The following is a 142,139-nucleotide window of genomic DNA, read 5'->3' as shown; positions in this document are numbered from 1 at the left end:
CACGTAACTAGCTGCCGCCTGGCACCTGCCTGCACTCACCAGGCACCACAGCTCGCAGCCAGTGCCGGCCGGAAACAGGATGGGGGCAGAGCCCTGCTGGCCGAGAGCTGGATGCAGCGGGAACTGCACTGATGGACCCCCGCACAGAGCCAGACAGACCAACAGCGTGAGCACCTGCAATGGCAACATCAGCAAGTGGTGCCTTCTTGGAGCCCAGTCCTCCATGTTCTCAAATTCTGAGGCCTCCTCCATATTCAAGGCCCAGATCCGGATAACCACAGGTTCCTGCCTTAATCTGACACTGCTTTTACCAATATCAAACTTCTGGAACAATGCCCTCTTTGTACGGAGCATCCCAGCACAGTGTCTGCAACCAAGTCATTGTGTGAGACTCTGGGCAAGCCACTTGAGACGCCACAGGTAAAAACCACAGTCAGCTATTCCATTGCTCCATGGATAAGATGGCCCTCTCCTAAATGCACTCCTCCAATAACCTAGCCTCACCCAGCCTGCTCCAACACTCCCCCTGCCAATAACATGGCCTTCACACCACTCACCCCATCAATAACCATTGCACTAATATTGCTGTTAACCGGACTTGCCCCAGCACATGGCCTCCCAATAACCTGGATGTTCAAGGCTTTATATTACAGGAAAAGTGCTATCATGCAAATAAACAGATCTTCAAAAACTGCACATCAAATGTTGGCTGTAGTCCTTCCCTCCAGGACAGGTTGGGATGGTCTCTGGGGAGCTGTCCAAAGGGATGGTGCTGAAAAGGAAACACTGCCTGGGATCCCAGGCTGCAATGTGCTCTGTGAATCAGCTTTCCATAGCCTTGGTATTGAAATAAGGGTGCTGCTTTGGATCTGCCCAAATGCTGGTAGTATTCAAAGCCAATGTCAGCAGTTTCCCAGCCCAGTGGCCCCTAGCTTATCCTACCAAAGGAAGAAGCACGTCTGATTCTAGTTACCCTCATCTACCAGAGGTCACACGAGTCAGTAACTGGAATTAGAAACCAGAACATTCCTGAGTCCCAGTTCCTTAGCTCTAACTGTGTGACCACATCACTTCTGGTTAGAATGACCCCTTGGAAAGGGGGTCATCAGTCACATGTTCAGAACCTAGCTCGCTGAGAACACTTTCTTGTGCTAAATACTCCAGTGATGGGCATGTTAGAAATCTGATAGATCAGATTAGGTCAAATTCATCACAGCTGTGATTTACTCCCCACATTTCCAAACCTCCTCTGCCGGCTTCCCAACTCACTGTGACTCTCTCTCAGACCTCCAATCCTGCAACCAGTTTCCAAGGGTACTTCTGCAACTCCAAGGAGGCAACAGGCTACCTGGGATTCCTTGGAAGAAGCAGAAGTCTGGGGAGGTTAGAGCAGCAGAATGGCACAAGTAGGCATATGCAACGGCACTCCATCCCTGTACGTGGGTTCAAATTTAGATTTTGGTCCCAGGTGGAAGGAGTTTGGCATTCTCAGAACAATCCTTATATTAGGGACAGATTGTCCCCTGGGTTCTTGAGCAGATTGATGGAGCCACACCCACCCTGAGCACCCCATGTATAAGCCACATTAACCTGGTGTCTCTCTGTCTCCTTCTTGTGGATGGGCCACACAAGAAGCTGGTGAGGCTGCTTTTGCCCGCAATGAAACAGAGATGCTCCTTCAGCTCAAGCAATAGAGGCTTACTGTTTTTAGGTCTAGAGTTCAAACCTCACAGCCTCCTGGGGCTTTGTCACACAGGCAAGGGCCAAGGATAATCCCAGCCCTGGCATTTGGGTGAGCACAGGGATTGCTCCTTCTGTGTCCCCGCAGCTCCTGCTCCCACGCACACCAAGCAAAGGGGAGCAGACTACGCCATTCTTTGCCACAGTGCAGCGTGCACACTCCCCCTACATGCTAAGGGGCTTGGACAGGGATTGTGCCAATTGTCTCCAATCTGGACCAGTGCCTACATGGCATAATTTGATCCTTAATGTCTGACTGCATCCCCAAAACACACTGTAGTTCAGCCAGTATCTGTTATGAGGAGGCTCAGGACCAAAGAAGGAGAGGAGGGGGAAAGAGAAGAATGAAGGGGAGGAGAGAGAGAGAGAGAGATGGATGAATAGTAGCCTGCAGAATGAAAACAACATTGCCAAGCAGTGCAGGATCTGAATTGCCTGTGACAGGCAGACCCTCTCTGCACCTGGGATTCAGACGCAAGCTTATTTTCCTGGTTTCTTAGAGAGACAATGAGTCCTGACTACCTGTCAGAACGTACCCAAGATATGTCACCAGTGGACAGGGGGCCCCAGGTGTTCCTGCCCTGTGCAGCTGACACAGGTATGATGACTGAGGTCATGGGCAGCATTTCCCAGAGACAGGCAGCAAGACACAAACGGAAAAGTAGCGAGCTCAGAGGCAATGCTGTGCCAGGATTCCTGTTTGATAGACAGCAGGACAGGTTTGTGGCTGGAATGACCCAGTCCTGCTAGTTTGAGGGAAGGGAAATTTTGGAATGTATTGTGTCTTTGAGGAGACACCTGTTCTCCATCAAGTCACAGTATGGTTCTCTCTCTAGCCAATTTTCCATAGGCCTCCTGTGCACGCCCCATGGGGTCAGGCCACTTCTGTGCCCCCAAAAAGTAGCCCCAGCCTCAGCAGAGTAACAGCCCCCTGCAAGAACACACTGCAGCCCCATCATGTTACTCACTTCCAGAAGTCCTAACAGTGTCCTTTGCCATGTCCCACTAAGCCAGAGACACAAGATCCTCACCAGCCAAGGTCCAGGTGGGAGTGAAATTCTCCCTGGATGCAAAGGCTTCTCCGAGAGCCCACGCTCCTCCTTTTATCCCCTCCCTTACAAGGTCCAGCTGTCTGCTCCTCCCACTATGACTAACAGCTTGCACCCAGCTCCCAGGGTGTGGCAGGACATTTGCCAGGAAGGGGCAGGATAGATCACACCTGGCCCCATGGGAACTGCCCAGGTAGGAAACCACCTATCATGCCCTCACAGCCACCTGCAGCTGCCAGCCTGTTCAACATCACAGACAGGGTCAGCTGGGTCCCTCTTCCCCCTTGCCAGCGATCTTAACCAGTGCTCGCTCAGAATGCTTCGCGTTTGACTCATTACCGTAACACTGGAAATAATTGCTGTCAATTAAACAGCACTATTTTTGCTGATTTAAAAAATAATCGAAATTTAATTTACACTAATGATTTAGTTACACAGGAGACTCGGCATGGAAACGAGACAGCGTCAATCAAGGCTCAATTAGAAAAGCCGGAAATAGGCTGCATGGGAGATTGCGAGGGTGGATGGGTTTATTTCGGGACTCCTCTAGGTTCTGTCCAATCTTCTTCAGACCATAGTCAAGGGGGAGCAGAGTCATGGAAACTTTTGCAACGCTCTGCACAGCCTGGTGTTCGCTCCCTTTATCATCCAGGCATGCCAGGGCAGCTCTCGCTGCACACCCTGCTCCCACAGCCTGAAGAATCATAGAATCATAGAATATCAGGGTTGGAAGGGACCCCAGAAGGTCATCTAGTCCAACCCCCTGCTCAAAGCAGGACCAATTCCCAGTTAAGACTGCTAAGGGCTCTGACCCCGCTCTCCCGATCACACTGCCTGCTACCAGGGCAGGGGACGGGCCAAATACTAGGTGACCTGCTTCTCCTCTACCACTCCCCGCCTTCGCAATCACCCCCCGCCAACAGCCTTGTTGTGTCTCTGGAATCAAAGCACTCTGAGCATCAGCAGCAGAAAACATGCCCCGACAGGGAGTGGGAGGCAGACTGGGGGTCTGAAAACCAGGAGGGGGCCCAGTGAGTCATTCCCTCTGCTGCATGCAAACACACACGCACGTGTGTGCACGCACGCGTCCCGTGCTGAGCTCCAAGGTGGTGCTGAATATTCTCTTTTTTAGAACCACTGAAAATGTCACAGGAAACTCCAGCCTCAAAGTTTGCATCTCCCCAGAGCAGCCCGTCTTACAACTTTCTCAAGGACAAGGGAGAACCGGTGAAGGAGTGTCGGCAAAGCAGCCTGCGAGTGACTTGTTTCTGACAGCAAGGAGGGGAGCAAGCGGGCACTCCTCGGCATCAGCGAGCATATGCTGCACTAGGTTAAGACTAGGTTGATCAGCCATTGATCACACCGTTGCTATCTCCACATGGCAAAGTGGGTGGGCAGGTCACAGGTCAACACATGCTGTCACTCATGCCCCTGACAATCAGACCAGCTCAGATTCAACACACCCCAAGAGACATTTCTAAGTATGTCCAAGACGGGGGGTATGGGCAAAACCCTACAGCTCCACACACAAAAAGCCAGCAAGGTAGATCTGCCCTGGGAAGGTAACAACTCGCAGCATCTGAGGGGAGAAGGTGTAAAGGAAATGCCATGCTGGTGGAGGGTGGCTCGTGGCCCTGGTCTGAAAGGGTCACTGTCAGGGAGATGATGGGAGCCGGGGTCCAAGCCAGTTCAGTTCTTGGCCTGTCTGCTAAGGTGGACAGCAAGGGGGCTCCCTCCAACAAGATCCTCTCATGAGGGTGCATTTTGTGAGGCAAGCGTCTGCCTAGCAGGAACTGCACTGAGACCCACCAACTCATTTCACTGGGAATGAGTGGCCTCAAGGTGAACGCTCCTGAGCCCCCCATTCCCGATCTCTGCTCCTGTTTCACCACTTAGGGGATGCCTACATCGCATTCCAAGGTGTGATTGAAGCACGTGTAGACGTACCCAAGCTGGCTTTGATCTAGCCAGCATGAGTACCAATAGCAGTAAAGCCACAGCAGCATGGGCTAGCTACCCATACGCATACCCTGGGTCCCTGGTGGGCTTGTACAGCCCGTGCTGCAGTCCATGCTGCCGCAGCTTCACTGCTCTTGATACCCGAGCTAGCCAGACTACATCTACACATGCTGCAATCACACCTCTGATTGGAGTGCAGACTTAGTCTGGGATTATTCAAAGTGGGACCGTGGGGCTTATTCCTTAGATTACAACTCTGTTGCTTCGAGAGGCAAATGTTTAATCTTCACTCTCAGTGAAACCTCAGCCAGGTAAGAAATGACATTTCTGTTACCCCTCTGTGTGATGCAGAGAAAAGAATGACCCAAATGCTCTCCCTTAAAAAGAGGGGTGGGGAGAGAGAGAGACAGAAATCATGAGCTATAATGCCGGGCAGAGATTCCATGCTAGAGATGCCTGGCTCATCACTAGAGTAAACAGGATGTCAGTGGGATAATGCATGGGGAATAGGAATGTCTGTCTGAGAGGCTACTTTTCCCTGTTCTGCCTCTCACTTTCCTTTCTTCCTCTCGCTCTTTTTCTTTCCCTTTCTCTCCTGTTCTTTGTCCCACATTCTCTCCCTCCCTGAGCCCTCCTCTCCTGCTTTAAAGCATTCATTGGCGCATTCCCTCTAGAGTGTCATTTATTTTAAACACCTGAACAGAGCCCTTCCTCTGTGTCACAAATCCGTGAGCCTTTTCTTTTCCTTTTGTATGGCCTCACCTGCTACTGAACTCATCAAACCCGTTAGAACAGAGATGAACCTAGCGAGATGCCACCTCTCCCACCAAGGCTGATGCAGGTATTTCCCTTGTCGCTGCCCTGCCTTTGTTTCCTTTAGGGTTTCTCTCCCTGCCATGCCAGCCTCAGCCATTCATGTGCCATGGTACTAGCACCTCGCAGATCTTTCCCCACTGTTCCTCCCCCACCCGCTTCCCATCTTCTCCTGGAGGGAGCCAGGATGCTAAAGGCCTTTCCTTCTCCCATGCCCCAATTCCAACCAGGGTTCACGTTTTGGGGTTACTGTCTCCCCAATGCAGTGACGTGGCTGATCAGAGGGTAGCAGAGCTCACATCCCTGACTCCTTGGGTTCCAGGCCCTTGCTCACCCCACCCAGATCACCCGGGAGACACTTTGTATAAACATGACCCTCTCAAGGCAGAGGGGGAGAGACCTCCACGGTGGGTCCCAGAGAACAAGCCAGCAAATCACTCATGCCACCACTCACTTAGGAGACAGAAGTGTCAGCTCTTCACCTCCGTAGGCAGCACATGTATCTGCCCACACTGGAAATCTATGCACCAGGGAAGCTGGGGAGGGAAATAGGGACACAGCTTTTAAGTGCACTGCAGTACAGGAGAGCAGGACAGTGTTTCAGGGGCATGGAGCGGGAAGGAGACTGTCTCTCCTAAACAGAGAAGCCGGCATGCTTGGCAATGCTTGAGTCCAGATCTGCCCCTCCTGAATCTGGGGTCTCCCATGGCTTAGCTACAAGTCCACAGGGGATATTTATCTCTGTGCCCCATTCCACAAAGGACTCTGGAGACAATAATCCACCAGTCAATGAGCCCGGCTACCACAACGCAAACCCTCACTGGATCATCGACAACACATTATTTTTGTATTTACACATTTGTGAGCAGATTTCTTGGGTCACAGAAGAAAACAAACAGAGATCAAATCCCAGCCCCAGAGGAGGCAGCCAGAAGGCCTTCTGAACCCCTTAACTGGGAGGGGCAGGGGAGACATCACATGGGCATCTGCAGTAGCACAGGGGACCTATTTGTGACTCAACCCTTCACGCGTCATTGGCCATCAAAGTTATTAGATTTTCAGTCAACAACCAATGCAGAGATTCACAATTTCTTCTTTTACAGTACAGTGCTCTACTCCTGTCTCACCTCCTTCAGCATTCCCTGCCCCTGCCCCCAGCTCCCTCAATGATCACAACTTTCAAGCAGTGTCGGGGTTCGTTGTGAAGCTGGAAGGGGGACAAGCTCGAGGGGACCCAACGGCAGTGTTTGACGGGATGAGGGCCCCACTGAGAACCAATCAGCAGCGCCTTTTCACCCTCCCCCATCACGCAAGCACAAAGGGAGAGCACGAGGCACTGGGAAATGATCAAAGGAAAAGCTGTACTCACTTTATGCAGAGTACTGCCAGCATATGGAACTCACTGCTGCAGGAGGCCACCGGGGCAGGCAGTCTGGCCGGGAGTTTATAAGGGGAGGTTGTAATGCTCTGTAATAGTATCTACTCCCTCTGGTAAGGGATGCTGGAACCTAGCACTTGAGGGTAGAAGCCTGTGGGGCTCAGTAAGGATTTTCCCCTGGCTGCATTAGTGGGGAGTGGGGGGAGAGTGGGAGGGGTTCACTGTCCTCTGAAGGACCAGAGCTGGTTCTTGCTAGACTTGGTCCTCTGGACTACATGAGTCAGTGGCTTGCTCCAAGATGGTGACTCCACTATTACCAGGAGAACTTCAGCACTACCCCAGCGTCCGCTGGCAGGGACTGTTCAGATCTGAGGGTTTCAGGTACTTGGACTTACTCGACAGGGCTTCTGAGGAGAGCTGCACAGTCCCACCTCTTCCAATTCCCCACCCTCCAACTCCAGTTGCCATGGTGATGTTACTGACAATTTCAATGCATAAACCCAAATTTACATTTTAATGGGACACAATTAGAATGCTGCGATAAACGAGTCTTCCTTTCTAAAAGGTAACACACACACACCAGATCACAGAAATATGCCATGCAACTGAGCACCACACATACATACTCACATCCATCTTTGGGTCACCTAAGTTTGGAAGTTGCTTCCCGTTCAGTTCCCCCTCACTGAAAGTTGTACGCCTTCCTGACAGTAAAAGATAGCACCATAACACAGTTCTGCAGTGCACCCAGGGCAAGCTGTATGCATGCCCTCTCAGGGTCTTGTCATGCTGTGCACCCCCACTATCCATCATGGTCCGGCCACTCCGTGAGCTTCCTCACTCCAATGCTGCAGCTTGGTTCACCCATGGCATGAACTTCCTCCCCTGCTGCCCCGCCACAGCTCACCATGGCATGGATTTCCTCCTTGCGGCTCCCATCATGGCTTAGCCATGGCGTGAGCTTCCTCACCGCCCCAGTGGAATGGCACGGCTCAGCCACAGCGTGAGCTTCCTTCCCCAGGTGCATCCAAATGGTCTAATCATGGTGCACTTTATCACCCACGTGCCCATCACGGCTCCGACACAGCATAAAGTTCCTCAACCACCCAGCACCCAACTCACAGCATGAGCTCCCCCTCCCCCAGAACATGCCCCAGCTCAGCCGCAAAGTGCACTTCCAGCCCAGCATCAAATTCACACCAGGAGATCCCTCACCTCTGTGCCCCACAAGGAGCTAGACATGTGGAATGATCCTCTGCAAACTGTGAGCTTCCTAACACTACCACTCCCTGCTCGGACACTCGGTGGCCCAATTTATTGTCACTGGGTTCCCCTGAACTGCTGGGACGAGGAAGAGACACTGGGTAGTGATCACCAGATGTTTTCAGCAGTGGGGCAAGTAGTTAAGAAAGAGCAGGATGAGGTGAGAAAAAGCACACATCTCCACAGCACCTCCATTTACTTCTGCAGTAGGAAAAAAAACCCCACTGTATAAAACACTGTATAAAATAGAAAAGAGGAAAATGAATTTCTCCTGCCCTTGGTGCAAACTAAATTCAAAGCAGGCAGGTGGCTGGAGTGAAAAGACAGAGAGAGAGAGAGAAATAAATTAAAAATAAAAAAAATGGGAGAGAGACAGAAAGGGAGGAAAACAAACAAGTGAATCATAAAGGCTGCAAACCGCCTGGAAATTTCATTTGGCTTTTCAATTGGAAAGTGACAGGACGCCTAGGTGGGCGAGGGAGATCGAATCGGAGAGAGGAGAGAATGCCCAGGCTGAGAAAGGGATGGCCCAGAACACAAGTGCAGCCTCATCCACCCCCATGGTGAACCCCAACATCTGCAAAACCTCCTCCCCACCTCACCCGCAAGGGACGGCAGGAAGGAGGAGGGTGGATGGTAACCAGTGTGCAAGCTGGCTATTCGTGCCTGGCTGGGATGTCCCAGCAAAGCCCTCGACACTAGCTGACCTGTTAACTATTCCCCTGAGAGGCAAGTGCCACAGCCGGGCAATGCTGGAAGGAAACAGCTTGTTTAGTGGGCACAGGGAAGGAGCAGAACAACCCGGCGGGGGGGGGAGGCTGGGACTCAGCAAGAGTGAAATATTCAGGATTTTGTTAGCCCAAAGAGATGCCCAAGCAAGGCAAGACACCCACAACAGGCACGGGGGGCGCTGTGCCAATGGGGTGTTAAACGCGGGTGCCTGGGTGGCCCAGACAAGGCCCTGCTGTGAGGAAGCTCATGCTGCTCAGCTGGCACTGATGGGGCATCGCTGCAAGGAGCTGTTTCTGTTTATATGCCACACGCACGCACACGCTGAGTAGATGAAGCATTCGCAGCTCCCCAGCCCAGGACACTTTCCCTCTGGATCCGTGCCCTCTCCCTTATTCCTACAGAACTCTTCCCAAAAGGCTCATAAACCATTTCAACCACTGTCCTACCAGTTGCAGCTCTCTGTCTGCCCAAGGCGCCTGACCGTTTGCTAAACGGCAATGCCCACTCTGCCAATTAGCTCTGCATCGTCGGCTCTAGACGGCCCCGCAGGGCTCATCCCGCCGCCGCCTCCTCTGTGCCGGCTGCTCTCCCCTTCCCCTTGACACTCATTACAATCCCCAAAGCGATGCTGTCGTGTCCCCCCCTTCCCGAGCCCCTCAACTCAGGCCCGCTTGGAAGGGGTGAGAGGCTCTGGACCCTGTCCCCAGAGCAGTCTAGTCTCGGGTTTGTCTGTGTCAACAAAGCACTAGTGCAGACCATTTAGGGACGTTTCCATGGCAGCACGGCTTACCGAGGGGAGAGTCTTAAGCAGCTGCAGGTTCCCCCTAGGTAAGGTTTCAAGTGTTACCCATCTGGGCTGTGCAGAGACAGCCTCCCTCCACCACCTGCCCAGCTGCTGACCCCATTCAACCCCTCTGCCCTCCTTCATTTGCTGGAATCCGGCATTAACTGTGCCGCACTGTGACAGAGCGAACGTTAATGCGCCCTGGCACTTGATCAAGCAGAGTCGTATTCTGTCTCCCACCTGGCACTCTCCCAGAACTGCGCAGCTCAGCACAAGTGACAGGAGCAGCCGCAACCCTGGGATCTGCAGGGCACAGGAACTTTGATGGTGCTCTTCCCCAGTCACGTGGGCCGGCCAAGACACAGGTGGCCACCACAGAGTGCTGGAGGTTCACTTCCCACCCCTTCCATACCTCTCTCCTTCCTTGATGTACACACATGCACACACATACAGCCACATGCAAACAGATACATGTGCAGACAAGACACACGCACACCCTCAGATATACACGCGGACACCAACAACCCCTCAGACTCCACCCAGGGCCGTGTACAAAGTCAACACTGACGCACACTGAGGTCCATGCAAAGCCATACATTCTGATCCACACCCCTATCAATGTGCAAACACATGGGCACGGAGACTCTACTCCTAAGCAAGCATGTTCCTTCACACACAGGCTAGGTCTATACTGTCTATGATCTGGGGTGTGACTGCAGCTCAAGCAGACAGACTGGAGCTAGCTTTCGTCTAGCTAGCTTGGGTATTGAAGCGGGGAAGCCACCGCAACATGCACTTCAGCTTGGGCTAGCCCTGCGAGTAATTACCCAGGGCCTTGCAGGGACTCATAGAGCCCAGGCTGAAAGGTCCACTGCTGTGGCTTCACTGCTCTGGTACATGAGCTAGCTAGATTACAGCTAGTTAGCTAGCTCAGGTATGTCTCCGCAAGCTGAGACTGTGGTATAGACCTAGCCACACTGGAGCTTGCTTGTGCTCTTACACTGCTGTAAATCAGGACAAAGACAACCGAGATGGATGGAGTTACGCTTAGTGAGATAAGGACCAGGCTCACGATCCCTCGCTGGGTTGGTGGTTTTGTGAACATCTCTCTCTTTCCTTTGTTCCTGGCTTCCAAGGGAACAAACCAGCAACAGAATCACATTAGCCCCCACGTGACCACTTTCATTCTCCAAGTCTCCTGCCAGAACAGCGTATTGCTGATTCACAGCTTCTTGGTCATCCTATTTCTGCCCCTACAGCATGGCCAACAGGCGCTTGGAGCTGGAGATCCCTCTGAGCAGGGGAAAGTGGCCATGGGGGTCCATCTCCAATCTGGGGCAGAGGGAAACAAAACGAGGGATGTGTAGAGACAGGGAACTCAAGGTTAGAACAAGAGGCATCCCAGTCAGAGAGGGCAAGGGCAGAGACAGCATCTCCACCCTCCTACTTCCCTTCTGCAGAACCTATCCGTCTTTCCTTTATGTAGGAAGAGAGAAGGTCAGAGTGTGCCACAGGGCAGTAACACACTGCTAAGGATGGGGGAGGGGAAGAAAGACACAGAGGGAAAGCAAGAGAAAGAGAGGCAAGGCTGGCCTTAGGATCTGTGACGATTCCAGCTGCTGGAAGGGTAGACCAAGTGATGAATTTTCTCCTTCTCCAGCTCAGATACCAGAGGAGAAAGGTCAGGCCAGGCTGTGAGCTGCAGAATGAATGCAAGATCCCAGCTCACTCCCTTCCCCTCAAAAAAAGCAAGAGACTCCAAGCAGTTTGTGCTGAAGGCCAACCCCAGTGGCAGGAACGAGAGGCAGAGAGATGACAGATCAGGAGAGAGGGAATCAGAAAAGGATAAAGGGGCAGGGCGATGTAGAGAGATGGACAGAGAGAGGGGATGAAGAATGGAGAGAATGAAAAACACAAAGGGAAGGAAAAGGAATGGCAAAAACAGATAGGCAGGGAGGTTACACACTGTGTTCGGGAACTGGGAAGTGAGACATACAGATGTGGGGTACGCCACGTATCTGCACCGGCTTCTGCCCCTCATTGCAGGCAGCCCATTGTCCGTTTAATTGGATGTCCTCCTTAGTGTGCGCGCACAACAGACTCTAAATGGGTGTTTGGGTCCGCGTGCTTGATCTCGCTAATCACACTGTTGGTTTGGTAATGGAGACAGAGCACAATGTTTATGACTTGGCTCTGTTTCCAGCTAATGATTCCAGAAATGCAGCAGGATAGGAGAGTAGTTTGCACAGATCAGGCCCAACTCTCCCAAGCACGGACATGCCCCACTCATCCCGCAGTTCTTCTGCTCCCGTCCCAGCACTCTGCCCTAGCACTAGGGCTCCCTGGAGGTCTCACAAAGCCCGGGAGAGCGGGGCAATGCACTGCTGCCTTTTGCAATAGGTGTAGCATGCTGTATGTGTGTGTGGGAGGGGCGATCCATGTGAGTCCACTGTACAGAGATGGGAGCAGTAATCCAGGGCTGAGTGCTAGCTAGGGACTCCAGGCAGGAACTGATATTGTAGTTGGTATGCAATGGGCACTGCTGAGAGGAAGCTCGCACCATCGCACTCCAGGGTGGGCACTGCTGAGAGGAAGCTGGTGCTGCAGGGGTGCTGGCTGGTTCAAGACCCCGCTGGCCATCAGACAATATTCTGAGGTGTTTACAAAAGGCAGGATCTGGTCACAGGAAACCACAGGCAGCCAAGATCACATGCCTCCCTCCCTGCAATGCCTTATTGACGACACACGCAACACCGAGGTGGAAGGAGCAAAATCCAGAAGAGGCCAACCCTGCTCCTGCTCTCCCCCTCCATTCCCAGCAAGACCCTGGCTTGAGGTGGGCCCTCCGCTCTAAGCGCAGCAGCCCGGCTCACCTGAAAATCCTGCCTCACAGCGACATCTAGTGATGAAGGGGTAGCAGCTCCACACACAAGTCCAGCTCAAAAGTTTCCAGCTTGGGGTTTTTCTCCCCACTTTAATCCATCATTTCTTTCTTCACCTTCAGAGAAAACAGATGGGGGAAGTTACAGCTCCCGACAGCCAGCTTCAGCTGTCCCTAGCGAGGAGAATAAGGCAGCAGGGGGGGCATTATTGGGAGGAATTAGCTCAGATCTCCAGCATCCGAACCCTTGTCCAGGACAACGCTACCCATGGAGCCAATAGGGATCTTAACTGCCAGGGGCTGACAAATGATACTCCCTTGTTACACCCCTTGGGCAAGCCTGTCAGTGAGCCATGGGACAATCTCAGTGGGTAGGGCTGGGGTAAACATCACCCCTAAGCATACAGCCCTGCCTCCCCCTTCAACCCCATGACCCAGAGAGTCTCCCCCAGTGCTACTGACTGTTGTCTTTTTGGCAGGGGCACAGCTGGTCTGCTAACCTGCCCTCCCGCAGGGCTTAAAGTGTAGGGGGGGAGCTGCAAGGGGCCCCAGACCTGGCAATAATTGAGTGGGCCTCAGGGGCTGAAACAATTTGTATAGTGAGGGTGTGGAGAGCCGTTGAACCAAATTGTAAACCCTGGATATGATGGAAACCACTTCAAGCCAGACGGGGTGGCAGCTCTCCCAGCACCCCTAGTCCCAGCACCTAAGGGTGGGTTGCTGCTGAGGGGTGCACTTGAAGCACTGTCTTAGCAAAACTGCTGATCCCAGGTTATGCTAAACCCCCACTTCATTCAGACCACTGTAAGCACTGCCGGCCCCTCTGCAGCGCATGCAGGGGAAGGCCTGTCCCCACCCTGCAGCTACCTCCAGGGCCATCTTCACTGGGCTGGAGGGGACTCCCCTCGCACCCCCAACTGATTGTCTCCAGGCAGCTCTCCCGAGTGCCAAGCCTGGCAGGGGGAGACATGACCCCCCTTCAGTCACTGCAGCAGCACCATGGGGAGGACAGGCCACTGCCAGCACTGCACTACTCCACCCCACTTGTACCAGCTCTGCTCTGCACTGAAACAGCTGGGACCTCAGCAAGGAGAAGGGTCTGGGGCAGCCAGAGATGGGAGCAATGGCTGCCCCCTCACACCCTGCTCTGCACAGTGGCCCCTAGAGGTCGAAGAGCAGCATTGGAGCTGCAGCAGCTTCACAACTGCAAACCCCTGGACTTGTTTGTAAAGGCTAGTCTAGTCCAGGCCTATGGAGCATCCAAATGGGCACAGGGGCTAGGAACTAGCTACAGAGCCTGCAACTGGTTTGAAAGTGGTGCAATAACTGACAATAACAATAACTGACCTCGCACCATTTAAGAAAAGCACGTGTAGAGCATATTACTCAGTCCTACCATAGCACATTTCATCTCTACATGTCAAAGCACTCTCCATAAGAAGATAAGGATCATTATCTCCATTAAGATAAAGCCATCCCTGAGCCGACCAGACTCTGGTTCTATTATCAGAAGCCAAGTAATCCCAAAGCTAAGTGCCAGGGCAGGCTTTCAGCAAATTTCTCTTGCAAAAGAATCTACCATTAAATGCAGTCAGTCCCCTCTCTGGAAGTCCCTGCTTTCTCTGGCACTCATCAGCATGTCCCCAACCCAGAACACTTTCAGAGGTGAGTCTGTCTCAGACTGTGACAGCATTGTCCAGAGTCCTGAACAAGAGAATGTGGAAAGCCAGGGAAATAAAGTCAAACAAATTAAAGGAAAGAAGGAGAAGGTTAAGTCAAAAGTCGCAGATGAGTGGAAGGAAACGGGCCAAATCCAAAGCCAAAGAGACTAGTCAAAAGGGAAAGGGCAAGCCTAAAGCCAGAGTGAAGAAAAGGAGAAAGGACAGTCTGAAATCCAAAGAAGAAAGAAGGCCAAGGCCTAGAAGGTAAAGGGTAAAATCCTGACCCCACTGAAGTCAATGGCTAAACTCCTGTTGACTTCAGTGCGGTCAGGATTTCACCCAAAGAAAAGAAGTTCAGGGTGTTAACAGAGATCCAGACGACTAGGAGGCAGAATAACCACCTCAGCAAGATTCAAGCAGTCTGCCCAGTTACCCATTAAAGTGAAAAAAGTTAGGCCTCCTTGGGCTTTTCAATACTGATAAGTGTTTCTGAAGTTCAGAGTTTGAGATGCTCTGGAAGGCACTTTCAGAGTGAAGTCTAGAGGTTCCATTACACTTGGAAGTAGTGCTGACTCTGTATCACTTCTGGGTTATTACTGACACAGCACTTAGCTCTGGTGTAACTATGCAGGACCTTTCTGTGCTCCCAGTATCTACCAACACCGCAGCACTTAGAGAGAGAGAATGATCCTGAGTTCAAGGCCAGTGCTGTAAACCACATGAGCACTGGCTTCTGTTCCTAACTCTGTCACCAACACCCTGGATGAGTCGCTTAATCTCTGTTCCTCCTCAAATGGGGATAAAAATACTCCCTTACTCCTACCCTTGCTCTCTTCAGACTGCACGCTCTTCAGGGCAGGGACTGTCTTCTATTACATGTATGTACAGCATCCGGCACCATAGGAAACTGATTTAATCTTAACCTGAGCCACAGAGATTTGTAGAAGCAATGATATAAGTGACATGCAGACTCAGTGGCTTGGTACAGAATGGGTAGCATGTAGTGCAGGTGGTAGGACTTTGAAAATAGAAATGAAGTAAAACAAAATAATCCAAACCAGAATAAAAGGTTTTCTGACCAGCAGAACTCCCTGTGCCCTAGATGTGTTCATGAACACGAACCAAAGAATTGACTGGCATTTGTTCATATTCAGGGGAGGAAAGCTCATTTTTCAAATACGTGTCACACAGTTAAAAGGCCAGAATGCCTGTACACTTGGAGAATAGCAACGCAGTGATCCATAGCTCTTTGGAGGTAGAGTGACTTCAGCACAAACTGCTTCGGGTTGGCAAATACACCTAAATATTAATAAGGGCAGAGTTGGCTGTAGGCTCATAAAGCCACGTTATTCCAATGGAATGGCGTAATATTGTAGTTAATGAAATGGTGCTGCTATTTAAAGCAAAGCATATTTCATATTCTGCACATAATGTACCAGTGCCTATTGTAAGTACCTATTACATATTGATTTAAACATCCATGTCTCTCATTTTCCAAAGAACAGGTTTCAGAGTAACAGCCGTGTTAGTCTGTATTCGCAAAAAGAAAAGGAGGACTTGTGGCACCTTAGAGACTAACCAATTTATTAGAGCATAAGCTTTCGTGAGCTACAGCTCACTTCATCGGATGCATACTGTGGAAAGTGTAGAAGATCTTTTTATATACACACAAAGCTCACGAAAGCTTATGCTCAAATAAATTGGTTAGTCTCTAAGGTGCCACAAGTACTCCTTTTCTTTTTCCAAAGAACAAATGTCAATATACCCACCAGTATTGCCAACCCCATTTATTCAAAATTCATGAGTCGAGCCTTCAAAACACCATAAGATTGGCTTTAAACAATTAATTTTAAAAAATAATAAATTGCAGGGTCTTTTTATTTGCCTTTGTTTTTTCACTTGGGCCACATCTGCTTTTCTCCACAACCATTAGGGCTAGAAACTGACTTTTTAAAAAAAATGAAAGCTGAGATTCTCATGTAATCATCTAACTCCAGGGGCTGGGGCTTTAACAAAAACACCAAAATATCATGAGACCTGCTATAAAATTATGGGAGTTAGCAACATTGACACCCTGCTATACAGTTAAAAACCCATGTTGGGTGAAAGTTACTAAAAAGATGCTTACTATAAATGGAACAGAATCACATAGAGGGCACAGGCAGCATAATAGGAAAATTCTCAAATGCCTTCCAAGACCTAGATTAACTGGATGGAAAGTACCACATTAAGATAGATAAATCTGAAATTTCAGCAATCTATCCAGGAAGGAAACTTTCCATTTGCCCTCAGAAATGAAGCAGAAAATTAACCTGATAACATGGAAAAGCTGGGAACTATTGGAAAGTTAGAGCAACCTATCCGGTGGGACAATTCCAACCTTGCAACTGAAAGAGCCAAATAAAGTATGGATGTGCTGTCAAGGTTCCTTCCCCACTCTGAACTCTAGGGTGCAGATGTGGGGACCTGCATGAAAGACCCCCTAAGTTTATTCTTACCAACTTAGGTTAAAAACTTCTCCAAGGTACATACTTTGCCTTGTCCTTGAACAGTATGCTGCCACCACCAAGCGTTTTAAACAAAGAACAGGGAAAGAGACCACTTGGAGACATCTTCCCCCAAAATATTCCCCCCCCCAACAAGCCCTACACCCCCTTTCCTAGGAAAGGCTTAATAATAATCCTCACCAATTGGTACAGAGGAACACAGACCTAAACCCTTGGATCTTAAGAACAATGAAAAATCAATCAGGCTCTTAAAAGAAGAATTTTAATTAAAGAAAAGGTAAAAGAATCACCTCTGTAAAATCAGGATGGTAAATACCTTACAGGGTAATCAGATGCAAAACATAGAGAATCCCTCTAGGCAAAACCTTAAGTTACAGAAAGACACAAAAACAGGAGGAATATACATTCCATTCAGCACAACTTATTTTATCAGCCATTTAAACAAAACAGAATCTAACACATATCTAACTAGATTGCTTCAAAAACTCTTTACAGGAGTTCTGACCTGCATTCCTGCTCTGGTCCCGGCAAAAGCATCACACAGACAGAGAGAACCTTTGTTTCATCCCCCCCGCCAGCTTTGAAAAGACAGTCTCAGTATGAGATGCAGGACATGCATTTTTTGCTGTAAAGTTAGATGAGTCGAGCTATAAGCTAGTGACTTATTTGGAAGTTGTACATTTAAATGAGTACCATTCTGTTTTCATTCCACCCCAGAAGCATTTCAAAGAGCAATTGCACAGACTTTTGAAAGGTTGACAAAGTGCTGAATTATACTGGATGAAATTCTAATATGAGCTGGGGAACGTAAAGAACATAATTAAATACTGAGCAATTTTTGTAAATACCAAGACAAAGAGACCTAACACCAAACTTTAAAAAGTAAACTGCTGGTCCAACAGAAACTATCTACTATCTAACTATCTAAACTGTACAAAGGTGGCTTAACTGCTGATTTGGATAAAACAAAATAACAGTTCCAATACAGGCACCACAGAGAACTAAGGCATACATTTTTGTCAGTGCGGGCGAGTAATCATCAGAACATACTCCTGAGGGCAGTGGTGGATTCTCAATCTCTTGATGTCCTCAGATCGAGACTGGATGCCTTTCTGGAAGATATGTTTTAGTCAAATACAAATTATTGGGCTCAATACAGGGGTAACTGGGTGAAATTCTATGGCCTGTGATCAGACTAGATGATCTAAGGGTCCCTTGTGGTCTTAAAATCTATGACTCTGTGGGTACATCTACACTGCAATAAAAAACAGCGGCACTGAGTCTTAGAGTCAGGGTCAATTGACTTGGGCTTATGGGGTTTGGGCTGCGGGGCTAAAACTTGCAGTGCAGACGTTCGGGGCTTGGGCTGGAGCCCAGGCTCTGACACTCAACCTCCTAACAGGGCTTCAGTCCCTGGCTCCAGCCCAAGCCCAAATGCCTATAATGTAATGTTTAGCTCCACAGTCCGAACCCTGTGAGCTCAAGTCAGCTGATCTTGGCCAGCCGCAGCTGTGCTGCAGGCCTTTTATTGCAGTGCAGATGTACCCTATGAATGAACAGTGATTTAAGGGGATGATAAACAAGCAAAATGAATTTAAAATGTACAGATGATCAATACACTTTTAAGGGAACTGCTGAAAAAATTATATTACTTGGCATTTGGGAAAATAGACAAAAACTGGATTCCTCGAGGAACAGAAAAGGTCATGAGAAAATCTGTGTCAGTGAGAGCAGAAGCATGACAGGAACCATTGTAGAATCATTACAGACACCAGCATTGCTAAGGCTGACAAGTCCAGGCACCTATGAAGGGAAGTCAGAATACAGTCAAGAGGAACTTTAACAGTCATGCCTGGAGAAAAATCTCCCAGACACTAACAGGACTGAAATACACTACAATGAATTAATGACACGACTTTGGAAAATGTTACATCTACTGACCATGCTGATAGCTTACTTCTATGTTGTTTTAGGGGGATTTAAAGATAGATCTCACATGGGGCTGACTGTGCTAATGGGAAGCCTCTCAGCATGCCCATTATGTTCTAAAAAGTTCGAGAAGTATAATGAAAGTGCTGTGCCTTCTTTTCAGCCAGGCTGACTCCTGAATGCTCATTACACAAGCCATAACAGTGGGAACAATGCTCTCAGCCCCTGGTGGTTCAGAGAAGAAAAGTGGAAGTGCTTTGCATTGCTCACTAGGGCTTTGTCTACAGTAGCACTTTTGTTAGTAAAATATTTTTGCCATGAAAAATAATGGAAGCAAACTTCAAGTGTATCTTTTTTTCCCCATTGGGCCTTAAGAGCACACTTGTCAAGGGAGCATAAACCCCTCCCCTTCTTCTCTCATGTCATCTTGTTGCGTTAGCATTGGCTAAAATCAAATAATTCTGTGACCACCTATTCAAATGATGACTGAACTTAGAAGACAATAACATTGTCTCTGTCAGGGGGGTAATATAAATAAGTAAAATACTAACGAATAATAAATGTAATTTTTGACCAGGTTAAATTCTGTGCCTCAGGAGTCAGACTGGGATGGTTTTGGGGCTTGATCTGGAAAATCACGATACCAGGGTATTATTTTCGTTTTACTTATTATTTCCCCTGTGGCAGCACCTACAGGCCTCTAGCCCCATTGTGATGGCTATATACAAAGAAATCAGCCATGGCCCCTGCCCTGAAGAGTTTGCAATCCCAGTATGAGACTCGCGGGGTAGGAGAGACAAGGTGGGTGAGGGAATATCTTTTATTGGCCCAACTTGGGCAGGTGAGCGAGACAGGCAGAGCTGGCAGGAGAAGCGCCAGGTAAGGATGCTGTGACTGAGATCAGGGCCCGCATGGTGCAGCCAGGCGCAGAGAGGCTCCCAGGGAGCCTCAATCCCGAGCAGGGGTCACCTGCGTGCAGCAGGCTGCTCCCCCCACAAAGCTGGGGGCGGGGGAAGGAGAACCCGGGGTGGCATCTCGGTGGGGGGAGCGGGGTTTCCTGCCCTTGGGCCTCCCCTCACGCTGCTGGGGGGGGAGGGGGCAGCCGCCGCCCCGCGCTCTCTGCCTCCCCAGAACCACTGTGAGAGCCTCCCCACCACCCACCAGGGGCCCAGCGCGCCCTCCGCGCATGTGCGGGACGGGCGGGGCGGGGAGTGCCGATGACTGTCCCGAGCGCCTGTGCCCGAGCCGCTAGCGGAAGTGGCGTGGCGGAAGACCGGAAGTGTGGCGAGGCTGAAGTAGGAGGCGGTGTATCCTCAGGCTGGAAGTGTGGCCGGGCTGCTGGCGGAAGCGGCGCGGCGGAGGACCGGAAGTGTGGCGGGGCTGCCGGCGGAAGCGGCGCGGCGGAGGACCGGAAGTGTGGCAGGGCCGAAGGAGGAGGCGGCGCATCGGTAGGCGGAAACCGGCTCCACGTGGGGAGAATGTCGGCTTCCCTGCTGAGGAAGGGGCTGGAGCTGCTGGAGACGGAGATGACGGCGGCGGCGGGTGAGTGGGCGGGTGGGGCCAGGCCTGAGCGGGGCTCAGATCCGTCACCTGCGCGGTCACGTTAACGTCTCTCTCCCCGTCCCCGCAGGGCACCAGCCCGGGCTCAGCAGCCCCCAGCAGCGGCCGCGCACAGCCCCGAAGAGGAGGAAGGCGGCTCGGGGGCCTGGCAGGAACAAGACCACGGCCAAGGGCAAAGTCACCAAGTCGGCGATAGGTGACGGAGACCCTCCCCGCCGCCACTACCCCTTGCTGGTGGGAGGGGGCTGGGCACAGAAACCGGGGACTAACTGGAGGAGAACCCGCTGTTCTGAAACACCCCGGCCCCGGGGCCCCGAGGAGCCGGGGGGGGGGGTGCTATCACCCCAGGCCATCTTGGAGTAGGAGGGCAGCTCTCTCGGGGCTGCCAGCTTTGTGGGGGGAGCAGCCTGTTGCATGCAGGTGACCCTACCTCCTAGGCCTGCTTGCTCGTGACTGGGGCTCCATAGGAACCTCTTTATGCCTGGCTGCACCACGGGGGCCCTGATCACAATCCTATCCGGGTTACCTCGTGTGTCTCTTGCTGGATATCCTGTCCCCATGACTCCTCAAACAAAGTTTTGATGCACAGGGAGACACCCCCCAGCAATAGTGTCATAGCCTGGCTGCGATACCCCCATCTGGCTCCCTGTACTCGTCAGCTAGTTGTTATACAGTACACACTTACAGAGATGTTTTGTTGCTCTCTGCCCTTTACCAGAGGAGTATCGGAAGCACCAGGCTGTGGATCACTTAAAGAAGAACTTGCAGTACATGACGAAGGGCCGATTCACTGTGGACAAAACCATCACGCAGCAGGCAAGGGAGTCCTGTTTTTGTTCCCTAGAATACCACGAAAGGGGAAGTGGCTCCCACGCGTCATTCACCTTGGAGACTGGTGAACACCTGAGGCACAGGTCAATGCTAAAAATGAGTTTGGGTGGCAGCTAATGTTGGCCTTAGTATTTTTGGGTGTGTTTACAAAATAACTTACTGCACTACCACCCTGAGGTCCCAAAATGATCTATAATGATCACACAACTATGCCCAGGGCCAGCCTTAGGATTTCTGGGGAGATCCAGCAAGATGATTTTATAAGGCCTCTTTCCCAAAACATAACTAATTGTACAGAAAAATGTGTATTTTGGGTTATCCAATAGAATCTTCTGTTTTATAAGTGCAGTCAATAATTCTGGGTTATTTTCATTTTTCTCCCCTTAATAATAGAATTCAGGGTAGTTGGCAACATTAATATAATCATGTAACCTTACTCTCTGCATTAAAATTTACCTCTCTCTGACCCATTTCTTCCCCACAGTCCTTTTCCCCTTATTCAAACCTGTATTTCATTGTGTGTCTACAGTCATAGAATCATAGAATATCAGGGTTGGAAGGGACCTCAGGAGGTCATCTAGTCCAACCCCCTGCTCAAAGCAGGACCAATCCCCAATTAAATCCCCAGTCCTCCATATCTCTCTTTAATAAAACCAATGAGTGTATGTCAAGTTGACAATTTTAAAAAAAGTTAATAATTCCAGTTGCTACATGTGGTGCCCCTTGTGTTTTTTGTTGTTTGTTTTTGATTTTGTTTTCCTATCACTTAAAATGTTTCTTTCCCCTGTTGATTTTTAAAGACCCATACAACTGGGGAAGCTAATGAAACCGACTACTGTCTGTCAGGTGTAAAAAGTAAACTGGGGGAAAAAGGAAATGTTTTGCTCTGTTTCCTTTATATCTGCATGACAGGTTTGGAAAAAGTACAAACGTGTATTAAGTAGCTGACATTTATTTAATAGCTCAGCATATATAGTGTCATATGTACTAGTCACACAACTCCCCTACAGAGGGAGGTGGTATCCCCATATTCCAGAGGGAGAAACTAAGGCTTTACCAAAGCTGTGCAGGGCATTGGTGTCGGAGCCAGGTTGAGAACACAGAACTAACTTTCTCTGTCCTGTGCATAGCCCACTAGACCATGCTTCCCCCTCTCCCTGTTGAGTTGTCCTAGACACTACAATGACTGCTCAGCAGGGAAACCTGTTCTGCTGTGAGCAGCTCGCCAGTAACTGAGAAGCAGTTCCCAGCACCTTGGGTAGTACTTCCCACCTGCCTGGGAATATGTTTTGTTGTTTGTCTTCAGATAAATGCCTGTGGGTTTCAACGAAACCAAAAGCAAGAGAACTAAGCAGTCAAAAGGGATGCTGTAAATCTCCCGTTCTTCTTAACAAAGTTTGTGATAAGCTTTCAGCCCTAGCAGTTGGTTTTGGCTTCAAGGCCCTCAGCAGCAAAAGAGCTGAGACCATCTTTGACATTAGTCCCAAAAACCCAAGTGGAGTCTGCTGCTGCCCCAAACACAAGCTTTTGTTAACCCTAGTAAACATCTGTCTTAATTCTCTGCATTGCCAGGACTGGAATAGCAGGACTGGATTACTGGCACAGTAGTTTATACTGTGTCTGTGTCTGGGGCTGGATTAGCAAAGGCTGTAATAATCTTTCCTTCCTATTATTTGAAGGTTCTCAACCAGAATAGGGGCAGGAAATCTAGAGACCGCCCCCCAAAGAAGCCAAAGAAGAAATCTGAAGGCACTGTCTTCACGGAGGAAGACTTCCAGAAGTTTGAGAGAGAATACTTTGGGCGAGCTGGAGCAGTGTGATGAGAACTCTTGCAGCTCCAGGCTTTCCAAAACTGAGTGTTCAGAGCATGGGACTGACCGTGTCCTCCTGTTTGGGATGGGAGACCAGGGGAGTGGGATGATACCTCTTGCCAGCATATGTTTAGATGTCACGTCCAATGCAAGATTTCACACACATGTACAGAATTTGTTAGTTACTAGCATGGGATGTGATGCTGTAGACTCAAAAGCATCCAGGGAGATCATGTTGTTAGGGTGCATCATGGGTCTACTGCCCACTTCCAGCCAGCACCTCACTCATGTTCTCCTGGAGTAGAGCAGACTCTTCATTCAAGCCAGATGCAAATTCTGCTCCTCTGAGACGGGATCCTTCTGTCCATCTGTTTTGGAAAAGACAGCTTAAAGTGGCAGGTTTCATTACGGGAAACACAGGAGACTATTTAGAGCTGAATTGTGGAGCAGCCGGAACAAATTATCAGAAAAAGGAAGGATGCTCTAGGAAGGAGAAGATGTGAGTACTATTCAAACCTCTGTTTAGGTTATGATCTCCATCAGGCAAGGACCTTCACTTTTTTCTCCTTGTGTAATGCCATGTAGGCTTATGGTGCTTGAACAGTAGTCACTATGGCAGAGAATGTACTTGCGTACCTCTGTGGTAGAATAATTATTCCAATAGGGTGGGGTTGGCAGAGGTGAAACAGGTCATTCAGACACAATTCTTTTTAGGCTGTTTTAGGGCTGTGTGAAAGGTCTCTGTGCTCCATGTTAATATATGGATATTTTCTACTTTCCTTCATTGGACTGCTGAGTGGAAGTGAAATAACCCTTCTGTACTGGACTCCTCCCAGCCTTCGCTCCCACAAATCTCCTTATACAGCTGGTAGTTTACACTCAAGCCCATTAAATCAGGGTACTAAACACATGGGGGTAGTGTTGCTGCATAGTACAGCTGGCCCTAATATTAACCCACATTTCAGCTCTTCTGTCCCAAACCTGCTAAGTGTGGCTATCTGTCACTTCCCCTGAGAATACCCACCCCTCCCTGCCTTGCAAACACCAGCTGGTGAAGGTGAAGGCAGTTTACTGTTGAGAACTTTTGGCTGGTGATTGTGATGCTGGGTCAAGGGAGGCAATTCTCTCCTACCCAAATACTAATGCTAAATGCTTTGGATGTTGTAACATGTAGTTTGGCCAGCAGATGGGGAAGTTGTCCATTGTGCAACCCCTATACAATGTGTTTCTGGAGGGTTGGTGGCTACTTTGCCATCTGTTATACTCCCCAGAAAGGACCTTTGTTCTCCACTTGAAAACAAAGGGGTAAAAAGAATGAGTGTCCCCTCCCCTCCCTCCCCCTCAAAAAAAGTAGCCCAAATATTAATTATGTGAATCATTGCCTCTGTGTAAAATAGGCTGGCTGAGCTTCAATGTCGAGCAGCCCTGTACACTCTCTTCCTTTCATTCTCATTGCAATCCCCAAATTTGTTCCTGTTGCTCCTCTTTCCTCACTGGTGTGTTCTACACCCACTTACCTGCAATACACAGTGACCAGATGGAGAGTGGGGGAGGATTTCTCAGAAATGCAAGGTTTGGGAAGCCAAGATATTATTGAAACAGGAAGCTGTAGTGACCAAATACAGCTAATTCTGGGTATTAGTGTTCCTTATTGTACATGTTGCTTGGAACTTCTTGTGTAAGAGGATGGAAAGGGGATTTCTCAATTACTCATTTCTCTCTTCTGCAGACAGACTAGAGCAGTGCAAAGACCAGTTCCCTTCTTTTGTACGTGTTCTTGGTGCAGAAACAGAAAAATGTATATGGCAATGAGTAGCTTTTCCTGGTGTTTTTTTTTTAACTGTACTTTGAATTTGTTTCCAGTTGGCTAGAGTAAGTTTAGAGAGAGCCATTTTTCGTTTGCCATCTTGTTTAAAATAAAGGTGTCATACATACTGTGGTGGTGGTGGTGCTGCTCTGTAAGGTATGCATATGTATGTTGCCATGGTTACTGGGGTGTTTATTGTATGAAGATTGGTTTAATAGGGGCTGGAAGGAAAAACAAGCAGGAAGTGAAAGAACACCTTGAAATAAGCCACCCTTCCATAGGGCTGAGTCCCCTGAGGGGATGCAGCTACTCTGGGCTGGAGGCAGTGGCACTGTCTCAGGTTAGGAAGGAAGGCTGGGGGTCAAGGGGGCTTAAAAATTAGGCCTGGGCAGCCCTCTAGCCCTCAGCAAGCAAACCCTTAACTATTTGGGCATGGTCCCGTCACAGCCCAGATCTGTGAGGGCTTTAGAGGATTTCCTTTCCAGCCAACTTGCAAAACTAGCTTTGTCCAGAGGGGCCCAAGTCTGAGAATGAAGAACAAGAAGTTGGGCAGTTTAAAAAGGGGCTTCCTCACAAGAGAGGAGGTGGTTGGGTAGGGGCACCAGACTGACCCAGGTACCCATGGGGGAGGCTGAAGAAGTTAGGTTTTCTTAGGCTGCTACTGGGAGACCGGAAAGTGATATGCAGGGAGACAGCTGTTTTTTGAAGTCCTCTAAATTATTTGTTCCTACTGTTAACCTTCTTAACAACAATACTTTAGTTTTATTTGGTCAGTGTGTATGCTGCTGGTCACAGACTCCAGAAGGAAAGAACCATATGAGCTGAATCCAGTTGGATCTGCTGGGTAAGAACAGGTGATCCACTCCGAGACCTGGCCCTGTGTGAGAACTGTGGAATTGCTCCCCAGGAGAGGTGAAGTCACAAGGCCTGACACCTGAGGGAGTACACTCAGACCAGGAAGAGAACAGACGTGTAGCTAGCCCTGTAACCATGAGACATGCTAAGAACAATTTAAACATGTATTTACACATTCCAACTAATTCTGCTGTTTCTGCCTGTATTAACTTATCTCGATCCTACAACAAGTGTGAAGGCCTCTTCAGGCTTGCTTCTGTCCATCAAGTGGAAGAGCATAGCCCAGCCACGTGTGATGCTTGGACTGAGCAGGCCAGTGAGTCCTCTTCCCCATCCCTACAAGCCACTGCTCACTAAATATAAGCTGAAGGAACAGCATTTTGGACAGTGGAGTGTAGAACCACAGCAGACTTCATAATATAAAATATATTAAATGTGCAAATGCTAGTGAATGACCATTGTGGGGCATTGAGAAAGCGGGGTTAGAAGAGCCTCTTGCTTCACTCAGCCATCACCTACAGGCCAAGCTGTGCCCCACAAGAAATAGGGAGGAAGGCTTTTAGTGTGCAAGGAGTGGCCTGGGTGCTTTTACTTTTACATAGCTCCTATTTCCCCTTGGCTTCCATTGACAGAAGCTCTTCAGCCTGGAAGAGCTGATCCTGTCAGAGTGCATTCCCTTCTGTTTTAGCTGTGTGCTCCCACACTTGATTTCTTCCTACTGCTGTGGGGTGAGTACTGAGTTGGATGAGCTCACTGTGGCTAGACTCCGGGCTCTGGTCCCAGATCTGCACCACTGGCTGAGTATGCTGCAGCAGAAAATAAAGATAGCTAAAGCTAGGGGGTTGCCATCTTTATGGATAACTTTTCCCCTCCCCACAGGGAGGAGAAAGGCAGCAGCATCTCTAATATAAATGTAAATAACATGTGAGTCTGGTAGTGGTCTACTTCTGGCAGAGGAATTACAGGGCAAAGCATCCCTGGGAGTTTAGTATTGGACTAGCCCAGGGGTGGGCAAACTTTCTGGCCCAAGGGCCACATCAGGGTTGTGAAACTGTATGGAGGGCTGGGTAGGGAAGGCTGGGCCTCCCCAAACAGCCTGGCCCCCACCCCCTATCTACCCCCTGACTGCCCCCCTCAGAACCCTTGACCCATCCAAACCCCCCCTGCCCCTTGTCCCCTGACCACCCCCTCCCAGGACCCCCCTGCTCCCTGTCCACACCCTTGCCCCATGACAGGCCTCCCTGGGACTCTCATGCCTATCCAACCCCTCCTTTTCCCCCCCCCCCCAACCTTCCTCCACCCTACCCAACTGCTCCCTATCCCCTGATTGCCTCCCAGGACCTACTGCCCCTTATCCAACCCACTCCCTGCCCCCTTACCATGCTGCTCAGAGCAGCAGGAGCTCGCAGCCAGCTATGCTGGCAGAATGGTGAGGTGAGGCTGCGGGGGAGCAGGGACTGCAGGGGAGGGGCTGGGGGCTAGCCTCCCCAGGGCCAGGCAGGACAGTCCCACGGGCAATAGTTTGCCCACCTCTGGGCTAGCCTATTATGAATCGGGTCCATAAAGCCAGGGTGTGGCTGACACTCCTCCTACAACACGAATGGAAAGCAAACTGGTAGAGTCAATGTTGACATGCACTCAGAGTTAATACAAGCTTTGTTGGTACAAAAGAGGAAGCATATACTAGATCCAAGGACCCGCCCCACACTGGAAGTTGAATTTAGAGAGTGCCTCTAAGCCCTGGTCTACACTAGGACTTTAGGTCGAATTTAGCAGCGTTAAATCGATTTAAACCTGCACCCGTCCACACAATGAACCCCTTTATTTCGACTTAAAAGGCTCTTAAAATCGATTTCCTTACTCCACCCCTGACAAGTGGATTAGCGCTTAAATTTGGGGTACTGTGGACACAATTCGATGGTATTGGCCTCCAGGAGCTATCCCAGAGTGCTCCATTCTGACCGCTCTGGACAGCACTCTCAACTCAGATGCACTGGCCAGGTAGACAGGAAAAGAACCGCGAACTTTTGAATCTCATTTCCTGTTTGGCCAGCGTGGCAAGCTGCAGGTGACCATGCAGAGCTCATCAGCACAGGTGACCATGATGGAGTCCCAGAATCGCAAAAGAGCTCCAGCATGGACCGAACGGGAGGTACGGGATCTGATCGCTGTTTGGGGAGAGGAATCCGTGCTATCAGAACTCCGTTCCAGTTTTCGAAATGCCAAAACCTTTGTCAAAATCTCCCAGGGCATGAAGGACAGAGGCCATAACAGGGACCCGAAGCAGTGCCGCGTGAAACTGAAGGAGCTGAGGCAAGCCTACCAGAAAACCAGAGAGGCGAACAGCCGCTCTGGGTCAGAGCCCCAAACATGCCGCTTCTATGATGAGCTGCATGCCATTTTAGGGGGTTCAGCCACCACTACCCCAGCCGTGTTGTTTGACTCCTTCAATGGAGATGGAGGCAATACAGAAGTAGGTTTTGGGGACAAAGAAGATGAGGAGGAGGAGGAGGTTGTAGATAGCTCACAGCAAGCAAGCGGAGAAACCGGTTTTCCCGACAGCCAGGAACTGTTTCTCACCCTAGACCTGGAGCCAGTACCCCCCGAACCCACCCAAGGCTGCCTCCTGGACCCAGCAGGTGGAGAAGGGACCTCTGGTGAGTGTATCTTTTAAAATGCTATACATGGTTTAAAAGCAAGCATGTGAAAGGATTACTTTGCCCTGGCATTTGCGGTTCTCCTAGATGTAGTCCTAAAGCCTTTGCAAAAGGTTTCTGGGGAGGGCAGCCTTATTTCGTCCTTCATGGTAGGACACTTTACCACTCCAGGCCAGTAACACGTACTCGGGAATCACTGTAGAACAAAGCATTGCAGTGTATGTTTGCTGGCATTCAACCAAAATCCGTTCTTTATCTCTGTGTTATCCTCAGGAGAGTGAGATATAATTCATGGTCACCTGGTTGAAATAGAGTGCTTTTCTTCAGGGGACACTCAGAGGAGCCCATTCCTGCTGGGCTGTTTGCCTGTGGCTAAACAGAAATGTTCCCCGCTGTTAGCCACAGGGAGGGGGGAAGGTTGAGGGGGTAGTCACGCGGTGGGAGGAGGCAAAATACGACCTTGTAACGAAAGCACATGTGCTATGTATGTAATGTTAACAGCAAGGTTTACCCTGAAAGAGTGTAGCCACTGTTTTATAAAATGTCTTTTTAAATACCGCTGTCCCTTTTTTTTCTCCACCAGCTGCATGTGTTTCAATGATCACAGGATCTTCTCCTTCCCAGAGGCTAGTGAAGCTTAGAAAGAAAAAAAAACGCACTCGCGATGAAATGTTCTCCGAGCTCATGCTGTCCTCCCACACTGACAGAGCACAGACGAATGCGTGGAGGCAAATAATGTCAGAGTGCAGGAAAGCACAAAATGACCGGGAGGAGAAGTGGCGGGCTGAAGAGAGTAAGTGGCGGGCTGAAGAGAGGGCTGAAGCTCAAATGTGGCGGCAGCGTGATGAGAGGAGGCAGGATTCAATGCTGAGGCTGCTGGAGGACCAAACCAGTATGCTCCAGTGTATGGTTGAGCTGCAGCAAAGGCAGCTGGAGCACAGACTGCCACTGCTGCCCCTCTGTAACCAACTGCCCTCCTCCCCAAGTTCCATAGCCTCCACACGCAGACGCCCAAGAACGTGGTGGGGGGGCCTCCGGCCAACCAGCCACTCCACCACAGAGGATTGCCCCAAAAAAAGAAGGCTGTCATTCAATAAATTTTAAAGTTGTAAACTTTTAAAGTGCAGTGTGGCATTTTCCTTCCCTCCTCCACCACCCCTCCTGGGATACCTTGGTAGTCATCTCCCTATTTGTGTGATGAATGAATAACAAATGAATGACTGTGAAGCAGTAATGACGTTATTGCCTCTGCAAGCGGTGATTAAAGGGAGGAGGGGAGGGTGGTTAGCTTACAGGGAAGGAGAGTGAACCAAGGGGCAGGGGGGTTCATCGAGGAGAAACAAACAGAACTTTCACACCGTAGCCTGGCCAGTCATGAAACTGGTTTTCAAAGCTTCTCTGATGCGTACCGCGCCCTCCTGTGCTCTTCTAACCGCCCTGGTGTCTGGCTGCGCGTAACCAGCAGCTAGGTGATTTGCCTCAACCTCCCACCCCGCCATAAACGTCTCCCCCTTACTCTCACAGATATTGTGGAGCACACAGCAAGCAGTAATAACAGTGGGAATATTGGTTTCGCTGAGGTCTAAGCGAGTCAGTAAACTGCGCCAGCGCACCTTTAAACGTCCAAATGCACATTCTACCACCATTCTGTACTTGCTCAGCCTGTAGTTGAACAGCTCCTGACTACTGTCCAGGCTGCCTGTGTACGGCTTCATGAGCCATGGCATTAAGGGGTAGGCTGGGTCCCCAAGGATACATATAGGCATTTCAACATCCCCAACAGTTTTTTTTCTGGTCTGGGAATAAAGTCCCTTCCTGCAGCTTTTGAAACAGACCAGAGTTCCTGAAGATGCGAGCATCATGCACCTTTCCCGGCCATCCCACGTTGATGTTGGTGAAACGTCCCTTGTGATCCACCAGAGCTTGCAGCACTATAGAAAAGTACCCCTTGCGGTTTATGTACTCCGCGGCTTGGTGCTCCGGTGCCAAGATAGGGATATGGGTTCCGTCTATAGCCCCACCACAGTTAGGGAATCCCATTGCAGCAAAGCCATCCACTATGACCTGCACATTTCCCAGGGTCACTACCCTTGATATCAGCAGATCTTTGATTGCGTGAGCTACTTGCATCACAGCAGCCCCCACAGTAGATTTGCCAACTCCAAATTGATTCCCAACTGACCGGTAGCTGTCTGGCGTTGCAAGCTTCCACAGGGCTATTGCCACTCGCTTCTCAACTGTGAGGGCTGCTCTCATCTTGGTATTCATGCGCTTCAGGGCAGGGGAAAGCAAGTCACAAAGTTCCATGAAAGTGCCCCTACGCATGCGAAAGTTTCGCAGCCACTGGGAATCGTCCCAGACCTGCAACACTATGTGGTCCCACCAGTCTGTGCTTGTTTCCCGAGCCCAGAATTGGCGTTCCACAGCATGAACCTGCCCCATTAGCACCATGATGCATGCATTGTCATGGCCCATGCTTTCAGAGAAATGTGTCCATGTCCTGATCACTCACGGGACCGCGCTGACGTCGCCTCCTCGCCCGGTATCACGTTGCCATGTTCTGGTGCTGCATATACTGCTGGATAATGCGTGTGGTGGTTAATGTGCTCCTAATTGCCAAAATGAGCTCAGCAGCCTCCATGCTTGCCTTGGTATGGCGTCCGCACAGAAAAAAGGCGCGGAACGATTGTCTGCCGTTGCTCTGATGGAGGGAGGGGCGACTGACGACACGGCTTACAGGGTTGGCTTCAGGGAGCTAAAATCAACGAAGGGTGTGCCTGTACATCAAGGAGTATTTCAGGCAGGACTGCACGGAGGGTTCCAATAAGAAATGGTGCACCTAAGTTATCGTTGTTATTGGAACAAGGAGGTTAGCCTGGCCTCTGATTGATACATGGCTAGATTTACCTCGCTGCACCTTCTCTGTGAGTGACTGCAGTGTGATCTAGACAGGGGAGGAGGCAAATGAGTACAAAACAAATCTGGTCTATTTCTTGTTCTGACCCACTCCATCTATCTTTTACATCTTTGGCTGGCAGCAGACGGTGCAGAAGGACTGCATGCCATCCTCATCTCTTGCCTGCCTGGCAGAAGATGGTACAGTATGACTGCTAGCAATCCTCATCTCTTGCCTGCCTGGCAGAAGATGGTACAGTACGACTGCTAGCAGTCCATATCGCCTGCCCGCTCACCATAAGACGGTTCAATAGGACTGACTGCAGGACTAAAGAGAATGACCTGGTCAAGTCACTCCAAATTTAGTCCCTGCGCCCATGTCTGCCCAGGTGCTCCCAGCCGACGTGGCCAGGAGCACCTCGGACACGATGAGGACGACTACCAATCGTATTGCACCGTCTGCTGCCAGAAGGCAATGGGTTGCTGCTACTGTGCAGCAAAGCCGTACCGCGTCTGCCAGCACCCAGGAGATATAGGGTGACGGTTACCTGAGCGGGCTCTATGCTTGCCGTGGTATGGCGTCTGCACAGGTAACTCATGAAAAAAGGCGCGAAATGATTGTCTGCCCTTGCTTTCACGGAGGGAGGGAGGGAGGGAACGGGGGCCTGACGACACGTACCCAGAACCACCCGCGACAATGTTTTAGCCCCATCAGAGTGCTCCATTGTGACTGCTCTGGACAGCACTCTCAGATGCCCGATTGTTTGCCATTGCTCTGACGCTGGGAGGGGCGCTTACGGGGTTGGCTTCAGGGAGCTAAAATCAACAAAGGGGGTGGCTTTACATCAAGGAGTATTTCAGGCAGGACTTCACGGAGGGTTCCAATAAGAAATGGTGCACCTACGTTATTGTCCTTATTGGAACAAGAAGGTTAGCCTGGCCTCTGATTGATACATGGCTAGATTTACCTCGCTGCACCTTCTCTGTAAGTGACTGCAGTGTGATCTAGAAGAATGAGTCCCCTAGACAGGGGAGGGGGGGAAGCAAATGAGTACAAAACAAATCTGGTCTATTTCTTGTTTTGATCCACTCCATCTATCTTTTACATCTTTGGCTGGCAGCAGACGGTGCAGAAGGACTGCATGCCATCCACATCTCATGGCTGCTCGGCAGAAGATGGTACAGTACGACTGCTAGCAGTCCGTATCGCCTGCCCGCTCACCATAAGACGGTTCAATAGGACTGACTGCAGGACTAAAGAGAATGACCTGCTCAAGTCACTCCAAATTTAGTCCCTGCGCCCATGTCTGCCCAGGCGCTCCTGATCGACCTCACAGAGGCGACCAGGAGCACCTCGGACATGACGATGACGGCTACCAGTCGTACTGTACCGTCTGCTGCTACAAGGCAAGGGGTTGCTGCTACTGTGTAGCAATGCCGTACCGCGTCTGCCAGCACCCAGGAGACATAGGGTGACGGTTACCTGAGCAGGCTCCATTCTTGCCGTGCCATGGCGTCTGCACAGGTAACTCAGGAAAAAAGGTGCGAAATGATTGTCTGCCCTTGCTTTCACGGGGGGAGGGAGGGAACGGGGGCCTGACGATATGTACCCAGAACCACCCGCGACAATGTTTTAGCCCCATCAGGCATTGGGATCTCAACCCAGAATTCCAATGGGCAGCGGAGACTGCGGGAACTGTGAGATAGCTACCCACAGTGCAACGCTCCGGAAGTCGACGCTTGCCTCGGTACTGTGGAAGCGCTCCGCCGAGTTAATGCACTTAGAGCATTTTCTGTGGGGACACACACACTCGAATATATAAAACCGATTTCTAAAAAAACGACTTCTATAAATTCGACCTAATTTCGTAGTGTAGACATACCCTAAGTGGCTCTCTACTGAAAGTATGATGCAGAAGGAGAGAGGAGGTCTCCAAGGTAGCCAGAACCCAGACACCTTTAATGGCTAAAAAATTGGCACAAATTGGAAAATAGTTACTCTGTACATATTCAATGCAGATGTTACCAGGTCTGGAGGATTAAGTGATATGGGAAAAATAAAAGGAATGAGGTTTATTCTCACTGGAAGATAAATGTTGCCCCCAAAAAGGCTTTCAGAGTTAAAGAAGTTGATAATCAGTAGCAGAATTGTTACATAGGGGTTAGGGGAAAGGAGGGACAGTCTCGAAAGGAAGGTGGTGAGGGGAAACCAGGAATTTAGGCAGAACCAAATCACATAGTGGAATAAGACACCAGGAAACACAAGAGAGGCAAAGGATCTGTTTGCTCAAGAGGCACCTTGACTGCTTTCTGGAGAGTAGACTGAAGGTTGTGCTGGGATGAGAGAGGGGGAAGGGGTTGGGCTGCCAGGCTATGGCTTTTGCCTGAAATAGTCTGACCAGAATATCCTGCCTTATCCTGCTGGTTAATGCAGTTCAATGGCACTAAGAGGGAGTGCTCATCTCCCAAAGGGCAGTCTGTCCTTGCTGCTATTTCTGGGCTTCTTGCCAAGAGAGGTTAATCGGATTTTATCACCCTGACTTTCACTCTGCAAAGCTGCAGTGGGGATTCGGGCTTGCACACGAGGTACAGGAGTGCAGCTGTTTTCTCAGGACAGCAAAGGAGACGGATGGCTTCTTTAGGGGTGGTTTGCTTTTCTATTCGTATTTACAGAGAACTAGTACAAGCACCTGGATCTAAAAATAGATTGAAGAGGAAGTTATCGGCACGCAACAGTAGCAGAAATAAAGTGGTGGGAAAGAGGGCACACATGGTCAGAACAGCTTTGCAGAAGACTGCAGCCTGCCTGTATTGTCACAAAAATAAAGGGAAGGGTAGCCACCTTTCTGTATACAGTGCTGTAAAATCCCTCCCGGCCAGAGGCAAAATCCTTTCACTTTTAAAGGGTTAAGAAGCTAAGGTAACCTCACTGATACCTGACCCAAAATGATCAATGAGGGGACAAGATACTTTCAAATCTGAAAGGGGGGAAAAAGGCTTTTACCTGTCTGTGTGATGCTTTTGCTGGGAACAGATCAAGGATGCAAGTTCTCCAACTCCTGTAACGTTAGTAAGTAATTTAGCTAAAAAATGTGTTAGGTTTTCTTTGTTTGACTTGTAAATTCGCTGTGCTGGAGGAAATGTGTATTCCTGTTTTTGTGTCTTTTTGTAATGTAAGGTTTTGCCTGGAGGGATTCTCTATGTTTTGAATCTGACTGCCTGTAAAATTATCTTCCATTCTGATCTTACAGAGTTATTCTCTTATCTTTTTTTGTTCTTCTAATAAAGTTCTGTTTTTTTTGGGGTTTTTTTTTTAGAGAATCTGATGTGGGTTTTTTGGGTCTTAAAAATCCAAGGCTGATCTGTGCTCATCTTGTTTATTCTCACACCTCCCCAGGAAAGGGGGTGTAGGGCTTGGGGGGATATTTGGGGGGGAAGACGTCTCCAAATGGGCTCTTTCCCTGGTCTTTGTCTAAGACGCTTGGTGGGGGCAGCATACGGTTCAAGGCCAAGGCAAAGTTTGTGCCTTGGAGAAGTTTTTAACCTAAGCTGGTAAGAATAAGCGTAGGGGGTCTTGCATGCAGGTCCCCACACCAGTACCCCAGAGTGGGGGAGGGACCCTGATACGAGTTATATATATGAACACATGACTTATACTCAGCCAATAGAACAGGAGTGGAATATGCTGGGATGCATCATGCCTAGCTTGAGGCGCATGAGGAGAGTTGTGTGAAGCCTGCATCTGCCCACACTGTACCTCCCTTGAGTCAGCTGTGCCATTACCACCCCACACACACACACACACACACACACCCCCTCGCTGAAACCCAGAAATACTCAAAGCCAGCACACACACACACACACCCAGAATTCAAAATGGTCTTAATTAAACTGCCAACTATATGCAGGGACTGGTAGTCTCAGAGTGCAACAGATAAAGTGTATTTAACTTGCTCCATTTCCCTACTTCTCTCTATTGCTGGGCAGAGGAACTGCCCTTTTTGTAAACAGAGAAGAACCAATTTAAACAAGTATGATCTGAGATAAGGCGATGAGACAAAATGTCATGAATCCTGACAAAATATAAAACAAATTAGCACATGAAGAGCTATCAGTTGTCCAGTCGGTCTCTAAGGAAGTCTAAGACTACATCTTCCTCCCCTTTTAAAAATGGTTTTCTTCCTTTGGCTCATCACAGAATGGTATTCACTGTGCATACAAATAGTGCAAAGAAAGGGATTAAAGGAAAGTTTCTCTAGCAGAGGGGGTATAACAATTCAATGGCTGGAAGTTGAAGCTAGATGAATTCAGAATGGAAATAAGGCATACATTTTTAACAGTTTTCAGAGTAGCAGCCGTGTTAGTCTGTATTCGCAAAAAGAAAAGGAGGACTTGTGGCACCTTAGAGACTAACCAATTTATTAGAGCATAAGCTTTCGTGAGCTACAGCTCACTTCCTCAGATGCATATCGTGGAAACTGCAGCAGGCTTTATATATACACAGAGAATATGAAACAATACCTATTCCCACCCCACTGTCCTGCTGGTAATAGCTTATCTAAAGTGATTTCCAGCACAAATCCAGGTTTTCTCACCCTCCACCCCCCCACACAAATTCACTCTCCTGCTGGTGATAGCCCATCCAAAGTGACAACTCTTTACACAATGTGCATGACAATCAAGCTGGGCTATTTCCTGCATAAATCCAGGTTCTCACATCCCCCCCACCCCCATACACACACAAACTCACTCTCCTGCTGGTAATAGCTCATCCAAACTGACCACTCTTCAAGTTAAAATCCAAGTTAAACCAGAACATCTGGGGGGGGGGGGGGGGTAGGAAAAAACAAGAGGAAACAGGCTACCTTGCATAATGACTTAGCCACTCCAAGTCTCTATTTAAGCCTAAATTAATAGTATCCAATTTGCAAATGAATTCCAATTCAGCAGTTTCTCGCTGGAGTCTGGATTTGAAGTTTTTTTGTTTTAAGATAGCGACCTTCATGTCTGTGATCGCGTGACCAGAGAGATTGAAGTGTTCTCCGACTGGTTTATGAATGTTACAATTCTTGACATCTGATTTGTGTCCATTTATTCTTTTACGTAGAGACTGTCCAGTTTGACCAATGTACATGGCAGAGGGGCATTGCTGGCACATGATGGCATATATCACATTGGTGGATGTGCAGGTGAATGAGCCTCTGATAGTGTGGCTGATGTTATTAGGCCCTGTGATGGTGTCCCCTGAATAGATATGTGGGCACAGTTGGCAACGGGCTTTGTTGCAAGGATAAGTTCCTGGGTTAGTGGTTCTGTTGTGTGGTATGTGGTTGTTGGTGAGTATTTGCTTCAGGTTGCGGGGCTGTCTGTAGGCAAGGACTGGCCTGTCTCCCAAGATTTGTGAGAGTGTTGGGTCATCCTTTAGGATAGGTTGTAGATCCTTAATAATGCGTTGGAGGGGTTTTAGTTGGGGGCTGAAGGTGACGGCTAGTGGCGTTCTGTTATTTTCTTTGTTAGGCCTGTCCTGTAGTAGGTAACTTCTGGGAACTCTTCTGGCTCTATCAATCTGTTTCTTTACTTCTGCAGGTGGGTATTGTAGTTGTAAGAAAGCTTGACAGAGATCTTGTAGGTGTTTGCCTCAAGGGCTTCTTTTCCATGGGTCCGGAATTCCACCATGATTTCAACAATTTCCATCCCACCACCAACCTCAGCCTGGTCCAGTCCACACAAGAGATCCACTTCCTGGACACTACAGTGCTAATAAACAATGGTCACATAAACACCACCCTATACCGGAAACCTACTGACCGCTATTCCTACCTGCATGCCTCCAGCTTTCACCCTGACCACACCACACGATCCATCGTCTACAGCCAAGCTCTGCGATACAACCGCATTTGCTCCAACCCCTCAGACAGAGACAAACACCTACAAGATCTCTGTCAAGCTTTCTTACAACTACAATACCCACCTGCAGAAGTAAAGAAACAGATTGATAGAGCCAGAAGAGTTCCCAGAAGTTACCTACTACAGGACAGGCCTAACAAAGAAAATAACAGAACGCCACTAGCCGTCACCTTCAGCCCCCAACTAAAACCCCTCCAACGCATTATTAAGGATCTACAACCTATCCTAAAGGATGACCCAACACTCTCACAAATCTTGGGAGACAGGCCAGTCCTTGCCTACAGACAGCCCCGCAACCTGAAGCAAATACTCACCAACAACCACATACCACACAACAGAACCACTAACCCAGGAACTTATCCTTGCAACAAAGCCCGTTGCCAACTGTGCCCACATATCTATTCAGGGGACACCATCACAGGGCCTAATAACATCAGCCACACTATCAGAGGCTCATTCACCTGCACATCCACCAATGTGATATATGCCATCATGTGCCAGCAATGCCCCTCTGCCATGTACATTGGTCAAACTGGACAGTCTCTACGTAAAAGAATAAATGGACACAAATCAGATGTCAAGAATTGTAACATTCATAAACCAGTCGGAGAACACTTCAATCTCTCTGGTCACGCGATCACAGACATGAAGGTCGCTATCTTAAAACAAAAAAACTTCAAATCCAGACTCCAGCGAGAAACTGCTGAATTGGAATTCATTTGCAAATTGGATACTATTAATTTAGGCTTAAATAGAGACTTGGAGTGGCTAAGTCATTATGCAAGGTAGCCTGTTTCCTCTTGTTTTTTCCTACCCCCCCCCCCCCCCAGATGTTCTGGTTTAACTTGGATTTTAACTTGAAGAGTGGTCAGTTTGGATGAGCTATTACCAGCAGGAGAGTGAGTTTGTGTGTGTATGGGGGTGGGGGGGATGTGAGAACCTGGATTTATGCAGGAAATAGCCCAGCTTGATTGTCATGCACATTGTGTAAAGAGTTGTCACTTTGGATGGGCTATCACCAGCAGGAGAGTGAATTTGTGTGGGGGGGTGGAGGGTGAGAAAACCTGGATTTGTGCTGGAAATCACTTTAGATAAGCTATTACCAGCAGGACAGTGGGGTGGGAATAGGTATTGTTTCATATTCTCTGTGTATATATAAAGCCTGCTGCAGTTTCCACGATATGCATCTGAGGAAGTGAGCTGTAGCTCACGAAAGCTTATGCTCTAATAAATTGGTTAGTCTCTAAGGTGCCACAAGTCCTCCTTTTCATTTTTAACAGTGAGAGTTATTAAAGATTGGAACAATATACCCAAGGTTGTGGTAGATTCTCCATCACTGATAATTTGTAAATCAAGATTGGATATTCTTCTAAAAGATCTGCTCTAGGAATTATTTTGGGGAAGTTCTATGGCCGGTGTTATTCAAGAGGTCAGACTAGATGATCATAATATACTCCTCGGGGAATACTGCAACAAAACTTTAAAATTCTGCACATTTTATTTGCCAAAACACAATATCATCACGGCAGTTTCAATTTTGGCAATTTATTTCAAAATACCTGTCAGCAAGTATGTCTAACAATACAGCCAACAAAAAAAGATTCAGGAAATGTTTTTTGACAAATAGATTCCTTACTAGGCATATTAATACAGAACTTGATGTATCTTTGTTAACAGTTATCTTCTCTTTCAGTGAAATTAAATATTTAATTTAAACAAAGTCATTATACAAACATATTGTAATGACCTGGCCTAAGAGGGCACTAGCATTCTTAAGTACTGTTTTGTGTGTTTGTCATGTGTTGTCCAAGTTCAAGCTTGTGTGTGTATCGTAAGGTTTTTGGATCATGCCACTAGCGGAAATGGAGTTGGTGAGTTAGCAATAGTTTAGTTGTAGGATAGTGGATGGTTAGCATGGGGGAAGGGAGACCCAGGGTAGAGTGTGTGTGTGTGTGTGGGGGGGGGGGGGGGTTATGTTTTGTCAGCCAAAACCCCTTTGTCTCCGGAGGTGGTATGCACACCCCTGTGCCAGGCGCAGGTGGGAACGCTGGGTGTGTGCGCGCACGCAGTGATAGGTGGGTTCAGGCTGGCAGGGAATATAAAAGGGAGGGTCACAAACACAAGTCACGACCAATTTAATTTAACAGTACCCTATAAGGTTTTTACATTGAGCCTCGCTGCTCACACAGCCAAAGTGCTCATGTGTGCGCAAAGACACTATGTGTATATGTAACTAATAATTTGAAACAAGCAAAACTGGAAAAAGGAAGCATTTTGGTGGAAATCTCAAAATCTGCATGAAAAATAAAATTCTCCAGGAAACATTAATTCTGCATTACACAGAGGTGCAGAATTCCAGCAGGAGTAAAAAAGTGTCCCTTCTGGCCCTGGAATTTATGAAAATTACAATGGAAGAATAAAGTTTCCAATCTACAGATACTGTTTAAAAGCATGACTAAATGACTAAGAATTATTTATTGAAAGTTACATATGTAATTGAAATATGGGCCCATGAGGCAGCCTTAGCATCAGTTTGATGACCTGTCTGAAGACAAGATGATCAAAGCTGCAGTCAGACACAGAAAGCAGCAGGGTTTTTTCCCCCCACACCTCTTTTAAAGTAAAAGTAGTTTTCCTGAAAGAAGCAGGGGGAGAAATAGAAATTACTTTAAAAGAGCTGTGGAAGTGTTGTGCTGTTCCCTGTTTGTCTGCAGCTCTGATCTCCCTACCCCTGGATGATTGTATTTCAGTGGTAGGAGATTGGGATGTTTGTATTCTATCTGGGTTCTTGTATTACACTCATCCTTTTGAGTAAAACATCTAGTTTTGCTCTAGGAGAGTGCTATGGGAACACAGAAGGTTTATTCACATGCCATGACAGAGTTTGACTCCCTCTCTTTGGTGGGTTTACTCTAAGGAAGGTGAAACAAAAACATTTTACAGACCAACTTACCAGCTAATGTGTTTTCTGTGGCTCAGTTGAGATTGTGCAGACTTTGGATCTTCCCTTGCTCTGAGACAAGATACTGACTAGTCGGCATCCAGGATTTTCCCACTCATTGGGGCTCCTTCTGCTTCTCCAGTTTGAGTCCCTATCTGAAGAAAATGTATTAGCCTGGTCTACCTCCCAGAGGAGAGTCTCTCATCAAAGCCTGCCAGCATGGGGATCTGTGTGGTCTCCATCGAGCCATGGAAAGAAAATTAGAAGGTAAAATTGGGAGTAGGATTTATCTTTCAGTGGCTTGGCTGACACAGCAGTGGCTGGGCTCTGTATAACTGTACACCCTATAGAAAGACACCCAAGGAAGGGAGGTAAGAGAGTTGCTGAAGGAGAAGAGGAAGCTGCTGGCTGCGGGAGGAGGGAGAAAGAGAACCTGACCCCTTCTGAGTGCAGAGCTTTTCACATGGAAACCCTACCCTAAGCAACTGTACTCAAGGGCAGTGAACCTAGCCAATAGTGTCTAGTGAAAGAGTACAGGAAACACCAGGTGGCAGCTATGGACGCTTCCCGTCTCTGGCCTAGGAGGTAACTCCAGTGTCATGGACTCTAAGTCTCACTGGCAGGGAACTTTTGTGGCCTCATAAGCCTCCTGGTTACCAGACCTGATCCACTTGACCAGGATGTATCTGAACATGATGAGGTCTTTCCCCAAACCCTGGAAGAGATGGAAATGGGGGATCCATTTCACCTGAAGGCTTCTCGTCTGTCTAATTACCCTTGAGGGCCCTGCTGAGGCCCAAGGTGTGCCAGGCATTTTCCTTCCTGGGTCAGGACAAGACAGATACTTTGGTGCATGGATCAGATGAGAGGAGGATTGGACTTTTGGCAAAAACAAGAACACATGCAAAGGACATCTTGGTCATTAGGGAATATCAAATAGGGAAGACTACAGGCAAGTGCAGGTAGCTCTTCCATTCTGTTCTTCTCCCCAGAGTTATTGTTACTCAGGAACTTTCAGGATGAGGGACTGCAGAGCTGTGAAGTGGAGAGGTTTGTATAATCTGAGAACAAGTATTAGATTCCTCAAAGACACTGGGCAGCTAACTGAAGAGTGGACTTCAGTAATACTGATACCAGATAAGAGGATCTCTTGATCCCCAAACAGACTCCTGAACACAGTGGCAAGAACCCTGAGCAGGGTCAGAGACTAGGCCTTTGATAGAAACCTTCTTCAGGAAATCAAAGATGGCTGTCACTCTGGTCCATCTAGCTGGGGGGGGGGGGCGGGGAAACCCTCTTTCCTGCATCATCTGGAACAGAACCATCCACACAATAGACAACAAAAGATGTCATCATTTTTGCTGTCGGTACAGCAGTGTCTGGACCACCCTATCAAAAATGTACAACTCCTTTAAGAGTGTCTTACTGCAAACCAGGCCGAGAAATGTGAGTGTCAGGGCCTGAGAACATTACTGGGCCCTGCTGACAAAGGTCTTAGCCTAGGAACAGAGGACTTCTAATCTCTTGGAAAAGCATCAGCAAGTCCATGTAGCAAGCCTGCCAGTCTCAGGCAACTAGGATTAAGGGAGTCCTTACGACAAGCAGGAAACCTCCATATGAGCACTGGGAAGAGGGAAAGCACATGCCAAGAGGAACATTCCAAGGAAAAGCAAACATGGACTAGACTAGTATTGCTAGTCTGGGTACCTGCTGCCAAAAAAGCGAACATTTGTTGGTAAGAGGGCAATTACAGCAAGGATTCCCCATTTCTTAGAATGGGTAGACTAGTGGGGAATTCTGTAAAACACATCACCAACCCATGCCCAAACAAGCGTTCCAAACTTTCTTGAGACTCTTTTAGAGGAATCTAGGGCTCAGCTTTCTAAGTGAGATTGCCTCTCCCCTCTACTGAAATGTGGGCAACTGGAAAAGTCACACAAACTTGAAGAATCACTAGCTAATCGGAGATCTTTTTACTAAGAAGGTTATGCTTGGGACCTAAATAAGTCTCTAGATCAGGGGTGGTCAAACTTTTTGGCCCAAGGGCCACATCTAGGAATGGAAATGGTATGGCGGGCCATGAATACTCACAACATTGGGGTTGGGGTGCAAGAGGGGGTGAGGGCTCTGGTTGGGGGTGTGGGCTCTGGGGTGGCACCAAAAATGAGTTCAGGGTGCAGGAGGGGGCTCCAGGCTGGGGTGCAGGGGAGTTGAGGGCTCCAGCTGGGGGTGCAGATGAGGAGTCTGGGGTGTAGAAGGGTGCTCCAGGCTGGGACTGAGGGGTTCAGAGGGCCAGAAGGGGATCAGGACTGGGGCAGGAGGTAGGGGTGCGGAAAGGGGTGCAGGCACCAGCTGGGGGTGTGGGCTCTGGGGTGGGGCTGAGGAGTTTGGGGTGCAGGAAGGTGCTCCGGGCTGGGATCGAGAAATCCGGAGGGCGGGAGAGGGATCAGGGCTGGGGCAGGGTTTTGGGGCATGGGGAAAGGCTCCAGACGGTGCTTACATCAAGCAGCTCCCGGAAGCAGCGGCATGTCCCTTCTCTGGCTCCTATGCAGAGGCGCAGCCAGGCAGCTCTGTGCATTGCCCTGTCCGCAGGCATCGCTCCTTTAGCTCCCATTGGCTGCCGTTCCCGGGGTAGGGGCAGCATGCAAAACAGAACCCCCTGGCTGCCCCTGCGCATAGGAGCTGGAGAAGGGCCATGCTGCTGCTTCCGGGAGCCACATGGAGTGGTCCAAGACCCTGCTCCCCGCCTGGAGCACTGGAGCAGGGCAAGCCCCAGACCCTGCTCCTCAGTGGAAGCTCAAGGGCCGTAGTTTGCCCACGCCAGCTCTAGACAGTGAAAAAGTCCCCAAGTAAATCCCTAGGTGGCCTTTTAAAGTCTTTTTAGGTAACTCCTGGAGGTCAAAGGCTCCTGGTAAGATAAAGCAGCCAGGGAGTACCCACTGACCCACTCACAGGACAAAAAGAAACGGAGTACTTGTGGCACCTTAGAGACTAACCAATTTATTTGAGCATAAGCTTTTGTGAGCTACAGCTCACTTCATCCACTGAATGCATCCGATGAAGTGAGCTGTAGCTCACAAAAGCTTATGCTCAAATAAATCAGTTAGTCTCTAAGGTGCCACAAGTCCTCCTTTTCTTTTTGCGAATACAGACTAACATGGCTGCTACTCTGAAACTCACAGGACAGAGAACACAAGGGTGGTTGTGATGGGGTTGGTGTCCCTGTCCCTCAAACTGTCCTTTACCTTGAGTTGGTAAGACCTAAGGGCTAAAATCGAGAGGGTAACTCTGATTCTCAGGGCAGTGGGGCCTAGTGGCCAAAGCCAATAGAATTACCCTGGTACGCAGGGAGGTGAGGCCTAGCATCCAGAGTTAATATAGTTATCCTGATTGGCAGGGCAATGAGATCTAGTGGCTGGAGTCAAAGGGGTTCACCTTGATTCACAGGGCAGCACAGCCTAGCAGCCAGAGTCAATGGAGCTGCCTTGAATCGCAGGGCAGTATGGCCTACTGACGAGACTCGATGGGCCACCACCTGGGGAAGGTGTTGCAGCAGGCATAGGAGGACCCAGGCCCACCCTGCTCCAGCTGGTCCCAGCCCAGGACCCCAACAGTACGGTTAGTGTGTCGTTCCCCGCCCCCCTCCCAGGCCACTTCCTACCATACCTTTTGGAGCTGTAGTTGAGGTCTCGGTGCTATTTGCTGCATGCATTTACAAGTGACTCGGATCCCTCTTGGACATCCACAGGCACTTGGGTGTCAGTCTGGGTCTCCGTGGCTCCAGCTTCCACAGTCAGGAGGGTTCCAGCTGTTCCCAGGCTGGAGCCAGTAAGGAGGGTGGGTCCTTCCTCCCCAGCGACCCACCCAGACTGAGCTGAGCTGCATCTGGAGCATGCCCAGCAAGAACATGGCTTCCTCAGCTCAGTGAAAAGTTAATCCTTCCCCATCCAGTGTGGGGTGAGTTCACCCCATCACATAGCCCTAGACACCTCTCTAAAGAAGCAAAGATGGCTGGTTTTGTGTATCAAGGGCCCCAGATGGGAAGCGGTGATCTAGAAGTAAAAGTTCTGTAAGTTTTAGAAGTTCCCTCCACACACATTTACTAATGCTTTTTCATGAACATAGGTTACAGCAAAATTTTGTTCATGAAGTGGGTCACTTCTTGTATATTTAATTGCTTGTGAATTTTAGGCTAATATAAGGATTCATTTTTCTTTTCACCCACTCTAGGAAATCATCTAAGTTGTACCAGCCATGCACTGGAAAGTATAAATTTAAATTTGGTTTGAGGGCTCTCCCACCCCTCTCCCTCTCAAAGAAATTTACCATTCAGTCTACCCATTCCAATCTGAGGTAAGCCTCCACCGTAGGCCTTCTTGAAAAATGCTAGAAGCAATTATGGCATAAAGATTCCACTTGAAAAGGGCATGAACAGATATACCTAAAACATAGACAGTACCAAGTAATGCCATCCTCTAGGTTTCCCCAAAGTTTACTGTGAGATTTTAAGCTTTTCAGGGCATGGACTGTCTTGTTGCTGTGCCTAGTACGTAGTCATAAAACCTTTTATTCTGCATAAAGACCAGTAATTTTAACTATGTTTTGGTTTAAATGCAGCAGGAATTGCTGGGCCAGCAATACAGTATGGTAGCTTTCATATGAACATAATTTTTGGCAGTCAATTACCAATCTGGAATTTAGCCAGAACACTTTACTGCCATCCCTCTTGAAGAGTACCACAGGTTGTTTAAAATTAGCTCTAAGAGTTTAAATAAGTTTAAAAGTGGTTTGAAAGGGATCATTCAAGCTCAAAAGCTAATTCAGTATTCAAGTATGTCATGAAGCCAAAATTAGCAGGTAGTAAATGCCCATGACAAAAATGCTGTAAACCAGTGCTTCCTTAACTTTTCACAGTCCCATCTCTCCCCCAACCCCTCCTGCCCACCCCACTCCTGGGTGGGGCTCAACAGGGGTAAGGGGAACCAAGGCTGGGGATAGATCTGGGTCCAGGAGTGGAGCCACAGCTGGAGCAGAGCTGGGGGTGGAGTGGGGCTGGGTGGCACTCCCACTCTTCCCACATGGGCTGGCCCAGGCCCGAATGTTCCTCCGCATCCCCGTTTGGGGACCTCTGCTGTAGCCAGGGTGTTCATCACAAGAAACAGGAAGTAGGGAGCAAAAGCACTATCCTATTATTTTTGTTACACTATGAAGTGGATACAACTGCTTCTATGACCACAGTAAAAAAATGGGTAAGAATCCTACTGCCAATGTAGCAAACGTTGTACAGTAGAACCCGAGTTACAAACATTAGTTACAAACTGACCAGTCAACCATACACCCCATTTGGAACCAGAAGTTCACAATCAGAAGTTCAGTTACAACTTCCATTCCTAAGTATTTGTCATTCAGGTTCTACTGTCCATCCAGTCAGACTCAAACCAGTATTTTCCATTTTAGACTTTCAGTCAAGTGGGACAGAATTCATCTCCATGCCTCTACCAGGACTTGTTTTCCAGTTTAAGCCCCTCCCCCCATATGCAATTTGTATCCACAGCTATATGCTAATACAACAGAAAAGTAGAGTAACCACCATTTAAGCTACTGCCAATGATTAGTGATTCCTCAAATGCCAGTAACAGAAAATACACCACAGCTGTTCTGAATACAAACATTTGAGTGTTTTCAGTTGACTAGCATGAAGATTAATCACGGTCACATCAGTGACAGCCTGATGAATATGTATAAATCAACTTCACTTCTGATCAGTCTAATTTAGCTTAAATTGGGGCTTTAGAAATGGACATGTCTAAAGCTATTCCAAGTAGTAACAGATCCCCTTAATTCCAAAAATAAATGTATCAAGTTGTGCTATTTTAAATGGATAGCATCAACTTGGAAAATCACTTGTCTGCAAGTTTTATAGCTAGTACACCTCTAAATAGGAGACTAAGTTAGGGGAACCACATTTTCTGTTGCTACAAAAGCAAACAAGAAAAAGTGTACTAGTTTCAAGAAAATGCTTTTTTTATGTTCACCTTGCCCCTTTAAGGACCTAGTAAGTACATTTTTCAGATACTTCAACATTGCAGTTGTGTTCTAGCTCTCATGAGGCTTCCTGTATGACAGCTATTGTGTCACGTGCACCGATTCAGGTCGGACATAAGTCACAAGTAAATGGATCAACCTAGTAGATTAAGAGCCAAAGCTTGAAAACAGTGCCAAGCAGTGAAGTGCATTTGGAAATCTACAGCATGCTGGGTCTTCCTCCAAACCCCTATCCCAGTTTGCTTGCAGTCTCCAAATTCTACTCCAGTAGCAGGGCAGCTCATTTATTTTAAACATGGTCTCCATTCCATTAGCTAGGGAGTCTAAGAGGCTACCAAACTCTTGCTTATAGACAGCCAGAGACTGTAGTGAGAAAAAATGATCCATTCATTCAAGTGCACCCCTCCCTGACACACAAAAACCCAACTTACTATTAAATAATTTATTAGGCAATAATACACAACTTTTAGCATCAAGCTCTTATGTACATGCACTTAGAACTTCTACCGACTACCCTACTCGGGGACTTTGGCTCTTTTGCCCTTGGCCTTGCGGACCTCTTCAATCAAATCTTTCAAATACTGGATTTCTTTGCTCAGGGAATCGGCCTTCTCCTTCAATGCCTCATTCTTCTGCTCTAGCTCCTGGCACTCCCCAGACAGGGCCTCCTGTTCTGCCCTCTTCTTCTGCCGGTAACGTGTGGCAGCTGTCTTATTCTGCTCCATCTTCTTCAGTTTTTTATCAGCTCTTTTTTCTCCCTTCACCTTTGCTGACACTACCTTCTCAGCAGGATGATCATATGGTTTGGACCGCACTGAATCACAAATGGGGTCTGTGGGAAACTGACTATCATTGAGAGATTCTACAGAGGTGGTTGGACTTTGTTGGGGGGTCCCCAGGTAAGACTCTGGGCTCATGCATATTCCACTATCATCTGAGTGGGCTTCCTCCTCTTTCTCCAACTTGGGGAACACCACCACAAATGTGGTGGCTTCTGCCTTTCTGTCTCCTTCCAGTACATCAACTTCACTGCCTAGATCTAAACTAAAAGATTGGTCTGGAGTGGAATTCAGGGATCCTGGGGAGAGGGGAAGAGACAAAAGGAGAGTGAGTGAGGCCACCTGATCTACTCCAATTGGAGATTCAGGGTGATGGATGATTGGGTCAGTTATCAGTGGAGGTTCTTTGTCGTGAATTTCCTGGGTAGGAGGGTCTAATAGATCACACGTGTCTTCCAACGTGGCCATGAGCTCGTCTGGAGAGACGGTGGCTTCCAAATCATCCATTCCTAACAGGGCATCAAAGTCAAATTCCTTCAGATCCATCTTCTCCACCATCCAATCCATGCCTGAGAAGGCATCCTCTGCAACATACAGAAACTTAATTACCATAAAAGAACAACAGTCACTCTCAATCAACTCAAGCCTTCTGAAAAAACTCAGGATGCAAAATATTTTGCTTATTTTTTCCTCCATCCATCCCCTTGTTGCTAAACTTTCACATGCAAATTTATCAAATCTAATACTTGCAACATTCTTCTGCCATCACTTTCATATGTTCTGCACAGCAGAGGGCTGCTTATGCCTAATTTTTAGGCCTCACCCAGACTGGACCCAAGCCCACCTGACTGGGGGGGGTCAAATTGTTCTCTGACCTAACCCCAAGCCAGCACCACCACTGCTTCATGCCCATGGGGTCAGCTCTCATATATGTGCCCCTTGGGTTGGCACAACAGTACATCAATCATCAGCTTCGTGGCTCTGCTCCTGCCATCCACTAGCAGGAGACACTCTTTGGCATGCACACTCACTGTGCTGTGGACTGAGGTTTCTGGCAGGACAAGAGGCTGCACCAACCTGACTCCAAGAGGGTCTGGTTGTTTTCCCACCTGATACTTATCATTTGTTCTGGGATGAGTTGCAGGGCTCTACCATACAGGACAAAATAACCCTGATAGTGACTTATGACATTCCACTTTTCTCTGGCTCCTCCAATCTCTACATAGAATTGAAGTGTTTGGGGAGAGACTTCTAAGAGGTAAGTGAAAGCAAATGACAGCAACATTCTCGTATCTTGTGGGACTCTTCCCCAAAGTATAGGCTTCTGAACCATATGTGGAACATGGAGGGAGATGCTCGATTCTAAACAGACACTGCTGTTTCATCATTTAAACAGCTCACTGGTTAATTATAACAATGGCAGAATGTTAAGTGATATGCAAACATTTAATGATAGGACACTAGATGGGAATACTCCCTAGTCTAAACTGATCCAAATTAATATATTTCCTTTGTGAATAAAGTAATGCATTACCCTGGCTGTTATCTGTGTTTTTGCCCAAACTATCCACAGCCAGCCAATTGGAGGAGACTGCCTTAGCCTTGTCGCTGGAGAACCCATGCGAACGGAGGGGCTTGGCCACCTCCAGGTAGTCATCTAGAAGTCCTAGGCTTTCCTCAGCCACCGAAGACAACTGGTTGAAGGGGGGCAGTAAATCCCCCAACGGCATCTCGTTGTTCAAGAGGCTCATCCTGGTGATGTTTTAATGCTTTTTTGTCAAAGAGTGAAGATGAGTAGGTGTCTTTGTCAATTACAGCAATGCTGCTGTGAGGTGGTTTGAAAAACCTGGAGCAAAGATAAAAGATGATTTGTTATATAGCAGAAACAGCCATTTGTGTTTGATTTGACTTAAATACTGACTGTTCTCCACTGGTGTAGAAATGTCACTTTCAACAAAACAAAAACATTCCACTATCAAAACCAGGTTATGGAACACTAAGCTGACTGGGGTTGCCTCCCTTTTCAGGATCTCACTTTTCCTGTCAGGCACATTCTTTGCACTTTGACCCCGTCCAAGCCTATCTCAGAATTCTATCCCCACAACAGGGCCATATGGTAACACCTAACATGGTGCTTATTAAGTCTTAACAAAAGGGCCACTCAAGTTTCCTCGTGACCAAATATGGTCATAGCTACTGTCCATATGCCCCACCCACCACTCTGCGGTGACTCATGCGCAGCAGGACTCTTGCGCCCGAAGCCAAGCTGCAGCCATTTCATGTTCCTGCTCCTGGGCCTCTCTCCCCACCCTATACATAGGCGGCCATTTTGTGCCTCCTGCCACGTTTCCACTGGGGCTACTCCCGGCAGCTGCTGGCATCCAAGAGCCGAGAGGCGTTGAACAGCTCGGACTCCCGGCCAGTGGCCAGGGGAGGAGAGCGCTTACTGCGCAGCTCGGAAGAGGACACTTCAGGACAACATGGGCTGCCGCCTGGAAACTCAACCAGGGCTTACAGAATCGTGGGGCAGCTGGGCGAGAGGCTGAACGAGCAGCCTGCCCCGTCCGTGGCTGCGGCCATAGCGCTGCTCCCGAGACCCGAGCCCTGGGGACCCGCGCAGCTCCAGAGGCTCGGCGTGGAGAGGCGGCGAGAGACAGAGTTCAGGGCTCCAGAACCATGTGCCGACCCCCCCCCGGATGGAGCGCTCCAGCCCTGGCTATGCGAAATAGTTTCTCCCTGGGCTAAGAGGAATTCACCCCACCCCCTCAATATGGTATTTCCCAGTAACGCGCTCACTCCCTAACAGGGAATGGAAACGTGCAATGGAACGTTCAGAACGTCTCGAGCGGACCATTCCTCCCCCCCCCCCCTTCGCGAGAGACCAACTCCCTCGCTACGGACTACACCATTCTCAGCCCTCCCCCCCCACCGGGGGAAAAACCATTCGCCAACATAGGGGAGACCTTCTCAGCGCCTTATCCCCTCCCCCGCTCGGCCAGATCATGCCCGGTGGGGGACCGGGGGCCCTGCCCCCACCCCCGTACTCACGCCATGGTTGCAGACGCCGGGGATGGGCCGAGGACGCCGCTGCTGTTGCTGCGCCCGCTGCACTGGCCGATGCCGCTGCTGGCCCTGCCGCCGTTACCAAGCCATGGCGGCGGCAGCGAGGCTCCTCCGGGTCAAGCGAGTCCTAGCTGCGCCCACGCCCTCAACCACCCAGAGGCCTAAACAGACAGAGAGACAATGAGAGGGCGCGTCCCGCGCTCCCCCCTTATATAGCTGTCGCCTGTCTTCCCCCACAAAATGAGACCCGGTAACACTGTATCCTTCCGCCACATTCACCGCGCGCTCAAAATTGCCTGGACGATTCGAAGGGCTCTGTGCCCAGCTACCGTCCCCTGCCTGGCTAAAGGCACCGCGAATCTTGGTCTCGCACACGGCAGAGGTCGGGGCTAGCGAACACTCGGCAGAAGGATCACAGGGACTATTTTATCCCACTCTAACACTGTACCTTATTGACTAGGCGTGACGTCACGCACAGACAGGGGCGGGGCCTCACAGCGCCACCGGCTGAGCCAGGCCAAAGACGGGCTCCGAGCTCAGCACGGCACAGGGAATACCACGTGGTCTTGTAAACCGCTGATTGGCTGATATCGCGCGTTCACGTATGCTGCGGGCTACCATTGGTTAGGGCAAGAGAAAGACGCAAACGGCGGGAGCCGCAGCTCGGAGAGGGGCTGCGCCTCGGCGCTGAATGGCGGGGTGGGCAGAGCCAGGGGGCCTGTGTGGAGAGCCCGGGTGCTGCAACGTGCGCGGCCCGGACAGCCTTGCCAGCCCCGCCCCCACTGCCCCCCCACTGCCCTTCCTTACGCTGTGCCAGCCCCCCACCATGCCAGCCCCGCCCCCACCGTGCCTGCCCCACTGCCCCCGCCATGCCAGCTCTTCCCCCCACTGCCCCTCCGCCTGCTGTGCCAGCCCCCCACCATGCCAGCTCTACCCCCGCGGTGCCAACTCCCACCATGCCTGCCCCTCCCCCTGCCATGCCAGCTCTGCCACCCCACTGCGGTGCCAACCCCTCACCATGCCTGCTCTTCCCCCTCCACTGCCCTTCCCCCTGTGGTGCCATCACTGCCCCTGCTCTCCCCCTGCAATACCAGCCCTGCCCACTCCCCTCACTCCCCTACTGTCCTCCCTGCTGTGCCAGCCCTGCCCCCCCAGCACCCTCCCTCTGCTGTGCCAGCTCCATCCCCACTGCTCCTCACCTACTGTCTTCTCCCGGCTGTGCCAGCCCTGCCCCACTCTGCCCCTCTCCCGGCTGTGCCAGCCCTGCCCCCAGCATCCTCCCTCTGCTGTGCCAGCCCTGCCCCAATGCCCCTTCCCTCATTGTGCCAGCCCTGCCTCCCACTGCCCCCTCCCTGCTATTTCATCGCTGTCCCCAGTGCCCCCCTGCTCTCCCAGTCCCTCCCCCCACGTGCCAGCCTTAGTCTCAGCACCACCCCACTTTCCCTTGACCCCTCTCTCTTCAGTGCCAGCCCTGCCTCCACTTTCCCTTGCTCCCCCAGCCATGCCAGCCTTGCCCCACAGTACCCTTGTTGCCGCTCTCCCCACTGTGCCTCTCGCTTCCCCTGGGCTGTCCCCTCCTCCTGCTGTGCCAGCCTTGCCCTCCAGTGCACTGTGCTCTTCCATGGCCCCTCCCCCTGCCATGCTAGCTTTGCCCCCCTCTTTCCCTTGCTCCCCCATGGCTCCTCCCCCAAGCTGTGCCAGCCCTGCTTCCCCCCCCCCCAACCTTCCCTTGCTGACTCAGGTGTATTCAGTTATAATTAGATGTTTTTGCATAAGGCCAACCTTAGAAACTCAGCCAGGGCTCTGGCAGTCAAGCTGGTTTTTTGGCTGCTCAGGCATCATTATCAGGAATAAAGGTTTTGCAGGACAAACTTGTGCCCTCAGCTACTTCTGGCAGCAGCCATATCCTCTTCAAGTTATGGCCTTAGCAACATGTGTGGAACCTAATGGCCGTCATTGGGTTTGCACAGCTGTAACACACTGGAAATTAGCAAACAATTTTACGATAACCCACAAGGACAAATGCAGTCCAGCTCCCACCTTCAGCCCTGCAGAGCCAGCAGAAGAGCAAGAAAGCAGTACAACCTAATCATCATTAAAGTCAGCATAAATTACTCTGAATGCACAATAGGAACAGCTCTGCTGAATGGAAAGGTACCATGTATACAAGGGATTTTTTTTCTTTTAAAAGCAAAATAACATTTTGAGTCATTGGAGGGGAGAATGCACTCCATCTCAGAAGACATCACAATAACAGTTCAGTGATCCATGACGACTGTTCTGAAAAATGCGTCAAGGAGCTAACTGAGCTTCAGTACAGAGAACTGAGGAGAGACACTGGCTTTCAAAGAAGCCAAACGGGATTGGATGGGTAGGTGGGTGGACATCAGTGCAGCATGGGGATTGGCTGAGGGGAAGGCTTTGACATCCCCCAACCTCGACTGCCTCCCCCTCCCTTACCCCTTTTAAGTAAAAATAAAAAGGTGATTGTAAAGCTGTCATTATAGCTAAATCAATGGAAAGTAAATACTTAGCGTACCCTTCCTCTTGAAAAGATAATTATGGATTTCCATGAGTCACTGTACATCTGAGCAAAAATCATATAAGCAGACATGAAATGCGCAAGAAGGAACTTCACCCAGATTGGCCTGTTTTTTTATCTGCCTGGTCTTCTTCTCTGTGCATGAAATTTGTACTGGTGAAAGGTTCCAGAGAGAAATCTTCCATCTCTCCCCAGCCAAAAAAAACAAAAACAAAAAAACCCCGAAAACCCCAGCCCTTGGTTAACTTCAAGGTTATTTCCCAGTTTCCTAAATGACTGTAATACATCATCATTTATTAGATACTTGTATAAATAAGATATCATACAGAGTTCCATGTTAATTGTTAAACCACCCATTTGCCTTTGCACAGAATTTGCTGAACATTTCTCCTTGGTGGAGACAATTCATATCAGACCAAAAAAAAATTTCCCTTTTAAGTAAAAATCCTGTGGTTGCTTCTTCATTGATGTGAGAATGAAAACAATGTTTTCTAAACTGAGAAATGCAAGAGTCTTTTCTCACCGTTAACTCAAAAACCTCAGAACAGAGACTTCCTAGGAGGTATGTGGCTTGTATGCAGTGCAGTCAAGCCTGGTAAGTTTGGGAGAAATCATTTTTATGATAAAAAAGGTTTATACAATTATAAACAATTAAATAATTGATGTGCATCGTCAGTGAATACCTGCTAAAATGTGAACAGCTGGCTGCAGTGTTCTTGACTAAGTGTTACTGTGAAGGGTACCTTAGAAATGCAGAGATAAAACAAAAAGAAAAGGAGTACTTGTGGCACCTTAGAGACTAACCAATTTATTTGAGGATGAGCTTTCGTGAGCTACAGCTCACGAAAGCTCATCCTCAAATAAATTGGTTAGTCTCTAAGGTGCCACAAGTACTCCTTTTCTTTTTGCGAATACAGACTAACACGGCTGTTACTCTGAAACCAGAGATAAAACATGCACCTACAATACATGAACCCCTAAGAGGATTCAAAAGGCCCCAGGGTCTACTCTTGTGGAATTCACTGCCGGACAGAGGCCATGTGACATCAGAGCAGGGAGAACTGCCCCGCCTTCTTTAGCAGCCTACCAGGGTGAGGGGCTGCTGCTACATACATGAAGGAAAATGTTAAGATATGTTCACACACTCTCTTTACTATTTTACTAAAGCCCACAATTTTCTACAAATGCTAGGCTCTATGTTAAAGTGTTTGGTTTTTTATCTTTTCCCTAGGGAGAGATTTGGGGCAGAGATTATCTTTTTGTTCTGTGTTTGCACAGCGCAGAGCAGGTCAGTGACTGGAGCTCCAAGATGCTACACTAACACAAATCATAATAAATAATGACAACAATGTGAAGTGATGTGCTGCCCCTTTGATAACAACATTGCAGAAAACTCTCTGGCCAAACCATAGCAACAACTGGGAAGTCACCCCTCACATTCCATTCACCTCACTGCAAAGCCTGCATTGGCAATTTAAATAACATTACAAAGTGAAACAGTGGTTTCTTTTTTCTTTAAACAAATACACACACAGTAAAAATGCCAAACGCCACTCCTGTCATTCATTTAAATATACAAACATCAGGAAGTGAGAGTTAATGCTTCCATAGTAACCTTAACACACACACACTGTACAGGCTGTATATACATACAATGTCCAGGGTCTGCATGGGGTGAGGTGCCAGCCCTGCCTCCCACTGCCCCCTCCCTGCTATTTCATCGCTGTCCCCAGTGCCCCCCTGCTCTCCCAGTCCCTCCCCCCACGTGCCAGCCTTGCTCTCAGCACCACCCCGCTTTCCCTTGACCCCTCTCTCTTCAGTGCCAGCCCTGCCTCCACTTTCCCTTGCTCCCCCAGCCATGCCATTATTTATTATGTGGAAACTGGGTGTGCCACAAAGAAGGGCGGTGGGAAGCACATCTTCTTTCCTCCACCCCCTAGAAACAAAATTTACGTATCTAGCTCAAGACTTCTCTTTTCTGGAGCACTGTCCTAAGGGCAGCCGCAGCAAGGGAGAATGGTTGGCAGTGCAGCTCGGTTAGTAGGGAGCGTAGAGAGGGCAGGGAAGGAGGAAGTGGCGGAACCAATGTGGAGACTCAGGCCCAGATCTTCAAAGGGGCTGAGACACCTAGCTCTCAATTATTTCAGTGGGTGCTAGGCATCTAAATCCCTTTTAGGTTTGGGCCCCACAGCCCCCAAGCAGAGGGCTTTGTGTGACCCTAAGAATCCCTCAGTGCCAACTGGCAAAGGGTTCACTGTCATGTAATAGCAACTGCTATCAAGCCTGACAAACTCACTACATTTAATACATTGCTGTTACAGTATTTATCGATAAAGAATGTAATGTAGGATGTCAAATGAAAGCTTATATCGGGGTGGTAGTCATAAGCTTTGTGAGATGTATGTACGGGCATTATTCAAGAAGCTCTATGTATGTATTAAACTATGTAACTATGTTTAAACTATGACAGGTTTCAGAGGAACAGCCGTGTTAGTCTGTATTCGCAAAAAGAAAAGGAGGACTTGTGGCACCTTAGAGACTAACCAATTTATTTGAGCATGAGCTTTCGTGAGCTACAGCTCACTTCATCAGATGTTTACCGTGGAAACTGCAGCAGACTTTATATACACACAGAAATCATGAAACAATACCTCCTCCCACCCCACTGTCCTGCTGGTAATAGCTTATCTAAAGTGATCAACAGGTGGGCCATTTCCAGCACAAATCCAGGTTTTCTCACCCTCCACCCCCCCACACAAATTCACTCTCCTGCTGGTGCTAGCCCATCCAAAGTGACAACTCTTTACATAATCAAGTCGGGCTATTTCCTGCATAGATCAAGGTTTTCTCACATCCCCCCCACCCCCATACACACACAAACTCACTCTCCTGCTGGTAATAGCTCATCTAAACTGACCATTCTCCAGGTTTAAATCCAAGTTAAACCAGAACATCTGGGGGGGGGGGGGTAGGAAAAAACAAGAGGAAACAGGCTACCTTGCATAATGACTTAGCCACTCCCAGTCTCTATTTAAGCCTAAATTAATAGTATCCAATTTGCAAATGAATTCCAATTCAGCAGTTTCTCGCTGGAGTCTGGATTTGAAGTTTTTTTGTTTTAAGTTTTAAGTTTTTTGTTTTTTGTTTTTTGTTTTTTGTTTTAAGTTTTTTGTTTTTTGTTTTTAGTTTTTTGTTTTTTGTTTTTTGTTTTGTTTTAACACCATCACAGGGCCTAATAACATCAGCCACACTATCAGAGGCTCGTTCACCTGCACATCCACCAATGTGATCTATGCCATCATGTGCCAGCAATGCCCCTCTGCCATGTACATTGGTCAAACTGGACAGTCTCTACGTAAAAGAATAAATGGACACAAATCAGATGTCAAGAATTATAACATTCATAAACCAGTCGGAGAACACTTCAATCTCTCTGGTCACGCAATCACAGACATGAAGGTCGCTATCTTAAAACAAAAAAACTTCAAATCCAGACTCCAGCGAGAAACTGCTGAATTGGAATTCATTTGCAAATTGGATACTATTAATTTAGGCTTAAATAGAGACTGGGAGTGGCTAAGTCATTATGCAAGGTAGCCTGTTTCCTCTTGTTTTTTCCTACCCCCCCCCAGATGTTCTGGTTTAACTTGGATTTAAACCTGGAGAATGGTCAGTTTAGATGAGCTATTACCAGCAGGAGAGTGAGTTTGTGTGTGTATGGGGGTGGGGGGGATGTGAGAAAACCTTGATCTATGCAGGAAATAGCCCGACTTGATTATGTAAAGAGTTGTCACTTTGGATGGGCTAGCACCAGCAGGAGAGTGAATTTGTGTGGGGGGGTGGAGGGTGAGAAAACCTGGATTTGTGCTGGAAATGGCCCACCTGTTGATCACTTTAGATAAGCTATTACCAGCAGGACAGTGGGGTGGGAGGAGGTATTGTTTCATGATTTCTGTGTGTATATAAAGTCTGCTGCAGTTTCCACGGTAAACATCTGATGAAGTGAGCTGTAGCTCACGAAAGCTCATGCTCAAATAAATTGGTTAGTCTCTAAGGTGCCACAAGTCCTCCTTTTCTTTTTATGTTTAAACTATGTAGCCAGGTAGGGTAGATAAACAAGTTTTTCCCAGGACAAAAGAATGTTGATTTACCTGCCTGCCTAGGTCTCTGATGTAAATCCAGCATTGTGTAAATCAACACAAAGCAAGCTTCCTTTGCTTACTAAGTCAACAGGAAAAACACATTAACAGGAGAATGAGAAAGACAGTGTGACCTCAGCACACCGAAGAACAAATAGTAGGGGAGAAGAACTTCATCTGGGGATACACTTCAAAGGGGTACAGTTCAAAAGTTGTCTGGATTATAAAAAGGAGGAAAAGAAAGTTCTTACTGGTGCATCACTGAAGGAGCAAAAAGGCCTGCACTTTTCATATCCATGAAACCTGGATTCTGGCTATGTGGTTGGTGATGCTTGGAGAATGCTTTAGATGCTTTAACTTGGACCAAGATTTTAGCCTGCTAAAGTTATGTTCAGTCTCACAGAAACATGTTATACTTTTGTTTTATTTGTCACCATCTCTGTTTCTATTATCTTTACTCAGTATCACTTGAATCTCTATCTTTGTTAATAAACTTCTCTTTCTTTTATCGTAAATGTGAATCAAGTAAGCGGGTGTGTACACTATTTCTCTGGAGGCAGCTGACTTGGTAATTACTGATAGTGTCCAGTGAAAAGGGCTGAATACCACAGGCAACCAAGCTTGTCAAGGGGGCTCAGAGACCGGGGTGCACCAAGAGTTACCTGCAAGGCAAAGCAAAGGCTGGTAAATTCCTGAGAAGTTTGTCTGGGGTGGCTAACAGACTGGGGAGACAGGCTAGCCCGGGCAGAGGGGTAACAAGTTCTGAGAGCCCCAAGAAAGTGTCATTGTGGTCTGCTGCAGATGCCCCAGTATTATTTTGGATCCATGGGGAATCTGCCAAGTGTGTCTGGGGGCAGATCTGGCAGCATTTTTTGCTTGGAGAGGGCAAATCTTGCCCCCCCCCAGGGCAAACTAGGGGATATCCAGGAGGGGATCCACCTCCTGAAGGAGGAAATAATGTGTTTAGCACTCCTTAGTCTAGGCAGTGCCAATAGAAGTTCTGCCAATGTAAGGCTTGCTGAAAGGGGATCTGAAAGCACTTTTACACTAAATTTGACATTAGCTGGAAATCTCTTTCCCAATTTCTAGGGAAACTACCATAAAACAAGATAGGTCAAGCCAAATCCTCTTAATGCTCAGTTGTCATCAATTCCTAACCTGACACTCAATATGAACATTCAGAGTCTAAGATATCAGATGTATCTTTTCTTCTGAAATCTTAGTCAACCCTCATGGTTTGCTTTGCAGGATCAGGACTTCCCATCTTATCTTTAGATTGATTAGTAAATATATATAATTAAGAATCAAACCACATACATTATGATTTTATCATCTACAAATAAATAAAAGTTAGCCACAAGCTGCAACTATATAATTTTGGATTAATTCACTGTATTTGCTATACCCATAAATTATTTCATAAATCATCCATTGCTTAACCACCCACTCACTGCCCTACATTTCCCATTTCTGTTATGTAAATATCATTTCAATATTAAATATTGAATCTGTAAATTACATTTACAGATTAAAGTTCAATTCTTATAGAGAAAGGGGAAACAATCCTGGTCGTCCATCTAAATTTTTCCATACTGAACTGATCTGGATGTGCCACACGTCCATTGATAACCCACAATCTATAAAACAGTTAGTTTTCCGTATCAGCCATTTGGTAACCAACTGGCACAAGCAAAAAGTTCTGCAGGTTTCTTAGTGGGAAGGGTCTTTCAACATTACACATCTTGCCCACACATGAGTCTCCCTAGCAAAGCCACAATTGGCAGCAAATAACATTTAGCAAATGAGGGGTTTTGTATTTTCCTAGCCTTCAATTTCCTTCTTTTGGCAGAAACAAATGGAATTGTATTTCCTTGCAATGACTGAGAGTCCAAAATAACTCAAACATGCTGAGGAGGTGAAAAGGTACATCACACAAACCAACACCCTGCGAGCCTGAACAATTAAGTTAATAGATTACAAGGGCAAAAGGGACCATTGTGGTCATCTTCTAGTCTGACCCCCAGTACAACGCAGGCCATAGAACTTCCCTCAGGTAATTCCTTCTGAACTATAGCAGATCTTTTAGAACAAAATCCAATCTTGATTTTAAAATTGCCAGTGATGGAGAATCTACCATGACCCTCGGTAAATTGTTCCAGTGGGTAGTTACCCTCACTCTTACCCTCATGCCTTATTTCCAGTCTAAATATGTCTAGCTTCAACTGCCTGCCACTGGATCATATCATACCTTTGTCTGCTAGATTGAAGAGCCCATGATCAAATATTTGTTCCCCATGTAGGTGTTGACAGGCTGTAACCAAGTTACCCCTTAACCTTCTCTTTGTTAACCTAACAAGATTGAGCTCCTTGAGTCTAACACTATTTCTAATCCTATAATTACTCTCATGGCTCTTTTCTGAACCTTCTCCAATTTATCAACATCCTTCTTGACTTGTGGGCACCAGAACTGGACATGGTATTCCAGCTGTGGTCGCACCAGTGCCAAATACAGAGGTGAAATAACCTTTCTGCTCCTACTAAAAATTCCCCTTTATGCATCCCAGGATCCCATTAGCCTTTTTGGCCACAGCGTCCTGGGAACTCATGTTCAGCTGACTATCTACCATGACCCTCAATTCTTTTTCAGGATCACTTGTAGGAGTGGGATTTTATATTTGTATTTCAGGTTTAATAATGTAGTAATGTATGACTTAATTTCATCCCGCCAGCCACCCTTTTTGAATAGCAGAAAGGAATGACCCTCTGGGGCACTGGTAGAAATGCATCTGACAGACTGCCAGTGACTGTACTGATGTTAAGGCAGGGACAGACCAGAACAATCCTTATGACTGATTATGGTCACCCTTTTGTTTTAGGACAAGATTCTAAGAGGTCCAGATCCATACCCTAGTCGTGGGCACCCTGGGCGCATGGGACCCCCACAATGAGCTGGTACTGAGAGCTTGCGGAGTCAGTCGACGCTACACCCGGCTCATGAGACAGCTAATCGTGTCCGACACCATCAGGTGGTCCAGAGACATCTACACGGAACACATCACAGGACACCAACAGTACCAGGTCGAGTAATCGAGAACACCACCCAGGGAAATAACCCATTTCCTTCCCTGATGACCAAGGGACGCACCCCACCCATGTACTTATTCTCTTCACCAGTACTGGCTTGGACTCTTAATACATTCCATGGGTGGCGTACCCGAGCCCATTTATCCACTGACGCTTTAAAAACTCCCACACCTCAATCTGTATCTATGCTAGTTATGTGGTATGTACCTCGTGAACTTTGTAACCGATACTTGCAATCCCCCATAACCCAAGCCCAACCCCAGACGTACAGTACCTTCCCTCTTAGCTTGTGTAAATTTGATTTTAAACATTAACTTTAATAAAAATTTGCTATAAGGTCTTGCTTCTTGTATGCATTGCAAACTAAGTTGTGTAAGTAACCATATAATCCTTTCCAAAATGAATACCTTTGAAGGTCTCTGTAAAAGACTGTGTGAATGAGGAATGTATACCTCAGGCAAAGATAAGGTGTGAAGGCCATTGTTATAGCCAGATGGTCAAGGAAAGAGGAGTGAAGAGACTTAACACCAGAGAACCATCAACGCGCATCCATGATTGAGGAAGGGCAGATTGACAACTCTGAGGTGGAGGCTGGCATGCCTAAAGACAGGACAATTGATTAAATCGAAACCAGGACAGAATGACCATCTCAGAGGTGTTTTGGAATGTTAACATCAAAAGATAACACCAATTAAGGAGTAACCGGTCACAAACTGACACTGCAAAATCCATAGACTTCAACAGAGAAAAAAAAGACTATAAGAACAGGGTGCTTGGCCATGGGACTTTGGGTTCATCTTGCCACAACTCCAGGAGCATCGGATCGCAACCGACAGAGCCCGGCTCCCCTCTGCGACCAATCTGGCTGTCCACTAGATTCATCCAAACTCTGGACTGGTAACTATAAACATCATTTGGGGGGGATGTGGGTGTGTGCTGCTGTATTCTCAATAAATGCGGCATATTGCCTTTTTCTCTGAAAAAGATCCTGTGTGCTTCTTATAAGCATAACCTGCTGCTTCCCAGGATAGAGTCCCCCATCCCGTAACGATGGCCTACATTCTTTGTTCCTAGATGTGTACATTTACATTTAACTGTATTAAAATACATGTTGTCTGCTTGTGCCCAGCTTACCAAGTGATCCAGATTGCTCTGCATTGGTGACCTGTCCTCTGCATTATTTATCACTCCCCCAATCTTTGTCAGCTGCAAACTTTTTCAGTGATCATTTTATGTTTTCTTCTAGGTCATTGGTAAAAATATTAAATCATCTAGGGCCAAGAACTGATCCCTGCAGGACACCTCTAGAAAAACTCCCACTTGATGATGATTCCCTGTTTACAATTACATTTTGCAACCTACCAGTTAGCCAGTTTTGAATCCATTTTACATGTGCTGTTAATTTTGTATAGTTCAATGTTTTTAACTGAAGTGTCATTTCAGTCCAAAAGCATGGTTAAGCTGCATGCTGTATTGTTACAACCACCACCTGATTTACTGCTTTCACCATGTCCTATCACAGGGCCTCAGTTAGTATTGATAATGTCAACAAGCAGGAGCCTAAAAATAATAATAAATATGTAGTTCGGATAACATGAAGGTGGTTCCTGCATCTGAAGCAATAATTAGATCCTGGGTTAAACAAGAGGTTATATTATTGCCTCAAGAGGTTGAAGGCAATAATATAAGGCTAGGGTGCCATTACTACCAAACTGTGCCGACGTGCTGCTCCTAATGGCCATTGCTCCCCCTTCATTTAAATGGAAGGGGGAGCCAGTGATTAAGCATTCCAAATCTTGAGGCAGTGTGCTCCTGCAGATTGTCATGGGACACCCAGGGAATCATGGGTTGCTAATTTCTCACCTTTTTTCAGGTGCCCTTGGTCTGTTTTTTTTTTAATCCACTGGGGTGGCAGTATTGTTGTTGCCAGTGTAAGTCCTGATCCTGCAAGGTGCTCAGCACCATGGGTGCCATGGGCAGGCAGCACCTTGTAGAATTGGACCCATTGAAATCAGGGGGCTAGCAGGACGAGTACTACGGCCTACTCACCCCTTCAGAGGGGTGAAGAATCTACCAGTGCCAGGGGATGTGAAGATTGATAGGCGGGGAATGAAGTGGCAGACAAGAGCGTAAAACTGGCCTGAAGTCAACAGGGATTATGAATAACTACAGTTTTAAAAACCATACCAATTGTGCCACTTTCAGCCCCAGCAATCTATTTGTACTCTGAAGGCTCTTCATCAAGAACATGGCTAGAATTTAATTTTAAAGGGAAACTTAGGTTAGCAATACTTCATTACGTGGGTCCGTGATACTGAACCAGTCTATCTGACTTTTGGGTTTTAGAGTAATTTTAAATGTTAAAAACTGCCCTCTGCACTAGTATTTCAGAAGAATTAAGACAGTGCTTAATTTGTGCCAGGGCTTGCCAGGGCTGAGCCCCGGCACAGCTAGACTTGGCAGTTCATAGCCCTGGCACCTCTGGGCTTGTCACATCCGTTATGAAAGTACAAAAATTGCTTGAGTTCCAGCACCTCTTTCATTACAAATTAAGCACTGGACTAAGTGCATGAGAAGTTTAAATTTTGTAAACCAAGCCATTTTTTTCAGTCTTGATTCTGATTAGACACTTCCTACATAAAGGAGAACCATTCCAAATGTTCACTGCCCTACTGCTTCACTTCATCAATTTGTTTCAAACCTTTGAAATTTTTTAAAGATTGATGTTGCATTATAAAGATTTTATTAGCACGGTTGGAATGTTCACCTAACTCACTTCTGGCTATGTCACTTGTGAGTACTGCAGATCATCTCAGATGAATGGTAATAAAACCTTTACATCCTGCCAGCTTTGATTCTGCATACGCCATATATGTTTTAGAAAAACTATTCTAAGACCATTTTAAAATGTCATTGGGATTGTTTCTTGTCTCCCTGTAGCTCTAGAGTCAGGAGCCTTCATTATCATAAGCCCAGCTGAACAGGGCTGAGAGATATTTCAGTAAAAGTAAAACATCTCTAATATAATGGTTGGTCCCTAAAAAAGCCTTTAAGGGCCTTTTCAGAGCTACATCTGAGTGCTGGGTTCCATGGGAAAAGAACGCAAATCTCCCATCTGTCGACCTTTAAAACCAGGAAATATTAGTTGTAATATCCTGACATTTTAAGATCTTGAAAATATTTTCCTGCCCATCCTGAGATCCTTGAATCTTGCCCGTCACCACAGGCCAGGATAATATTGGGAGGAAAATTGCCCATTTGAGAGAGGAAGGATGGTTCAGTGGTTAGAGCACTGGCCTAGGAAGTGGGTTCAATTCCCAGCTCTGCCATGACCTTGGGTAAGTCATTTAGCCTCTCTAGGTACATCTACTTTGCAATAAAAAAATCTGTGGCACCGAGTCTGAGCCTGGGTTAACTGACAGGCTCGCAGGGCTCAAGGCTCAAAACTGCAGCATAGACACTCAGGCTGGAGCCCAGACTCTGAGACCTACCCACCTCGCGGGGTTCCAGAGACCAGGCTCCAGCCTGAGCCCGAACATCTACATTGCAATTTTTAGCCCCAGGAGCCTGAGTCAGCTAACCTGCACCAGCCATGGCTGTGCTGCAGGTCTTTTATTGCAACGTTGACATACCATTTCTGCCTCAGTTCCCCCTCTGTAAAACAGGGATAATATTTCTTCCTTACCTCACAGGGTTGTTGTGAAAATGAATACATTAAAGAGTGTGAAGCGCTTTGGAATCTACTGATGAAAAACGCTAAGAAATAAGCATGATTAATATTTCAAGAGGAAACACTGCTCCAGTGGACTGATTTTTTTTAAAAGGTAGCTGCCTTGGGGCTGGGGATGTGCTTGTAAATCCTGGAGAAAGAGATTAGCAGACAGAGGGAAAATGAGGTGGTCAAATGTGTACAACAAACATTTATCACATGGCTATCATCATCGCTATAGGTCAGGTACATGTCTCCTCTTGCTTAACACTAAGCTATAGAATGGTGAAGCCAAAATTAAAAAAGTAAGTTTGGTTCCATTTCACTGTGAGGCCATAGCTACGTGCCCATCATCTACAGAATACGGACAGTTTCTCCCAAAATTTTCTTTCCCACAACCACCCACCTGAGTTCCTCCTACAGGAGAAACCCCACCTCTAAGGATGAGAGTCCAGTCTTCATGGCCCATTCAGTCCTTGGCCTCTCCCGTGAGACTGTCAGCAATGTCTGGTAGTGTCAATGATGTGGTTTTTGTAATGTGAGCAAAGATCCCAGCAGGAATGGGATTGAGATACCCAACAATTCATTATGTTGAATCATATTAAAGAAGTTCTGTATTAAAATCACAAATGAGTTTGATTCCCCATAGTTTAAATTCCAGGGTATTACTAATTAAGAGGTCTCTTGGTTTTTGGTGCTGTTTCTCTCCCTCTCTGTGTGAAACTTGCAAGCTGCTATTGTGTTAGTACATTCTAAGACAGAGTCTGTTCTCAAAGCAATTCTTTGTAACAACAACTACACACAGAGAGAGAGACTCAAAGTAATACTCTGTAACAACAGAAACAGCACCCAGAGACTCCCCGCCCTTTTGTTGTATTCATCTCGCTTTGTTATCAATTGTGATTAAAACAGAGATAGAGGATGTATGTGGATGGATGCTTGGTGTGGATAATAACTGAATGATCACGGAAGTGCCAGTCTAAGAATCCAGTGTCCATCACCTGAAGAAGGCGTCAAGTGGAAATAACCAGAGGACCCCCAGAGGGCAGACTGGAATCCACCCAACAGTCTCAAGGATGGGAGAACCAAAGAACAAGATAACATCTGGCAGCACAGAGCCATCAGGAATGTGCCATCTGCTGACTGATTCAGCAACAGCATGATGAAGCAATTCCCATAGACTGGCATAGGAAGAAATTCCTATAAAAATGGACTCTAGAAGGTGAGAACTTTGGGGTCTGATTCTGCAAACCAACCTCCAGGAGCATCAGACGAGCATCTGACAAGGCCCTGTTCCCTCCTCATGTCCAGGCCACCTGGCCAGTGGCTTGGCATGAACAACTCTAAAGCTGATAACTATGATAACTACCTTGCAGAACCTGTGTGTGTATGAATGAATGTGTGAATAAATATGAAATTGAATGGAATGTTAAAGCTATAACTAACTGCTTACTATGATTCTTTCTGTAGTCACAATAAATGTGGCATTTTGCCTTTTCCCCTTTAAAAAGATCCTGCTGGTTTTTATTTTATTGGTATAACAATTTCACATAGATACTCAAAGTTTCCAATAGTAATAATCTTCCAGCACAACTGAGCTAAACTGGAATCTAAGACCTGAAACTGAAATACTCTGTGTCCGATTCCTCCACTCCACATATCCTCCTAATTGATTTAGGGTATGTCTACACAGGGATTACAAAAGCCTGTGGCTGGCCTGGGTCAGCTGACATGGGCTTGTGGGTCTCGGGCTCCGGATTGAAAAATTGCTGTGTGGACATTTGGGGGAGGGTCCCTGAGCCCAGGCTTCAGCCTGAGCCTGAACATCTACACAGCAATTTTTAGCCCTGCAGCCTGAGTCCCATGAGTCCAACTCAGCTGACTCAGGCCAGCCACAGCCATGCTGCAGGTCATTTATCCTGGTGTAGTCGTTGAAAGCACAGTTCGTACCACTTGCGTCTAAGCAATTCAAAAGCAAAATTTAAATCATTAAACCATTAAGCCAGTTAAACTCTCAAGACTCTACTTGAGCATGCGGAAGCTTGAACTAGTACAAAAAATAGCTACTCGCCTCTTAAATAGGGCAGCCCAGTATGATGAACCCAGCTCCTTTGCTCCGTATTCTGCACTAGCAACTTGCCCATTTTGGGGTGTGATTCAAGGTGTTTATTATCCACAAAACTCTCAGTGGCCCACTCATTCTATGCTCCACTGCAGCAGCAGCAGCTTCTTCCCACCATGAAGTTGTCTTCAAGGCTGAACTCCAGGGGGCAATCTGCAAGTCATTTCTGATGGAAGACCCCTGGCTTTGACATTTTCTCCTGGAGATTCACCAGAGCTCAATTCTGGTAAGTTTGGGGAATCTGAAAAGACACACACACTCTGATTTTTTTTGATTGGGTGTATAGCCAAAGAGAATTTATCCCACCAATCAGAGAGTGTAATACTAACTGATCTGAGCCAGTTGTTGGCAACTGTTCTTTTTAATCTTTGCAATATATTGAGCGATCACAGAGAGAGCGAGCATCTCGCTTTGAGCAGTTCACCTTTCTGGGGACTGACTTACTGCTTGGGAAAGTGTGGAAGGCAATGTCTCACACTGCTTATGAAGCAAGTCCAGCACATTCATAGATACTAAGGTCAGAAGGGACCACTATGATCAGCCAGTCCGACCCCCTGCACAACGCAGGCCACAGAACTTCACCCACCCACTCCTGCGAAAAACCTCTCACCTATGTCTGAGCTACTGAAGTCCTCAAATCGTGGTTTAAAGACTTCAAGGAGCAGAGAATCCTCCAGCAACTGACCTGTGCCCCATGCTACAGAGGAAGGCGAAAAACCTCCAGGGCCTCTTCCAATCTGCCCTGGAGGAAAATTCCTTCCTGACCCCAAATATGGTGATCAGCTAAACCCTGAGCATAGGGGCAAGATTCACCAGCCAGATACTATAGAAAATTCTTTCCTGGGGATGAGGGCAGAGACACAATTGCCTTTCCTACACTCAGCAAGGAAACTGTTGCTGGGACACTGGATTGCATGAACTGATTCCATCTCTTATCCTTCCAACAGTGCAGCTAGCACATCCACATCCATGTTACAACCGCTGAAGCAGTGCAGTCAGAGATTCTGAAAGCAATCATCCTCTGGTGCCCAGTCCCAAAAAAGCAGGGCTTGTGGGCAATTACCAAATACAAAGCACTGCATTGTGGGATGAGTTGGAGGAGTGGTTCAATTGGTGTAACGATGATGCTCGTGACTTCCTGTCCAGGCTGGGAAGAAGTCATTGTAGACTGCACCAGCTCAGCAGAACCTGAGCTAGAGACTTTCTCCCAGCTACTGCAGCCAATTACTACAAAAAATGCTGGGACAGCTGTTATGCCAGGATGCTAGATGTTAAATTCCAAAAATGTGGCAAGCTTCACGCTTTCAAGGCCAGTGTGCTTGAGCGTCACATCAGAAGCAGACTTCATTGGGGCAGGCTGCACAAACAAACTGCTTCTATAAAAGCACCAGGCAGCCCCAAATGAAGGCTTGCTCTTGCTCATTCTCTTTCGTTCACTGAAACTAGGCTGCCAAGAAACCCAAGCAAACTGGGAAACCTTTACAATTGCAACTCCCTTTTTAATATCTGTTAAAAAAAAAAAACCTACTAACCATAAAAAAAAAACTAGTATTCCTTTCCCTCAAGAAAACTAAGCTCTTAATCACAGGTGCCTCTAATGAGGTGTGAAGCTTATGGAGCAGTTTCTGTACCTTGCTGCAGGGTCCCAGAATTAGGTTGATGGGAGATTGGTATAATCTGTCAAAAGATGGCATCTTTTCATGTCCAACACTCCAATAGTCACATGAGTCAGTGGCAAGAGGTCTTCCCTACTGTGCCAGCATGACCCTTAGCTAGATTGCATCTGGCAGGGGGAAGAATACGAGAGAAGTGGCATGTAGAGAGAAAGAAGTCAGTGAGGAAGGATGCATGTCAGAACTGGAAAGTTAAGATCAAAAGAGAGAAAGCCCTTGAAGCACGTGAAACCACATTAAACAGAAGCAGATGTGCCCATGCAGGGGCATGAGCTTTCACTGCCACTTCAGAGAAACTGGAGGAGACATGACTCCCTAAGGAGGAGTCCTTCTCAGTTGACTCATGTATGCAGGCTGCCAGGGGCAATAACGTTGCAATGCATTGATCATTGCTCTCTCATGGCCAATTGAACATAAGAACGCCCATACTGGGTCAGACCAAAGGTCCATCTAGCCCAGTGTCCTGTCTTCTGACAGTGGCCAATGCCAGGTACTTCAGAGGGAATGAACAGAACAGGTAATCATCAATGATCCATCCCCTGTTGCCCATTCCCAGCTTCTGGCAAACAGAGGCTAGGGACACCATCCCTGCCCATCCTGGCTAATAGCCATTGATGGACCTATCCTCTATGAATTTGTCCAGTTCTTTTTTGAACCCTGTTATAATCTTGGCCTTCACAACATCCTCTGGCAAAGAGTTCCACAGGTTGACTGTGCATTGTGTGAAGAAATACTTCCTTTTGTTTGTTTTAAACCTGCTGCCTATTCATTTCATTTGGTGACCCCAAGTTCTTGTGTCAGATGTTCTTGTGTTTGCAGATGGCTGACATTCTGAGATAGAAGAGTGGCAGGTGGAACTGCAAATCAGTGAGGGGCAAGAGACCCTTATCTTAACCACATTAAGACCCTTCAAGGCAAGTGCTAGAGAAATGCTAGATTTTATAATAACTATTGTCTATAAAATGGGTGCTTCAGGCAAGTCTTCCCCTGCCCTGGCACTGGGAATGAACAGAGAAAGGAGGCAAGACATTGGCTACACATGTATCAGAGATAGCCAACATTCTGTGGAAAGTTATTTTATTTCAGTATTTCCACACACTCTGTCACAGATCATGCACTAGTCCTTCCCCCTTCCAATCCACAATATCACAGCCTGGGAGATATGGGGGCATATCAACCGCCCACTTCATAACATGGGCACCCAGGCTCCGTGACACCAGGGGCCACACCAGCAGGTTGCCAAGAGGCAAAGGGCAGTCTTTTTACATAATTGCTTTTAATTTTAAAAATCTTCAAATAACTTAAAAGATTTAACGATTGAGCTCAATGGCAGTAAAAACCTGCAGTTGAGCTAGTTGGTCCTCACGCTGAAGTTACAGGGAACACAAAGAATCTTATATGTGACCCCAGCAATAGCAACACACACCAAGGCATTCCCAGAGCCAAGAGTGCAGAACAACAGACTTGGGTTCTGATCCTGTTACAATCATTTGTCTCCATGGGCTGCCCTTCCTTCCTTGAACTGGGGAAGTGGCCATGAGCTGCAATATTCACATTTTATTCTGGGCATCCTTGTTCTGTATTTTAATTTCATATAGAAAGTAGCCCATGAATGGGTAAGTCTCAGAAGCGCTCCTGGCTATTACTCTCCTCTCAATACAACTAGATTTTTTACTGAATTTTAACACTGATAGATGCCAGCTTGACAACTCTTACAAATGGATGCAGATGAGTGTCAACTTCCAGCACACTGGCCTCCCCCTCTTCCCCCACATCCTTCATGCCTCAGCCCTGACCTGATCTAACTACTCTCTGTGGAGCACATGGTCAACTCAAGCTCTGTGACCCATTATATCTTTGGCCTATGCTGAGACTGCCAACAATGGGGCGATTGTTGTCAGTTGTGGTAGCTGCCTGCACGATGAGAGCACCTGGCTCCCTAGGAACCAAGCTGAGGCCACATCCTTGCAACTAGATCAGTGGGGAAAAAGTTTTACATTTCAGAATTGAACAGATGAAGTGATGAAAGTGACTGAAGTGAAATGGAACAAAGTCTTGCAGGAGAGAGAAAAAGAAAGACAGCTTCAATCTCCATTTGATACATAAATTCAACTTTGGAGCAACAAGAAATTGTCATAAAAACATTAATCATTAGGTTGCCAGAAAGAAACAAAGGGCTCGCTTACAGTGTCTATATAAAGATAGGGATTTGACAAGAACAGGGAAGATTTCCGAAGCCAAACCAGACACTGGTTTCCCCCTATTCTTGTCTCACCCTTTTTTGTAGGGTTTTGATAATTCCTGACCATGCTATTACTCAATTATGTCAAGGCCATTGTATTGGAGTCGGCACCAAGTGAGGGGGGTGAGAACACTGCAGAGATGAATGCACAGAGGGAATCCATCCATCCCCAGATATTTTAATAGCTTTGTTGACCTTAAAGTAACTAGAGGGAGGGTGAGTTTCTCAGTCCTCCAAGGGACTCAAAGTCTCACCTGTTTGTGTTCATGGCAGGAAGACTGATACTGGAAGGACAGCGAGAACAAGAAAGGAAAAGGGGTAAACTCCACGAACATGAGCGAGAAACAACCAACACCACACCCAACACTGACTGCTGCAAAAGTTAAAAATAAAATAACACAAAGTCAATTTGTTAACTCTTTGGAGACTACAGATTTTATATAACACACAGCTTTCCGAGCTTTTGGCTAGCAGCCTAGAAAGTAGCAGTCGTCTAGGGGTTAAAAATTTAAAATGTAACATTGCATTTATCACTGAATACTGTCGGACAAACTGGTTAGACTGGACTGACTGCCTGAGAAAACCTGTCCTAGGATAAATGCACATCCCTAGGAATCATCTTACCAGCACCATCTTTAATTAGAAAATATGGCCTAAGTCTCTCTGCTGGGACTCCACCCCTGAGATTTACATCACAAGTCCCTGCACCACCTTTAAGAGGGAAATAAAATAAGGTCTCAGATCTCTTCTCCTGAGTCTCCAAAATTGCAATTCATCTCCTCAGCTTTTGTGTTGCTTTTAAATAGAAAGGCTGGGTATTAAAAATAGGAAAAGGAGACAACTCCAAAACTGCACGCACACAGAATAGTAGTACTTGTCATTCAAGACAGACAGAGCCCCACCATTGTCAGAGGGTGGCAGCAGGAACGAAGCTGTGTAGTCCCAAGCAGATAGGTGATTCATGCCTGCAATGCAGGAGATATAGCTGTGTGCCTGGCCACTCCCTCAAAGCTGTATAATCATCTGGAGGCAGGCAGGGAAGGACAGCAGAGAAAGAACAGCACAAAATGGCAGTGGAAGTTGAAATACTGCAGAAATCCACCCACAGCAAGACCAAACAGAGGACATGTGAATTATGTGCCCCACTGTCCCAATGACTTTACACTGCAAACAGTACAAGTTTAACCTGTGGGAACACAGAAGGGGAGATCTACCTCAGCTCTCCCCTTCCTTCCCCTCCTCTCAAAACAGAGATACATACCCTTCATCTCCTGTTCCCAGTAACTCATTCCTAGATGGCTACTAGGCACTAATACTGCACTTAGTATGTATGGGCCAGATCCTCAGCTGGTGTAATTCAGTGTGGCTTCATCAACTTCAGTGCAGCTTCACCAATTTACACCAGATGACAATCTGATCCATGTGTGTCTATCGCAAACCCTTCTGTTGTATAAACCTGCTTCCACTTATTACTGAGAGTAAAAAACCACAATGGCATGAGAGAGATGCTATAAGAGGGAAACTTAGAAAATAGGCCCTATATTCGGCCTCTTACTCTGCACATCTGAGGTCCCACCTTGACTATTCTTGATTTCTAAGGCAATTCCACCAGGAACACCCAATGGATCTTGCTAGCCAGGAATGGCAAACCCCACTCCCTCCTCAGCCTCATGAGGGCGGGATGTACATGCAAACGGTTTCTTCCCAGGTTCAGTGGGACCAGCACATACTTGAAGTGGTGGTGCACCTTTGACTGATCACATACACCCAACATACCAAGGATGAGACTGCTGTTGGACTCCACACTGGCAGAAACGTCAGCCATGTGCATATTTCTCCTGCAAGCCTTACACCCCTAAATACTGCCTGTACAATCATCATGCAGAGTTCACTCTGTAATACAATCACTGCTATACACAGTCCTATTAAAAAATCCCAGTTGGGCTGCTATGCACTTCTGGGTCTGAGTGGGAGAGAGAGGAAAGGAAAACAATAAGGTATGTGAAACAGAAGGAAACACATGACGGGGGGGAAGTCAGACAGTGGAAAAAAATACTAGATGTCAACAATAAGTTTGCTCAAATTGACACTGGATTCACTGGCCCAGTTCCACCCACTCTAACAAGGAAGTGAAGGGGTTCACTCCCTGCAGCAATTAGCATAGGGAAAAGAGGGCACAGTGTTTTGGTAGAAGGTTGGAACACCTGCAGCAGGCCTTAAGAACAAACACTGCTCAGTGATTCCCCTCCATCCCCCCAGTCAATAGATAACAGCTGGGACAGAGAACAGTGGAACTGGACCAGTAGCACCAAGAAATCCAGCGGGAGCACCAACTTCACAGCAGGAAGTATGGATGGCCTAAAGAAAAAGGTTGTGGGGTTTGTTTTGTTTTGTTTTGGGGGGGTAGAGGGGGGGAGGGGTGCGGTAACATTTAGTAAGAGTCAAACAAAGTCCATCTTGGCCAGACAACCCCAACATCATTCTCCCATGTAAAGTCCCATTACGTCTGCAGCAAGACCTGTGGCTCTGAGAGGGAGCTGTAGAGGGTGTAGCCCAACTCATCCACTTCTTCAGGGGTGAGCTCTGAAAACAAGTTCACCTTGGGATTCAGAGCACTGGGTAAGACACCAGCCTCCAAGTAGCCAATCAGGCCCTTCAGTGCCTGCAGGAAGCGGTCAGCTAGCACATCTTGGGACCAGTCAGACTCCTCTTGGGCCAGGTGCAGGATGACATTGGTGAGCTGGCTGGCAGTGAGGCGGCCCAGTGCTGGGTTTGACTTGCACACAGCTTTGAGAATCTTGAGGCACAAGCAACGGCAGCCAGAATCGCCTTGGTCCAGGGCCCGCAAGCGAGCTGTCTCCGCTGGCCGCAAGCTCAGTCGCCACAGATTGTCATACTGAGCCAATCGGTGGGGTTTGGCCACCAGGTTGGTGTCACCCAGTGCCAGGGATGGTAGGAAGTCAATAAGAAGGTGCCGCTCTGGCTCATACTGGACTTCCAATGTCAGGGTCTCTGGGGGCGCTGCCGGACGGATCACATAGTCCAGTAGAGACCCAATGGCTGGCCAATTGATGGAGCCTGCTACTACTTTCTCAAAGGTGTCTGCCACAGCCTTGGGGGAGAGGTAGCCCCCCACCACACAGCGGTCCCAGTAGCTGCTCCCACGGGGGAAGTATTCTGGGTTTTCCCGACGTACCAGGCAGAAGCCAGGGATGTTCATGATGGTGTCCTCACCTGGAATGCATGACCACAGGTTCTGCTCCAAGACCAGAGGCACAATGAGCTGAATGTGATCAGCTGTCACTACCTGTCAGAAGAGGGGAAAAAAGGGCGAGAGATAACAGTTGAACCTGCTGGGATAAAGCTACCTATCTGCTCACCACACATCTTCCTTCAAATGGGAATCCAAGAGGCTCTTTCTAAGTGGGACTCTCTGCCTTCCTTTCATCAGGAAACATGCAGAGGGATCATTCTTCATAATCCAGGGGAAAACTGCAGGGCATATTGAAATTTGGTATTTATTCAGCGTTTGCCTGAAAGATCTTTATGCACCTTATGAACTCAAATGGATATACCAACTACAAAACGGATTGTTTCACATACCACTACATTGAATCCACCTCTTGGGTATGATGTGGCAGTTGTTTCAGCATACAGCAACATTACACAACAGTTTGGGACACCAACTGGAGAATAACTGACAAACTGCAGGGAGAGCTTAAGTTGTCAAATCTGAATCATCCCACAATAGAATCTGGCGCAGGTGCTACAGTCAATCTCCCATTCTCTTAAGGTGTGCTGGGATCTTTAATGATCATATGTGATTAAAACCTCAGATTTAAGTTGCATCCGACATGCAGCACTCCATCCAGGAGCATCGATTCAGTGCTGCCTCAGAAGTGACTCACTCACTGTAGCCTGTAGCCATTTTTGCATCAAAGTGATCTACAACAGAGCTTGCTCTCCAGTTCAACTCTGCCATGTGTTAACAAAACAAACACAAAAAAGTAGGAAAGGCTTACAGGAATATACAAGAGTTCCGAGGGAAGCAACACATTTGGAGGAGGACGTGCAAGGCAAGTGCTGTGGGGAAGGATAGAGAAAAATGGAGATGTGGCAGAGGCAGAGCAGGAAAATACAAAGGGGGCAGAGAAAGAAGGAACTGGGACAGTCAGACAGGAAAAAATGAAGACAGTAAAGGGCAGATGTTCTACAGACACAGCCAGAACTGCCTGTCTGTTTTGCAAAAACAGACAGGCAAATATATTACCAGGAAATGCGGCATCGGAAGGCTTTTTAAACAGGAATGCTGTACTGAAGCAGCACAGCCAGCAGGCAAGCCTGAAATACCTCTACCCAGTCACCCTGCAGCATAATGGCTACCACACTCCAATGAGTTACCTGCAGATCATCGTACAGGCTGCCACTGAGGTACATGTCACGCAGGGGCATGTCTGGCAGCTTGGCACGTAGGAAGCTACGCAGTTCAGCGCAGATATCTACAGCTGCCTGCTTGGCCCGGGCCTGCTCTTCTGCAGGGATAGCCACTTTCCTCCGGTAGTAGGCAAAGAGTTTTTCTTGCAGGGACAGGCGGAGGTGCGACTTCTTCAATTCTACTTGGCTCCTCTTGGCAGACGGTTTGGGCTTTGCAGGTAGGAACGCATCTGCCAGGCAAGAGAGAGAAATCCCATAATCCCCAACATTTCATTGCTAAACGTTTGACAGAAATAACTTGGTGGCGCTGAAGTGCAGCCCCCTCCAGGATGGAATTTAGCAGTCATTTTGCAGGCTTTATTATGAGTATCATAGTAGGAGAAAGTTGTGAATAATTTCAACAATGACTACTAAAGGAATTAGGTGGGCAGACAGTAAGTTCCCTGAGTTGGAATTTAACCAGGACAATGAGACTAACACCCCATATCTTGCAAAAAAGAAATTATGTTGATGACTGTAAGTGGGCAGCGCCTGTTAAATTTTATCCAAAAGACAGCAGCCCTTGCAGCACAAGTGCCTCTAACATGATGCAGGAACAATGAACGGACAGAGTACACCTCCCTGAATCACCAGCACCTGAGTTTTTCCTGAAGGGCTCCTACAATGTACTGACTAAGCCCAATGCAGTTTAGCTTGTGAGATCTGATGCAGTTACAGTAATTTAAGGTGGTATGTCTGCCGGGGCTGTATTACCATCATAGATCAGGAGGCAGGCCAGAGCAGGTGGGTAAGCAGGAAGACCTAAGAGACGCTGCAGGTCAAGGGCTTGTATTGTTTCTTGGGAAAGAGAGAAGATTTCCCAAGGATCTCTCTCCCAGACCTTCCATCTGACAGCTAGACCTGAACAGATACCTTCTCAGATCTCATTGATACAACACCTCTTCATACTGAAGCACTTCTCTCTGGTTGAAGCAGCCCTCCCAGCACCAGGGGAAATAATGTACCCCTTCCTCAGGCAGTATTCAAGGAGATAATTTTAAGAGCTGCTGTAATGCCTTTATTCAGCTCCTAGAGAACTACCGCACCTTTGGGGGATGACAGAGCCCATTTAATGACTTCAGATGACATAATTCAGCTCTTGACTTAGATGCCCTGGTCATTAAGCTTCTTGCTGCTCCCTCAGTAGCAAATGCCAAAGCCATCCTGGAGTTGGCCTGCTTGCGGAAACAGATTTGGACACCAGGTAAACTTCTGTGCCAAGTTATTATTTTGCAGATTCTACCTTAAAAACTGGTGATCCTTAGAGGTTGGTTAAAGATCTCAATTTTACCTGGAGAGGGGGTAACAGGATTGAAAGGGCAGCTGCTATAATGTTGAAGGTATCACACTGCTTATTACCTGCGTCTAAAGCTGAAGGGTCAGTGGGGAGGGTCTGTAGGGAACGGCTTAGGTTTGTCTTCATATCCTGGTTCAGTAAACGTGATGAGGACCCCAGCCAGTTTGGCTCCTCCCAGCTTCTCTTTCCTGACTGACTCAAGCGGGTGGGGCTGCTGGGAGCACTGATTGCCCGGTCATACATCTGAAATGGCATCACAGGGACGCAAGAAGTTACGTTTGTTAAGTGCCCCATCCATTAGGAAGCAACCAGCCCATAGCCCTTCATTGGGTCCTTCCCATCCCCACATTCCTCAGTGTTCATCTCTCTACCCCTCACCTTGTTACCTTCACTATCTCCGTTCTAATGTTCCATGCCCCTCCTCCACACAAGCACATCTTCCTTCCCCTCAGACTTCCCCTCCTCACACTTACTCGTTTGACAGCCAGAGTGGCAATGCCCAGCATGGCAGCTCCGCCCACACCCAACACGAGCCGGGCATTGGATAGCACAAAATCGATGGCTGTGCCAATGCCGTTGTCATCCTTCTTCCCCTTGCGCTCTCCAGCACCTGCCATCTCACCTTGAGAGGAGAGAACAGATTTGTCAGAAAGCTGTACCCCACCAATCTAAACCTCCATCTCCCCAGTCCATTGCTCACTGTTCTTTGGAAGTTAGGATTTCCCACAATGAATCAGATGTAGTCCATCTATTTCTGTATTTTGCCTCCTGCCACATTGGCTTAGACCATGTCTAGTCAGTTATCTTGCCTCCGACAATGGCCAATGTCAGACTCTCCAGAGAAAGGAAATAAAACCCCTTTAATGTCCCTAATTACATGGTATTATAGTCACAGGGAAAACTTCTTCCACTCCAGCTCTCAGTTTATGACCTGAAGCATGATGATTAACAGGTCCTGACATTTCGCCTGGGTCATTGCGGAGGCTTTACACATAAATGTAGTAACCCTCACTCTAGTACTAGCACCTGCAACGCTGCAGCACAGAATGCTGTCCTGGGGAGACAGCAAATGAGAGGGCAGCAAAAGCTGAGGAAGGGGCTCAGAATCCACCCAGACGGGTAGTGGGGGAGCAGTGGAAATAAAGCTGTTAGAGAAGAAGAATCTAGATGCTGAGGTAGCAAGTGAACTGGAGTCTGGGTAGGAGGTGAGGTGATAAAATAAAAGAACCAGAGAATAAAAGTAGGGGACTGAGAACGAGGAAAGAAGGAAAATAGGAAAGGTTTCAGGTCAGGAGAAGCAGAAAAATACACAGACCTGGGCATGTGAGCAGGCACTGTTAGAGAAGGGAAGTAGAAGGAAATACAGTCTACAGACTTACCAGAGAGAGTGTATCAAGGGGGAAAAAAACTGAAAGGAAATATAAGTGGTGAAAAATGGAATTGATCAAAAAATTTTTAGATGAAAACAGATCCTGAAAACAGTAAATATGACTCCCACCCACAAAGGACCTAAATTATATTAACAGAGGCAATGACTGTTTGAGCATCTATTGAAGGAATAGGACTGAAAGGTGCCCAATAGATAAGTAAGAGCCCTCTAGGTGAAGAAACCCTGCTTGTGGATAAACTCGATGAAAAGAGATACAGCCACAGGAACACCAAATTTAAGAGTACTCCAATCCAAGGGGAAGCAAGAGTGGAGCTGGACCTGCAGCCAAGGAGAGGAAAAGTTGATTCTTCCCTGAAGCGACACTGTATATTGTTAAATAATCTCTTGTTCTTCTTAATAACAATGTATTTGGTACTAACTGCATAGAGTAAGGAAGAATAACATGTACAAGTTCCCAAAGGTTAATGAGATGGTAACACAGTTTGTTATTACAAGTAGTCTTTGGTAACGTTCTATATTATTTAAGTTCCTTGTACAATTTTGGGGTTCTCCCCTATAAAATTATAAAAATTTAAAATGATTCCTTTTGTCTTGGTTTGCCTCTGCCTCTCCTCACAGTTAGCATAGTCTAGCTGGATCACCACATAACTATCTAACGCTTTTTTTTAAAATCTCTCTAACATATTTGCCTCAGTTATGTCTTGCAATAGTGATTTCTACATGTTAATTATATGTTAAACCATATTACCTTTTATGTCTTTTCCCTTTAATCAGCTGAATACTGTACTAGGGGAAAAAGAAAAGGAGTATTGTGGCACCTTAGAGATTAACAAATTTATCTGAGCATAAACTTCTGTGAGCTACAGCTCACTTCATTGGATGCATTCAGCGTTTTCCACTGAATGCATCTGATGAAGTGAGCTGTAGCTTACGAAAGCTTATGCTCAAATAAATTTGTTAATCTCTAAGGTGCCACAAGTCCTCCTTTTCTTTTTGCGGATACAGACTAACATGGCTGCTACTCTGAAACCTGTACTAGGGGACTGGCCCCTATGCCATTTAATCTCCTTTCCAAACTAGAGAGTCCTAGTCCCCTTCTATAGGATTGCATCTAATTGCAGAAACTACAATCTAGTTGTCCATAGGGGCAAAAAAAAAACAAACCAGAATTATTCTAGTGGTGTGCAAGAACAAAGGAACTGCTGTACAAGATAACACCCAAGGCCTAGTATCCCTTCTCTGACAGTGGTTAGTACCAGATACTTCAGAGGAAAATGCAAGAAGCCCCATAATGAGCAATTATGGATTAGCCTGCTCATAGGGGAAGTTTCTTCCTAATCTCTGGGAGTTTACACCCTAAAGCATGAGGGTTTATCATTTATACAAAGATCACATGCAATGTAACTATAAATGTTCTCATTCAGGGATTCTCAAACTTCACTGAGCCTGCCTGAGCCCACTCCGCCCGGGTGGGGGGGGCCAAAGCCCCACCACCCTGGACCAAAGCCAAAGGACTTCAGCCCCAGGCACGGGGCCTGTAACCTAAGTCCTAAACCCAAGGCTGAAGCCCTTGGGCTGTAGCTTTGGCCCCAGGTGGTGGGGTCGGGCTCCAGCCCCAGGCCATAGCAAGTCTAAGCCAGCCCTGGTGACCCCATTAAAATAGGGTCCCAACCCACTTTGGGGTCCCAACCCACAGTTTGAGAACCACTGTTCTCATTCATATGCACGTGTAATTTTGAATCCTACTAAATTATTGGCTTCAGTAGTATATAATGGCAATGAGTTCCACTGCTTAATTATGTGTACAAAAAGTATTTTCTTTAATCACTTTAAAACTTGCTATTTTTCAGATTCATCAAGGATGTAGCTGCACTAGGGAACTTTTCAAAACTATTTTAAAGCCAGTTCTGCTATACTGACTTTAGAACTGGCTAAAGGCACACTATTCACCATGTTTTAGGCAGTTTATAATGGCTACACTTGTTTTTCTGAACCAGTTCCCAAAATCACTTAAAATTCCAAGAACTCAAGAAGGATGGTCTCTGAGCTGAGGAGTTTGCAGTTGCATTACTTTTAGTCACTATACAGAAGATGTAGCAGCTGTCCACAGTGGTACCACTAAAACAGTGGTTCTCAACCAGTAAATAGTCTGGGAATGAAGGCCCTGGGGCAGAACTGTAACTAGGCATTCTAGTGCCCAGGGGAAGCAAGCATATTTGCACCCCCTACCAGAGGTGATGTGGGAGGGGACCACGTGGGGTCATATTCCCCCACCTCCCAGATTTTTTGGTTGCCCGCTGGTAGACAAGCTGGGTAGCCCACTGAGGTGAGTTGGGATAGAGGTGGTACACCTCCCCCGAGATCTGCTGTGCAGGGCTGGCCCAAGCTGCCCTCACAGCTTTGTTCCCTGGGCAGCTGCACCACTCGCCCAGCTCTTGCTATAGCCCTGCCCTGGGGTGGTTTTGGTCGTATCCTAACCCTGGGGGAGGCTGGATCCTGCCAAGCACTTACCCCACAGTGGCGTCTGCTACTGTGGGGCTGTCTGGGCTTGGCTCTCCGATCTGGCCATTGCAAACTCCAGGGTTGCAGTCCTGCTCAGGTTTAGCCCCATGACGCCAGCTGAACCAAATTTGTATGAGTTGCATTGTGACCTGGCTCATGTGATTGCAGTACAATTCACTCAAATTTGGCCTAATCAGTCTTCCGTCATGACAGCTGGGCCAAACCTGAGTGGCACTGGGAACCCAGAGGTTGCAGTGCCTAGAGCAGGGAGGTGAGCCCAACCAGCCCTGTACGATGGGAACCACAGAAGCTGCCACATGACCCTTTGAAACATTCCGACGACATAATTTTGAGTCCCTACTCATGGGTTGAGAAACCCTGCAATAAAACAAACAAAAAACAACAAAAAGCATACTATGTGGCTGCGAATGACCTACCTAAGGCTTAATGCATCTGTGAGGGGAACACCGGAGTACTGCTTGTACAGATGGATATTCAGGCACCCTCTGGACTTTCTTCTTCACATTTGTGGTGGGCAGAAGATATTAACCATCTGTCCAGGAAGATTAACGGTTTTGGAAGGAGAAAAGAAGGAAGCGGGATAAGAGCAGGGGGAGGCAAAGACTCTAAACCAACCCTCCCAGTCTATTGTTCAGGAAGGCCTGTCCCTTCTCCAGTTGTCTTTCTCTGTCTTCAAGCCGCTCCAGCTGCTGGTTCTTGCGGAACTCACGCCGGATCGAGGCGAGGTAGAAATCACGGTCGGTGTAGCGTAGACCACGGCCCTGGCGCAGCAGAGCGCGATAGAGGTTCAGCACTGCCTCACGGGACCACGCTGCCATGGGGGACAGATGCAGGAGAAGGCAAACTGAAGAAAAATGGATGAGTGAAAGTCAACATTTGTTTCCCAGTTGCATTTCGCCGTCTCCCCCGTGCAAGTCTCCCTGATACTTTCTTCACAAGCCACTGGGAAAGGGGAACCCAAGGGGATGGATTTCCATCGGGGAAAGAGCGGGAAACTTAGTGCAGAGGAAAAGATCCCTACTGGGGGGCAGAGAACAACCTCACTCTATCTGCCAGCAAAGCAGAAAGAGGCAACAACACAAAACAGAGACACTGTAAACCCCCCCTAAGCACGACACTAAACCCCCCCGGCCCCACCGAGACTCCCTGGATCAGCTCCGCCAGCGCCTGCCTCCGCCCGGGCTTCCCCTGCCAGGCGCTGCACGGAAGCCACCTGCTGGGGCGGGGGAGACCCCGCGCGGGCGGAACCCTCTGCGGGCTGAGGAAGGGCCCCGGGGAGCAGCGCAGGGCGGGATCCCTGAGGGGGAACAAGACGCTGGAAAGCGGTTTGGGGGCAGGAGGGGTCCGGGCTCGCTGCAGGGCGACCCCCGGCGGGGCGTGGGGAGGGGCCTCGCCCGGGACCCCGCTCACCCGGGAAGCGGGAGCTGTTTCTCAGTCCCTCGACTCTCGCCCACCCCGCAGCCTCCCTCCCGGCACGGCTTCCCCGGGGTCACCCAGCAACATGGCCGCTTCGCTTCCGGGGCGCGACCCCGAGCGGCCAACCAGCGAGAGCGAGCGGGAGCATAGATGGTACGCGCGGGGAGGGCGAACTTCCGCTCATCGCGGCGCGAGGCGGGGAAGGGCGCTCAGGGCTGCCCCCATCCGGCCGGCGGTGCTGTACGCAGCGCGAGTGGGGGCAGCTTGGTCCCTCCTCGCTTGCCCCCCCCCCCCTCCCCTCCCCTCCCCTCCGGCGGCGGGACGTGGCAGAGCCCAGACCTGTCCTGAGTGGCGTGACACGTCACTGGCGCGTGGGCGAGCCCCAGCGGGAAGCCCCGCGCGCCTCCCTGCAGCTCTCCCTGGGCTGAGCGGGCCTGCCAGGCTCGGGTGCAGGCCTTCTTGTCACTTCCCCTCTCTTCCTATGCATTCATTCGTGTGTCCGACTCGGCAATGGAAGAGCGCCAGTCCAGTTCTCGGCCTGCCCTGTGTAAACAAACAGACTCATTCTTTACCCTCAGATCCAATCAGGTGGAACAAGAGATGCCTTCGCAAATTCTTAAGATTCAGATCCTTTATCGTTTGGTGTTTGTTGGGGTGCGGGCGGTAAATTTGCATCGGGATTGTGAGGTTAAGGAAGGGAGTGTTTGTTGTGTTGCTTAAGGTGACAGCAAAAGGTCAACGGTTTTTTTTTGTTGTTTTTTTGTCTGTTCCGCCCTGAAATTATTCTTGGGCAAGTCCCAGTTTGTGTGCAATACTTGCTTTCAAAACCGCAGCTGGACGGTTGCTGTTGAAGTCTTGTTCTAGCTTGTGTTAAAGTGCGGTTCTGCTCTGAAAAGTGACTTTGTACAAATTGTGGGAGAGGGCTCCATGTTTATTGTCTCTCTTTGGGTCCAATACAAATATATGCTCAGTGTACAATAAAAAAGATTTATTTAAATTGCCTTTGCCCCCCCTTTTTCCCTTATTTTGAATATATAAAGGAAGCCTGAAAGATTATTTGCTTCCTTTCTTTTAATTTTTTTCTTGCTTTTTTAAATATTAGAAATACCAGTAACTAAGTCAGGGTTGGTTTGTTTGTTTTCACTGGAGAACTTCTGGGGGTTCTCAGTAGGGTGACCAGATAGCACAGGGGTGGCCAACCTGTGGTTCCGGAGCCCCATGTGGGGGTTGGGGAGAGGGAGGGATAGCTCAGTGGTTTGAGCACTGGCCTGCTAAACCCAGCCTTGTGGGCTCAATCCTTGAGGGGGCCATTTAGGGATCTGGGGCAAAAATTGGGGATTGGTCCTGCTTTGAGCAGGGGGTTGGACTAGATACCTCCTGAGGTCCCTTCCAACCCTGATATTCTGTGATTCTTCAGGTCCCTTCCAACCCTGATATTCTGTGATTCTTCAGAAGTTAATATGCAGCTCCTTGTGTAGGCACCGACTCCTATGGAGCTACAGGTGCCAACTTTCCAATGGGCCAGGGGGTGCTCACTGCTCAACCCCAGGTTCTGCCACAGGCCCTGCCCCCACTCCACCCCTTCCTGCTCCCTCCCCTGAGACTGCCATGCCCTTGCTCCTCCTCCTGCATGCCATGAAACAGCTGATCGGGGTGCAGGGAGGGAAGGGGAGGTGCTGATCGGTGGGGCTGCCAGTGGGTAGGAGGCGCTGGGAGTTGGGGGGGGTGCTCTTGGGGAGCTGCTAACTTATTACTGTCACTCTTTGGCAATGTATATTGGTAAAGTGTGGCTCCTTCTCAAGCTCAGGTTGGCCACCCCTGAGATAGCAACTGTGAAAATATGGCATGGGGGTGGGGGGTAATAGGCGCCTGTATAAGAAAAAGACCCCAAAAATGGGACTGTTCCTTTACAAACGGGACATCTGGTTACCCTAGTTCTCAGAAATGCTTATTGTGAACTCTCAAACCTTAACTGAAAGGCTAGGAGTGTTGACACTTTTACAAAATAATCCTTTCAGCTAAATGTTTGTTAGGCATTAGAGGTAAATATGTGTAATTTTAAACTGTCTGACTTTAAAACCATTCCCCCTCTCAGCCTGTTATATTTTGTAATGTCAGAACTTCTCTAGTTCTCCAGGTACCTACAGCTCTGTCTACATTAGGGAAATTTGACAAGCCATTGCTAGCACTGATTCAGCTCCACCGGTGTTAGCAATGTTGGGAGCTCTAGCGTCCTTGAGCCACTAGCTGCCATTACTGTTTTAAGCACTGTGTTGATTAGACCTGCTCATCAAGTGAGAGCCACAATTAACAGCTCTCTCTGTAGTTCTGTCTAGAAACATACTTCCCATTTAAACCTTCCCATTGAACAAAACACTCAATTTAATGTTTTTCTTGAAATGCTTCTAGGATATTCCTATACTTTACATATACAAATACCAGTACAGAAAATATGGCTTCATATTCAACAGCAACCCTAGACTGGCTACACCAAAATGCTGCTCTAGTGTAGATGAGGCTCCAGAGTTCATGTCCCAAATGGCTTTTTGTATTCCTTTCACACAGATTGCTTTTGAAAGCAGAGCACTCTCTACCCCTGTACAATAGGAAAAGTTAAACAAAAAAGTTGTCAACAATCTTTTCCATCTCTCTAAATGCATGCAAATACCATTGCTGGTGATAGTCTCTAAATCTGTTATTAATTTCTAGAGCCCTGTGTGGATACAAAATTTGTAACCGCATTTGATCTGCGATCTGCAAAAATGATCTGCGTATATGCACGGATTTGCAGGGCTCTATTAATTTCTCCCTCTCTGTTCAACATGCTGTCTTCCATGTGAATGGGCAAGGTCAACCAAAAACCTAATGACTCCCCACATAATCTAGTCAACTCTTTTTCTTAAAGAGGTTTCAAAAATCTTGACCATTTATAAAAAAAAAAAATTAATTCCACTTCATTAATAAACATCTTACTAAGCTTTGTGCCCTTGTAAAAAAGCAAGGAGGTATACATTTGAAGAACCCAGGCTAATTGATTAATCCTCCCAGCTTTTTAAATAGTAGCGTAAATTTATATTTAAAGTACATTTTTTCAACAAGTCCTAATGTACTAGCTCAGTGGTTCCCAAACTTGTTCCGCCGCTTGTGCAGGGAAAGCCCCTGGTGGGCCGGGCCGGTTTGTTTACCTGCCACATCCGCAGGTTCGGCCGATTGCGGCTCCCAGTGGCCGCGGTTTGCCGCTCCAGGCCAATGGGAGTTGCTGGAAGCAGCGCGGGCCAAGCGATGTACTGGCCGCTGCTTCCAGCAGCTCCCATTGGTCTGGAGCAGCGAACCGTGGCCACTGGGAGCCCCCCGCCAAACCTGCGGACTCAGCAGGTAAACAAACCATCCCGGCCCCCAGGGGCTTTCCCTGCACAAGTGGCGGAACAAGTTTGGGAACCACTGAGCTAGCTAATGTGTATGGCCCCAAATAAACAAACCACTTACACATGTTTTTAACTGTAAGCAGATGAGTGCTCCCGTTGCTGTTCAACAAAGCATTTAAGGACACTGGTGGTATTTAAGCACATGCTTACAGGTAGGCATGTGTTTGAGTGCTAGGGATGGGATTACTTATGTGCTTTTAAACATGTGCATAAGGCCTTGATTCAGCAAAGCACGTAAGCACTTTCTTAAGTCTCATTGACTTCAGTAGGCCTTAAGTATGTATTTAAGTACTTTGCTGAAGTGGGACCTATGTGCACCACTGCCCTGTACTGAATATAGGCCTCGGCAAGTAAGTGAGAGTGTTCTCTGTGTGATTTCAGGTTGTCCTTTATTGGCTGGCTCACCATGGAGATGAATTTGAAAAGGTGACTCATGGAAAGTCTCTTCTAGCTCACAAGGTAGAGGCCTGTGCTTTTTGGAGCAGCAGGTCTTAAGTTGTATTTTAGGGATTGTTAAAACTCTGTTCTCTAAACATAATTAAAACCATATAATTAAAAAATAAGTCATAATACATCCAGATAATGTTCTTAAAGTAATAGAACATAAAATGGCATAAGGTTATAATAAAATATCTTATACTAGAGGTAATAAAAATATACAAGAGAACTTTTAACCCAATCAAATCTAATTCATCAAACTGTCATGCTAAATTTCCATTAGCCTAAAAAATTATACTGTACATTTGTCTCTTTTTCTTTTCCCCTGTTAAGGTGGGAAGATTGCTGGACCTCATGGTCATCATTTACTTTAAGTTCAATCCATATTAAGATTTATAAATAACAGGATAGAAGATAATGTTGAAAATTTAATCAATACTATGCTCACTGTGGTTACTGTGCCTCTGAATGGAGATAGCAGGAATAGAAAGTGTTCAGATATGGACAGTGAAAATGCTCAGATATATGAAAAAATTTCCACAGGAGGAGAAATTGAAAAAATTGAGACTGTTTGTAGAGAAGAGACAAATAAGAGGGGAGATGACAGAGGTATGCAGAATGATTAATGATATAAAGAAGGTAAATTATGTGCACATAGTAATCCTCTCTCAACAAGGAGACATCACTGAAACTAGAAAGAAACCTGATAAAAGGGAATACAGTTTTACAAAAGGCATAATTAGCTTATTTGGTTCTATTCAATGTCTTCATAAATTATTTGAATAATGGCATTGAGAGAACACTTAAAGTTTGTGGACAATACTAAGCTGGGAGGGGTTGCAAGCATTGTGGAGGACAGGACTAGAATTCAAAATGATCCTGACAAACTAGAGAAATGGTCTGGAATAAACAGGATTAAAATCAATAAGGACAAATGCAAAATACTACACTTAAGAAGGAATACTCAGTCACACAAACGGGAAAAGACAGCCTAGGAAGGACTACTGCAGAAAAGGATCTGGAGGTGATAGTGGACCACAAACTAAGTATGAATCACAATGTAATACTGTTGGGGGTGGGGGAAAGTAAACATCATTTTGGGATGTATTAGCACAGTTCTCAAATTTTTGTACTGGTGACCCCTTTCACAAAGCATGGCTCTGAGGGCGACCCCCCCCACCTTGTAAATTAAAAAAACTGTTTTATATATTTAATACCATTATAAATGCTGGATGCAAAGCGGGCTTTGGGGTGGAGGCTGACAGCTCGTGACCCCCATGTAATAACTTCACGACCCCCTGAGGGGTCCCGACCCCCAGGTTGAGAACCCTTGTATTAGCAGGATTGTTGTAAGCAAGACACAAGAAATAATTCCTCCACTCTACTCAGCACAAATGAAGCCAGAGTTGGAATATTGTGTCCAGTTCTGGGCACCACACTTCAGGAAAGATGTGGACAAACTGGAGAAAGTCCAGAGGAGAGCAACAAAAATTACTAAAGGTCTAGAAAACATGACCTACAAGGAAGGATTAAAAAATTGGGTTTGTTTAGTCCAGAGAAAAAAAACACAGTGGGGAGGCTGTTATAACATAACATAAAAGGCTGTTATAAAAAGGAGAGTGATAAATTGTGCTCCTTATCCACTGAGGACAGGACAAGAAGCAATGGGCTTAAATTGAAGCAAAGATTATTTAGGTTAGACATTAGGAAAAACTTCCTAATTGTAAGGGTAGTTGAGCACTCTGGAACTAATTGCCTAGGGAGATTGTGGAATCTCTGTCATAAATTTTTAAGAACAGCTAAGACAAACACCTATCAGGGGTAGTCTAGAGAATATTTAGTCCCGCCTTAGTGCAGGGGACCTACTGAGGTCCGTTCCAGTCCTACATTTCTATGATTCTATAATTAACCTGTGAAACTCACTGCCAAAAGATATGGATATGGCCAAGAGTGTAGTAGGATTCTAACTGGGATTGGACATTGATATTGGATAATGAGAACGTCCACAGTTACATTACATAGGATTAAAAAAATCATAATAGATATAAACTCTTATACTTCTGGGAATAAGCTAAACCGCTCGCTGGTTCTTGCTCACATGCTCAGGCTCTAACTGATCACCATATGTGGGGTCGAGAAGCAATTTCCCCCCAGGTTAGATTGGCAGGGACCTTGAGGGTTTTTCACCTTCCTGTGCAGCAGTGTGGGTGCAGGTCACTTGCCAGGATTATCTGGGTATATCTCACATAATCATTTCCCTGCCTTTATGGGGGGCTCAGGCACTGGTGCACCTGGCTGTCTGCCTGTGACACATAATAGTCTAGTCTCTTGTGGGCTGTAATACTTTGGCCTAATTTCAGTTGTCGGGTTTAGTGTGCAAGAGCTGGGTGGTGTGGGTGGCTCCTGATATACGGGTCAGAATGGATGATCTGGTGGTCCCTTCTGGTCTTAAACTCTATGGCACTATGGGCTTGCTCACACTTACATTTTATAGCGCTCTAACTCACTGGCTCAGGGGGGTGAAAAATCACCCCCCTGAGCGCAGCAAGTCTGAGCGCTTTAAAGCGCTGGTGTGGACAGGCTCCGAGTGCTGGGAGCGGAGCTCCCAGTGCTCGGCGCTAATCCCCTTGTGGAGGTGGATTACCAGGAGGGCTGGGAGAGCTCTCTCCCAGCGCGTGCGTGCGACCACACTCGCACTTCAAAGCGCTGGTGCGGGAGCATTCCCGCGGCAGTGCTTTGAAGTGTCCAGTGTAGACATACCCTATGACTGAGAAGAGATAGACAGAAACTTCCACTATGGGGAGGCTATTCCATCATTGTTCACGATGGGATTTCTTGCACCTACATCTGAAGCGTTGGGTGCTGGCCGCCATCAGAAAGGGAGGTTTGGACCAGGTGGACAATTGTTCTGATCTGGCTTGGCAATTCCTATGTCTACCATGTCTTCATCATTAATCTTAGAGAGCAATATAGCCATAATTTATTCCATCAAGCACAAGTGCGCGTGTGTATACACAAATACATATAAAATACATGGAAGGTTAGTTTTTAATCTGAGAGAAGCGATGCACTTCAGTAGAGAAGCTTACATATTTTTGTCTGTAATAATCGAATTAAATGGATCATCTCTTTAACGCCTATCCTGTCTGTTTTTCAGTACACCATGGATTTTTACCAAAACTAGAGAGTTTAGGACAACTATAAAAAAGTCATCAAACTATATTCACTCCAGCACTGATTGGTTATCTAAATTGCTATCTTTCACGTACACCCAAAGCCCCTTTCTCAGGCTGTCAGTATATTTCAAAACAAGGATGCTAGAGTCTTGAATACAGTTATGTAAGTGATCAATCTGACAGTCACATCATGTCTTTTTTCTAGGGTCCTAAATTCTATCCATGCTATTAACCATGAAGTAATTGGGCCACATTCTCTGCTGGGGTAATGGGCACAGCTTTGTTGAAACCAGTGGCGCAGTGCCCATTTACACCAGCAGATAATTTGGCCCTTGTGTCAATAGCATGATATATATACAGTTGAGAAGCACATAATCTCTCTGTATCTCTCCATGCAAATGGCCAGAGTTTCAAATAAGCTAGTGAAATCTCTACTTGCTTTACCAGAGTAATCACACACGGCTCAAATCTGCAAGGTGACGAGTGCCTTTGCCCTGATCCACCAAAGCACTTAAGTCCATGCCTAACTTTAAGCATGTGGGTGGTCCCACTGATCACCTTCCACTATCAATCCTTAGAATAACTTGCTTAGTAGAAAATAAAGAGTTCCATTTGGCCATAGAATGGAGTTGTCACAGGGCAGAGGAAAACCTTATGGTCAAGACCTGAATTGCAACTTGTAAAGCTTCCCAGAGCTTTTGACCAGAAGCAGACCCTCCTATAATCAGCTAAACTATTTACTAACTTTAAGCATATGAAACTACTGATGTTCTTTACTCTTGAGAATGTATTTAATACTTATCTACAGACCTGGAGTTGAGGGAAATTCATATCCCCAAAGAAATGTCTAAAGGACCAAGATCAAGAATAGATAAGTGATATATTTATGGTAACAATTGATCAAAAAGAGAAGGTAAGAGGCAAAAAAAGTGGAATAATGAATAATACTTTGTACCTTCATAGCATTTTTCCCATCTACAGCTACGTTTAATGGCTTTACAGATTTGGTGGCCTTTTAGAGATTCATTAATATCTTTTGTTCATTTATCTTGTTTAAATCAAACAAACAACTTTGCAACCTCCAGATTGTACATAGGCCAATCTTGTGTTCCTGTCTGTATGATCATCCTTGTCTTCCCCTTCCTCCTCTGTTTTGTTCTACACTTACCCTATACCATCTACTCTCTTCAGATTGTTAAATCTTTGAGGCAAGTCTGTTCTGGTGGAGACCCGCTGCAGATATGGGCATGGATCAGGGAGCGTTTTACACCATCTCCAACTGATTTTTAAGGACTGGGAAGAATTTGCCAGATACCACCAGAACCACACCACTTTCCAAGGCTCAGGCACAGGGCAAGCCCATTCCAGCGCAACCTGTCCTTCATAATGAAAAGAGAACTTGGCTCTGCACAGCTTCTCCAGGGTCGCTTGGGTTACTCTACTGAGCAGGTCTCATCCCCTGCCTCAGATAATCTGGACCAGGCTCCCTTTCTAAGGACAGTAGAGGCTGTCACCTGTCCCTTGGGAATGAGCCTCACCTATCCCAGGGTCAAAACACCCTGGTCAATTGCTGAGCACCTGGAACCTTTCTCATCTTTAGAATTTGAAGTTCTCATCTGAATATTTGCTTCTGCCACCAAGATCTGCAGCTGCAGGGGCTCTGTCTGGGGCCACACCTTAGTCTTCTGGACCCCAGGCGGTGGCCCTTCTACTCATCCTGCCATAGCCCCTGCAGCTTTCATTGTCAGCAACGGCCAGGTGTGCGCCTGACACTCTGCACCATCCATTTTTAAGGCTAGCTGATTTGGCAGGTGGGCTGGTGGATTGCAATGGATGTCTAAGAACACTGTACTTCTAGCTATATCAACCAACAGCTTCTCTGGGGGCTGATGAGCATCAGCATTGCAGTAGAGCCAGTCATGGAGTTAAAAAAAAAAAATCTTGAGTCCAGATCCCACCGCGCAGAAATCATGATTGCTCCCAAAATCCTGAGATTTTTAAACGAATATTCTATTGTGGTTTTTGTTGGTCTGTCTTTTGCTTTCTGAACTCTTCCTGCTCATTGCGCGCATGCGTGTGTGGCCCACTCTCCCTAGTGCGTTAGAGGTGACGGGCCCCTGCTGCAGGCACGCTTGCCCCCATCTCTCCTCTGCCTAGCAGTGAATTCTGCTCCCAACCTTCAAAGCCATCCTGTCCCCCACAGTCCACATATCAGTTCTACCCCCTCATCAGGTTTGCCCATCCCTCCCCCCTCCTGCATCTGCCCAGCCCCCTCCCCCCACCATCATTTCTGCCAGCCTAGCCCCCACCCACCCCTTATCCCGCATCAGTTCAGGCTCCCCAGCCCCACCTCTGCTCCTCCTGAGATTCTTCACCCCCACTCTCCCAGGCCTGGGGCAGGGGCAACAGCAGCAGGGTCCCCTTGTCCTCTGCCAGACTGGGGGGCCAGCTTCTCAGTGGGGATGTTGCAGGGAGGGAAGGGTGAGGTGCAGAGAAGCAGGAAGAGGAGGGAACAGAGCCAACCCCAGCTGCTGAGCTCTTTTTGCTTCCCCTCCTTTGCTGTGAAAATGGAGTCAGGTGGCTGCGGGAAGTGGTAGGAAGCTGTGCCTGCAACTGGCCGCTGTACCCCAGGAGGTGGGAAGGTGGAGCGGGCAGACAATGAGAGGGGTACTCCCCCAGCACAGCTGAAATTCGCAAGAGGCCTGAAACCTCTCTGTCATCTCCAGGCTGGCTCCTGCCCTGGATGAAAGCCTGTTGCTCACAGAAAAAGCAAGAAAGCCATAGGATGGATCTGCTCGATGCTTAATAGGTTACTCCTGGGGGAATTCTGCACCACTGCTCAAAGCAGGATTTTGCAGAAATTAACGTGTGTGCAGAATTTCCTTTCCCCCACAGAAATGGGCTGCGGAGCTGCTAGCCACCATTAGGGGATGTTGGACACAGCAGAGCCCAGCTTGCATATAGATGACACTGCCGGGGCGGGGAGGGGGGGGAGGGAGAGGGACATAGAGGGTTCCTGACACCTGCAGTTCCCAGCATGCCTGAGGGAAGGAGAGGGGGGCACATAGGAAACTCCATGCAAGCCTGGGAGTGAGCATCAGGCTGTTTCTCCCTCTGGATCCCTGGGCTTCTGGAGGGAGGGCATGCAGGTATCTGGGCCAGGGGGGCTCTGCAGCTGGGCTCTGGGGGAAGAGGGGGGTGGGTATCTGGGCCATGAGGGCCCCATGGCTGGGCTCTGGGGAGGAAAAGGGGGCAGAGAAACAGGAACTGGGTGGTCGTAAGGGTTTCTTTAACTCTCTACTCCTGGGGGAAATTTTGTGCGTGTCTGTATTGTTACAGCCATACTTGCTGACAGGTATTTTGAAATAAATTACCAAAGCAGTTGAAACTGGTGTGATTATGTAGTGCTATTCTGACAAATAAAACTTGCAGAATTTTAAAATGTGCACAAAAAAAGTTTTTATTTTTTTGGTGCAGAATCCCCCCAGGAGTTATAGGTCCCTCCGACCACTGACCTGTGTACTGGGGGCGGTGTGTCTATGCTACAGGGATGGAGCGGCTGTCATGTGTGTGCTACGATTGCTCCTTATTGGTTGGAATACATCAGCCCTGAGTGTGTCACACTTTGTGTAGCAGTTCCTGCAACTGGATGAGCTAGCGAAGCCCCTCTTTCAGGTACGGGCTGTCCCGAGGTGAACAGGGGTTGGGGACCCATTGCCCTGGGTGAAGGAAATATATCAGACCTACCCTTTTACAGCCATTCCCTCAAAGGGTTGCAAGGCCTGATTAAGGGAGGAGGGGCTTCTAGCCCTATAGACGTTTATGGGGCCTTGGGCTATCACTACATAACGTTCAGTGTTTAAAAGGACACTGCTAGCCAACAATATTATTACAGACGTGACAGAAATCCTGGCTCACAGTTGCCAGAAATCATCCATGGGATTATGCCTACACTGCACTGGACTCCGTTGGGTGAAATATATCCGACTTGCTCAGTGGGGTGCATGAACTCCCTCTGTTGGCTGAGCTAGAGTGGTTGCTCCTTTAAGTCACTGGGTAGAATATTGCGTCTGCATTCAAAGGTTCGGGTGTTAAAGCTCCCAAGCGGTCCACGGTTACTCAGGAATGGCAGATGTATGCCACAGCCGGAGGCAGCATCCTCTTTGCCTCTTTTCCATGGGTTCCTGACCATGTGGGATGAAATAAAGGCAGCTACAAACACCATCTGGTTCCCCTTCATACTCTGTAAATTTTTTATTATTATTTTTATCATCTCCTTTTAAAGTATCCCTTTAAGGGTGAAATGAAATCCAACCATTTACAGAGAAAATGATTTCAGAATGTACATTTGATTCATCCTTACAAAAATTAATTGTTACTGGTGTTTATAAATTACAGGGTTGTTGGGTTTTTTGGCAAGTCCACGCATTCTTTTGCCAAAAGAGGGCACTCCAGGCAACATCACAAGTCAGTTTCCTGGGTACCATCAGTCCCATGGGAATGCCAGTGCATTGCTCCATGGAGGATACTGCTTGATCATTCCTGCAGGAATGAGAATGGACAGTGGTTTGAATTCTCAGTTTGGCTTTTGGCCTTTAATTCCTCCTTTCTATATCATTGGTTGCAGCTCTGATATTCCCAGTGTATGTGTACTCTCCTCCCTTTTCTTGGCATTTGGGGGTAAAACCCCTCCCATTTTTTTCCAGCCCACATTTATACTCCTCTATTTTCACATTAAGGGTGAGCTCCTCCAACTTCTCAGAGAGACTGAAGGTTGGGGTTTGGGTTTTTTTTTGAGCTCTGAACACAAAGACTAAGGGATTTGGGGTCCCTTCCCCTTCTGCCCCCTCCTCCCCAGTTTTAGGTCTGTAAATCCAGGATGACCTTTCCCTTGCCCACTGCCTTCCTAACCAGTGTTTACTAACAGGACCAGGAATGCCCAGCTCCAGGCTCCTCACAGTGCAGATCTGCAGCAGCCATGAAAGTTAATGAAGAAAGGGGGTGACAAAGGGACATAAGGTGGGATGGTTCCAGGGTGTGAGAAGAAGCTATGGTCTCAGGAGGATACCTTGCTTGAGGATAACTGGGGAAAATGCTGCTCTGAGCTCCCCCAGCCTTGCCACATTAATGGGATGAATCAGAGCTTCTTCATTTGCCCACGCTCAGCGTATAAATGATATGTTGCGGTGTGTCCCCCAGTTGGAGGCAAACAGGAGTTCTAGGGAATACCTCAGCCCCAGGGACATACTGCAAATATTGGAGGAAAGAGCACTAAGTAGAGAACTGTGATGTTTTCCTTTTCATAATAAACACAGAGCCATAAAAACAATCCCATCCTTTGTCTCTTGTTCCCCTAGGGATATCATACTCAATCTGGCTCTGAGCATCACCAAGGTTTTCCACAAGCTCCACTGATGGGATAGGGAGAAGCACCTTCAAGCTAGTCTGTCCCGTAAGGGGGACCCACCTGCTCCAACACCATGTCCTCATCCTCGCTTATAAATAACCTGGAAATAGCCCGCCTCTCAGGATTTAATGTGGGTAGATGGGAGGAGAGAGCCTTGAAAACTACAAAGGAGCAGGGGACATTAACACAACAGACTGAAACAGACACACAGCAGAGTGTAAGCCCCAGAAATTGCAGAGGCTGCCTTATCCGTGGTTCAAATTAAGAAGGGTAGTGAGGGGTTAAAGGTGAAAAGACACTTAACCATAAGCGAAGCAGCAGCTGTCAAAGAAGAGTTTGTTGGCAAAGGAGGAAGTGAGCTGTACTACTCATTCTCAGTTATGATTGCTGCAACAAATAGCACATAACCCAGCTGTGATCTCTTCCTAGCCGTTCCCTCTTGTCATTAACCATGCCCCAGATATATTCCATTGCATAGACTCCATTGCAACATCTTCAGTGCCAGATCAAGACACGATCAAATTGGTATTGCTCATACCAATGGTTTGTGGGAATGAGGGCTCTGGAGCAATCCTTATCATCACACCCATTTCTCCCTTGCCACAATTTGAGACCCTGCACTTTTGTGTTGTTCCTTGTTCAAGCTTAATCTCTGTCTTCCTCCTACAGGCACCCATCCAGCCATCTGATCAAATTACATATATAACCTCTGCTTCCCATTCCTTCAGGGCCTGGCTGGGGTGGACTGCTGGCCTGAGAAATCAACCAGCAAGAGCTAGTTCCCCAAAATCCCACCCAGCAGCCTGCAAGGGACGATGAAAGTGGAAGATGATAAATCCACAAGAGGTCAATTTCTCTAAACCCAATCGGGAGAGGATTAGCCACGCAAGGTAAATACCATAAATATAAACTGGTTTGGCTTTAAACTGAACAATTACAAAAATAATTCATATGAAGAGTAAAACTGAACACGTTTCTCCTGAAAGTCCCTCAACACAGAAGCCTGTTTCAAGTTTCATTTCTAACTAACTAGTGAGGAGGGGGACTCTGGAACAGCTTGCCCTCTCGGAGTCCCCAAAGGAGCTCAATTCGTACCCAGTTATAGTGGGATCTGTTCCTCATGCCTGGCGGGCAGGGGAGGGGCTGTTAGAGAAGAGGGAAATGAAAGCAAGAGAGGGAAGAGGGCCAGTGAGGAAGTAAGGGAGGGAAGGGGAACGAGCAGACTATATCTCTGTACTAGATCAGGCCTAGCTACTGCAGCAATAGGTGCATTAGAAATTCACAACAGGAAACTGCAAAACCCCAGACAAGGCAAGCACGCCCTGCAGTGCAATGCAAACCCCAGAGAGCCCAGAGAGTGGAAGAGGGGAGGGGCAAATGGGGAAAAGGTGCTCTGCCAGGGGAGGTGGTACAGTACTGTGGATGTATTGTGGTCGGCTTGGTCCCACATCGCTTCCTATCCAGAAAGATTGCTGGCATTAACCGGATGTCCTCAGTCCACCCCAGGCTAGTGGCTAGGACTGTGCTGCAAGGAAGGGACTCAAGTTCTAGCTATATGGTGCCTGCCATCAAGGTAGCTGAGCACCTCCCAGCATTATGGAGTTTGCAGACAAAGATATATATATATAGCGTGTGTCTCTCTCCCCTCCAGTCAGCAGGGACTGGACTTTGGGTTGTTTTGTTGTTCCTGTGGAAAGGCGGAGTCAAAGCAGAGGGTCTGAGGGCAGGTTCTGGGCTCTCACTATTTCTTCAAGAATGAAAGAAAATGAGCAATGTGTGGGCACCTTTGTACCTCTCCGCAGTATCCTGCACCAGGCCCTTGTACTGATGCACGGTGCTCTCCCTCTGCCTCCACCTGGGCCTGTAGTACTGCCCAGCTGTGCTATGCCCACTGCTGCAAAGACCTTCTCCTCTAACGTATGCCCCTCCTTTTGCAATCACCTTCCAGTTCTTGTAAGTCACGAGAGTTCCTTCACCATAGTCATGAACTCTCTGTGGCCGATGGGCCTGTAGACCTTGCCCTGTGAGGTACCACCCCTCGGCCTGAACCACGCCTCCTTCACACCCTAGCTGATGGGTCATGCCTCTGACGCTCAGCCACAGCTTTCTCCCAGGGGTGAGGGTGGAAAGTTCACCTTCTCCTATTCCATGTGCCAGCCTTGAATGATCTCATGGAGCAGACTGTAGTGGGTGATGGTAGCAGTTGGGTATAAAGCAAACTGATGCTTAGCCTCTTTTGAGCAGGTGTCATGGGGACTAGGAGTGAGATAGGATTAAACATAGCTCAGATCTGTCAAGAACCAAGGGGTTCCAATCTTGGTGCATTATGTCATTCTATCTACTTTGGACCCACAGCTGCTTGAAAAAAGGAATTCAGTTAGTTCAAAGTGCTACAGGAATAGATTCCAAGGTGATAAGAACCTTAGAAATACTTATAGGATCAGGAGGAAGCCACGACCTGAGAACTGAGCCCTAGGACCTGTCACTTTCCCCCAGACAGATGGAGGAGGGAGCATACAGGGAAAAGAGAGTAGCAGAAATGGGAATCCAGGCAAAAAACCAAGGGTGGTGAGCCCTGATGGTCAGGGTGATTTACACTCCCATTGGCAAAGAAAGCCCCCTCTCTTCAGCACGGCTGGCCTGGCTGGCGGGGGATCATTCCTTATAGGGAACATTCCCTTTTCTCCCCCATGCTTATTCCAAACAAGGGGGTGTGGAATCATGCTTCCATCATTTCTCTCTTTAGCGTACTCTCTCAGCTGGAAGAATAACATAGGTTCCCACTGTACTTCACCCTGCTACATGCTACAGATCGGGCTCCACACACACTACAGAGCTATTTGCTCAAACTAGGAGAGGGGGAAGGTGGCTGTCGCCCCAAAGAACCAAGACAGCCGAGGAAAGAAGCAAGCCCTGTCATTAAAAACCCAGTGCAGGGACAACAGGGACGGAGAGCTTAGCTCGCTGGCTGCGATTGGTTCGGCTCCTAAATCCAGTACTGTCACTTCCCCTCCTCACTGCATGACTCTCCACACAGTCCAGACAAGGAGTCTGGCTCACGCATCCTCCCAGCCACAAGGCGGCAGCGTTCCAGAAGTAATCCCCCAGCTGATTCTCCCTGTCCCTGGGGTGGGTGCTGTGCCTGGATGCAGCCTGTATCCCACTGGCCCCAACACCCAGGCTAGGCTCTAGGGGGTTGCGATTTCCCCTTCCCCTCCCTTTTACTCCAGGGAGAAGAGGATTAACCGGCATTTGTGGAGTATTCTTATACTGGGGAGGGAGGCTCCCTGCCACAGATACTGCCAGCAGCTCCTCCCTAAGGTTGTCCCTATTCTTACCCCCCTATCCAGAGCTGGTTCTGAACAGGCCCATTTATGGAGCACTGGCACGCTGAGCCTACAGCTTCCTGGCCTCCCCCTATACCCAGCAGGCTTGTAGAGGGTTCCCTGAATATCCTTAACCCCGAAGTAGATAGCAGAGCTTCTGAATCCTGCCACGCTCCTACCTCTCTCTCTCTCACACACACGCACTCTGCCACACACCTGCCAAATCCATGCACATTAACACTCGTGCACACACTAATCCACACACTTGTGAACACAACACACAATCAAACTAGTGAAGACCCCTGCAGCTTGCTCCCCTGATGAAAGCAGGTTGCCGGGACACAGCCTGAGGCTTTGTGGGCAGAGCTAAGGTGTGGGGTGCAGAGCGACAGTGAGGTGGGGGTAGGGAAGGAGTACAAGCACTTGTGTTCCACCCCTCTTCTCTTATCTGCAAGCTCCAGGACTGGCAGCACGTCAGACAAAGAGGGGAGCCCATCAGAGACGCATTGACACGAGGTTGGTAGGGAGAGGCTGTATTTTAAAGACTACCGAGGTAAAAAAATAAATGCCTATAGAGATGCTTTTGCACATGTACACACAAACTCATATGAACACACGTGACACACACATCCACTCACATGCACATGACCATACATTCGCCCGCCCACTCACATGCTCATTGACAAGTCCAGATGCACATGTGCATGCAACCTGTTCCACGGTGGGAGCAGCTGCTCCCTCCACCCTCCCTTATATAGGAAAATCTGCCCCCTGGATAAGATCTCCCCACCCTGCAGGCGAGGTTGAAGGGGTGCGCCACAGCCTTTTTGCCTTCTACAGGGCCAGTTCCCATTTCCTCTTCTTCCCTCTGGCTCTCATTAGCATGACTGGGAATCCCACCCCAAGTCTCACTCCCGGAAGGGCAGAGAATGCAGAGAAACTACGCACCTTGGCTGGAAACAAAATGAAAAAGGAAAATAAAAGACACACCTCACTTTTCCCCTTTGCGCTGACGTTCCCATTTCCCATGCAAGTCCCGCTCCCGCCACCCAGCCCCTTCCGCCCTCCGGTAGGGATTCTCCAGCAGGTAGTGGAATCGCTGGTAGTTCTGTAGCAGGTACTTTGGGGCATACATTTGTTCCTTGGGGTCAGCAGGGGGGTACTCCTGGGTGTTGCCGTCGAACCAGCCACCAGTCCGGATCAGTTCCCGGATGTAGTTGAGGTCCCGCTTGTCCTCATAGTCGCCCCAGCGGGGGAAGTCCCCGTTCTGGGCTGACACCAGTTTGAAGTAGATACCCTCTGGGGTGAAGCACCAGGAGCAGTGCCAGCCAGCAAAATGGAGGGGGCTGCCCAGTGACCACTGCACCAGGATGTGGCCTGTGCTGTTCTCGTACTGCCGGAAGCCGGGCATGGTGTAGTACTCTCTGCGGCGGAGGCGGATCCCGTCCGTGGCATAGACAGCATGCAACATCCCCACTGTGCAGCCAGAAACCACCTCCAGAGTGCCGGGCTGCTTCCAGAAGAAGCCATAGAGGGACTTGCGCATGTGGAAGGCGAAAGGCTCTGTCCAGCCATCGTAGAGCTTGAGGAACAGCACGCCGTCGCGGGCCGGGATCTCATCCGCGTCATCGATGATGAAGACATCATCCAGGCGCAGGTTGCGTAGGCGGGAGGTGCCGTCCCGTGTCAGGAAGGTGCGCAGGTAGTCATCGGCAATCCAGCCGTCCTGGCGCCCGCCGGGAGGGAAATGGTCAAGGAAGACGTAGAGCACCTTGTGGCGGATGTAGTCGAAGGAGCCATTGAGGAGCATCTCACGGAACTTTAGCGGGCGCGGCTCGCCATAAGCCGTGAAGTTCGACTCGCAGACTATGAAGGCATCCACTACATCACCCAGCTCATGGAAACGGGCGTCCAGGAGGTCGAACTCATGGTTGATGTTGATGGCATTGATGACCCGCCGGGGTACCTCACGTGGTGCCAGCCGATCCTTGGTGGGCAGGTTTGAGTACTGGACCACAGTGGGCACCCCACAGCTAGGGCCATGCCAGCCAGCCAGGCACACGCACTCCACCCACTTGCGCCGCTTTGTGCCGCTGGTGCTCAGCGGCTTGCGAGCTGGGTGCCCCGAAGCAGCGCCATCTTCTCTTTCGTCCGTTCGGCCCGCTGGTGGCTTCTCCAACATCCTGGTGCCTGGCTTGAAGCAGACGCCGCCAGCTTTGGTATGGACAAAATATTCTGACGTGTCTTCCTGCAGTACAAACTCAGCTTTGTGCAGCTCCTCGCTGGCCCTGCTGGGTGGTAGGGGCTGAAGCAGGGGTGAATGGGAGTACAGCGGCGTACGGAGAAACTCCGGCCCTCCTGGCTCAGGGCTAACCTGCGGAGTGACAGGCGCATTGTTCCAGAAGAAGCTGTAGACAAGGTTGGGGCTGAGCGAAGCCAGCTCCCGGGGAAAAGTGACGTAAGAGAGGGCCTTGAGGAAGTGCAGGAAGGAGATGAGGCAGAGACCAGCCATGCACAGAGTCAGAAAGAGCTTGTGGCGTCTCATCTTCATCCTGAAGAAAAGCCAAAGGGAAAAGTAACATTCAGTTATTAGTTGGCTGCAAAAGGTTCCTGGACCACTGAGGAAAAGAATATTGTGTGAAGCCTAGGATATAACCAGAGCGAGGTCCAAACTCAGATAGAATAGGCTCCAGTTGGAATCTTTCCCTCAAATCTAATCCAAACCAATTCCCTCCCTCCCATTCTCACCAGGCCTGCCACCTTTGCTGAGTTCCCTCTTGGAGTTCAGAAAATCTGACCTCTCCAGGCCTGGGCACTGTCTTTAGACCTGATATATTCTAGAACATGCCATTAGTGTCCAGGTAAGGGGATGGGAAGCATAGTAGAATTCTGGGCACCTCTGATCCAATGAAGTCTCCAAGCTCAGCAGATTTAATTAGAGCAGATGGCAAGGTGGGGACAAAATACAGAGAGCTCACTCATATGGTATATCACCAAAAGGTTAGGGGACTGCTGGAAGGGGGAGCTAGAGAGTGGTTGGGATGAGGGGCAAGGAGAATAGAAGGTAGAGGCTGAAAAGAAGACGTGATTGGAGTGGAGTGTATGGGAGAAGGGGCCATAAAAACATTTAGCTAATAATCTCAATTTCTGGGGTATGGGAGATACCTGAATCCCCAAAACCATTTGGAGGATCATCCACAACATATGTCCTAAAGAAATCCTCTCACTCCCAGGAAAAGCTACTTAATGCTGAGCAGGGAGAGTCTCAAAAATTATTCTGGCCTCACCTTTTCTCTCCCGTCCATCTAAAGTCCATTGGGCTACTGGACTGTTACTCAACTGCTTTGCCTTCCATCCCCTACGTGTTAGGGGCTGAACATGTTGCCTCTGGACCAAGGTGTCATAAATATAAAGGGAAGGCTAACCACCTTTAAATCCCTCCTGGCCAGAGGAAAAACCCTTTCACCTGTAAAGGGTTAAGAAGCTAAGATAACCTCGCTGGCACCTGACCAAAATGACCAATGAGGAAACAAGATACTTTCAAAGCTGGAGGGGGGCGGAAAAACAAAGGGTCCTCTCTGAGTGTGTGATGCTTTTGCTGGGACCAGAGCAGGAATGCAGGTCAGAACTCCTGTAAAGAGTTAGTAAGCAATCTGGTTAGATATGCGTTAGATTCTGTTTTGTTTAAATGGCTGATAAAATAAGTTGTGCTGAATGGAATGTATATTCCTGTTTTTGTGTCTTTTTGTAACTTAAGGTTTTGCCTAGAGGGATTCTCTATGTTTTGAATCTGACTACTCTGTCCCTTCCTGATTTTACAGAGGTTTTTCTTTTACTTTTCTTTAATTAAAATTCTCTTTTAAGAACCTGATTGCTTTTTCATTGTTCTTAAGATCCAAGGGTCTGGGTCTGCGTTCACCTATGCAAATTGGTGAGGATTTTTATCAAGCCTTTCCCAGGAAAGGGGGTGTAGTGCTTGGGGGGATATTTTTCGGGGGGAGACGTTTCCAAGTGGGCACTTCCCCTGTTTTTTTTTGTTAGACACTTTGGTGGTGGCAGCATAAGGTCCAGGGACAAAAGGTAAAACAGTTTGTACCTTGGGGAAGTTTTAACCTAAGTTGGTAAAAATAAGCTTAGGGGGTCTTTCATGCAGGTCCCAATATCTGTACCCTAGAGTTCAGAGTGGGGAAGGAAGCTTGACACAAGGCAATGTAAAAATAAAAACAGCTATCACAGCTAGAACCATCGTGTCAAGGTGATGGGTCCAAGAGACTAAAAGACAGACCACAAAGGAACCTTGAAGTGCTCACTCCCTCTCTCCAGGCAATAGAAAATATGTTGTCCATCCCATTTATCCAGCTGCTAGTCTCCCCGTCTAAGAGTGGGACAGGAGAGCTGTTGTCAGATGGGAAAGTAGTAAGGAGCAAAATCCAGACAAAAGATATGAGCTCCCACCTCTCCTCCATCCCTACCCCACCATTCCACACAGGAAAAGGCATTCACTCTTGCGAGGGCCTGGTCTACAGTGTGTGTGGGGGAAATCGATCTAAGTTATGCAACTTCAGCTACGTGAATAATGTAGCTGAAGTTGATGTACTTAGATCTACTTACCGTGGTGTCTTCACTGTGGTAAGTTGATAGCTGATGCTTCCCCATCCACTCCAGCTGTGCCTCTCGCCCTGGTGGAGTACCAGAGTCGACGGGAGAGCGCTCAGCAGTCGATTTATCGTGCCTAGACTAGACTAGACGTGATAAATCGAACTGCGCTGGATCGATTACTGCCTGTTGATCCAGCCGGTAACGTAGACATGTCCTATCCCCAAGGGTCAGCAGGTTTGGGGGGGGCTGGGAACATGGGCCAGGAGCAGACCACCTGCCATCATGATAAAGGGACTGGACCCCTCGTTACAGCATGAAATTCTATGCAAAAGCACATACCCCACTAGATGAACACCAGGGTGGGACTGGGGGTGGAGGAGGGATCGCCTCTACCTCTGAAACTCAGGCTCTAAGGAAAACAAAACCAAACCATCTACAAAAACTTCAACTCACACAAAGGTGAGCAGACAAGCTGGAGCATTACTGTAAACCGCCACAAGCACATCATCTTGCTGCTCCACGGTTTACACTGGCTCCTCCTTGGAATACTGAGTGCAATTAAATCTCTGTGTCTAAGCAGTGAAAGCCCTACCTGAGACCACCACGTGAGAGAGCACCTCTTCCCCTGCCACAGCTACATGAACCAGTGAGACTCACCCAATCGTGCAGAAGACTGCCCTAGACTATGGAAGGCACTTCTGCTAGAGGCAAGAAGGAGCACTGATCTTACTGCAGTCACGGTCAAATGCAAAGTCCAGAGTTCCACTACTACGGCAACGAGGAACACAAAATACATAGACTGAAGCTGAGGCGGAAGGAAGGAAGGAGAGGAGGGCGTGCACCTAGGTTGGAATAAAAGTTTTAGGTGGCTATTTCATTGACTGTGTTATCTTATATGTCAGTATTTAAATGGATCTGGACCCTTTATGGTCCCTCAGAGCAGACAGCTGTCTTATTCCATATATTTAGGTGGATTCCCCCCAGCCCCTACCCCTCAGAGCCTATATCAAGCAAGCCCTATGGGGTTTTCAGGAGCCCCCCAAAGACTTCAAATCCCCCATTCCTAACAGTACATCTTCAGTCTCCAAGAATGATCCTGGGATACTCCTTGAGTATTCACACCTCAAACAGTTGTGACTGGCACCATGTTCGCTACCATTCTCAAAACTCACAGAGCAGTTCAGAATTTTCATCCATCTGTCCCGCATGTGCTGGGCAAGGAAGTTAAAGAGCCTGGTGTATTTATTAAGGGCCTCACCAGGCTGTGAAGCAGATATGAGCAGACACTGTATCACTGCATAGTAAAACCATGCAAAGACAAAAAGAAGTGCAGTTATTTTGCCTCACAGGACAAAGAGTATCTGCATCAAGATGCCAGCTTACTAAGGTTCTAGGGGTTGTCAGGGAAAGAAGAAGGGCGCTGATCCAGTTTGTTTATGTTTGTGAAGCATTCAGTTGATCATTAACTTCAAAGATCTTTGAGGCGGAATGATTTACGGCCATGCACAAATATCATTACAGACACAGGAAGCCTGAGTGGGGGGAGGGTGTGCAGGATTAAGAACACTTCAGAAGACAGAAGTGTTAAGACAGAAATCATCATATCATATTGCCCTTATAGAAATCCCTGGTATGCCCAAATCTTGAATACTGCGTGCACATGTGGTCGCCCCATCTCAAAAAAAAAAAAAAATATTGGAATTGGGAAAGGTTCAGAAAAGGGCAACAAAAATTATTAGGGGTATGGAACGGCTTCTGTATGAGGAGAGATTAATAAGACTGGGACTTTTCAGCTTGGAAAAGAGATGACTAAGGGGGTATATGACAGAGGTCTATAAAATCATGACTGGTGTGGGGAAAGTAAGTAAGGAAGTGTTATTTACTCCTTCTCATAACACAAGAGCTAAGGGTCACCAAATGAAAGTAATAGGCAGCAGGTTTAAAACAAACAAAAGGAAGTATTTTTTCACACAACGCACAGTCAACCTGTGGAACTCCTTGCCAGAGGATTTTGTGAAGGCCAAGACTGTAACAGAGTTAAAAAAAGAAGTAGATAAATTCATGGAGGATAGGTCCATCAATGGCTATTAGCCAGGATGGGCAGGGATAGTGTCCCTAGCTTCTGTTTACTAGAAGCTGGAAATGGGTGACAAGGAATGGATCACTTGATGATTACCTGTGCTGTTCATTTTCTCTGGGGCACCTGGCATTGGCCACTGTCAGAAGACAGGATATTGGGCTAGATGGACCTTTGGTCTGACCCAGTATGGCTGTTCTTACGTTCTTAAGAGTTCCAAAATCTGACACAATTGTCCTGATTCTGCTCTTGCTTGCACTGGTTTGACACCAGTAGAATTCCATTGGGCCAAATCCTCAGCTGGTGTAAATCAGCCTAGCTCATGGAGTTTGACCCCATTAGCACCAGTGAAATTCCTCCTGCTGTATTGTCGATGCTTGTGATTTTATTGCGATTCTCCAATATTTGGTGTATTTCTTAGAGCTTCAGCTCATGGAGCCCTGGAACCCACAAGAATCTCATTTTTAAAAAAAAAAAAAAAGTTAAGTTTTTAGACCTCAGGTTTTTGTTTTGTTTTGTTTTTTTGGGAGGGGGGAGGGAAGAGAGGAAACTGGCAAACCGGAACCCTAGAAGCTCAAAACCAGAAGAAATCCCCCCACTCCCAAATTATTATTTTTAATACCTCATGATTTTCTAGGCCTGACATGATTTATACAGCTCCTGGCTGACATTGGTGCAAGAAGAGAATCAGGCTGACAGTATCCCACATGAGGGGTTAATTACGCAAGGCTTGAAAAATGTACCCAACATCCACTAGCCCAGTGGTTTTCAACCTTTTTTCATTTCCTGACCCCTAAAAAATTTCCAAGAGTGGTGTGGACCCCTTTGGAAATCTTAGGCATAGTCTGCAGGCCCCCAGGGGTCCATGGACCACAGGTTGAAAACCACTGACCTCGCCCAAGGACTTAGCCTGCTCCTCAGGCTCAAATGCACTGATTTCCCAAGCCACAGACCCGCCTGTCCAATCTCCTATTGGCCAGGCAACTCCCACTGCCTGGGCCCAAAGAGCCTATTCTCCTGCTGGATGAACTGTGTGTCATCAATTAATGGTAACCCCCCACCCCCACACACAAATAAATCAATGCTGCACCAATAGGTCAGTGCTGGGAATCCCCAGCCCTCTGCTCAAAAAATCCATGTATACTTGCCTCATGCACAGAGCTCTCTGCTGAGGTGGGGGCAGGTTGCCAGAAATGGAGGAGCGGATTAAGGAGCAGGGCGGCCCCAGCCTGCCTGAATACCTGTGCATGCCAACTCAGTAGGGGGCCCCTGCTCACACCAGCACACCAAGCAAAAGGCACTGTATGGGTGTGTGGATGGGTGGGGCACACTTCTGACCTCTGCTGAAGGGGTGCTGCTAGTAGTAGGCCCTGTCCCCACACAGAGCCCTCTGCTGGGGTGGTGGTGATCTCCAGGGCCTAGGGTTGCCAGGAACAACCAGTTGAAAAGGGACTCTGGTGGCTCCAGTCAGCACCACCGACTGGGTCGTTAAAAGTCCGGTCGGTGGCGCAGCAGGGCTAAGGCAGGCGCCCTGCCTGCCCTTGCTTTGTGCAGCTCCCATCTCCCTGCAGCCCCTAGGCGCAGGGGCCAGGGAGGCTCCGTGCACCGGCCCCTCCCCAAGCATCGGCTCCACAGCTCCCATTGGCCGGGAACCACAAGGATGGCACCTGCAGGCAAGGGCAGCATGCTGGTCACCCCTGCATCTAGGGGGCCACAGGGACATTCTGGCTGCTTCATTCTGGCCCCTGCACCCCAACCTCCTGCCCCAGCCCTGAGCCCCCTCCCTGAACCCGCATCCCAACCCCCCTCCCACACCTCAACCCCCTGCCCCAGCCCTGAGCCCTGTCCCATACCCAAACTCTATCCCAGAGCCCGAACCCCTCACACCCTCCTGCACTCTGAACCCCTCGGCTCCAGCCCGGAGCTCCCACCTGCATCCCAAACCCCTCATTCCCGGCCCCACCCTAGAGCCCACACCCCCAGCTGGAGCCCTTGCCCCGGCCTGGTGAAAGTGAGTGAGGGTGGGGGGACAGTGAATGATTGGGGGGGTGGAGGGGATGGAGTGACCGAGAGGCGGGGCTTCAGAGAAGGGGTGGGGCAGGGGCAGGGCCTCGGGGAAGGGGCGGGACAGAAGCAGGGCGAGGGTGTTTAGTTTTGTGCAATTAGAAAGTTGACAACCCTACCAGGGCCCCCTGCTCTAGAGAGTGGCACCCCCATCAGGCCACCCTATGGCCAACAGTACCAGCGTCCCATTCTCTCTCTCCTCCCATCAGTGGAAGCACTGGAGTGGTCTTATAGGAAGCCATTCTGCTTTGCTTACATTTGGAAGGTTTCCTTTAGGCTAGATGTTTTTAAAATGAAAACATAGGTACTATAGCAGTGGATGGGACATAGCCAAGAAACATACCTACTTGTCCTGGATGAGTAGATTTTTCAAGCCCTGTAATTATGGAGTGACAGGGTGATAGGCTTATGCACGGAATGAGGAGGGTTATTCAGAGCCTTTCATCTATACGACACCAGTTAAACTCTGGCTCTAGGTCTGGGAAAAAAGTGAGCCTTTGGCTTCTAGGTTACTGGCTCCAGTCTAGCCCCAGGTCAGTAGAACCTACAGTTAGGAAGGAACTTGTCCTACAGGTAGATCAAACTACATAATAATGCAGTACAAGGTCTCTGTGGAAGCACAAGACTACACCTCCTCCTGCTCAGTATCAAAGGCAGAATACTGAATTAGATGGACCTTTGGCATAATCCCTGTGGCAATTCCTATGTTCTTATCCAGCTGCTGTTGGTTGGTCTGTGTGATGCTTGTTATGAATTTCATTCCAGTTCCTACTGGGTAAGTACTCCCACCACAGCTGGCCTGCCTGGTGGTAGGCTCAGTAAACAGACCAAGGTTTGAATAGCTCATGGAAACTAGCTGACCTTCCCGGATACAGGCTTTCAGAAATTAAAGTGTATTTTGCTCCCTAAAATTGCATACTTGAATTTCCTCTCCAGCTCTCCTATGTCCGCAAGTCTCAGCCAATGTACTCCGATTTTGACCTGTAACACTCACTGCTATTCCAGTCCTGAGACCCCCCCATAGCTCTGCCAGGGCACACAGCCACTGTCAGCAGCTTTGTTAGCCCAATCTTAACCTGCAGTACCCTCTTCTCTTCCAGCCCTGACATTTCCTGTAAGACAATTTTTCCTGCTCATCTTTGCCTTTTGTTGGGATCCTGGTGCTGAGAACTGTCAAACTCATTTCCCGAAACATCTCTAAAGGAGGCAAATTGAGAAGTGCAGATATGCCAGTATGAAAACCCCTCCCCCAAATCAACTCCTTCCTCACATACCAGGGATTCCTCTGACTGGGAGTGGAGCAGCCTCTTTGCCCTTGGTGGGCTGAGACAAAAAATGTCTGTGCTCTTTTCCTTTCCCTTTCCTCAGGTCAGCTTTGAAGTGTGAGATACACCTCGGAATTGCAGCTAAGGCCACAGGTCATAAGGTGAGGAGGACATTTCTCCCCACCCTTCCTATTCAAAACACCTTGTGCATGGTAGAAATTTGAAAGGGAAATATCTAATAATCTACTAGGGACAGGTTCTCAGGTTCCTGCACAGAACACCAGCTAGCTGCTCCTCACAAAGCAATGATCAGTTACCAGGGACACTGGAACACCGAGCCTCCTCTCCCCTGACAATTTTTTGGGAGTGAACTTGACTCGGTAGGGACTGGCAACGGCACCCAGCAAACAAAGAACACAGCTGGTTAAACCAGGTAGAAAGGTTACATTTGTTCTGAAAGTTAGGTGGGGAGAGAGGTCTGAGTAACTACTTGAGACATCACAGCAGCATCTCCCAGCCCATCCTCCAATCCCCAGCAGCAGAACAAGGGGTTTGTTTTCTTTTAAGAGGGGGCCTCAAGGATGTTTCCATGCCTGAGGTCCCAGGGATAAGCCTGGACCTATAGCCAGCGTCCTCTGCAGTAACGAACAGCTGGAAGTGTGGTGCACCCGCAACATCCCCAGTTGCTTGCTACATTTTACTGTGCCCTGGGAAATATCAAATGATCAGTTGATTTATGTCATCCTGGAATCACATCCTGGATCACAAGGAAGAAAAATGCACAAAGTTTATGGGCTGGCAATTCACCAGATTTTGCTCTGAAGGTCACTGGGAAGAGGAGGCAGAGCATGCAGCCAGGTGTATGATACCCCTAATCTTGGCACCAACAGCCCTAGTGCACATCCACTCACCCACATGTCCCCCAGACACTTAAACAGCAGCTCACAAACTGGAACAAGTTCAGAGACTTTGCCCAGAATCTATTCCATGGAGCACAGAAATCCAATTCAGCATTTTCTTCCCCGTCCTGGGCAGGCTAAATGTTGAGTCCATACCAGGTGGACACAAATCTAGAACAGGTTCTCCTCATCTCAGGCACTGCACCCAGAGTCCATTCAGGGGACAAAGAGAGAATAATGGCATTTGCACACACAGGGTCTCAAAGCACTTTCAAACCCTGAATAAACTGTGCCCCAGAAAACATCTTTTTAAGTAGGCAAGGAATATAAAAGGGATCTCTTCAGAGCAACTGAAAGGAAGCCATCACTAGGGTGGACAACTACAGTTTGATAGGCCATGGCAGCACTACACGCTATTTTAGAACAGGAAGTGAAGAATACACTATCAAATTGAAATTGCAGGGGAAAAAATGTAAGGAAACGGAATGTAATTGTCCCAGTACAAACTTATTCAGGACACTATATTCAACACTCTTGCTCTTATGAAAAATGCCATGATATCTTTAATGACTATGTGTGGCTAGGACCCTAGCAGGGACATTCTGGGGGGGATCACAGTACAAGGCTGCACACAGATTCTGATCAGGTTCCCCTTCATTCAGGGACTGAATTGAAAGTCCATCTATGACTCTCCTGGCTGGTGACAATAAGCAAAGAGCAACTGTTTTCCACTGCTAATGGAAACTATCAAAGCCTCCTTCAAGGCAACAAACCTCATGTCATTCATCCTCCCTGCAACTTTGACACCTCTGACCTCAAAGTGTCACTGACTCACTACCAACATGAGACACCTGGAGCAGACAGTGCAGCATTCAACTATCTGATTTTCCCTAGTTACAATGAACACCATCACCAGGATGTCACAAGAAATCAGCACCTGGGTGAAAAATAACTGTCTTACATTGGTCATAGGCAAGCCTGAGGTGATGCTGTCTGGAAGGGGAGAAACTCTTCGAAGATGCTGTCCTCCCCGTCCACTGAAGGCAGCTGCCTTCCGTTTGTCAAACTAGTGAGAGCATGGGGTTCTGTTCATCACCAAGCCTAGACAACCAAGTAGTCGCAGTGGTGACAAAATGCCTTCTTCCACCTGCATCTTACTAGGAAACTCCACTCCTCCCTCCTGGACGAGGATCTGACCACAGCGACATGTGTTGATCTCCTCCAGACTAGATTACTGTATCTTGCTGTATATCGGGACTAAGATAGATGCAATGCAGAGACTCCATCTTGTATACAATATGTCTGCCAGCCTTCCTCAATGGGATGAGCTTCTGTGAGCACATCACCTCTGTATTCTAGCCGCTCCACCGTCTCCCAGTTGATTTCTATTGTCTTTTTAAAAAAGTCTTGGCCATGATCTTCAAAGTCATGAGTGGGTCAGGAGTCAGCTACTTTAGCAACCACCTCCCCATCCAGGATCCAGCAAGATAGTTGTATTACTCTGGGACAATGCAGCTCCCAACACCCAGTACAAAACACTGGAGATAAAGCAGTCTTGGTAGAACTGGAGGTTGAGGGGCTGTGGAATGATCTTCTAGAGGTCATCAGTCTAACCCTGAGTGTGACCAACTTCAGCGTTCATTACAAGTCCCTTCTCTTTGATAACTACACTTAATCTTATAACTAGGTTAAAACTAATAATAGTGATATTAGTATTATGTAATTCTCCAAGCAGATTGTCTTTTAAACCAGGGCTGTAGAAGAGCAGAAAACTCAATACAAATCCACTGGGGACCTTGCTATGCAGATTTAATTTACCTGGGAAGCATTTAGACACCACAGTGATACATTGATGGGTGCTATGGAAAACCTTAAAATGGATTTTAAAGCCCCACTGGAATCAAATAAGGTTCTTCTCTTTATTTGTCATGTACTAAGATAAGGAAAGGCCCCCTTTTGTGTTTGAAAGTGGCACAAAGCAAGTTGGTCATAACTATTTCTCAGTTTTCATGCTCCCTTATTGCCAATATGAGACCTTCCCAACCTCTCAGACAAATCCCCCATCCACAGTAGCTTTCCCCTTACAGATAGTGGAAGTGTGGATTAGACATAAAGTCTGGGTCTTAATTGGCAGAGAGAAACGTATAAGACATAGGTGTAAGCAGATCCACTGTGCTCCTGTATAACTCCTCACCTCTCCCCAAACAAACCTTAGTTTTCTTGCTTGGTTCTCTCTGATCATCCAAGAGCAAGAAGCCAGTACTCTAATTCCATCTTCCCACAGTCTTTCCCATTCCCACCTTCTGCCTCTCCCTCTACCAACACCTGAAGTCCTAGAAAAAAAAGAGTCTGAATGACCATCTAGAATGGGCTCCCCCAACCCAAGTCAGTGTCTGCTCATGACATCCGGTTCCCATGAGGATGGTTATTATGCCACAGAAGAGGCTGACATCACGTACAGAAAAAAGCAAGCAAACTCAAAGACACCTGGCTCCAGTTTCCAATGAAAAATTATTATTATAGTTACTTATTATGTGTCTTCCGTACTGGTTAAAGTAGATCACCAAAGGAGGAGAAGCTTGCCACTTTGTTTTTATTTTGGGACAAGTGCTGGCAGGACGTAGTGAAGTTCCACTGTATCCTGCTGGGTGATGAGAGAAGGCACAGAAGAGAATGGGGACAACTGAATAAACGTAGCTGAAAGGAGTCCACAGCCCCAAAAAGGCCCCAAAGCTGCCCAAAGTGTGCGTGCATGTAGGTGTGCTGCATAGGGAAACAACTGATGTGCTCCTAACCACCCTCGAGGGGTTGCAGAGGGGTTCTCGAGGGGTTGCAGAGGGAATGGGCAGGCCCATTTTCTTTCCCCTGGATTCTGGCTAGGAAAGTGAGGCGGCATCTCCTTTCCTCCCCTCCAGGGGAGGGAGGGCTGAAGGTGGCAGACTTTCCCTCCTCCCCACCCCATCTGCAGGGAACAAGGAACCAGCAAGGAGAAGGAGCATCCTGTGGACCAGGAGTGAAGCAGATAGGTGACTCCCATCTTGATTGACACCCCGACCATTGTGCGCTGGTGCTGCTCCACGGGCTCAGAGTCCCAAGTCATAAACCCAGACACCAGCTGCTCCTGGTGCTCTCACTTCAGATTCTCTCGCCGGATGAGTCCTCATTTCCAGGGGTGTTGGAACAATTTGTACAGTGGGGGGTGCTGAGAGCCACTGAACCAAACTGTAAACCCTGGATATGATGGAAACCACTTCAAGAGCCAGGGGGTGCAACAGCACCCCTAGTTCCAGCCCCTATGCTCATTTCCCCAGCCAGTAAAGAGGCAGGAGGAGGGGGAGCTCACTGACTTCCCAGGACCTGTCCTTCTGCTGTTAGCAGAGGAAGGGGAGCAGCACTTCTACACACTCCCGCTGACTTTAACGCCAGTATTCTGGGACTATACACAGTATACTAGGCAGTGTTCAAACACCTCTCTGAAGACCTTACAGTCTGACATGATAAGCCACATACAAAGGGTGCAGAAGCGGGGCAAGATACACAGGGAGAAGAGATACCTTGTGTCTTTAAAACAAAGACATTGTGTTCAGAAGTGGCTGCTGATTTAGGGTGCTTCCATTTTGGGATGTCCAACTTGAGATACTGTGAAGGTATCAAGGATGCCATTCCTCTGGGGTCAGAGGCTTGCAGCTGGCTGATTAGCCACACCCACTGCACCTGAGAGAGAACTGGAACTTAATTAGCTGACCCTTATAAAAGAGGGCAGTAGAAAGGGGTGGGGGTATTGCAACCTCCTCCAGAAAGCTGAGGTGCCAGGGGCCATGCTCATGGACCACTACTAGGACTAGAGCTACTGCAGAGAAGGATTGCTCCAGAAACCAAATAGACAGGAGGGAGACTGTGTGAAGTCCTTGATTGCTGAGGCTCTGAGGAAAGAGCCAGGAAATTTTGGTTACTGATGTGAGGAACAGACTTGGGGAAGGGACTACTTGGCCTGCACAGATTGAGAGAAGAGCCTGCAAGATTTTGATCTTCTTATTACGAAGCCTTAAAATAAAACAACTAATCCTGCTGGAAACCACTTCCCTTCCTTCCTTGAAAAAGCTCAGGCAGAACTAACCTAAGGAGTCAGCTGACTCAGCAAGAACAAAACCTGGGTTTTGACAGTTCCCAATTCTTTTACAGCTACCTAGGGCCTGATTTTCAGAGATGCTGAGCACCCACAACTCCAGTTGAGGTCCATGTGAGCTACAGGTGCTCTGAAAAATCAGCACAAGGGATCACAAGTTGGACACACACTAACTGAGGTACTCAAAATCAGGGGCCATTTTTGAAGATCGTGGGCTAAATAAACATCACCAATTTTCAAATGGCCCTAATGTTAGCTAGTGAACTTCTTGTGGGCATCCTGGAGGAAGTGGGTCTCAAGGTGGGATGTGGAAGAGAAAAGGGCAGTGGCTTTACAGGGCCGTTCAGGGATGGCGTTCCAGGCAGAAGATGCTGCATGGAAGAAGGCAAAACACTGATTCTGAGCGAAGCAGAGAAATGGACAGTTGAGAGTGGTATAGCAGGCAGAGCAAAGGGGTTGTTGGATGACTCAGTGAGAAACAGGGATGGATATGTCGTAAAGACTCTCAATGCCATAGAGAGTCCAAAAGGTACTGGTAATCATTTGGATCTACTGTAAATCTCCGGTACTTCCAGTGGCCTAGGTGGATGGCTATTTGGAAGTCTTCATCCTGTAAGAATCAAGAGGCCACAAACTAGTCCTGAGCCTGAAGCAATGGAATAATGGAGGCAAGAGTTCCCATCCTGACTCAAAGCACCTCTATGTATTTGTTCAGCCTCCTCTGGCCTAGGCTAGGACAAAGGCTCCTTGTCTCCTTCAGGATAAGGACATATCAAGAGCAGAAACCTCTTGATTTGCTCTCTTGAGGAATCTCTTCCATCGCTCCTACTTGGAGCTAGAAGGCCATTTTGTTCTATAATGGCTCTTGTGAGAAGGATCCTTGAAGAGGGACAGGGAAGCGGGGAGGGTAAGGAAAGGAATAGGATAGCGTAACCATGGGTGGTGATGTCTGGTATGTTCACGGCATACACATCGGGAAGTTAGATAAAAACATAAATACTTTTGCTGGAAAGTTGTAGCGTAACACTATTTTATTACTTAGAATTCGGAATAACATACAAGAACCCCAAAACCAGAGACACACAAGGCAGGATGCTCCCTAAAGTAGAGAGGCACAACTTACCCCACCTTACTCTTGGCTGACTCTCTGCACACCCACTCTGATTGCACGTTTCCCTATAAAGCCTCATAGCCTGCGAGCAGGACCAGGAAAATCTTTACGATTTAAAGTGACAGCTTGAAATTTGTACACAGTTTTCAACATACCAGTGTCTAGCACCCATTTGTCATTGTAATCTCTGACCATGCCCAGTGGGAGGGGCAAGGTGATTCCCAAAGATAAGCTCTGAGATGGTTTTAGCGTGGCTCTCAACACCGCCATTAAATCTGCTGCCTCTGAGAGGAAGCCTGGGGAGGGATAGAGGAGGAGGGTGACATGTACCTCCTGGTATAACAGGGCTACTTTCTGGATGGCTATTCCAGTTGACAACTGTGGGAACAAGATGGTTGTCTTTGTCTTTGCAGGGACTGGTACCAGACGTGCTTGTGGTACGGCACCGGAGTGTAGATCTTTAAAGAGCCTAGCATTGCCCTTGAATCCTGGAGGGAACAGAACACCTTGTCCATTCAGCTGCTGAAGAGCTTTATGTCCTCAAAGGGTAGGTCCTCCATTGTTACCTGGACTTCTATTAGAATCCCAGATGCCTGTAATCAGGAGGACCAGTGCATTGTGACTGCCATAGTCATGGATCGAGTGGTGATATCAGACTTGTTCATTGCTACCTGTAGCCCTGTTTTCACTTTCATCTCCCCCCTCCTGCCCCAGATCCTATCTCTTAGGTCCTTCCTGCAGTCCTGGAGGAACCTTATAGGAAGGGGTCACCCTCTCTTACATCAGAAAACTGTGTTCCTCAAACAGGTCCTGCTTCTATGGTGCAGAATTGGACGGAGGCTGGCGAGTAAGACTTTGGCCCAAAAGGTCCAGTGTTTTGGGGTTATCATCTTTTGGAGTCCCCTTAGTAGCCCTGGTCTTATCCTGGACTGCAGATACCACAAGTGACCGCAGTGTCGGGTGCACATAAAAATTAGAAGCCCTTGGGAGGGACTTGATAGCACTGTTCTATTCGCTTTGAAGCAGTCAGGAACGAGGCTGGGTTGTGCCATGGTCCAATATGCCTCACTGATCAGTAGGGCAATTCTTGTTAGCAGTGAGGATGTTGAGACGCTTGTGCATATTTTTCTTGGCTCACTGCTGTCTCCCAGTCCAAGGTTTCAGCTATTCTTGAAAGCAGGTCTTGGGAGGCTCTGAAGTCACCGATGGCCAGTGTTGGGATCAAGACAATGGCCTCATCCAGAGAGGAGAAGACGCCTGTAGGTGGGGAGGAGAATTTCCAGAGTCGCCTCCGCTCCCTCACAAGGGGGCTCATCTGATTCTGGTTGGGGGGGCTACTAGGCATTGATTCCAATGGTGATATAAACCACCTTCCTTTCCCTGGCACCTGCCATGGGCTCCACTCTGAGATCCGTAGGAAGGTGGGCCCAGTAAGTCCACTATGGTAAATTATACAGGTATTGGTTAGATTGTGGTTGGCCCATCCACTGCCAGTCACGTATAGGGCCCAGTACAGGGCACCTCCAGACCTCCCCTTACGTACCATTTTGGTCTAATGGAGAGGATTCCCTGCTTGCAGTTGGGAAGAAGGACTGGCTTGAAGATGGCGAGGAGAAGTTCATCTCCAGGAATAGGGGTACCACTAGTTGTGGGTTTGGGGCTGATCTTGCCAGTGCCGGTGTTGGTTCTGGTGCCAAAAGGAGGGGTGAAAGCAGCTTCCCAAAGTTGTATCTTGGTCTGGGGAAGGGTTCAATGGTTGGCACTGGTACCGGGGCTGGTCTCGGTATCAACTCTGGTGCTGGCACTGTGGTCTCCCAAGCCTCTTTCGCAGCCAGTGCCTTGCTCCTGTCCTTTGACTATGAGGATTTGGAGGACTTGCCTTTGGAAAATTGCTTCAGGCCCTCCTTGTGGGGTATGCACACTGCACACTCTGAACTGCGTTCATGCACAGTGGGGCTCTGTCACTCAGTGCTTGAAGGGGATAGCGCATGTGCCAGGTCTCCTTGCTCCAGAGTCAGACCAGTGCGCTCAACACGGAGGCTGTGTACCACTGTTACCTGGGTGATTGGCACCCAGGATCCTGGCGCCAATACCAGCAGTCTTGTCACCCTTTCAGATTTCTTCCTCCTGCTGGAACCAGAGGCATGGTGGCCATTTACTGGGGTGCATGCTGTAACTAGCCTCCTCAACTCTGGTTTGGAGGATGTCTTTTCTGGGATCAGACACTATCTTCATGGATTGCTCTGAGATGTAATTTGAGCCACATCTCTCTGTTTTGGGGTGTGGGATGAGAAGGAGCAGCAGACAGAGCAATTGTTGGGGTTACATCCTTCCACCAGGCAGAACAGACATTTGCTGTGCCCATCAATTCCAGGCATAAGACTGTCACACAATGGGCAGCATTTAAGCCTTGTGGGTTTAGAGTCTGCATGCCAGTGACTGGTGTGACGTGTCTTGACCTGCTGTGGAGGGTGGGTGGGGGGACATACAGGGGGTGGACAAGGGGGCTCCTCTACTTTTCCTTGGATGTTCCACACAAAAAAAGAAGGAGCAATGAATAAATGAGTAATAAGAAATTGATGAGCGATTTCTTCACAAAAAGGTTAAGTTTGAAGCTCAAGGAACAGCAGCAGGTTGGACAGTCCAGGTTGCCTCTCATTGCCACAGACGCTAAGTGGTAACTGAAGGAGGGTTGCAGCTACTCTGACCTTTAGGCCCTCACACTGAAGCAAGAGTAGGCATAGGGCTCCTAATGGACATTGCCATTCAAAATGACTCCGCTCTCACACCCAGGAAGCACAGTATGGAATCCATACGGACATATACTTGAAGAAGCAGCTCAGATACCAGGGTGATGGGCATAGCATGGAAACCTAGACAGAGAGAAGCAGGATTGCCTCCAGCTGCCATAGTTTTTTTGGAGGTGCTGTCAGTTGCTTTTTCATCTATCAGATAAAAGATCTCTAAGGAGGGAAATAATAAAACCTCCAAGACAATTCAAATAAATAAATACATACATACAATCAAGAGAGGCCATGAAATAAAAAGGAATACTGGTGGGATTAGAGCAGCCAAGGAAAGGAGAGGCTGGCCCTCCAACCCCGGCCCCGTCCATCACTGCCCCACTTGAGGCTTGGCAGCATACTCACGTTCCCACAGTAGCCAATCTATTACTGCTTGGAATAAATTTCCCAGCCGCCGCCTCCTCCTTTTTCTCTCTCTCTCTCTTTCAGTCCTCAGGAGTCCTGTTTGGCAGCCTACAGATCCCCCTCCTCTGCTGTAAATGTCTAGCAATCAGCCAATCTGATGCAAAAAGCATTACCCCCTTCTTCATGGGAAAGAGAGAAACCTGACTCCATGCTGAGACATTTCCTCTAGGGTTCTGTCAGTCTCTCTCTCTCAAGCCCCCCTCTGCCTCTCTCCCTCTCTCTTTTTCAGAAGCTACCTCCAGCACAGAGAGTGCTATTCCTTCCGGAAAGGGTTGTGTGTGTTCATGGAAATTTTACTTGGACCAAGAACAGGCCTTATTTATTTTTCCTTTGTTCTCCATTTCCCCTTTCAGGGTTTAAACAAAACCCTGACAATGTAATCCCAGCCGCACTATTATGTAATTTCACTTATTTATTACTTTTGGAAAGAAATACAGTAGGAAGAGCTCCTTGGTATCTTATCTTGAAATGTCCCAGGCTGGCACTAGAATGACAAATGAAGGCTCGGTTAGAGTGTCATGGGCTCTGCAGACCTAGTCTTGCTCTGGTTTGCAGGCATTTCTTATTGACAAGGCCCCTGCTAACCAAGCCTTTGGGTTGCAGTGCCATACCCCTAAAAATAAGGTCCCTATTGAGCAGATCTCCAGTGGCTGGTCCACACTGGTGATAAACATATGGTATCCTGAAAAGGGGCAGTTTTCCAGTATGAAAAAAACAAGCCTAACATACTTAATTCAAAAAGAAAAGGAGTACTTGTGGCACCTTAGAGACTAACAAATTTATCTGAGCATAAGCTTTCGTGAGCTACCGCTCACTTCATCGGATGCATTCAGTGGAAAATACAGCGGGGAGATTTATATACATAGAGAACATGAAACAATGGGTGTTACCATACACACTGTAACGAGAGTGATCACTTAAGATGAGCTATTACCAGCAGGAGAGCAGGGGGGGGAGGAGGGAAAACCATTTGTACTATTTTCGACGTCTCCGACTCAAGGAATATTTCCAACACACCTCTGAACAACATACTAACCCACAGAGACCCTCCTACCAAGACTGCAAAAAGAAGGATTCTGGGTGCACTCCTCCTGAAGGTTGAAACAACAGACTGGACTTCTACATAGAGTGCTTCCGCCGACGTGCACGGGCTGAAATTGTGGAAAAGCAGCATCACTTGCCCCATAACCTCAGCCATGCAGAACGCAATGCCATCCACAGCCTCAGAAACAACTCTGACATCATAATCAAAAAGGCTGACAAAGGAGGTGCTGTCGTCATCATGAATATGTCGGAATATAAACAAGAGGCTGCTCGGCAGCTCTCCAGCACCACTTTCTACAAGCCATTACCCTCTGATCCCACTGAGAGTTACCAAAAGAAACTACAACATTTGCTTAAGAAACTCCCTGAAAAAGCACAAGAACAAATCTGCACAGACACACCCCTGGAACCCCGACCTGCGGTATTCTATCTGCTACCCAAGATCCATAAACCTGGAAATCCTGGGCGCCCCATCATCTTAGGCATTGGCACCCTGATAGCAGGATTGTCTAGCTATGTAGACTCCCTCCTCCGGCCCTACGCTACCAGCACTCCCAGCTACCTTCGAGACACCACTGACTTCCTGAGGAAACTACAATCCATCGGTGATCTTCCTGAAAACACCATCCTCGCCACTATAGATGTAGAAGCCCTCTACACCAACATTCCACACAAAGATGGACTACAAGCTGACAGGAATAGTATCCCCAATAATGTCACGGCAAACCTGGTGGCTGAACTTTGTGACTTTGTCCTCACCCATAACTATTTCACATTTGGGGACAATGTATACCTTCAAATCAGCGGCACTGCTATGGGTACCCGCATGGCCCCACAGTATGCCAACATTTTTATGGCTGACTTAGAACAACGCTTCCTCAGCTCTCGTCCCCTAATGCCCCTTCTCTACTTGCACTACATTGATGACATCTTCATCATCTGGACCCATGGAAAAGAAGCCCTTGAGGAATTCCACCATGATTTCAACAATTTCCGCCCCACCATCAACCTCAGCCTGGACCAGTCCACACAAGAGATCCACTTCCTGGACACTACGGTGCTCATAAGCGATGGTCACATAAACACCACCCTATACCAGAAGCCTACTGACCGCTATTCCTACCTACATGCCTCCAGCTTTCACCCAGACCACACCACACTATCTATTGTCTACAGCCAAGCTCTACGATACAACCGCATTTGCTCCAACCCCTCAGAAAGAGACAAACTCCTACAAGATCTCTATCAAGCATTCTTACAACTACAATACTCACCTGCTGAAGTGAAAAAACAGATTGACAGAGCCAGGAGAGTATCCAGAAGTCACCTACTACAGGACAGGCCCAAAAAAGAAAATAACAGAACGCCACTAGCCATCACCTTCAGCCCCCATCTAAAACCTCTCCAACGCATCATCAAGGATCTACAACTTATCCTGAAGGACGACCCATCACTCTCACAGATCTTGGGAGACAGGCCAGTCCTTGCTTACAGACAGCCCCCCAACCTGAAACAAATACTCACTAGCAACCACACAACAGAACCACTAACCCAGGAACCTATCCTTGCAACAAAGCCCGTTGCCAACTGTGTCCACATATCTATTCAGGGGACACCATAGGGCCTAATCACATCAGCCACACTATCAAAGGCTCGTTCACCTGCACATCTACCAATGTGATATATGCCATCATGTGCCAGCAATGCCCCTCTGCCATGTACATTGGTCAAATTGGACAGTCTCTACGTAAAAGAATAAATGGACACAAATCAGACGTCAAGAATTATAACATTCAAAAACCAGTCGGAGAACACTTCAATCTCTCTGGTCACTCGATTACAGACCTAAAAGTGGCAATTCTTCAACAAAAAAACTTCAAAAACAGACTCCAATGAGAGACTGCTGAATTGGAATTAATTTGCAAACTGGATACAATTAACTTAGGCTTGAATAGAGACTGGGAGTGGTCATTACACAAAATAAAACTATTCCCCCCCCTTTCCCTGTTCCTCAGACGTTCTTGTCAAGTGCTGGAAATGGCCCACCTTGATTATCACTTCAAAAGTCCCCCGCCTTGCTGGTAATAGCTCACCTTACCTGATCACTCTCCTTACAGTGTGTATGGTAACACCCTGTTCACTGGGAACACGAATGAAACTTCCCCCAGTCATTTCATACAGCCCACTGAGCAAATCTGAGAACTTTCAGACACTACCTGTGTGGTTTGCTGTGTTGGTCCCAGAATATTAGAGACACAAGGTGAGTGAGGGCCAGTTAAAAGATATTCTGTGTCACTGACTTAGATTCTACCAGAGAAAGAGATGACTCTAAAGTCTGCTGTATCATGAAGGTAAACTGTCTAGGGAGGTTGTGGAATCTCCATCACTGGAGATTTTTAAGAGCACGTTGGACAAACACCTGTCAGGGATGGTCTAGATAATACTTAGCCCTGCCCCGAGTGCAGGGAACTGGACTAGATGACCTCTCAAGTTCCCTTCCAGTTCTACGATTCTATGAACTGCCAAGGCAGGAAACACTCTGGTGGGCCAGCAACTGCTTTCAGGATGGTGAACTTATTCGTACCCTGGCCTTGAACTAGCAATCAGAATTTTTAAGATAGCCACTCTTGCATCCCCCCACAATTGGAGCCCAAATCTGGCCTATGGCAACCTCCCTCTGTTAGGGGTTAGAAGGGAATTTAGTCTCTATATATCCTATCCCAAGCTTCATCCCGCCCTGCTATTACATACACACAGCTCCAACAATAGAGCTTCCCACCCCATCCATCCCTAGCCCTGAGGGATTTGAATCATGGACTTTCCCTGCATGGGATGAAACTCACTCTAGTCCAAAATTCTGAATTTTCTATATTTAGTCCTGGACCAGTGCGAGGAGGAAGGAAAAAGAGTGGCACTGCCAGACCAAGGAACCAATGAGGGTTTGTGATCTCTCACAAAGCACCAAAGCTACAAACTAACCCAACACAGCTGAAAAACACAGAGGCCAGCTTTCATTCTCAGTACTACGTGTGTAGCTAGCCCTGATGGACTGGAGCTATTGGACCTTTACAGTTCTATATTTCTGATGACCAGCTTGGTTCCTCCCTCTGCCCCCCACCCCCCATCAGCTTTTAAATGTTGTAAACATGTTCATCTCTAACTCCAGCCATTTGTGAGATCTCAGCTACTGAAGCCCGAGCGGAAATGAAGTGAAGGAAGAAGAAAACCAAACCCAAGAGGGTAATGAAGCGTGTGTGCGCACGCAAGTTTGTACGACTGCTGAACGATAACGGCCTGACATCCTTGGAAACTGAAGTCTCCTCTCTATAACACCGGTAGAGCACAAGCAGTGCAATCTGCATTCACATTGCCTAGCTAGTGTGCCTTGTCCTGTGCTGGGTGGCCACCTGCAGGGGTAAGAAGGTAATTCTGCTTGCCTGGCTCATCCTCTGCTGCCATGGCCCATGCGGGAGTTCCCCACCAACTAGTTGTAATGGTGATATTTGTGATGTGGACTCCTGTTCACTGGGAACACGACTGAAATTTCCCCCAGTCATTTCATACAGGCCACTGAGCAAATCTGAGAACTTTCAGACACTACCTGTGTGATTTGCTGTGTTGGTCCCAGAATATTAGAGACACAAGGTGAGTGAGGGCCAGTTAAAAGATATTCTGTGTCACTGACTTAGATTCTACCAGAGAAAGAGATGACTCTAAAGTCTGCTGTATCATGAAGGTAAACTGTCTAGGGAGGTTGTGGAATCTCCATCACTGGAGATTTTTAAGAGCACGTTGGACAAACACCTGTCAGGGATGGTCTAGATAATACTTAGCCCTGCCCCGAGTGCAGGGAACTGGACTAGATGACCTCTCAAGTTCCCTTCCAGTTCTACGATTCTATGAACTGCCAAGGCAGGAAACACTCTGGTGGGCCAGCAACTGCTTTCAGGATGGTGAACTTATTCGTACCCTGGCCTTGAACTAGCAATCAGAATTTTTAAGATAGCCACTCTTGCATCCCCCCACAATTGGAGCCCAAATCTGGCCTATGGCAACCTCCCTCTGTTAGGGGTTAGAAGGGAATTTAGTCTCTATATATCCTATCCCAAGCTTCATCCCGCCCTGCTATTACATACACACAGCTCCAACAATGGAGCCTCCCACCCCATCCATCCCTAGTCCCCAGAATACTTTGCAGCACAGCATGCCTGAGCTAGGATAGGAGTCCTGGGTGTGCTCTGCTGGAGAGTTCTTTCAATGTTTTCGCTGCTGCAGAGACAGATAGGAATACAAGCACAGCTTCCTCATCACTGAGCAATAATTTCCTGTGCTGGATGGAAGCTACCTCCAGCACTTACAGGAAACTAGAAGACTGTTCCATAGCACAACTGCACTATGAATTATTCAGAAGGCTGTTAAATTATGCAGAAGCAATCCCATCATTCCCCAGGCCATGCTGAATGCAGGTGCCGTCACTCATAGCTCCAGAAGCTGCTGTTAGACAAGGATTCAAGACCACATTTCTGCGTATGGATTGTATGTATCTGAGCATGCACAGACAAATCTACAGTCATGCAGCAAACAGCAGGATGACAGAGGTGGGAAACTTCTCCCCAGCCCCAAAATGCTCAGAGAATCTCAATATTAACCCCTGGGGTTTAGGGAGCAGATAGTGTCTCCTTGGAGCCAGGTGTGATGGCATCTCTTTTTCTTATCTGCACACCTGCACGAAGCAGTAGGGGAGCTAGCAGGAGGTCCCAGTTCGTTTGGCCCTGGCACAGGGAGAATGAAAGGAGGAGGCAGTTGGAACATGAAGGGGTTGGCTGGACATATTCATATTGGAGGCAATGGAGAGGCAGAGCAGCATGCGGAGAGAGCAGGGAGGACGGTCTGAAGGCAGGAGGTGTGTCTTCTACCCCCCTCCCTGCAGCAAACCCCCACCTTACAGAAATGCATACATCCTGGGGAAATGTTGGGCAGGGACAAGGAAATGTTCTCTCAAGCAATAGGGTCATTAAATAACCAAGCATGATCCACAATGTTCCCTTCAAGGCACACAGGTATCAAGGCTTATCCTAAAAGGGAAGGATTAGATGCCTGACACCCTCAATGTTTTCATTCTTTCTCATTGTGAGCTCCTTGAGGGCAGGATGTGGGTTTCTTCTTACTCTGTGCAGCACCAAGCACACGGTCATTACCACAAATGCTATGCTCAGCCTCCCTTCAAAGAGCTGCCCTTGCTGGAAACCAAACTGCCAGAGGATCCAAGACTCCTCCACCCCAAAACACTCAGTCTCTATGAACTACTTCCTCTCACCTGCTGCCCAGCTGGATGCCTCACTGGTGGTGGCTGTGGGAGAGAAACAGAAAGCACTGCCCTAACCTTCTCTCCTGCCTCTGAACAATGCAGCATAACTTCAGCTCCTCTCTCAAAGGGAGTGGCATCCAAAAGGGGGTCTCCTTTTCATTCTTCTCTCTCAGGCCTGCTGTCTCTCTCGCTTGCAGCTCAATTCCAATAGCTTTAATGCCACAACAAGGTACCAGAATGTGGCTAGAGTCAACACAACAGGTGTCTGTGTATAGATCACTGGTTTCACAGAAGCAAGAGAGTTTTTGAAGCATGACTAATTTGCATTTTTTCCTCTATGCATCTCAAGTTTGCTTGCTGAGGTTTACAAAACTGCCATTATGAAAAGAAAAAGTCTACTTAAAGTTACACCACAGCCCCAAATACATTCAGGGTTCTGATTCCAACCCCACTAGTCCTGGCCTATCCTGTAGGGATTTACATAATTAGAAAAAATAGCACTGATGGGGAAGCCAATATGGGGGAACAGATCTGGTGATAGATGAGGGGAGGGCGGGACTGGGGGCTGGAATCTTGATCTGGTAAAACAGTTCAGAATCAACACAGCGGCACCAATCATGCAGGTGTCTTCTGGGCCACTGATGAAACCATTCATGAGGAAGCAGTCAGGACCAGGGAGTTCTATTCCTCGCTCTGCTACCAACACTACGTGGGAGAGACTTTAGGCAAGTCACTACCTCTCTGTGCCTCAGTTTCCTCTGTTGTAAAATAGGGATAACACAACTGTCTCACAGGACTTATTTCCCTTAATTAATCAGAGGGAGGTGAGTATCTTAGTTAATGAGGCTAAATCAGTTAATGCTTGGTAAAGCCCTTTGAGATCATGAGGTGAAACTTGCCAGAGAAGTGCTAAGTATTGTGATGATTATTACAAAGGACACCTGGGTACTTCCCCAGTCACCTTTGCCCCCTGGACAATCACCCCTCCCCACATCCAACCAAAGCTAGTAAGACAAGCGCTATCCTCCCAGCCTGGGGGCTGCTGCAGAAAGAAGGAAGGTGCTCAAATACTACAGTGATGGGTAACAGAGAAAATCCTAGACAGACAGACAGATACAGGGCTGGGTACTCCTTAGCCCAGAGCCAGCCAAGGAAGCAAGCAACTGATTAATTGGGCTCCCCATACTGCTGAGCACAGGAGGTGAGTGTCTTTGTGTGCAGAGTCAGCTGCCTCAGCAGGAAGTCCTGCATCAGTGGCTGATCCCACCCTGGGTTGGGGTGGCTGTTTAGTGCATTACCCAGATGCAACAAACCCCTCCCCACCCACAGGGAAACTGATTTTCCTCATGCTGATTTCCTCTGCCTGCCCAAGGCTATATGCTTCAGTGGGGAGACATCAAAGGAAAAGCCAGGACTAGAGTGCTGTGCCTCCTCCTGGGGGGGTACTCAATTGGGCAAGTGTCTGGGCAAAATTATCCCCTTTGCTTCAGGGCTGGGGAGGGGGCGTTGCAGCCAAAGAGGCACCTGTTGCTCTCAGGAAAGGCTTGAGGGAAACAAAGGGTTAGCATTACAAAGTGGTATCAGGGAGTCTGATGAGATCTGTGGAGTCAAGGTCCTGTTTCCTGAGAGCTGCAGCCAGAGTCCAATGGGAGGGGAGGGGCAGAAATCCAGTTCTATCTTCTCAGGGAGTGTATCACTACACCACAATTCCAATACAAACCCATCTCCTTCTGCCATAGGGAGGGGGGCCGTCACAGCTCTGTCAACCACTGCTCTTCTGGTCCTGGGCCGCTACACAGCTCTTCCAATGCACCACAATCCTGCCCTCCAGCAACCACTGCTCTTCTAGTCCTGGGCCGCTACACAGCTCTGCCAATGCACCACAATCCTGCCCTCCAGCAACCACTGCTCTTCTAGTCCTGGGCTGCTACACAGCTCTGCCAATGCACCACAATCCTGCCCTCCAGCAACCACTGCTCTTCTAGTCCTGGGCCGCTACACAGCTCTGCCAATGCACCACAATCCTGCCCTCCAGCAACCACTGCTCTTCTAGTCCTGGGCCGCTACACAGCTCTGCCAATGCACCACAATCCTGCCCTCCAGCAACCACTGCTCTTCTAGTCCTGGGCTGCTACACAGCTCTGCCAATGCACCACAATCCCGGCCTGCAGCACCTCCTCCTACAGGCACTCTCATGCTGCTCTCTATCAATGCACCACAACCCTAACCTGGAACGCTGCCCGTGGTTCCTGTGTAACCCCTCCCTGCCGTTCTGTCAGCGTTCCTCAGCACTGCCTGCTGGTCCCATCCTGAAGGGGACTCCTTCCCCACCCCACGCTGAACGGTTCTGTCAGTGCCACCAGCCTCCAAAGTGAATGCAAGATGGAAAACATTTAGCACACACCTGCATAGGTAGCTGCATTGCACCTCTCCCCCCCCCCCCCCCGCACATTCCCTGACTTCAGAATAACCCTCTCATTGCTAGATGCACCCTGCTGAGCCTCCAGCCATCCGGAGACTGCACCCTGTGAGCAGGATGAATAGTGCCAGGGATGGGGTAAGGGGCCAGCCAAGCTGGGGGTGGAGAGGGGCTCGCCTATCTCCCCTCCATGCAGTGACCTCAGGAAGCTCGAAATGTAGACAGGCCCTTTGAGGTACCTGGACTGATTCAGAGAAATGACCCAGGTTCTTGCGCCAGTTGGTAACTCCCTATCTTCCCCTCCGCTTCCTGCCCTGGAGTTAATGTCAGCTGTACCAGTCTTCTTCAGCACTTCCTCCTCCTCCTCCTCCAGCCACATCCCTTTCTGATTGGGTCATAGATTCCAACAATGTACAAAGGGCTCATTTCAGAGCAAATAACCCTATCTCCAATCTAACCAGCCCTGGTGAATGCTGGCACGAGCTCCCTCACCCTGCCCACCACCACCACGCTCCCCTCCCTCCCTCTCTCTCTCTGCTCTGATGTGCGGGAGAAGACAGACATCATTTGGGGAGGGGAGGAGGGAAAGTGCATTTATCTTAAAGCTGGTATTCTCAGAATAGCAAGAAATCCAGGCACAGGGTGCTGAGAACCCTGACCCAATGCAGAGTTTATTGCCTGGCTAACAAATTAATGCAGGAGTGGGAGAGAGAAAGAGAGAGTGTGTACCCGTGTGTGCTTCACACACTGCCTATGCACAACTACACCTTTACACGCAATCATGAACACGTGCCGTACACTCAGCCACACAGAGACACCACATGGGCTTGCAGACTTAAACTGTACATACAAATGCACACCCTGAACATGAAAACACACAGTAAATGCATGCATTATTGGACACTCCCAGTCTTTGCCCATACATACCTGCCCCCGGCCCGCAATACACACCCAGACATGCACAAAGGCACAATGCATGCACCCACTACACAAACAGGCACAAGTGCTCACAAAGACACAATACCACACACGCACAATGAACTCAACCTCACATGTACACTGTCCGCACAAGTGACCAGTCCAGTCACACTCACCCATGCACACCTGGCTAGTAATAGGTGTCCACTGACTCTGCAGCCGCAGGGAAGATTCAGTTCCACAGGGATCTTCAGCAGAAGTGCCATAAAGTTGGTGTAGTTTTCAAAGTCCTGTGCAGGGCACAAGGGCCCCCATTTCAAAACTCCTGGCAGACCCCAAATGACTGTGGGCCTGCCCTGACACACACCCCGCCCCTCCTCCCCAGTTTAGACCAACTCTTCTTGATTGCATTGCTCAGAAAGTCTGTTCATACAGCACAGGGAACTATTTCTTCTTCCAACCTTACTGACGTTTGCTGTGAGGAAGAGGCCATGGCTCAGCTTTGAAACTGCAGTCAAAATGGCTCAAAGTGTTCCGGACAGCAGACTTGGGCAGGCTTCAAGAGCATCATGGACCAAAGGCATTGTGTGTCTCCAGACACGTCAGAGGCAGCAGCTCAGTCACCACATTAGGAACCGGCCTTCAGGCATTCATCTGCCCCCTCTCCACAACCCCAGGTCAGGATATTTCACCTCTGTTGACGATGGGCATTCTGTCTCCAGAAGGGTCTCTTGTACATCCAAAGGATTAACACCCAGCTATGCAGGTACAGCAGAGCATCCTTGCAGGAGGGAACCTCACACCTGCAGCTGATTTCTTGTCACTACTGCAGAACCATCTCAGGGTGGAGAGGCAGGACCAAAGATTGGAGCAGGAGTTCTGTGATGCCCAGCCGTTAGACTCAAGGTTTCATTCCCTGTCCGTTGTTTATAAGGACAGGGACTACTTCAGTGCCTAAAGGATGTTTGTAAGGATGTAAAGGAGGGGAAAATCAAGGGATTCCCAGAAACAGACCCAGAGGACTGCTTTTGTCCAATCCTGGTTTAAAAACATGTCCCCCACACTCACTATTTTCTGTTTCAGGAGTGGGGACTCTGGAGGTGCGCTCTTGAGTGAGGTTTCCGTTGCCTTGAGCTCCCCTCACAGGCTGTGGTTCTCAGCTGGCTTGAGCTCTAATTTTGGGTCCTAGGTTACCTTGAGCTCTGCTCTTAGAAGCTGGTAGTGACTCAAGCTCCATCCACAGGGAATTACAAGTGATTTTTCTTGGGGGATGGGAGAGGTGCTCAGAATTGACTCAAGCACCAGGTTTGAGGGAGGGACCCAGATAACACGAATTCTTGTCTTGGGGTGGGGGGGGGGAGGGGAGGGGAGTGGGAGTTCCAGCTAAGGTGACTTCAGCTCCATTACTGGGGGTGCGGGTTTGTGATGACTCAAGCTCTGCAGGCCAGGGTGGGAGTCTGTGGCAACTGGAGATTTGCTCGCATGACTGGGTGGTTCCTGGTGATTCAAGCGGTGCTCCTCGCGGCAGTAGTGGTGGGCGTTTGGGGTGATTTGAATTCACGCTCTGGTGGTGGGGTTTGCTGGTGACCGGAGTGCCATTCTCTGAAGGGGTGTCTCAGTGACCAAAGCTTTGCCCTTTTGGGGGTCAGTTTTCCTGCTGACCCAAGCTCTGCTCACATGGGTGAGGTCCTGGTAACCTGAGTTCTGCTCTGGGAGATGTGGAAGGACTTTCTGGTGACCCAAGTTCTGCTCTCGAGCGTTGTCACCAGACATCCCTTGATAAAAACACAGGCTGAGAGAGCTCAGTACTGTCTCCATCCCTCCTGCTTTGCCTCTCTTTCTGTCTCTCTCTCATCTCTGCGAGCTGTCTAAGCAGGTCTGCAGCTGCAGCACACACTCTGTCCCCCCCCATCACCTTTGTCACGCTTGTGTGGAGAAACAGATCTCGCGATGGCAAAATTGCACACACACACACACACACACACTGCTTTAGAACAAATATAGAGATATTTATAGCTAACAACTCCCTAGGCATTACCAGCAGCCCTACAGAATTGGGGAGGGACGCAGAGCCCACGTCCCTTTGTGCCCAGCCCTTGATGGGGGATTATATCAATCTGACATGGGGACTGAAGGGAGACGATGTCTGATTATCTGTATTTTATATTCCTTCCCAGCCCCCGTGCAGATACTCCTTTTCCTCCCTATAGAATGCTGCAGGGCTGGCACACGTATACAGTCAGTACCCTCCTGGCACGGAGAGCGCGGGCAGCAGATGGGCCTCCTGCTGCAAAATGACTGGGTTGCAGGCTCCCCTCCTCGCTTGGTGTGGCTCAGGCTGTGTTTTGCGGGGGTGGCAGAGAGATGGCTAGGGGAGTTGTGACATATTCTTCTGCCTCCCCAGGACCGACACTTTGTTGTGTGGGAAGCTGGGATGATCGGGTGTTTGAAGGGGAAGCATCTCTCTCCCTGGCAGCCTATATAAGACATTATCACCGTACATTCTTGCAGACACAGGTTGCTTTGCGTCTATGGATGCTTGGGGAGGGGGGAGCTGAGATTTCCTCCTTCCCCTTGCAGAAGCTACAGCTGTTCTTGGGGTAGGGGCTGTAGGCCACACACATAAAGGGAAAGAAAATGAAAGACTCATAGGGGAGCCAGAGGGATTTTAAAACCCTCCCCTCCACCCTGCGACTCCTGCAGGGGTAGTGAGGAGGGAGCAGGGATGCTGAAAGGAGGAGCTGGCCCAATTTGGACAGAGAGGAGGCCAGTAACCTCTCAGCCCCCATGTGAACAAACAACTTCCCAGCCCCTTTTCCCCCTGCTCTAAATTGCTCATTTTTTCAAGATCAGCCCTTTAAACTTTCCCCCCAGCTCCTGGCAACACATACACACACGTGGGGGGGGGGGGGGAAGGGGCAGATTGGGGGTGGGTGCGGAGGGCCAGAGGGGATGCAGGAGGTCAGGAGGAGAGAGAGGGGGAAAAGGAGAGATGAGAGGAGCAGGGAAGAGGGTAAGGAGGGAAGGGATGACAGAGGGGGAACAGGGGAGTGGGCGGGATGGGGAAGGAGAGGGATGTAGGAGAAGGTGACAGGGCAGATGAGGAGAGGGAAAGAGGGAGGACGGATGCTGGGCAAAGGGGAGAGGAGAGGGCAGCTAGGAGAGGGAGGCGGAGGATAGTGGGCATGGGAAGGAGAGGCGATGGGAAGCCGGGGGAGGTTAGGCAAGTTGGGGGGTGGGGGAGAGTCGGGGGGGGGGCGTCTCTCTCACTCACCCATCGCCCCCCTTTGCTGGCTCTCAGCAGCGGCGGCGGCTCTTCGGCTTCCTGGGCCCCCGGCGGGGAGATGCTGAGATCTGCGGCAGCCTCTCGCCCCATCCCTGGTTCCAGCAGCCGCCCCCCGGCATGGCTCAGCCCCGGCCTCCAGCCCCCCCCCCCCACACACACCCCCCGCCCGCGCCCCCTCTCTCGCTGCCTGCGATCGCGGCTACCCGCCACCCCCAGCGGCAGCCGCCGCCGCTTCCCTGTGCAGGGGGCAGCCCAGGAAGAGCAGGAGGACGCGCGGCTGGGGCTGGGGGGGGGGCGGCGCTGGTTGGGGCGGGGGAAGCTGAGCGGGGACGGGAGAGCAGAGGGAGCCAGCGGCGGCCAGCCAAGAAAATAAAATGGATGATAAATAAATAATAATAATAATAACACCCCTCCCCCCCCCGCCCCCTGAATCAGCCCTGCGGCCACAGGGAGGGATCCGAGCCCTGGTGCGCCGCAGAGATCAGCCTGGGGACAGCGTCTCTCCTTCCCTCTGCTGGCAACATTTGGCAGGTCTGCGGCAAGTCGTTCATGTGTGTGGCAGCAGCGCCCCTGCCCGCGGGGCTCCCGGTCCCCGGCTCCGGCACCAAAAGCACCAGCCAACCCGCCTCCCCACCCGGCCGCCGCCCCAGAGGGGGTGAAGACCGGAGCGGGGCGGCGGAGGTGGAGTGAAGTCACCTAGGCACGGCCATCACCAGCGCACGCGGCCCTCGAGCTGGGGGGCCGCGGGGCGGGGGGGGGGGCGGGAGGTGGAGATTAAAACTACAGGTAGCGGCAGCTCCTTGTGGGGGCGGGCTTTGCGTGTGAACAAAGCCCGCCCACCCCCAGCAATGGGAGAGAGCTTTGCGGTGTCTCTCCCCCCTTCTCCCTCTGCAATGGAAGGGAATACAAAGGAATGCCTTGTGCTTGGAGCTGGGAGGGGTGGGAGGAGGAGACTGATGGGTGGGCTTTGGGGAGTGTCTTAAATGAGCAGCCCTTGGTACAAGCCGAGGGAATACACCCAGCACAACCCCCAGGAAAAGCGGTTGGGGCGATGGGGGCAGCCGCTGTCTCAGGGCACCTGCCTGGACCGGGAATATACTATAGGGAACCATCTGGTGCTGGCAGGGGGCGAGGAAGGGGTGGGAAATGACCTGGTAGGGCTTCATCAGCTCTAAATGCAGTGAGTTTGTATTACTTGTTTTGCAGTAGCACTACAAGGCCCAGGCAGGAATCAGGGTTGCACAGTGCTAGGCATTGTGCAGATAAACAATGAAAAGAGAGTCCTTGCCCCCCCCCCCCAAAGGAGTTGTTCACCTAAGTAGAATCCATGAAACGCAGATCACTCGGAATCCAAACAAGCCAACAATTTCCCATGCAGTATAATAATACTCTCTGCTTTTAAGGCATCCTCCTTTCATAGACCCCTAATGAATTAGGTCTCTGTAAGGAGGTTATTGTTATCATATACTGGATTATTATTTCCATTTTACAGAGGGGTAAGATGAAACATAAGCTAAGTGACTTGGCCCACGGTAAACAAGAAGCTTATGACAAATAGAACCTGCTGTGCTGACTTGCAGTCTTGTGACTTAAAAGTGGAAAGAGAAAGGAGAATCTTGTGTTTATCTCTTTTCTTCCTTGTCATGGTGACTTTTTTGGGAGGGGGAGGGGGAGGGGGAGACCCAAAAAAGCAGAAATGTAAGAATAGAATCTTGCCTCTTGCAACTGAAAAATAGTTAAAGGTCAGGTGAAAGTGAACTTTGGAGAAAACAAGGGCACATTCGTCCTCTACCGTTTTACAGTACTTTAGATAAACAGTACCTGAAAAATAAAACAAGGCACTAATGTCAAACACCCTCCTTATTGTTAAGGGGGTGGGGGGAAGAGAAAGTGTTTGGGGGGGAAAAAAGAAAAAAAAAAAGAAAGCGGGAGAGACAAGGCTGAATTTGGTGAACTACCTGCTCCTGTTTTCTTGGGAAGTTACTAAATAGATAAAAAGACCCATGAGCCAGTTTTGTTCTGATGATAAATAAGACAGGCTTTTTATGGAACATCCTTCATACCCAGCATCACAAAATGCTTCCCAGAGAAATGCAGTTAGGAGCCAGAGATTTAAAGGCAAGATCTAGAGAGTCTCAGATTGCAGATAGATAAAGGGACAATATACAGTGAAAGGGTGACAACCTCACCCACCTGGCTGTGGTGATTACAGTAAACAGATACAAAAGAAACTTAGTTAAAGATGTCTTTAAAGTGTTACAAAAGAGAAAGGGAGAAAGTGATCTCCAGGAATTAGAACTGCATTTAGGTAATATTTATGATTATATATAATTGAATATAATATTATTTAGGTAATACTGTAGCAGAATACAATGCCATATTGACACAAATCTTCCAGAATATTAAAACACTTAATCACAAAGTGGATGAACTGAAAAACAAAGAGCCTTTGCTTAGAGGGAATACTTGAAGCGGGGGAGGGGGAAAAAAAAGAAAAAGCCTTAAAAACCCTCCATCTGGAAATATGCTGCTTCGTGTTAAGTGAATTGGTGCTGCTGAAAGGTGTTGGGTTGACAGGTCTTGTGGCTGGAATCTCTGGGTGAGACCCTCAAGCAATGGTGGTAAACTGATATAATTTTATTGACGGAGGATTTGGTCCTTCATGCACAGCACTGATACGTCATGGGTAGCAGGAGTGCAAACTTTCAACACACATGGACTCTGAGCTCAGAGCTTCAGTCTTTGGCTTGGAGGAATCACCTCCTCTAGGAAGACAGAGGGGAGTCAGTTTTCATGGTCCTTTCATTCAATCCTCGATTGCTCTTTTGCTAAAGAGTGATACCAGTTAGTCCTGCTCATGTTGGTGATTTCAGCTATGCAAATATAAATCCCAGTAGGAATGGACAGAGAGCACAAATTCATTTCACATAGGCCAGTGAATGCCCATCAGGTGGTGGCATTCATGAATTACTATTAACTTGGGGATAGACTGCAACAGACAACCTGCAGGTGTAAGGCTCTGTGTCCCGTCCCCAATCCTCAGAGCCATCCAACCTCAAACTTTTCTGTGATGGATGGCTGTGATTGGTGGTGGGAAAAATTGATGGATCCCATCAGTAGGACATAAATGAAGTGACGCCTTGACACTCATGCTCGCATGACAGCGGCATCAGAAACAGATTGATAGAGCCAGAAGAGTTCCCAGAAGTCACCTACTACAGGACAGGCCTAACAAAGAAAATAACAGAACGCCACTACCCATAACCTTCAGCCCCCAACTAAAACCCCTCCAACGCAACGCAAGGATCTACAACCTATCCTGAAGGATGACCCAACACTCTCACAAATCTTGGGAGACAGGCCAGTCCTTGCCTACAGACAGCCCCGCAACCTGAAGCAAATACTCACCAACAACCACATACCACACAACAGAACCACTAACCCAGGAACCTATCCTTGCAACAAAGCCCGTTGCCAACTGTGCCCACATATCTATTCAGGGGACACCATCACAGGGCCTAATAACATCAGCCACACTATCAGAGGCTCGTTCACCTGCACATCCACCAATGTGATATATGCCATCATGTGCCAGCAATGCCCCTCTGCCATTTACATTGGTCAAACTGGACAGTCTCTACGTAAAAGAATAAATGGACACAAATCAGATGTCAAGAATTATAACATTCGTAAACCAGTCGGAAAACACTTCAATCTCTCTGGTCACGCAATTACAGACATGAAGGTCGCTATCTTACAACAAAAAAAACTTCAAATCCAGACTCCAGCGAGAAACTGCTGAATTGGAATTCATTTGCAAATTGGATACTATTAATTTAGGCTTAAATAGAGACTGGGAGTGGCTAAGTCATTATGCAAGGTAGCCTATTTCCCCCTGTTTTTTCCAACCCCCTCCCCAGACGTTCTGGTTAAACTTGGATTTAAACTTAGAGAGTGGTCAGTTTGGATGAGCTATTGCCAGCAGGAGAGTGAGTTCGTGTGTGTGTGTGTTTCCGGGGGCGGAGGGGGGGTGAGAAAGCCTAGATTTGTGCTGGAAATGGCCCACCTTGATTATCATGCACATTGTAGGGAGAGTGGTCACTTTGGATAAGCTATTACCAGCAGGAGAGTGAGTTTGTGTGTGTGGTTTTTGGAGGGGGGTGAGCGGGTGAGAGAACCTGGATTTGTGCAGGAAATGGCCCACCTTGATTATCACACACATTGTGAAGAGAGTGGTCACTTTGGATGGGCTATTACCAGCAGGAGAGTGGGGTGGGAGGAGGTATTGTTTCATGGTCTCTGTGTGTATATAATGTCTTCTGCAGTTTCCACAGTATGCATCCGATGAAGTGAGCTGTAGCTCACGAAAGCTCATGCTCAAATAAATTGGTTAGTCTCTAAGGTGCCACAAGTACTCCTTTTCTTATTGCGAAGACAGACTAACACGGCTGTTACTCTGAAACCTGTTTTGGAGATGTGTGCATGCAGAATCCTATCCTCTGACTGGCTGAAGATCAACAATGTACAGAACAAGACTACTTTCCAGACTACAAACTTTTATGGACATTAAAGCCAGCCACAACATTTGAGACAGAAATATATCCTATTGCATTTGGAAAGGCTGTGGGTGGGGTGGGTGGTTCAGGTGTTTGTTTAAAATCTCCTGAAGGGAGAAAAGACTTTGAGCCAGATTCTGTTACCTTTAACTCACATTCAGCAGGACCTTACTCAGAAATTCATGTGGTCCCAGGCTCCTAGTAATCATCCTCATGGGCTCCCTTTTCCCATCATTCCCTCATAGTCACTAGACTATCTCTCTATTGTACTTACCTGGTCCCCATTACCAGAGCATCTGAGTGCCTCACAATCTGCATACGTTTATCCCCACAATACCCCCGTGCTACTATCCCTGTTTTACATATGGGGGACTACAGCACAGAGAATCTACATGGCTTGTTGAAGGTTGTAGTAGGAAGAGAGCCTGAGACAAAAGCCACAGAGGCCTGGTATAAGGCAGGACCTGCTCACAGAATCTGGCAAAAACAGGGTTGATATTGCAGAAATACACATTTCTAAGAAGTGCTAAGCACAGAGTACTCACGCAAACACATCCCGACATCAAGTGGTACCAGAACATCCCAATATTAAGGATGGTACAAAACATTCCCCAAGGATAACAGGAACACACTGACCCCTTCTAAAAGATAAGGTCAGGATGACCGTTCGTAATAGAGATGTTCTGATCAACATGTTCAAGGTGATGGGTGATAACTAGCCACGTCAGGTGCAGTAACTAACTATGTCAGAGGCAGTACGTAACTTGTTTATATCAGGATATAAAGAGGTATCTCAGAGGGGGTATCTTTGTCTAGCCGGGGGGGGAAAGGAAAATCCCGCCATTCACTGAGCGGTGTCCATTGTCACTGGCATACATGTCTTAGTAACCTCGTAGAGTCTTCCAGGTGCTATTACCGTGGTTTGTTGACAATAAACCTGACCAGGCACCTTTGCACCTTAACAGATCTTGTGGTCATTGGACAGTTTACTTGAGGTCTGCTGTGCAGGCTGTCTGTGCAGAGCTGGGACAGCACACAGGGAGAACGAACACACACACACACACACATATATATATATGCAGCCAAACATCTAACTTCACCGGTGACCCCCGACTACTGATCTGGTAAGTAAGCAAGCTGTCCTCTTTTGGAAACGCAATGTAACATGACAGAAATCCATGAGCTAGGGAACCCCCTTAACCCCTCCCTGCAAATCCCCACAAAAAACAAACTGGTAAAAAAATTAAGTTACATAGTAACTACAAATTGGGTAAACAAATTCCCTGGTAATACTAGTCACACTTTGGGGTCAGTTCGTGCCAGATTCTGTGAGCAGGTCCTGCCTCATACCAGACCTCTGTGGCTTATGTCTCAGGCTCTCTTCCTACTACAGTCAGGAAGTCAGTAGTAGAGGAGAGAATTACAGCCAAGTCTCAGGCTAGTAATCTTATCACTGCACAATCCTCTCTCTCAAGATTTCCCCCTGTGCTTTACAGACCTTAGTCACAGATATGGACTTTTCATTTTGACTGAGTGCTACAGATCAGATGTGTCTCTTAAGCCATAAGAATGGCCATACTGGGTCAGACCAAAGGTCCATCTAGCCTAGTATCCTGTCTTCTGAGAGTGGCCAATGCCAGGTGCCCCAGAGGGAATGAACAGAACAGATAATCATCAAGTGATCCATTCCTTGTCGCCCATCTCCAGCTTCTAGTAAATAGAGGCTAGGAACACCATCCCTGCCCATCCTGGCTAATAGCCATTGATGGGCCTTTCTTCTTTTAACCCTTTTATAGTCTTGGTCTTCACAAAATCCTCTGGCAAGGAGTTCCACAGGTAGACTGTGCGTTGTGTGAAAAAATACTTCCTTTTGTGTTTGTTTTAAATCTGCTGCCTATTCATTTAATTTGGTGACCCCCCCTAGTTCTTATATTATGGGAAGGAGTAAATAACACTTCCTTATTTACTTTCTCCACACCAGTCATGATTTTATAGACCTTAATCATATCCCCCCTTAGTCGTCTCTTTTCCAAGCTGAAAAGTCCCAGTCTTATTAATCTCACTTCATACGGAAGCCGTTTCATACTCCTAATAGTTTTTGTTGCCCTTTTCTGAACCTTTCCCAATTCCAATATATCTTTTTTGAGATGGGGTGACCACATCTGCATGCAGTATTCAAGCTGTGGGCATATCAGGGCTTTATATAGAGGCAGTATGATATTTTCTGTCTTATCTATCCCTTTCTTAATTATTCCCAACATTCTGTTTGCTTTTTTGACTCCTGCTGCACATTGAGTGGATGTTTTCAGAGAACTATCCACATTGTATTTCATCTGCCATTTTGTTGCCCAGTCACTCTGTTCTGTGAGATACTTTGGAGTTCTTTGCAGTCTGCTTGGTATTTAACTATTTTGAGTAATTTTGTATCATCTGCAAATTTTGCCACCTCACTGTTTACCCCTTTTTCCAGATCATTTATGAATATGTTGAATTGGAGTGATCACAGTGCAGACCCTTGAGGGACACCACTATTTACCTCTCTCCATTCTGAAAACTGACCATTTATTCCTACCCTTTGTTTCTTTTTAGTTAACCAGTTACCAATTCATGAAAGGACCTTCCCTCTTATCCCATGACAACCCCCATCTGCCCCTCCCCAGAGAGCAGAAGTTGATTTTCTTTGGGCTTGTCTACATTACCTGCCGGATCGACGGGCAGAGATCGATCCAGTGGGGGTCAATTTATCGTGTCTAATATAGACACGATAAATTGACCACCGATCACTCTAGCGTCAACTCCAGTACTCCACCTCTACGAGAAATACAAGGGGAATCGACGGGAGAGTGACACACCGCAGTAAGTAGATCTAAGTATGTCAACTTCAGCTACGTTATTCACCTAGCTGAAGTTGCATAACTTAGATCGATATCCACCCCCACCCCAGTGTAGACAAGCCTGTTCATCTTGAACACACTGAGTAACAGCATAGCTAAATAAGGCAAATTCCTGACAGAAGTTTAAACAAGCATTCATCAGGTCTGCATCATTCTTTCAGGGCCTTTCTCTCTCTCCTGTTGTTAGCACTGTAGCATTTTGGAGCCCCACCATCACTAGACATTGTCCATCTCTTCATCAATGAGAGACCCCCTGCCTGGTGCAAGTCTTTGAATATTAATTTGCTTTTTTATATTAGTTGTGGAGTCTGAGAGCCAATTCTGTGGCCCCACTCAGTTCCTTTCGTGCTGCCAGAAGGATGCAAAAGTGATAGAATGGGGAATGGCCTGATGGTGTAGACCTCACTGTTTCCATGGCATAGCCTCTTCTCCTGCCACCATTCCCCCCATGTAGGAGACATTTGAGAATGTTACTGAAGCACACTGAACCCTAGTGATCAAAAGCGAATACTGCCGGTACAAGTTAGAGCAGCTTTGACACTCCCTCCAAAGATCAAGAGTGGAGAGTCACCTAGCCCTCCTGTGACACAAAGACTCCCTGGTAAAGGGTTCCCTGTTCTTTGCAAACACCTCTTGTCTCAGATTGGACAAACTCACTACACCAAACATGTATTGCGGGGTATTTATCCATAATGGGTAACATGTAAGATATCTACAAAAAGCTCATAACTTATCAAGACTCATTATCATTGAGAGATGTATGGATGGGTAATAGTTAAGAAATAATGTAACTATATGGAAAGTGTGCTTTGTGGACTTGGAGTAGTCACCAGGAGCTAATATGTCTCGATGATGGCCCATTCAAGTAGGAGGGAGTTGTCACGCCATACTGGTTAGCCCGTGATGCAAGCAAGGCTCCATAACCTAGCCTTGCTCTTTCCCAAGACTTTCAATGGAAAACCATCAGAGACAATTGCAAACATTCAAAAAAATAAGGAACATTATAACAGACAGAGACTCACCCTGCCTATGAGTAAAGACAAAATACTGTTTCAACATAATGGAGAGGGGAAAGAATCTGGATTAATTCACTGAGGAAACATTTTGTGGAGCAGGGGGTGCTTTTTGTGAAAGTTTGGATCCTGGTTGCTCTAAAGCCAGCCAACTCCGCAACAGTCTGAACTTGGAAGGGAAAACCTACTTTATGAGATAGGAAAGGTAATAATAATATGTGTAGGCCCTAGTTCACATTTTATGATTTTGTTTTGTATTGTAACCCTTTGTTTCCATCATTCTCTCGTTTCTAGTAGAATCTCTATCCAGTTTAAATTAACCTTCTTTTGTTTTATTGCAAGTGCTGTGCCTGCTACAGGAGTGGTGGTTTACGGTAAAACGAACTAATTGGGGTACACTGCTTCTTTGGTGGCAGAGACTCTGCCAGCGTCAGGGGCTGACTAGCACAGGGGAACGATTCACAGGGTCTCAGGGGCTGGGGTGCACCTAGCGTTAAACTGCACGGCGAAGACAGGGCTGGCATAGCCCAGATTAGAGTGCTCGAGTGGCTAATAGGCTGATTGTATTAGGGAGCAAACACCCAGGTACCAAAAGCAAGGATCCCTCATCTTGGAGGCAGGGGGTAACAAGGTGACTCACAGAGAACTGTCACACCTCCCCCTCCTCAAGGGTGCTGAGTGCGGTTTTGTACCCCCATGGAGCTGGCCCCTATATTTTGTTTGCACAGAGCTCATGCCTATGCAGGTCCCTTAACTTGGGAAGTGGAATAATCCACCCTTCCCTGTAAAATGGCTATTGAACCACCTAACATAATACCAGCCCCTCGTAACGGGGTGTCTGGCTAAGCCCTGGGTCCCCCAGAGCTAGAATCTTGAAGTGGGATAACTCATTCATTGGGGGCTTCTGAGGTCAGTTAAAATCCCAAAGCTGGACTTCCACCATTGACCTTGCTGTTGGTGCTCACCAAAAGGTCATCAGTTTTTCTTCTGGGATTTCAGCCATTTTAATGCCCTTTTGAGCGAGAGTCTTGAAACAGATCCCGCTTTGAGCTAGGACTTCAAAATCTGATGCACTTATCCATTAGGAACTGCCCATTACAGTGAAGAAAACAGCAACCAACTGGCATCTCCCTCACCAGACTAACAACTTATGCAAACAATATTAATTTCTTCTGCATTGGATATGCGGCCTCAAAGATGAATAAATTAAGGTCATGGGAGATCACCAGTTCTTTTTATCAGAAAATTGGAAGGTAAAAAAAGTGCACCACAGGTGCTGATGTTAGCATTTAATAAAAGCCTCATAGACTAAGGTCGACAGGGATCATCATGATCACCTAGTGTGACCTTCGGCACACTGCAGGCCACAGAACCTCACCCAACCACTCCTGTAATAGACCACAACCTCTGGCTGAGTTACTGAAGTCCTCAAAAACTTCAAGTTACAGAGGATCCACCATTTACAATAGTTTAAATGTGTAAGTGACCTGTGCCCCATGCTGTAGAGGAAGGTGAAAGCTCCCAGGGGGTTTTAAGCCTCTTTAAAATTACATTGTTGTAAAATAATTTACAACCTAGCCTGGTCAAAATGAGGATTCTGTGCATATTCCTAGTCCGCTCCCACTAAGGGGCTGTTGGCTGGCTCTCTCTTTCAGTCACAGTCTTAAAGGTAAAGGTAAAGTAAGGGATCTGCTTATGTCATTTTACTGAATTATTCTGCGCTATATTAAATCCGATTTTTTCAGCAGCACCAAGTATCTGTCCTGGCTCTTCCAGTTTATCTGCCTGTGTGGTCTCTTCTGGCTCCTCCTGCCTATCAGCCCCCCCGTTCAGCCATCTGGTTTCAAAAGCTAATTCAGCACTAATGAGGCTCCATGCTCAGGACAGTGCCAAGCACTCGGGGAAATGCCTTATCATAGGGGCAGGTTGATGCGGAGTTGACAAACTGGCCGTTGGAGTTGTTTGCATTGTGCTACGTGGTCTTGAGGTTTTGGATTCTTTCCCTGCACGGAATCTCCTCCTCTGTCAGCCTCTTGGAGATGTTCTCCAAGGGGTTGATTGTGGGTTGTACATCTCTCCAAATTGTGGGCCTTAGTGATTTCACACTGGAGGTCCACCAGAATGTGGGTGTAAGCCTCTGGCCAGCTAGCTGGGATGAGGAACTCCTGGACTGCCTCTCTGCTCAAGCGCTGTGGAGAAATGGAGCATGCCACATGGACTGTGGGGTTTAGAGGTCGAGCCAATGTATATAAACTGGTAGGTGACTTCTAGTGCAGAAGAAGAGAGTTGATATAAGGGTAGGAAAATACAGTCCTGGGGAATTATGGGAAGGCTTTGGAGGACAAGCAGCACTTGAGTTAACTAGCCTGCAGCCACACTGCAAATTGGGGAGAGTTAAAGCCTGAGTTAAAGCAGAACCCAAGCTCTAATTTATAGCCTTAGCTGAATCAGCTAGTCCAGGCTTAAAGCACCACCAAACCACAGATGAGAGGGTTTTGTGTGTGGAGGGAGGTGAGGTAGAGATAAACCAGGGATCGGGTCTTGCAGTGAAGATATACACTTATAGAGTTAAAATGATCACCACCAGACTGGGGACATTGGCAGGGACCTTGGGCATCTCCCGCCTTCCTCTGAACCACTGAGCACACATTGCCTGTTAGGACCATGTGGATTTATCTCAGATGATTGATTGTCTGCAATGGCATGGGAAGCAGGGAGGGTGCTGGGGGCCCTCTATCCCTGTCTTGCACTCATAGGACTGCCATCAATGGAAGAGCCTTGTTAGATTATCTAGTAATTCTCCCTCTCTGGCCATTACAAAAAGTGTTCCCTTTCGACATGTTTTCCAATGCTTTGTTTTACGTATCTCCAACAACTTCCTTTAAGAACCTATTCCACAGCCTAGATCTCCCGGACAGGAAGGCTGTCCTGATATACAACTCAAAATTTCCTTTCCACAATATTAACCCATTACTCCTAGCTCTAGCACCCTTGATCCATCCCAAACGCCTCCTCTCTCTCCTTGGGGATACTTGCAGACCGTTGTTTAACCAAACTGTGTATCAGAAATGGGCTAAATTCATTTGTTTATTCTTTGGCCTGGTCCCCACATAAAGTGGCACCAGTTCAACTAAAGGTGTGATTTTAAACTGATTTAGCTAAACAGTGTTTAGCTAAACACTTTGTGTGCAGCTACACTTAAATTGATTTAAGCCTGATATCAGTCATGCTTGCACCTGCAACAAACATAAGAGTGTCCACACATGGGTTTGCACTGGTGTAGCTAAATCAGTTTTTAAGTCAATTTAAATTAAACCAGTGCAAGTTGTGCGTATAGACAAACCCTTTGATAGCATCCCAAGGAATGGTTCTCAGGATTGGATGAGCAATCTTAATAACTAAGGTTCTCCTGCCTGAGATTTGGAGTCAACTAGCAGCGGACGTAAATGAAGCCTGAAACGTCTTGGATGTATAAGAAACTCGGAAGAAACATAGCACCTGAGGCAAGGCACTGGTGAGGGTGAGTGGGGGAGACCAACACAGACCTCTCCCATGAAAAAAAATAAAAATAAAATGCAACAGAGCAAAAAAATAGCTTATGAGCTGCCGGATTCATGCAATAATGTCTGCTACAAAGAGTTGATTTACCAGCGTCTTTCCTCACCTGGGTAGAGGAGAGGATGCCTGGAGGACCAGAAGCCAGGAGGGCATCCAAAAGAGCCTATGGTCCCAGAACAGCAGGGGCCTGAAAGCCAAGGGATTGAGACAAGTGTAGCCTGTCCTTCCATCCAAAAGACTCTAAAACACAGCAGTGCAAATGCAAACAGCTGAAGAGCTGGCTGGCTTGTGCAGCGATGTCCAATGTAGGCCATTGAAGTTAATGGAAAACTCCCATTGACTTCACTGGGCTTTGGATCAGGCCTTCAGAGGAGGTGCGGATGTTTTGCCTGACCTCTTAATACTTTTGCAGTCTCATTGACCAGGCTTCTCTGTCTTTCATTCCACCCCGCTCCAACCATCCACCGGGGTGGCTGACCTTGAAGCTTGTTATCTGTTCATCTTTGACAGATCCAAATACTTTATAAACTGCAGGAATCTTGAAGGGACTGCATCCAAATCAACAATTCATCCCATTACTGCTACAGTAGAACCTCAGAGTTACGAGCACCCCGGGAATGGAGGTTGTTTGTAACTCGGAAATATTCATAATTCTGAACAAAACATTGTGGCTGTTCTTTCCAAAGTTTACAACTGAACATTGACTTAATACAGCTTTGAAACTTTATTATGCAGAAGAAAAATGCTGCTTTCCCTTTGTTTTTTTAGTAGCTTACATTTAGCACAGCACTGTACTGTATTTGCATTTTTTCTTTTTTGGTCTTTGCTGTTGCCTGATTGGAAATTCCAGTTGCAAATGAGGTGTGTGGTTGACTGGTCAGTTCGTAACTGAGGTTCTTCTGTACATTTAGCTTTTTTAATGTGCCTTCTTTTTTTAGCCCCTTATTCTCTGTTGGACACAGAGCTCATGGACTCTGACTGGAATCATTCATTTGTATAGGCTTGGATAAGAAAGCTGTAGTGGGGACTGACTCGAGGGCCGTAAGTAGAGGAGAATAACAAAGCAGTAATGTGCTGAGCTGGGAGGGACGGTATCTAGAGAGGGTGCCATCGGGACTGGTGCAAGGTCCCATGGTGTTTATATGTTAATTAATAATCTGGAAGTGGGAAGAAAGAGCTCATTAACGATACTCACAAATGATGCTAAATTGGAAACACATAGAGAAGTAATACAAAAGGGACTGAAAGCAACCAGGAAAGGGGCAAGAGATTCAATTTGGAAAAAGGGGGAAATGATTTGTGTTTCTAAAGACATACGTAAATGAATAGGTACGATAAGAAAGACACCTACAGGCAGATATACAAGCAGGTAGAGCAAAGGTATAAAAGAAAATACTACAGATTAATGAAATACATAACAATTTTGTGAGTGTGCATTATGGTAACATCTCGTGGGCCCAACTGGGTTCAAGGTTGCATTGTGCTAGGTGCTGTATATAGTAAGAGACTGTCCTTACCTCAAAGAGTTTATAGTCTGAATAGGCAAAGGGTGGGTGAGAGGAAG

The 142,139-nt window shown here is 48.0% G+C and overlaps 6 protein-coding genes across 15 annotated transcripts; 2 read left to right on the top strand and 4 right to left on the bottom strand.

Annotated features, from left to right (window-relative positions):
* Nucleotides 1–19,913: 19,913 nt before the first annotated feature.
* RPS19BP1 (ribosomal protein S19 binding protein 1) lies at nt 19,914–24,833 on the top strand. The gene is made up of 4 exons (XM_073336546.1): nt 19,914–20,238; nt 20,327–20,452; nt 20,975–21,072; nt 22,767–24,833. The coding sequence occupies exons 1-4, from the start codon at nt 19,914–19,916 to the stop codon at nt 22,905–22,907; spliced, it is 690 nt and encodes a 229-aa protein (XP_073192647.1). The 3' UTR covers nt 22,908–24,833.
* Nucleotides 24,834–25,006: 173 nt separating this feature from the next.
* On the top strand, nt 25,007–29,774 carry LOC140904462 (uncharacterized). The gene is made up of 2 exons (XM_073326834.1): nt 25,007–28,217; nt 28,801–29,774. Exons 1-2 carry the CDS (start codon nt 27,635–27,637, stop codon nt 29,319–29,321), a joined length of 1,104 nt encoding a protein of 367 aa, XP_073182935.1. The 5' UTR covers nt 25,007–27,634; the 3' UTR covers nt 29,322–29,774.
* Nucleotides 29,775–46,432: 16,658 nt separating this feature from the next.
* ATF4 (activating transcription factor 4) lies at nt 46,433–50,049 on the bottom strand. Its single transcript, XM_073326819.1, has 3 exons — nt 49,833–50,049; nt 48,319–48,630; nt 46,433–47,368 (listed from the first exon to the last, which is right to left on the bottom strand). The coding sequence occupies exons 2-3, from the start codon at nt 48,533–48,535 to the stop codon at nt 46,521–46,523; spliced, it is 1,065 nt and encodes a 354-aa protein (XP_073182920.1). The 5' UTR covers nt 48,536–48,630; nt 49,833–50,049; the 3' UTR covers nt 46,433–46,520.
* Nucleotides 50,050–57,994: 7,945 nt separating this feature from the next.
* On the bottom strand, nt 57,995–79,545 carry MIEF1 (mitochondrial elongation factor 1). Its single transcript, XM_073326809.1, has 5 exons — nt 79,458–79,545; nt 75,602–75,750; nt 75,191–75,371; nt 73,760–74,022; nt 57,995–72,665 (listed from the first exon to the last, which is right to left on the bottom strand). The coding sequence occupies exons 2-5, from the start codon at nt 75,743–75,745 to the stop codon at nt 71,859–71,861; spliced, it is 1,395 nt and encodes a 464-aa protein (XP_073182910.1). The 5' UTR covers nt 75,746–75,750; nt 79,458–79,545; the 3' UTR covers nt 57,995–71,858.
* Nucleotides 79,546–79,646: 101 nt separating this feature from the next.
* On the bottom strand, nt 79,647–128,627 carry MIURF (mitochondrial elongation factor 1 upstream open reading frame). Of its 3 annotated transcripts, XM_073326811.1 has the most exons (3): nt 128,543–128,627; nt 80,797–81,000; nt 79,647–79,885 (listed from the first exon to the last, which is right to left on the bottom strand). In XM_073326811.1, exon 3 carries the CDS (start codon nt 79,857–79,859, stop codon nt 79,647–79,649), a length of 213 nt encoding a protein of 70 aa, XP_073182912.1. In that variant the 5' UTR covers nt 79,860–79,885; nt 80,797–81,000; nt 128,543–128,627. The 3 variants fall into 3 exon arrangements, with proteins under 3 accessions (XP_073182912.1, XP_073182911.1, XP_073182913.1); XM_073326810.1 differs by lacking the exons at nt 80,797–81,000; nt 128,543–128,627 and adding an exon at nt 80,452–80,574; XM_073326812.1 differs by lacking the exons at nt 80,797–81,000; nt 128,543–128,627 and adding an exon at nt 80,179–80,391.
* On the bottom strand, nt 91,721–128,629 carry MGAT3 (beta-1,4-mannosyl-glycoprotein 4-beta-N-acetylglucosaminyltransferase). Of its 8 annotated transcripts, none has more exons than XM_073326800.1 (4): nt 128,543–128,623; nt 110,688–110,847; nt 109,661–109,777; nt 91,721–98,781 (listed from the first exon to the last, which is right to left on the bottom strand). In XM_073326800.1, exon 4 carries the CDS (start codon nt 98,778–98,780, stop codon nt 97,221–97,223), a length of 1,560 nt encoding a protein of 519 aa, XP_073182901.1. In that variant the 5' UTR covers nt 98,781; nt 109,661–109,777; nt 110,688–110,847; nt 128,543–128,623; the 3' UTR covers nt 91,721–97,220. The 8 variants fall into 8 exon arrangements, with proteins under 8 accessions (XP_073182901.1, XP_073182902.1, XP_073182903.1 ...); XM_073326801.1 differs by having other exon boundaries at nt 109,661–109,774; XM_073326802.1 differs by lacking the exon at nt 109,661–109,777.
* Between the last annotated feature and the right edge of the window lie 13,510 nt (nt 128,630–142,139).

Source organism: Lepidochelys kempii, chromosome 1 (genome assembly GCF_965140265.1).
Source record: "Lepidochelys kempii isolate rLepKem1 chromosome 1, rLepKem1.hap2, whole genome shotgun sequence".
NCBI classification, from domain to species: Eukaryota; Metazoa; Chordata; order Testudines; family Cheloniidae; genus Lepidochelys; species Lepidochelys kempii.
This window is presented reverse-complemented; position numbering and strand designations above follow the sequence as displayed.

Bases quoted from the DNA above. Each gene is read 5' to 3' on its own strand.
- ATF4 (XM_073326819.1), bottom strand. From the start codon at position 48,535: ATGAGCCTCTTGAACAACGAGATGCCGTTGGGGGATTTACTGCCCCCC. The intron at 47,369-48,318 runs GTAATGCATTAC...TGTATGTTGCAG, and splicing joins AAACACAGATAACAGCCAGG to AGGATGCCTTCTCAGGCATG.
- MIEF1 (XM_073326809.1), bottom strand. From the start codon at position 75,745: ATGGCAGGTGCTGGAGAGCGCAAGGGGAAGAAGGATGACAACGGCATT. The intron at 74,023-75,190 runs GTAATAAGCAGT...CTTGCCTGGCAG, and splicing joins CCCTTCAGCTTTAGACGCAG to ATGCGTTCCTACCTGCAAAG. The intron at 72,666-73,759 runs GTAACTCATTGG...CTCTTCTGACAG, and splicing joins GCCTGTACGATGATCTGCAG to GTAGTGACAGCTGATCACAT.
- RPS19BP1 (XM_073336546.1), top strand. From the start codon at position 19,914: ATGACTGTCCCGAGCGCCTGTGCCCGAGCCGCTAGCGGAAGTGGCGTG. The intron at 20,453-20,974 runs GTGACGGAGACC...GCCCTTTACCAG, and splicing joins AGTCACCAAGTCGGCGATAG to AGGAGTATCGGAAGCACCAG. The intron at 21,073-22,766 runs GCAAGGGAGTCC...TATTATTTGAAG, and splicing joins ACAAAACCATCACGCAGCAG to GTTCTCAACCAGAATAGGGG.
- MIURF (XM_073326811.1), bottom strand. From the start codon at position 79,859: ATGGCAGCGTGGTCCCGTGAGGCAGTGCTGAACCTCTATCGCGCTCTG.
- MGAT3 (XM_073326798.1), bottom strand. From the start codon at position 98,780: ATGAAGATGAGACGCCACAAGCTCTTTCTGACTCTGTGCATGGCTGGT.
- LOC140904462 (XM_073326834.1), top strand. From the start codon at position 27,635: ATGCAGAGCTCATCAGCACAGGTGACCATGATGGAGTCCCAGAATCGC. The intron at 28,218-28,800 runs GTGAGTGTATCT...TTTCTCCACCAG, and splicing joins AGGTGGAGAAGGGACCTCTG to CTGCATGTGTTTCAATGATC.